We start from the raw sequence: 130,098 nt of genomic DNA on the forward strand, positions 1-130,098 counted from the left end.
TTCTAAGCCATTCAAAAATGAATTACTCAAAATCTTCAATAAAATAAATTTAAACTACTTGTCATCATCACAGGAAGAGAAGACAGAAGTGTAATAACTATTATATTGTAAAAATGACCATGGGTGACCTCTAGCGGCAAATACTGGACACACACCTAGTAAACACAATATTCAATGGTGCCGTTAGAAGTGCTCAACAACCTGCCACCTAATATCAGTGCAGTGGCTCCCAACCCCTAGCCGGAGCTCCAGGGACTGCTCCATGCAGTCATTTTGTTGGGGCTCCTCCATTCCACTCGTATCCCTGGATGAAATACAGGAGGTTGTGAGCAGCTAATCACAAGCCACACAGATTGCAGTTTGTGATTGGTCCTCCAGCTTACACCCACCAACTTAATAATGATGGACTGTAGCGGCTCAAGATAATTTGCAGCAAGGGACAGCTTGAACATCTCCAACAGATCCTTGGTGCCACCTATACACGTTGAAAGCTGCCAATTTTGGGGGCTGAACTGGTATTCATGAGAAAGTAGTGTAACAATGCACCAGGCATATCAATGAGGCAAAGATTGCTTTGTGCCGCAAACGTGCCAAAGTAGGTTCGATCAACCCAATTGTGCGAATATAAACTTTTAAGGCACAAGAACAGTTAGTTGTGACTCTTATCTACTCAGTGAAATATCAAACTAGTCAACATAATGCTAACTTGTGTAGACAAACACATGCAGAGCATTTTCTCACTATGTGTTCTGGTTGAAAAAAGAGGCATGTAAACATCAAGCAAAATCCCAGTGTATGTACATGTCTGCAGTTCAATCGTGCAGCAGTATAAAACAGGTTTGGGCACGGGATGCCGGGGGTCAGAATCCCGACAGAGCTAGGATACTGACACCTGTCAGTCAGTATCGTAACCCTCCCCCCTCGACCTCCCCCAAACTCTCCCTTCCCCCTTAGTGCCTAACCCACTCCCTAGTGCCTAACCCCCCCTTATCCCACTACTTACCACCGGGATGGTGGCGGTCAGGATGCCAGCACCGGGATTCTGGCAGGTGTCTGAATTCCGTCTCCAGCATCCCGACTGTCGGTATTATAACTACATCCCGTGTAAAACGCGTATCTGAGCAAAATACTGGAAAATAGCACTTGGTATACACACAAATTTATAAAGTTCCGATCTGAATAAAGCACAAAAAGTCAGAAAATTCTCTGAAGGCTCTCACCCGTATGAACCCTTATATGAATCATAATAATAATAATGGAACAGATAAGCAACATTGTTGAAATACACTTCACATCAGTTCTGATGCTGCCTAATTCGGACCATGGCTATAATTGGCTGTGCTACAATTTGCTGGTCTTTGCAGTTTCTGGATCTCAAGTCGCAACTTCAATACTTCCAGTTCCAGCTTCGTCCTCTTCAGTTTTAAGTTGCAGTATTTTAACATATTGATGTCTTTCTCCGTGACACTTTCCTCTAGAGTGGCTACGGTAGAGATATGGAAAGACAATGTAAATGAGAGGAAGACATTACAATGTATTTAGTAAGCAAAACTAATGCTGGGTACACACTTGTCGATATATCGTTTGTTCGATCAATGAACAATATATTGCGAGTGGTCAGCCCTGCAGCACAGCCGGTACATGTGAAAGATATATCATCCATCTGAATGTGTGTACGGGCGACACGCTGATCACCTATAGATTGGCTGTAGGCGCTGCCGACACTGACATCTCAACTGGGCAGGCAAATTTAAATGAATGCCCAGTTGTGATGTCTGGCTAGACATATCGAGCGGCTGATTGGTTAGTGTGTACAGCTTACCAATCGGCCAACCGATCCGTCGTTGTAGTATGTTCCCAGCATAAGAGATGTAATAGAAGGTGTAACTGAGAGGAAGAAAAAGTGAACAAAGGAGTAAGGGAGGGACGGGAAGAGGAATTCTACATAGCTCCTCTGGGAAAGCGGGAGGATTAGTGAGAGACACGGAGGACAGTGGAAGGATGCGTGAGATACAGGGAAAACAATGGAAGGATACGTGAGACACAGGGAAAACAATGGAAGGATGTGTGAGACACAGGGAGAACAGTGGAAGGATGCGTGAGAGACACAGAGAGGACAGTGGAAGGACGCTTGAGAGACACAGTCAGAACCGTGGAAGGATGTAAGAGAAACATGGAGAACAGTGGAAGGATGTGTGAGAATAGTGGAAGGATGCACGAGACACGGAGAGAAGTGAAATGATGTGTGAGAGACACAAGGAGAACAGTGGAAGTATGTGTGGGAGACATTGTCAGAACCATGGAAGGATGTGTGGGAGACAATTGGAGAACAATGGAAGCATGTGAGAGAGACTTGGAGAACGGTGGAAGGATGTGTGATAGAGACAGAGTGAAGTGGAAGGATGTTGTTACGATCCGCTACCAGGATTTCTGACAGCCTTAGCAGTTCCTAGTCCTGGCTATTGCTAGGCAGCAGGGAAGCTGTCAGTATTGTGGAAGCATTCAGCTGCAGCCAGTCTGCAATCTAGCTCTCAGTGTGTATGCAGTTCAGCTGTATTGCAATTAGGATGATGGTTGCATTGGGTTCTCTTCCTGTTATATTGCATTCACTCCCAGCATTCCCTGCCGGTGATAGCTTATACCTTGTGTTGCTGCCTGGACCATTCCATATGTATTGCTGTTCCAGGTCTTCTGCTCTGCATATGCCCAGCCGTGTCTGTTTCCAGTTTCCTACGTTCTTGTGGAACTTTAAGTATTGTTCCTACCAAACTGCAAGTATTACGAAACCTACACAGTGAATATCTACCTTGCACACCTATACTGACACAGTGACTATCATCTCAGCTGTAATGTGTCTGCAAATACAAGTATCTGCCTTGCACAAGTATATATATATATATATATATGCTGTGTTGGATTCTGTGCTGCTGCTACAAGCCTTGTTGTGTGGATTATTGTGGCTGTCTGCTAATTCACCTTCTTGCTATCCATACTAACTGTCCTGCAATTAACCCTGTGGATGCTGGTTCTGATTCTGCAATTACCCTGATTCTGTTAAGTATCTGTATCTACTCCAGCCAATATCTTGTGATCACCCTTGTATTGTATAAGCCCTACTGTCTGAGCTTAAGTCCTGGCGGCCGCCTAAGTACCGGTGAGTGTATTCAACTCTATGGGAACAACAAGTGGTTTGTTATAGGCAGAAGGTCTTAGTAGGAGGCTCTATGGGTCTTATATATATACAGGGGTGTTTCATAACATATGTGTGAGATACACGGTAACAGTAAAACAAATGTTTAAGAGAAACATGGAGAATAGTAGAAGGATGTGCGAGACAAGGAGAAAGGTGGAAGGATGTGTGAGAGACAAGGAGAATAGTGGAAGGATGTGTGACAACACAGTGAGAACAATGGAAGGATGTGTGAGAGACAAGTGAGAAAAATGGAAGGATGTGTGAGAGACAAGGAGAACAGTGGAAGGGTGCGTGAGACATGGAGAACAGTGGAAGGATGTGCGACAACACAGTGAGAACAATGGAAGGATGTGTGAGAGACAAGTGAGAAAAATGGAAGGATGTGTGAGAGACACAGGGAGAACAGTGAAAGGATATGAGAGAAACATGGATAACAGTGTAAGGATGTGAGAGAAACTAGGAGAACAGTGGAAGGATGTGTGAGAGACAGTAAGAACAGTAAAACAAATGTGTGAGAGAAACATGGAGAACAGTGGAAGGATGTGCGAGAGAGACAAGGAGTACAGAGAAAAGATGTGTGAAAGACATGGAGAACAGTGGAAGGATGTGTGAGAGACACGGAGAGCAGTGGAAGGATGTGTGAGAGAGACAAGGAGTACAGAGGAAAGATGTGTGAGAGACACGGAGAACAGTGGAAGGATGTGTGAGAGAGATAAGGAGTACTGAGGAAAGATGTGTGAAAGACATGGAGAACAGTGGAAGGATGTGTGAGAGACACGGAGAACAGTGGAAGGATGTGTGAGAGAGACAAGGAGTACAGAGGAAAGATGTGTGAGAGACATGGAGAACAGTGGAAGGATGTGTGAGAAACAATGGGACTGGTGGAGGAATGTGTGAGAGACACGGAGAACGGTGGAACGATATGTGAGAGACCCAAACAGTGGAAGAATGTGTCTATTCTGCCGCAAGTCACTGTATTTTGCATTTGCACACAAACAAGAGTTAATGCTCAAGCTACAACGGTATCACCTACAAGATCATTGTGAATGATATCCTTGTCTGTGGTCGTACCATACAGGAACACGATATAGGTCTCTAAAAAGTCCTAGAGAAAATCTGAGATTCCAACATGAGATCAAACCCATGGCATCAAACCTAATCCATCCCATGGCATCAAACCTAATCCATCCAAGACATTGGCTATACAGAAAATGCCCACCACTATGGACACATTCAGCCTGCAGCATCCCTAGACAGGACCAACTACTTAACTAAATTCCTGTCCAACTACAGTGAGGTGACTTTGCCATTTTGACAGCTTTTTTACATGGATGCTGAGCACCAAATTCTGCAGTATCTTCTTATTCACCAGCAGTCCTAAGCTACAATATTTTGATGTACATATCCCGGTACTGATTTCTGTGGATGAGATATTTGACAATCGTGTTGCATTTGCCTCTAGGGCCTTTACTGAGTCTGAAATCAGAGATGTGCAGATTGAAACAGAGCTTGTGATTGATGAGACAGACCTTCAGTCACTTTACTCCATTTTGCACAAGTCACTGCATCCTGCATCTGCACACAAAAAGCAGTTCAAACTCAAACTACAACGGTATCCCTTAGATGTGGGCTACAAGCGTGGCAAGGAGCTCCATATGGCTGATGGACTGTCCGTGCTCCTCTGCCCCAATTTAACGCTGCAGATGCTCATGATGACTTTGATGTCATGGAATTTGATGTGTTACCCTCTAGATGCTTGGAATAACTTTATGAGGCCACATCCACAATGACCTCTGTAAACGTCTGTCTCAGGCAGTGTTACATGATTGGCTTGCTTCATCCAGAAGGCTGCAATGTGACTTTTGCTGCTTTAAAATCACAGTTTCTGACAGAATATTTCTGCATGGTCATTGGCTCATCATCTGCAATTAACTTGAAGACTTTTTATGTTTACCAGGTTCATCAAGGACACCCAGGTTGTGAGGCTACCAAGTGCAGGGCTAAGGATGCACTATCCTGGCCCTCTACAGTATGTCCAAAGAAATGAATTGTGCTGTTGCTTGTGCTCCTTGTAATGCTCCTCAGGTCATCATGCCAAATTAACTTTAAACTTGACATTCCTAGCCTTCCGAGGTCCATTGATGCTGCTAATACCTTTGATTGGAGCAGGATAGAGCACCTGGTGTTGTTCGACTCTTACACTGAATGGTTCAAAATGGACGACCTGCTTTGCCTTACTTTAGCAGCTTGACAGTAATAAAACATTTATAGTGGCACTTCTCTGTATATGGTACACCACAATAACTCTTCAGAGACAACGCCATGCAACTCATGATCAATGAGTTTCAGGACTTCATGAGGTAATGGAACATTAGATATACAACCAGCAGTCCTCGTTACCCACAATCCAATAGATTAGCTATAGGAGATTCGTTCTGCTACATACTTATTGGAAAATGTAGTTGAAATGGCTCAGATGTATTCTTGGCGATACTCAACCTGAGATACACTCCAATAAATGGGCTGCCATCACCTGCACAAGGTTTAACCTGAAGGCATACCCATACTGTCATTTCCTTTGTAAGGCCTATACTTCAGCCACGAGTCGAGACTGACATACTCCCTACATCCAGAACCTGTCATGTTCACATTCAACCCAGTGATGGCTTTGACAAACTGGGCACTGTTCATGGGGTTTCCAACAGACTTAATAGCTACACTATGGAAGCTGATTGTACTACAAGTGGGACAGACAACATTTACTGAAAGTATCTGAACTTCTGGATCCACCACCTCCATTGCCACCTAAATATTTCCGGGGGCAATGAAAGTCATAGTCAGGGCTCCATCTGAAGAATCACCTGCCAGAACAGTCTAATGCCCATACCCTATCCTACAAGATATGCAAACTATACTGCTTCATCAACACTTCTGGTCGAGTTACCAGGCCCAATCCAAAGTTTCAAGACTTTGGGCCTGAAACAGGGCCTGATTAACTACGGAATGCAACTGCGAATGTAATAGCGATTACACACGCAGTTCAACTGTAGTAGTATGCTAAAACATTGCAATCGCAGCACTAGACAAGGACGCCCACTTTACCTTACACACATTCGTAATGTTTAGCAAGACTGTGAAACCATCGGTACAACCGAGTACCATCGCAGCCTCAGGCACACTTGCACAAGCTTTGACCTTACTCAGGAATTGCTAAATTCCACGCACGCTATGAGTCCTAAGGCTGCGTAGGGTATCGCTGTGGATAATTTATGCACGCCCATGCTACGGTGTTCAAATGCACTGACGCACCTAAGTTCGGCCGATCCCACCCCCCCCACGTTACTACCCACAAACGGCACTTCCTATTAATCACTTGATGGGTCTGTGTAGTCATTGTGATCACAGTTCCGATCGCAATGTATACGCGATACACAACAATCGGCCGATTGCGTGTGTATTAGCAACTGCATTCCTTGCTAAATCAGGCCCTCAGAGATGTACGCTAAACCGATGGTTAACGCACATCTGTGATGTTTTAGGGTCTGCGCATGTGCAGAACAAATCCTGCAACCTCACCCGCATACCCTCTCAAGCCTTTGGGGGGCAAAGCAGGGGCGTGTTGCCCCGTTTACCGGGAGGGACGAGGCCAGGGTATGCGTCGGTGGAAGCAGATTTCTTGGCCTCACAACTGCCCAGGACCCGGTCAGGTCACAGTAAGCTTCAGCTTCCGCAGCCAGGCCAAAGGAGATCCCAGGCTGCTGGGATCGCAGATGCAGCAAGGAGGTGTTGGTTTCCTACAGATACCTCCTGGTGCATTAGCATTCTAGATAAACGGGATTGCACAGCCGCTTGTGTGCGGCTCTAAAATTCCGACCATATTTGAATCAGGCCATTTGTCACGTAGTTCCTTTCTTCACTCATATTAAAACTACTGTTGATATTTGTTGCATTTACCTCACCGTTTCCACATACAACAAATTTGCCACACTGTCTTGAAGCCATACACCTGTTGTGTATGTACTTCGGGCCTGATTCAGGTTTGTATGCAAGTGACAGTCTGCGACTGTGTGGGGGCGGCGCTGGCCCGCGTTTCTGGAAACAGGGGCATGTTCTGGGAGTGCTGAGGCCAGGCTCTGCGTTAGAAGATGCAGATTTCCTGGTCTTGGCAGCAGAGTTAAGGTGGCCATTCTGAGTAGTCTTTCGGTTTCTCAGATGCCTGAAGCTGTCGATGGTCACGATGGTGATCCGATACTGCGTCTTCGGATCTGCAATACTGTCGAGAGGTATCTATTTCCTTCAGACGCCTCCTGCAGCATTAAAATATTTACATAGAGCAGCTGCGTCCAAAGAGGCAGCTTCTGTGTTTTCTGCATCCACATCTGAATCAAATCTACAGCCATGGCCAAAAGTTATGAGAATGACACAAGTATTGGTTTTCACAAAGTTTGCTGCTTCAGTGTTTTTAGACCTTTTTGTCAGATGTTACCATGGTATACTGAAGTAAAATTACAAGCATTTCATAAGTGTCAAAGGCTTTTATTGACAATTACATTAAGTTTATGCAAAGAGTCAATATTTGCAGTGTTGACCCTTCTTTTTCAAGACCTCTGCCATTCGCCCTGGCATGCTGTCAATCGACTTCTGGGCCACAAACTGACTGATGGCCACATATTCTTGCCTAATCAATACTTGGAGTTTGTCAGAATTTGTGAGTTTTTGTTTGTCCACCCGCCTCTTGAGGATGGACCACAAGTTCTCAATGGGATTAAGGTCTGGGGAGTTTTCTGGCCATGGACGCAAAATTTCGATGTTTTGTTCCTCGAGCCACTAAGTTATCACTTTTGCCTTATGGCAAGGTGCTCCATCATGCTGGAAAAGGCATTTGTTCGTCACCAAACTGTTCTTGGATGGTTGGGAGAAGTTGCTCTTGGAGGATGTTTTGGCACCATTCTTTATTCATGGCTGTGTTCTTAGGCATAATTGTGAGTGAGCCCACTCCCTTGGCTGAGAAGCAACCCCACACATGAATGGTCTCAGGATGCTTTACTGTTGGCATGGCACAGGACTGATGGTAGCGCTCACCTTTCCTTCTCTGGACAAGCGTTTTTCCAGATGCCCCAAACAATCTGAAAGGGGATTCATCGAGAAAATAACTTTACCCCAGTCCTCAGCAGTCCAATCCCTGTACCTTTTGCAGAATATCAGTCTGTCCCTGATGTTTTTCCTTGAGAGAAGTGGCTTCTTTGCTACCCTTCTTGATACCAGGCCACCCTCCAAAAGTCTTCACCTCATTGTGCGTGAAGATGCACTCACATCTGCCTGCTGCCATTCCTGAGCAAGCTCTGCACTGGTGGTGCCCCGATCCCACAGCTGAATCAACTTTAGGAGACAGTCCTAGCGCTTCCTGGACGTTCTTGGGTGCTCTGAAGCCTTCTTCACAACTATTGAACCTCTCTCCTTGAAGTTCTTGATTATCCGATAAATGGTTGATTTAGGTGCAATCTTACTAGCAGCAATATCCTTGCCTGTGAAGTCCTTTTTATGCAAAGCAATGATGACTGCACATGTTCCTGCTCCAGTCTGTTATTCTAACTCAGGGGTCTTCAAACTTGGCCCTCCAGATGCTGTGGAACTACACATCCCAGCATGCACTGCATATAGTTTTAGCATGCTGTTATATCAAAAAGGTGGCAGTGCATGCTGGGATGTGTAGTTCCACAGCAGCTGGAGGGCCAAGTTTGAAGACCCCTGTTCTAACTCAATAAGCATGACAGAGTGATCTCCAGCCTTGTGCTCGTCAACACTCTGACCTGTGTTAACGAGAGAATCACTGACATGATGTCAGCTGATCCTTTTGTGGCAGGGCTGAAATGCAGTGGAAATGTTGTTTTTGGGGTTAAGGGTCTGATTCACCAAGGAACGCACTGATGGAGACGCATGCACCCGTCTGCTGCGAGAATATGCTAATGAATGCATACGCACGCAGAATAAGCAGACGCCTAGCACTACATAATTCCACCCACTTCCCTTAAAGTGCGTCTTCTAATACCTGGCAAGACAGCGGAAACATCGGTAACATTGAGAACCATTAGCATAATAGTGGTTGACCTGACCTCACTCAGGATTTGTGCCGCTTCCTGTGTGTAAATAGACCTCATGCTACGTCCGTCGCCGCAAAGGCTTAATTATGCACGCCCCTGACATGCCGTCCAAACGCACAGGCACGCCTGCGTTTGCCCAACCACTCCCCCGTCATCACCCACAAATGGCACTTCCTGTCAATCACTTGTCACTTGGCTGCAGACTCCCTGCGTACGCGTACTCCATCGCAATGGCCGGTTCGCGCACTCCGATGTATACGCATGCGCAGAGCAAAAGCATTGCCCAAGTGTGTGTGCGTTCTCTCCTGTGCGTTCCCTGCTGAATCAGGCCCTAAGTTCATTGTCATGGCAAAGAGGGACTTTGCAATTAATTGCAAATCATCTGATCACTCTTCATGACATTCTGGAGTATATGCAAATTGCCATCATATAAACTGAGGCAGCAGACTTTGTGATAACCAATACTTGTGTCATTCTCACAACTTTGGCCATGGCTGTATTAGTGAAAGCGGTAGAAAATGTATTGGTGAAAGAGGTAGAACATATTGAATTTTACAGGTTAAATGAATACTCACAGAAGTCCTCTCTGTTCAGTTCATCCTACAAAAAGGAGAATATTATTATAGCAAAATGGAAACCATTTTCGGCTGCAGTGAAGAAATGTTCAATAGCAGACAAATGACTGTATATCTGTGTGCAACTGAGTCTGACTCTGTACACGAAATGCTACCATGCAGCGGCCGAGTCTTTTTTCTACACCAAATCCCATTGTGCTTCATATACAGACTCAGGGTCTGATTCAGCAGTGAACGCAAGTGCACTGCTGAACGCAGATTGCCGATTGCGCGAATGTGCATATTGGGTCCTGCTCAATTGCATGCAAGCCCTTGAATTCCTCTCCCTGACTGACAGGCAGTGGCACTGAAGGGGCGGTGTGGGGGCGGGCAGCGTTCCCGTAAACGGGTACTGTCCGCCCCGTTTTTCGGGAGTGGCCAGCCCAGGGACTGCGTGGACGCACGCAGTCTTCTGGGCTCGCAAGCCAGCCAGCCTGAGTAAGCTGAGGCTTACTCAGCTGGCCGGCCGCCCGAGGTGCAGTCCACCATCGCGACCATTGACCACCGATGGCCGCGATGGTGATCCCAGCCTGCGCAGTGCTGGGATTACAAATGCAGCAGGGGGTGTCATACACCTCCTGCTGCATTTGTATTATTGCAAGGATAGCAATTGCAAAGCTGCCTGCATGCACTACACACTACAGTATATGACTGTGTGCAGCTTTGTGATTCTTGCTGAATCAGGCCCTCAGTTGTACACAGATATACAAGTGTTGCATATCAAATTAATCCGCACAGTCTCCTGGTGTGTCCCAGTCGCATCACATTTGGGTGAATAAGACGCCCAGCGATAGATAGCAGAGTCGATCAGGACCTGGCGGCTCACTCACGCCATATGGCCTATTGAGGCTAGATGTATGAGGACACATCTGTACCTAGCAATATTAGTTTACTGTTCTTATGGGATGTAGTCAGCATGTCAACAGTCACTATGTCGACAGTAACTATATTTCGACACCACAATGCCGATGCTAGTATCTCGATACTGTTCTAATGCTACTTGAAGCATTTTAATCGTGGAGGCTTTAAGCAGCATGTTTAACGTTATAAGAGCCTGCACAGTAAAAAATATTTTAAGTAGCATTATTTGAACCATCGGGATACTTGCATAGCCAGACGCAGGGGATTTTCCAGTTGCCCAGAAATCCAGGGGGATTTTCCAGTTGCCCAGAAGTCCCCTTCCTGACTAGCGACTCAAATCATGACCACAATAGTATATAATATGATTTTTACTAGAGCTGTGGCCACAACATGCAGTATAAGGGACAGCTGCTGCACAGCCCCATGGCAGCTGCTTCTCCTACCAAGTCTGCTCTATGGACCTCATTCAGTGGTGCACGCACATCCCTTCGTGACTGCGATTCCATACGCAGCGGACTTGAGAAAATATGCTAATGACTTAGCTGATTTCTTGTGCACAGAGACACCCACCCCCAGAGTCTCACATTCTTCACTTATGTAGAAAAGGAGAAACATAGGGAACATCGATTGCACATCGAACCTCTCAGAAAGTCTATGCTGTCTCAGAATGTCCGTCTCACCTAAGATGCCGGGGCCTCTACTGCTGCGAACGAATATGCAGAGGCTTACTAGGAGACGCCCAGAAAATGGTGAAAACACGTCTGCGTTTTTCTAGCCACCCCCTACCCCATTACCTCCCCCAAATGATGACTACCTGTCACTCACTCTGCAAATAAATCCTGTGACGGCCATCGCAAAAAAACTGCTGCGCGTGTGCAGTGCAGCTTTGGAGCATGCGCAGTAGCAAAAAAGCACTCCACTGCGTCTGACATCAACACTGTATCCACCTCTGAATCAGGCCCTATGTTTGGATATGAGTGCTTAATCAATGCACCGGACCAGAGAGCAGCTGCCAGCAAGAAGACACAGGTGTCTTACCATTAGGGGGAGAATGCATACTTAGAAAGCCCAGTTCTGTGTCCTACTGGTAACATTATGTACAGTATGTATATTTCTTATGAGATGTTTAATCTTTTCATGATCACTTCTGCAGTTATGAGATGTTTTATTGAAAAAGTTAGTTCTTTAAGGTGCCCACAGACATAGCGATGTGATCACAATCCCACGATGTTTACGATACCTTGAACTCTCCCCAGGCAGCTCCCTGGCAGTCCTACACAGAATTGAGTAAAAAATGTCCAATCTGACTTAAGATCTATCGTGCATCCAGTGCATTGTGTCCCAGATTGGCAAATCTGCCCTACAGCACGGCAGATCTGAAGATGCAATGTATGACGAGCGGGGACGCGCATTGGCATCGTGATCGCGAGTAGAAACTCACGATTTGGACATATTTTACACGATGTCTTCACGATTCGTCGAAATCGGGTAAAAAATCGCTATGTGTGTGGCCAGCTTTAGACTCTCTCTCCTATCTATACTGTAGATCAGGCCTGGCCAACCTGTGGCTCTCCAGCTGATGTGAAACTACAAGTCCCAGCATGCCCTGCTACAGTTGTGCTATTAGGGAATGCTAAAACTGTTACAAGGAATGCTGGGACTTGTAGTTTCACAACAGCTGGAGAGCCACAGGTTGGCCAGGCCTGTTGTAGATTATCTATAGTGTTAAATATTATACTGTATTACATACACTATCCAGTGTATAAGAGCATTGTGTACATATAAGTCCAAAACCGGTGCCAGGTGCTTCTGCCGGTCCGCAAGACTCCTGAGCTTGCTCCATTGCTTCACAGTGCAGGTGACTTGGATTGTGGGATGGTGCCTACATTCAGAAACGAAAACATTTGTCTGACATTGGCTCTCAGGATACTATACCTATTTTAGAACTCTTAATAAAAGTTACGTTTTAATACACACATTTAATTCAAAGCGTGCCTCAGAAAATAATCTACTTTTATACTCTTATAAATTTGTAACACAGTACCCTTTGACTTTTGGGACCACCACTAACCCTAGATTAATTTCAGACCCTCAGGAGGTCGTTTATGCCTTTATGTAGGTTGTGTCTGAGATATACATTAGGTTTCAGTGTGGAATCTCCCCCCCTTGCTCAAGAAAACATACAGCTCAGACTGGCTGCTCCTACTGCCACATCTAATGGCTTACTGTGATCGCTGGTCCTGTATAAGTCTGATGTATTACATACTTCTTCATCTGGTGACCACACTCGCTCTAGGATCAAGCATTTGGAAACCCCCTTTAGAAATTCGGTGTTGGCCCTTGTACTTGCACCGGCATTGTGCTGCCGATACAGTCACTGTTGACATAGTGACTATGAGCAGTATGTATTCATACCATACTTATAATGCTGCTAATAATTAAGCTGAAAGTTATATGGAAACGGAGGGTGTCCCCAAACCAGCCACTCATAACGGTTTATTTACTAGGTGATGTCTTGCAAAGCCGCCGCTTATTGGCGTGTTAAGCTCCAAATTTAAAATGGCAAAACATGACATATACATCAAGACTGCAGGTGACTAGTCCTACTCATCATCTACTTTGATGGTGGTCCCACCAAAACTAAGAAATAAGGACCTTCCCCTCTGGTACAGATGACTTGCTTCTAGACTGTGAGCCAAGTTCATGGTACTGATGACCGCACACAGGTGTGCCAACGTCAGTTTTGTAAAAAAAATAAAAAATAAAATGACTGAGACTTGACTTGAAGTCTCTCTATCTCTGCATCCATGGCACCTATATAGATGGTGGTACCTTTATTTACAGTAGGAGAGTCCTCTTTTTCAAAGTAGATGCCCATTAGGAAAAATGTCCAGGGATGGGGGGAGACTTCCCCTCAACCTGGAATCCATAAATTCAAAGCCACCGACATTTGAAAGTGGGGGTAGAGAGGAAAAAATCTGAATATATAAGCATTTTATTGCACATTTCGGTTTAATGTTATTTTATGTGTTAGATTGAACAATGGTATTTTGTAATAATACAAAGTCTTCTGATAAAAACAACAACAACAAAGTATTGGTGTGGTTACTGCAATAAAATAAATCAGCGATATTGGTGTTGGAATGTGACAAGCAGAAACATTGATTAATGGCCTCAGGACAGGGGTGAGAAAACCCTCAGCAGTAGAGGGATTAAAACCTGGGCTGTGGGTGATTTGAGGACTGGAGCCACAGTCTTAGGGGTAAATTTACTAAGCTGAGAGTTTGGGAGAGTTTGCAAACTCTGCAGAGTTTGGGCATTTTTTCCCACTCTCAAATTTACTAATGTCAAACTCGGGAGAGAGATCTCCTTTGCTACGGGAAAATACTGGAGAGTTAGCAAACTCTCTTCAATTCACCACCGGCAAACCTCGAGAACCTTTTCACTGGTGAAGATAGGATTCTGGAATTTACCAAGCAGAGAGTTTCTAAACTCTCCATTAGATGGGAAAACTCTCCTGTAAAAACTCGTGAAAAAAATACACCTGCCTGTGATCTGTGTTTTGGCAGAAACATACACATGTTTCTGCCTGTAAATATAGAAAATAAATTTAAATATCAGAAAAAAAATGACATAGGGTCCCCCCCTAAAGCTTAACCAGCCCCAGGCTTGCCAGCCTGTCCTGGTTTCTGAGATTACGGGGAACAAAATGTGTAGGGTTCCCCCATAATTTACAAACCAACACCAGGCTGCAGGACTAGTCCTGATTTTAAATATAGGGGGGAAAAACTTGCGTAGGGTCCCCCCTATATTTAAAACCAGCACCAGAGCCAAAACGGCCGGGCTGTAATGCCACAGCCCGGAGACCCTTTCACCGATGCTCCGAATCCAAAGCATTATCAGCCCAAGCCGGTCAGGCCAAGTCGGGGATCTCAGGGGAGATGGGGATCCCCAAAAAAAGGGGTCTGGTGCTGTTTTTAAATATAGGGGGGACCCTACGCAATTTTTCCCCCCTATATTTAAAATCAGGACTGGTCCTACAGCATGGTGTTGGTTTCTAATTTACGGGGAAACCCTACACATTTTGTTCCCCGCAATCTTAGAAACCAGGACAGGCTGGTAAGCCTGTGGCTGGTTAAGCTTTAGGGAGGGGAGGGGGCCCATGTAATTTTTTTTTTTTACACTTTTAACCCATTTTTTTACAGGTACAACACAAGCAGCTTACACATATCTCACTGATATGTGCAGGCGGCTTGCTCGGGAGAGTTTTGCAGAGAGAAGACACTGCAATCTCGGGTGAGTCATCTCTTGCAAAACCTGCTAGTCGGGGGAGAAATCTCCTGCAAAACCTGCTACACGGCAGAGAAATCTCGTTCTGCTTCCCCATCGGCCATCTCACTCTCAGCTAAACTCCCTTCTTGGTAAGTTTGAGAGTCTCAGGAGCTTCAAATCACCTGAGTTTAGGTGAAGCTAATCGAGTTGAAAAAAAAAACAAACTCTCCCAGACTCGATTCTTAGTAAATTTACCCCTAAGGGTCTATGGTGTAGGTGCCAATAAAGTATCTTATCCCTATGCAGTGAAGTGGAGAGTACCAGGTAACATGCAACTTTCCTTTCAGCAGTCACATTATTTATATCTTAACAGGAGAATACTGTACCTTGGAATCTTGGTTTGAAGATGCACTTGAGTTAGAAGATTTATACGACTCACAAACCCGTAACAAGCGGCCCTCGAACGAGGAACTATTCAACTGTCGAAATGCAAATTGCATTGAGGAATAGTCTTCAAATCTTACAAAGGCAAAGCTGCCAGCAACAAAATGAAAGAAAAGAAATGATTAACAATAAGTCTAATAGATTGTGTTATACTGCACAATACGGCAGAAAGCTCTGCCTTATCTTTGCATGATGAGTCTCTTGGTCTGATAAGACCCAGATTAGCTTGTCTAATAAGCCACCAATATATGATCATATCTTTATAAAATGTGTAAAAAGGCACATAAGCCAATTTTAGAGCCTGATAAAATATGCCCGTCCTATAAACACAGTACAGGTCATTAATCTCAGAGCTGAAACAAATTATATTCAGGTGAATGAAGCATCTCAGGGCCTGATTCACTACGGATCGCTATTCTGCTAATACGCACGCAACGCAGTTGCTAATATCAGCGGTGACATGTAAATCTTTCCATTCGCAATGAGATCGCAGCCTAACATAAAGATGCCCACTTCCCCTTACTTACATCTGTGTACTTTGACAACATAGAGAAACAATCGGTAACATCGCGTAACATCGGACAGTTAATGAAGCCCAGACCTTACTCAGGAATTGCTTACTTTTGCGCACGCTATGACACCTGAGGAAGCATCTGGTATCACAATGGATAATTTATGTACGCCTCTGCAACGGCGTTGAAACGCAAGGGCACGTCTGCGTTCACTGACCACCCCCCTTTCACCCCCCCGGACGGTCACTTACTGTCAATCAGTGTGTAATGACGCTGTGTGCTCCCTGCGATCGCAAGCCGATCGCAGTGAAGGGTTCGCTCACTGCGATGTGAATGCAGGCGCAAAATGTGACAATTGACCAATTGTGCGCGTGTATAAGCATTCCTTGCTGAATTAGGCCCTCAGTTTACTAGGAACCAGTGACAAAAGGTGTGAGGCATCCAGCCCTTTAATCACTGGTTGAGCCAATAAATTAGCACTAATCAGTGTAAATATTGTAATTAACATACAGTACAGCACATTGCTAGGAAGAGTAAGATTCTCACCATCGCTGTCCTTGGTGCTTCAGCCGAAGACTGACGGCATTGTATTTTTTAAATAAACGCTTAATTTGGTTCTAGGGAAAATAACCAAATGTTACTTTGCAGGGTAGTGGAGAAACACAGAGCCAGAATACAGTGGTAAATATATACAGTATACCCGAACTACACATTACCCTCTGTAACTTGGATATATGAACAAGGTACAAGGTCTAAGGTGACCGAATTTCACTTCATGGTTTTATATTTTTAATTTCCACAATGGCAACATTGTGAAGTAGCTGGTTTTTATTGGAAGTCTCATTTCTCTCAGATCCATTCCTATTGAATATATATGGGGTATGCACAGATCTTCTCTACTCCATGATTTACTATATATGGATGGAAGGAAGAAGTGTACATCTGGATACTTCTATTTTATCGCTGGTTCAGATAAACACCAATTATTTTTATTGGTACATGGTCATTCACATTATGATTTACTGCACCATATTGGAGGCCCCTTTGTTTTTAATTTTTTCAATGCATGTAGGAATAGTGTAAACAATTGGAGATAAGAAAAAGAAATCACAGAATCATTTAAAAAAACATTAATCTACAAATTTTGACTCCTCAAAGCAGCCAGCTTTTGTAGCTACAGTAGAACAGCTAAGCACACTTGTGGCACTCCTTCTGCAATGGAGATCAAATACAGGTTGAGCCTCCCATATCCAAAATGCTTGGGACCAGGGGTATTTTGGATATGGGAATATTCCATAATTTGGAATAAATGCATACCATAATGAGATGTCTTGGGAATGGGACCAAAATCTAAACACAAAATGCATTTGTTTTATATACACCTTATACACACAGCCTGCACATCATTTTATACAATATTTTCAATAATTTTGTGGCTCAAACAAAGTATTTCGGAATATTTGGATATGGGAGACTCAACCTGTAGTGCTCTAAGCAGTTCCTCCCAACACTGTTGCAGAAGGCCGCGTGGACCCAGCCAATGAGCGGCCGCTAATGTTAAGCCGCCGCTATGTTTCATATCGTGCATTTCTCGGTGCCCAACGACCTGCGATGCGCGGGCACGTATGGACAATATCGTCCATCGCCCATGTATGCAGGCCAACCTGGCCGATATCGACCAGGTTACTAGAGGGACCACGATCTTTGGTCACGGGTCGTTAGTGACTTGGTGGTGTGCTGGATGATCAATATCGATCATCCAGCACACCCGGGAGATCGTACAATGATATCGTTATCGTTGTCAATCGTCCTGTGTGTACGCACCAATAGATAGAGGAGTACAGTGTAAATGTGGTGATTTATATACACTCTTGTAGCTCATGTGATGTATATCATCTAATGCTAGTGCTATAACTTTCTCCTTCTCCACTTACACTCCTCACAAACCCGCAAAGTGAAAATAACCAGCTGTCTGTTTCTATGATATCAATACAAATACACAGTGATCTATTTCTATGATGTCAATCGAATGTTGTTTCTATAAAAGCACCATTAAATGAATATGAATAGAAAAACTTCTAATCTGCAGTGGTTTCAATAAAAACCACTGCTATAATGAACATACCGCGACAGGTTGTCATTTAGAACCCGACAGGGTTCAACGGCGGTTTCAGTTTAGGCAAAAAGAACGCCACTTAGTACATACTACCTATTAGACCTGAACCTGGTGGTTTCCAGCGGTTTTGAAATAACTCCAAACATGCCGCTTAGTAATTTTAACTCTATATTCCTAAAGTAAAGTACCTAGAGAACAAGGGAGACGGTGTACTCTTTTCTGTGGTTACATTAGTATGTGCCACTGTTTGGTTGACATCTTGTGTATCCCAAAAAATGATATGTTACCCAGTGGCTGTGAGGTCTATGTACTAAGCCTTGGAGAGAGATCAAGTGGATGGAGATAACGTATCAACCAATCAGCTCCTGTCACTTTACAGGCTGTGTTTGAAAAAATTACAGTTAGGAGCTGTTCGGTTGGTACTTTATATTTGTCCACTTTTATCTCTCTCCAAGGCTTAGTACATAGACGCCTGTATTTTGCTTTGATAGCTAGAAAGAAGTGGGTAGTGCAAGAAAATGGGCATATCTATTATTACAATTATTATTATCTTTTATAAGACTTGGATACCAACCTCTTCCAAATGATTAGGCAGATTTCCCACGTACAGCTGATAAATGGGTTCCAACTCTTTGAATAATAATAAAAAAAACAACAGACAAAAGGCAGAGAGTTTTGATGACAGTTTGACATCAGTGACAAAATAGGAGCCCCATACCCCACGATATTAAGAAGGTTTTTAGATATACAAGATATATCGACGACATTTTGAAAATATGGAAGTGTGATTATGACAATTGTAAAAACGTTATACATTACATTGGTCACAATGAATACAATTCACTTTTTAGGTCTAAAAACAGAGAAGTAGAAATCGAGTATTTGGACATGGTTTTAATGCATAAAGATAATAAGACCATGACTAATTATTACATGAAAATTATCAAAAACCAACAGTCCTAATTTGAGGCAGGTGCAATGTGACCGGATCTGCCTTCCCGTGAAATACAGCATTTCGGGGAGGAAACCGAGTGATAACAATGAAATTGCACCCAACTACTCAGACTTATGGAAGTGTTATGGGTGTGCATCCCATGCTCCATGCGATTCTGAGTAGTGTGTATAGAGAAGGGAAACCTGTTTATGGCGTACCTTTTGCACCTAGCATGGAGCTGGTGCAAGTGCAGGTTCTAAGGATGAAGGGTGCGGCAGCCGGTGTACAACAAATAGGCGGCACGGGTTTCCACTTGCCCACGCACAAACTGAACGGACTCTCGCATTAGCATAAGGTAGTAAATCTACTTTCTGCTGCTGGCAACAACAGCAGCTTTGCGTGCGAGTCAGAATCAGCCCCCAAGCAAATGCAATTTTTTTTTCTCCATGCAGAGTAAATACTGACTGCTTTTGCATGTAACCCACATTTCAGGGTTGGATAGAAAAACAGTTTTGTTTTTTTAAAAAGATAAAAACATTTTTTTGTTTAAACCAGTTTTATTTTGCATTAATTAAAACATTCTGCTTATTATATTAAGAAACCTTGATCAACCATGTTTTAATGCTTTCTAACATTAAGGGGTAAATTTACTAAGAATCGAGTCTGGGAGAGTTTGCTTTTTATTCAACTCTATTAGCTTCATCTAAACTCGGGTGATTTGAAGCTCCTGAGACTCTCAAATTTACAAAGAAGGGAGTTTAGCTGAGAGTGAGATGGCCGATGGTGAAGCAGAACGAGATTTCTCTCCCAAGAAGCAGGTTTTGCAAGAGATGACTCACCCGAGATTGCAGTGTCTTCTCTCTGCAAAACTCTCCCGAGCAAGCAGCCTGCACATGTGAGATTGTCACAACCCGCCATAGAGACCCCAGAATCAGACCCCGGACTTACCTCTCAGGATGCTGCGGCGCGGCTCTCTGCTTCCCCGCCGGTCCGTTCCTGCGGGTTTTCTCTCCCTCTGCTCCCCGGCGGCTTCTGCATCATGTTCTCACCCTCCGGCCTGGCGTCTCTCACGTGGATCTGCCGCGGGTCTCCGGTCCATGGGCGCGGCCATCTTGGATTGCCCATGTGACGCGATCTCCTCCAATGCCAGTCAGTATCCAGCCAGTCAGCATCCAGCACTCCCTATAAAAGGATCTCCACTTCTCCCAGCAAGTTGCCAGTGCAACAAGTCTCCTAGTTTAACTAGTGAGCCTCACCACTGCGCTCCATAGGTGTTGTCACCACTGCAAGTAGCTTCTACGCTACCACTGTCTCCATACGGCTACCCAGCCGCTCCAAGTAGCTTCCATGCTACCACCATCTCCATACGGCTACCCAGCCGCTCCAAGTAGCTTCCACGCTACCACCGTCTCCATACGGCTACCCAGCCACTCTAAGTAGCTTCCACGCTACCACCATCTCCATACGGCTACCCAGCCGCTCCAAGTAGCTTCCACGCTACCACCATCTCTATTCGGCTACTCAGCCGCTCCAAGTAGCGCCCGAGCTACCACCACCGTCACTCTACGGCTCCTTAGCCGCATCAAGCAACTTCCGTGCTATATCAATCCTCTACCAGTCTTCTGCATCCTCTCATGCGGAGGAACTTCATCAAACCTAGTCTCCTCCAGCGAGCATATGAGCTGAGTAATACAGGTCCAAGGCTCAGCCCGGGAACACAGTCCCAGAATCCCACGTCTCTGACAGTTTGCACTGGCCAGGTGAACTCGGCAAGTGGTCAAGGATCTGGAGTAGATTCCTCTCAGGATGTGCTATCTCGTCTGGAAAGACAAGATACCTCTCAGGCCCAGTTGATCCAATTCATCCAGCATATGTCATCGCGTTTGGACAACATTCAGGCCTTGCTAGCCCACCCTGTTCCAGTTGGCGCTCAAGCCGCCCCTCTTCCTGCGGTGTCACCTGCTCCTCCGGTTCCACCTTCTGCTCGTCTTCAGCTCTCACCTCCGAGCAAGTTCGAGGGCAACCCCAAGTTATGCAGGGGTTTCTTGAACTAATGCGAAATCCATTTCGAGCTTCAACCCGCTAATTTTCCGACAGCCAGAACCCAAGTGGCATACATTATCTCTCTACTCTTTGGTCAAGCACTCGATTGGGTCTCGCCCCTCTGGGAAAGTCGGATCTTTTGCTCTCCAACTATTCTGAATTCGTTGCCACTTTTCGCAGGAATTTTGATAAGCCTGGAAGAACCACTTCCGCATCAGCGGATATTCTACGCCTCCGTCAGGGCAGCAGGACCGTCGGCCAATATGTCGTCCAATTCTGGACCCTGGCTTCGGAGCTCAATTGGAATGAGGATGCTCTCATTGCTGCCTTCTGGAGTGGTCTTTCAGAAAGACTCAAAGATGATCTGGCTTCCCGTGACCTTCCAACCAATCTGGATGATTTCATCACTCTCTGCAATAAGGTGGACCTTCGACGCAGAGAGGTTAAGTTAGGAGTAGCCATTGAATCACCCAGGAAGTCAGATTCCACTATTCAAGCTCAATTGACACTTCCACAGGGTCCAACTAACCCTTCTAGATTCAGGGGCTGCAGAAAATTTTATGACTACGGACTTTGGGTCTGATTCAGAGCCGGACGCTATTTGCGGACGGTCGTTCAGGAAAACTGGGTGGCTATTCAAATGAACTGTTCGCTCTTTGCGGTCTGTTGCCGGCTCTATGTCTGAACGAGCGAACAAAACATGCGGTCGTTTTTTTTTAAAAATACGCCCCCTGGCCGCTCGCATCATACGTCATGTCCGCTATTTAATAGATTAATCGAGTACATCGAACAGTGTATGAACTGCTCGCTATTCTTGTGGCTGGTTTTTCCTACCGCTATATTGCGAGCAGTTCTGACTTTAAAACAACCAAGTGACGTGGTCAATGACGCTGCTGTATTAATTATGCACACCCATAAAACGCCCGTTTTGATCTTTAAGCACGCCTGCGTTCTGATTTCCACTCCCCGTTTTCAAGCACCCTCCCCTGTTACCACCCACATACACCTCCTCCTGTCACTCAAAATAGCAGGCATTCGCTATATAGCGAACAAACGATTTTCGGCCGCACTGACTGGTTCGCGCATGCGTATTACAAACCGTACGCACGCGCAGATGTGCAAACATCGCTCGGAACGAGCGAACGGCCGCTTACGAGCGGCTCTGAATGAGACCCACTGTTCATAAATATCGTATTCCTGTTGAAGCTCTAAGCCGAGTAGTGACTTTAACTGCCATCGATGGTAGTTGAATTAATAGTGGAACCATAACTCAACGCACTCAACTCCTTAAACTCACCGTTGGGGTTCTCCACTCTGAGGAACTATCTTTCCTAGTGATTCCCAAAACCTCTCATTCCCTAGTTCTCGGGTTACCCTGGTTGCAGAGACATTCTCCACAAATCGATTGGTCAACCATGCAAATTACCTCTTGGGGAGCCAATTGCTTCAAGAATTGTCTACATCGGGTGGTTCCCGTTCGGTCCTCTGATCTACAACTATCTAAGGGTCTACCTGAACCCTATTCGGATTTCTCGGATGTGTTCAGTAAGCAAAAAGCGGATCTTCTACCTCCCCATCGCAAATGGGATTGCCCCATAGATTTAATTCCAGGGAAGAACCCTCCTAGAGGACGCACCTATCCACTCTCACTCCAAGAAACTCAGTCCATTTTGTGGAAAACCTAAAAAAGGTTTCATCCTGCCTTCCCCTTCCCCAGCAGGGGCTGGTTTTTTCTTCGTGAAAAAGAAAGATGGAGGGTTACATCCATGTATAGATTATCGTGGACTCAATTGCGTAACTATTAAAAATCGGTATCCTTTACCTCTCATAACTGAGTTGTTCGACAGGGTCAAAGGAGCCACAGTCTTCACAAAACTCGATTTAAGAGGCGCCTACAACTTGATTCGTATCCGACCCGGTGATGAATGGAAGACAGCTTTCAACACCAGGGATAGGCATTACGAGTATCTCGTCATGCCTTTCGGTCTCTGTAATGCTCCAGCTGTCTTCCAGGTCTTCGTCAATGAGATCTTCCGGGACCTGCTGTACAAGACTGTGGTCATCTATTTAGACGATATATTGATCTTTTCTCAAGATTTGGCTAGTCATCAGGATCAGGTGAAGGAAGTTCTTCTAAGATTACGCTCTAATCAGCTTTACTGCAAGTTGGAAAAATTTATTTTCAAAGTTTACAGTGTACCATTTCTAGGGTACGTCATCTCCGGGTCAAATCTTCAGATGGATCCTGCAAAACTTCAATCCGTCCTCGACTGGTCTATTCCTACATCACTGAAGTCCATTCAACGGTTTTTAGGTTTTGCAAACTATTACCGTAAATTCATTAAAGGTTTCTCTACCCTGGTAGCTCCCATCACAGCTCTCACCTGTAAGGGGGCGGATCCAACTACTTGGTCAGCAGAAGCCACTTCTGCTTTTCAACTCCTGAAGCAAGCATTCATCTCGGCCCCTGTGCTGAAACAACCAGACATGACAAGACCTTTCATTTTGGAAGTCAATGCTTCATCTGAGGGAGTTGGAGCAGTCCTCTCTCAACGCTTTGAGGACGAAAAACTTCATCCTTGTGGATTCTATTCCCGGAGATTTTTGCCTGCTGAGAGGAACTACTCCATCGGAGACCAGAAGTTACTCGCCATAAAATTGGCGCTTGAAGAATGGCGATATCTTTTAGAGGGGGCTCAGTTTCCCATCACCATATATACAGACCACAAAAACCTACTCTAATTGAAATCAGCTAACTGCTTGAATCCACGGCAAGCTAGATAGGCGATGTTCTTCTCTCGATTTAACTACAAGCTTTCCTACCGCCCCGGTTCTCAAAACTGTAAGGCCGATGCCCTCTCTCTCTTTGTAGAGTGGTCCTAAACAGCTCTTTGAACAGGATCATCCCATCTTGGATCCAACCTCATTTTCTACTACCAGCATTTCTATGACTCCACCTGTTGGGAAGACTTTTGTGGAACCCCACCTTCGTAAAAAGTTGTTACAATGGGCTCATGCATCTTATTTCTCTGGACACTATGGCATTGAGAAGACGACTGAATTTATCCGGTGATCCTACTGGTGGCCTTCAATGAAAACAGATGTTGTCTCCTACGTCTCCTCCTGTGTTAAGTGTGCTCAGCATAAAGTACCTCGGCAAGCTTCTTCCGGGCAACTTTAGCCATTCCTTCACGACCATGGACACATTTATCTATGGATTTCATCACTGACCTTCCTCAATCTCAAGGCCACAACACGGTCTGGGTTATTGTGGACAGATTTTCCAAAATGGCCCATTTCGTGCCTCTCACTGGACTTCCATCGACTCCATTACTCACCCAAAACTTCATTAAGGATATCTTCAGACTTCATGGTCTTCCACAAGAAATTATCTCAGACAGAGGAGTGCAGTTTGTAGCTAAATTTTGGAGGTCACTTTGTTCAGCACTTCGGGTGAAACTTAACTTCTCTACCGCATATCATCCCCAGACCAACGGACAAACTGAGAGGGTCAACCAAGATCTCAAACAGTTTCTTCGCACCTTAATTTCCTCTTCGCAAGATGATTGGGTAGAGCTCCTTCCATGGGCCGAATTCGCTCACAACAATCATTATCACACATCCACTAACTCCACTCCTTTCCTTACAGTGTTCGGTCATCATCCTCGGGTTCCAGATTTCCCACTTCTTCCAACTCTGGATGTGCCTGCTGCCAAGATTTATCTTCAACAGTTTTCTGACATTTTGAGAAAGGTTCGAGCCGCACTCATTAAAACATCTGCTCGGTATAAAAGATTTGCTGACCGCAAGAGACGAGCTGTACCTAGTCTTCAATCTGAATGGTCTGGCTCTCCACTCAAAACATCAGGCTCCGGGTCCCCTCGATGAAATTCGCTCCACGTTATATTGGTCCATTTCCAATTGCCAAAGTCCTGAATCCAGTAGCTAACAAGCTAAGACTACCTCCATATCTTCACATTCCTAATTCCTTCCATATTTCTCTGCTGAAACCATTATTCCTCAACAGATTCCAAAAGGAGCCTCCTAAGGCTTCTAGTGTTCAAACTCGACAAGGACAAGAATTTGAGGTTGACAGAATTCTAGACTCTCGTTGTCGATACAATCGTCTCCAGTATCTCATCGACTGGGAGGGTTACGGCCCAGAAGAAAGAATCTGGGTTAATGCTTCCAATGTGCATGCACCTCGGCTAGTCAAGATCTTTCACATGAAATTTCCTCAAAAACCCAAAAAGTGTCCAGAGGCCACTCGTCAAGAGGGGGGTACTGTCACAACCCACCATAGAGACCCCAGAATCAGACCCCGGCACTTACCTCTCAGGATGCTGCGGCACGGCTCTCTGCTTCCCCACCGGTCCGTTCCTGTGGGCGCTCTCTCCCTCTGCTCCCCGGCGGCTTCTGCATCATGTTCTCACCCTCCGGCCTGGCGTCTCTCACGTGGATCTGCCGCGGGTCTCCGGTCCATGGGCGCGGCCATCTTGGATTGCCCATGTGACGCGATCTCTTCCAATGAACATGCTTCTCCTTCTTTTCCAGCCAGTCAGCATCCAGCACTCCCTATAAAAGGATCTCCACTTCTCCAAGCAAGTTGCCAGTGCAACAAGTCTCCTAGTTTAACTAGTGAGCCTCACCACTGCGCTCCATAGGTGTTGTCACCACTGCAAGTAGCTTCTACGCTACCACTGTCTCCATACGGCTACCCAGCCGCTCCAAGTAGCTTCCACGCTACCACCATCTCCATATGGCTACCCAGCCGCTCCAAGTAGCTTCCACGCTACCACCATCTCCATACGGCTACACAGCCGCTCCAAGAAGCTTCCACGCTACCACCGTCTCCATACGGCTACCCAGCCGCTCCAAGTAGCTTCCACGCTACCACATCTCTATTCGGCTACTCAGTCGCTCCAAGTAGCGCCCGAGCTACCACCGTCACTCTACGGCTCCTCAGCCGCATCAAGCAACTTCCGTGCTATATCAATCCTCTAGCAGTCTTCTGCATCTTCTCATGCGGAGGAACTTCATCAAACATAGTCTCCTCCAGCGAGCATATGAGCTGAGTAATACAGGTCCAAGACCCAGCCCGGGAACACAGTCCCAGAATCCCACATCTCTGACAGAGATATGTGTAAGCTGCTTGTGTTGTATCTGTAAAAAAAACGCATTAAAAGTTACAGGGAACAAAATGTGTAGGGTTGCACCGTAATTTAGAAACCAACACCAGGCTGCAGGGCCAGTCCTGGTTTTAAATATAGGAGGGAAAAATTGCGTAGGGTCCCCCCTATATTTAAAACAAACACCAGACCCAAAACAGCCGGGCTGTAATGCCACAGCCTGGAGACCCTTTCACCGGGGCTCCGGAGCCAAAGCATTATCAGGCCAAGCCGGTCAGGCCAAGCCGGGGATCTCAGGGGAGGTGGAGACCCTCCAAAAAGGGGTCCCCCCTCTCCCTTAACCCCAGGCTTGGTCTGAAGCCCGGGGCTCTTCCCCGCACCCCTGGAGCGTTGGGTACGAGGGTACTAAAGTGGGGAAATTTAAGTAAACTATTGTATTTTACAGTGGGACTACAGGTGCCAGAATGCCTGCCATTGGGACCTGTGGAACTACAAGTGCCAGCAGACGGGCGGCACCTGTACCCCCACTGTAAAATAAATAGTTAAATAAAGACAAAACACACACACTGTGATTAGTAAAGCTTTATTACATACACCTACCCATTCACACATACTTACCTATACCAGATTGCATACTCACCTATATCCTGGCGCAGGTCTGCGCAGCATCCCCGGGGCTTGGCAAGACAAAAAAACAACTTACCCGACCAGAAGGACCCAGAATCTGCCACAAATACGGATCCCTCGCGAATGCCAGCTGACAGGACTGCACGGGCTTTGCAGTCACGCCAGCCTCAGCGGCCGCGCTAACTGTAGAGCGCCCGCTGATTGGCTCCAGCTACTGACAGTTCCCACGTGGGAACTTGAGAATGTTAGCTGAAATATTCTCCTGTCCTATAGGATTGTTAGGGGAGGAGTATGTGGAGTCTTAGCTAATGCTAGGCAGATTTAGTACCTCTCTGATCTGGTTCACCCTCTCTATTTCTCTGTTGTGTGTGAATTCACTGTCTTGGTTCAACTCACTCAAATGAAGACCACAAGCAACAAGAATGTGGAATAATACCAGGATTCCCTTATAATAGTCACAGCGTAATAAAAAAAGTGTGTTGTTTTTATTTAGTTTAAACCAGCCAACCCAGGTTTTTTTACACTGCAATTTAGATTTGAGTATGGACACGCCCTTCCCAAATTACGGTGGAACCCTACATATTTTGATCCCCCTAATTTTAGAAACTAGGACAGACTGGCAAGCCTGGGGCTGGTTAGTCTATTGGGGGGGGGGGGGGACCCTATGTCATTTTTTTTCAGATATTTAGATTTGTTTTCCATATTTACAGGCAGAAACATACATGGATCACAGCGATCTGCAGGGGCTGGCTGGCAACTTTTAGCCTGGGGGCAAATGCATGCAGGCGGCCCTGGCAGAGGAGTAGCGTGTAGCCAGGGTGCTCAAAAGAACGTGCGTGCTACGGCGCCCCCCCCCCCAAGTGTTCTAGGGAGGAGGCGGGTCCATATGGGATTAATGTAAGGTAAAAATAAAGATATGGGGCAGCCCCCTGTCGTAGTGCCCATATGCAGTGTCACCCTGTGCCACAGGAGGACACCCTTATGCAGGCCTCGAGTAGTGCCCCCAGTAGTTATCCCCCCTATGCAGTGCCCCTTGTGCCCCCAGTAGTAAGCCCCTTATATAGTGCCCCCAGTAGTGGTAACCCTTATGCAGTGCCCCTTAAATAGTGGCCCCAGTTGTAGTCTTCCCCCTATGCAGTACCCCCACTATTGCCCTTTATATAGAGCCCCCAGCAGTGGTCCCTTGATGCAGTGCCCCCAGTGGTAGTCCCCTCCCCCCTATGTAGTGCCCCTAGTAGTAGTCCCCTCCCCCCTATGCAATGCCCCTAGTAGTAGTCCCCTCCCCTTGTAGTGCCCCTAGTAGTAGTCCCCCCCAGTAGTAGTACCCCCCTTGTAGTGCCCCCAGTAGTAGTAGTCCTGCCCTTGTAGTGCCCCCAGTAGTAGTAGTCCCCCCCTTGTAGTGCTCCCAGTAGTATTCCCCCCCTGTAGTGCTCCCAGGAGTCCCCCCCTTGTAGTGCCCCCAGTAGTATTCCCCCCCGTGTAGTGCTCCCAGTAGTGCCCCCCTTGTAGTGCTCCCAGTAGTCCTGCCCTTGTAGTGCCCCCAGTAGTATTCCCCCCCCTGTAGTGCTCCCAGGAGTCCCCCCTTGTAGTGCCCCCAGTAGTATTCCCCCCTGTAGTGCTCCCAGTAGTCCCCCCCTTGTAGTGCTCCTAGGAGTCCCCCCCTTGTAGTGCTCCCAGGAGTCCCCCCCTTGTAGTGCCCCCAGTAGTATTCCCCCCCGTGTAGTGCTCCCAGTAGTCCCCCCCTTGTAGTGCTCCCAGTAGTCCTGCCCTTGTAGTGCCCCCAGTAGTATTCCCCCCCTGTAGTGCTCCCAGGAGTCCCCCCCTTGTAGTGCCCCCAGTAGTATTCCCCCCCCTGTAGTGCTCCCAGTAGTCCCCCCCTTGTAGTGCTCCCAGGAGTCCCCCCCTTGTAGTGCTCCCAGGAGTCCCCCCCCTTGTAGTGCTCCCAGTAGTCCCCCCCCCCGCAGTAGAGACATAATAATAATAATAAAAAAAAAACACTTACCTGACACCCGCTCCTGCTCCCGCCGCCGAGATCAGCTCCTCTGTCCACCGCTTTGCATTATGGGAGTGACGCGTCATGGGAGTGACGCGTCACTCCCATTTTCCCCACTGCGGGAGCCGGAAGATGTCCGGCTCTGGCAGTGGGAGCAGCAGCCGATGAGAGTCTGTCTGACTCTCATCAGCTGCTAAAGCAAACGCACAGCTGCCGGCTCCGGCGGCTGTGTGTTTGTGCTGTGTAGCGCTGACCGAACTCCGTCCGGTCAGCACTACACACGCGGTGGAGTCTGTGTCACAGTGACACAGTCTGCACCGCGGCCCGCATGACGCTGCGGCCCGGGGGGGCACATGGCACCCTGCCCCTCGGCCCAGCCCGCCACTGGCGATCTGTGTATGCTTTTGCCATACTCTCAGATCACAGGCAGGTGTATTTTATTCACAAGTTTTTACAGGAGAGTTTTCCCATCTCATGAGAGTTTAGAAACTCTCTGCTTGGTAAATTCCAGAATCCTATCTTCACCAGTGAAAAGGTTCTCGAGTTTTGCCGATGGTGAATTAAAAAGAGTTTGCTAACTCTCCAGTATTTTCCCGTAGCAAAGGAGATCTCTCTCCCGAGTTTGACATTAGTAAATTTGAGAGTAGGAAAAAATGCCCAAACTCCCCAGAGTTTGCAAACTCTCCCAAACTCTCAGCTTAGTAAATTTGCCCCCAATAATCCAAAATTATTTAGATTTTTAATCTCAACAAAATAAAGCCAGACTAACGGGCTGATTCCCGATTATCTGGAATCTGTACGTGCGCAGGACCCGTTCTGCTCATGTGCAGAAGGAGTCCTGCGTGATCGCTCACAGCCCCTGCTATGCCTGATTGAGAGGCAGAGGCATTTAAGGGGTGGTGCGGGGATGGGGACGGCCTGCATTCCCGGAAACTGGGGCATGACGCCCCTGTTTTTCCAAGAGTGGCAAGGCTAGGATCTGTGTCTGTGACCACGAATGCAGCTTCCTGGCCTCGCAAGCCGACCAGCTTGCCTAAGTTGAGGCTTACTCAGTCGGTCAGCACCGTCCACCTCGGTTGCAGTGCTGGGATCACAAATGCAGCAGGGGGTGTCAGACACCTCTGGCTGCATTTGCATATTTGAAAGGAGGGAATTGCAAAGCTGCTTGCATGCAGCTTTCCAATTCCATCCACTACTGAATCACCCCCTAAGAATTTCTTCCTTCCTAATATCACACTAGGACTGAAGATTTTGAATTGAAATAAACATGAAGGAGATTAAACCAAGACCTTGACTTGTTTCGCTGTGTATTGCCTCTTTAATGTGTTGGAGTTGTTTACCCTTATAAAGATTGAGAATGTTGGAGTTTTCTCCTGTCCTATAGGATTGTTAGGGGAGGAGTATGTGGAGTCTTAGCTGATGCTAGGCAGATTTAGTACCTCTCTGATCTGGTTCACCCTTCCTATTTCTCTGCCGTGTGTGAATTTACTGTATCGGTTCAACTCACTCAAATGAAGACCACAAGTAACAAGAATGTGGAATAATACCAAGAGGATTCCCTTATAATAGTCACAGCGTAATAAAAAAACCAATGTTGAATTTGGACACGCCCCTCCCAAATCTAAATCTCTCTGCACATGCAGTGCAGCATAGTTTGCCAAGGTGCACAGCTACTTGCTCTTTTTGCTTTGCTCCCAACTCACAATCAGCTCCGTTTTTTTAAACTCTTTACATGAGAGACAAAGATTGTGATTACCACAATACAATCTACTTAGAAGACAAAAAAACATTACTATGCTGGCCCAGGTAAAATGCATGAATATATTTTTACACAAGAGGCATGAGTATGTGTAAAATATCCCATAACACTGGGAGAGGACCTAAAGTGATTGCAAAGAGTGTCTGTTTCATGGCGTGTTATGTTATAGGAGTGTCATGAGCATGTCTGGGAGAGCTGCTGCTGCATTCCCAAATCCACTGCTTCAGAGTACATGTTTAGTTAGATTTTAGTACAGTAACTAGAGTAGACTCTAGTTTACCACAAATGTTGATGGTGTGAACAATGTTGAGTCAATGTTGGAGTGTATACAACCTCCATCGCAATTGCAAATACCATGGAGCCTGAAAGTCGGCGTCTCATCGCTTATACAGTCCATCGCTCGGTGGAGCACAAAGGGAAAGCTGAGGTATGCATTTGCATATTCCCGCAATCGCTATTGAGAGAGCGGCTGCATTAGCGTCAATCTCTTAATCAGGCCCCCCATACGGACATGCTTCTATAGATTGTGATGCCTGGAGACTGGGAAAGGACCTGCCCATGGTCCTGGAATGAAAGCTACATTGCGGATCACTGCAGGCATCCAATCACATGTGGTCTTTCAGAATAGCCAGTATCCTATACAGGGAAACACATAAACTCAAACATCTCCTGCTTTGTAAATCTGGTTATGAGATACACCTCATGAAATAGAATATTAATTTAAAAAGTAATAAAAACTGCCTAAAAGTGAAAATCACATCCAAATATTTAACATATTGAACAATACTTTAAAACAGTGGTTCCCAAACTTTCTTGAATCAGGGTGCCCTAGAGTATCACAGTGCCCCAATGCCAAATGCTTCTTATTGGGAAGCTTTAGAAAAAAAAATTAAAGTAAATACCTGTCATTCTTAGGTACAGTTATGTGGTGTTGGACAGGATTGTGCTTCTTTTTGTCCACATACAGAAAAGTGGCAGCCACCAGCACTGGTTTTGCCTAACCCATTGACCATAAATAATTTGATATGGCCATGGACAACCAACCCGTGGCACCCCTGCAAGTGCTATGTGGCACCCCACGGTGCCACGGCATCCAGTTTGGCAACCCTTGCTTTAAAATGTTACATATTTAAAACTTTTAGCTCCTGAAAGGCAGGGAAGCTTTATTTAAAATGCAGTAAATACATCAGTAAACAATATTTTCAATTTAATAGTATAGGGGATAACCTAATTTATGAAGCTAAAGTCTGCTGCGAGTTGGACCATATAGTAGCTTCAACATAACAGATGCCAATTAAATCATAATTTTCCAAATTGCACTCCTTTCTTTGTTTCTAAAAACTCACCATACTGATAAGATCTGGCATCATCCGGTTCTGGTAATGAAGAATCCATTTGGACACAGAGATATCTGGTAGTAAAAAAAAATAATTATAAAGGAAAAAAAAATACATTTCCATAAGTATAGCTAGAAAAAGCTTGTGTATATGATCTCTAGATGCACCATCCCTTTACCATGGTTCATCAGATTAGATACGGCGAATTACTGAGAATGACTACAATGGAGCATATAAAGGAGTGGTATAATGCCAGAGGCATAATGTTTCCCCTAATTTCACCAAAAACCCAAATATTTTTCAAATTTCTCTGAATATAATAAATACTGATCAAAGTACTCATCTAAAGGCGCATATCCACTGTACAATATAAATGAATGATTGAACGATAACGACATCGTCATCGTTCATCAATCGTGCAGTGAATATGCCGGGAATGAACAGCGATGCGCGCTCCTGCTGGTCGTTGTCGGCATCTGTCATCGCCTGAACCTGCTGTCCAACCTGACAATATGGTCAGGTTGTGCAGGTTCAGGTATGAGGGAGGATGCCCACACTTAGCGATATATCGTTCAGTGTGGGCTCAATGCCCACTGCACAATATAATGAACGATTGAACGATAACGATGTCGTTATCGTTCATTAGTCGTGTAGTGGATATGCGGCATAAGACTCTTGTAAATGGCCTTTTCATGAGTAATCCTAAAGCTTAGTGTTCTTTAAATCTAATTACCTGTAAATCAAAGACTGGGTCATGTTATGTAGTGCATATAATAGTTCATTGGAAAAGATTTGAGCATGAAAAAGAAGGATTCCTGTACTATGGGTCCATAGTGACCAAGTGCTGGTTGTGCAAAATACGGAGGACAAACGATGTAGGGGTCCCCCGTATTAAGCAAAATCAGCAACAGACTAATCAGAACCAGTCCTGGTTGGCAAAATACGGGGGCCAAACGACGTAGGGGTCCCTCGTATTCAGCGCAACCAGCACTGGGCTCTGAGCCGGTCCTGGTTCTGGAAATACAGGGGAAATATATGAGTAGGGTTCCCCTGTATTTTGCAGAACCAGCACCGTACTTTCTCTAGCCTGTAATGCCCCACATGCTGGTACTTGTTTTCCAAGTACCAGCATGCGGGGGAGGCTTGCTGTGACTAGTAGTACCACAGCTAAAGACAATATTAACAATTCAATTTTTTACACATTTACACTATCAACCCGGCACCCACCGCCCCAGGGTTGCTGGGGATAGCCCCAGGCTATCAGCCTATGCCTGGGGTGTCCTGGAGAGGGGGACCCCTTTATTAGGGGTGGTCCCTAGCTCCCCAGGGATCCCTGGCCTGGGCTGACTAGCGGTCATGGTTGATGCTTCGGCTGGGGGGCACGGTGAAAGGGCTCCCCTGGCTGTGGCATCAGCCCTCCGCTAGAAAAGTTCCGATGCTGGTTCTGGAAAATAAAGGGGAACCCTACTAATTTTTTCCTCTGTATTTTCAGAACCAGCTCAGAGCCCAGTGCTGAATACGGGGGACCCCCTACGTGGTTTGTCCCCCGTATTTTGCCAACCAGGACTGGTTCTGATTTGCCTGATGCAAGTTGTACTTAATACAGTACAGTTTGTCCTCCGTATTTTCACAACCAGGACCGTGCGGTGAAAAGCCCTGGGCTGGTTGTGTTTGGGGAAGGGGGGGGGTGCATTTCCCTTTTTTAATTATTTATTTTACACAAATTCAAATTTGATGCATACATAGATCTCACCGATTCATCCATGCATCTGTGTCTTATTTTCTCAGATACATGCCCAGTGCCAGTAAGCACCGCTGTCGCCCACTGATGCTCCTGTGCACTGCTGCCACTGGTCCGCACCCCTTTGCTGCCGCTGCTCCGCACTCCTACAGCCCGCCCCCCGTAGCCGTCTCTCCCTGTGCATCCCCATAACACCTACTGTGTGCCAGCCTTCCTCCAACTGTGCTAATGTACTATTTTGTTGCCCTTCTCCCCTGCAGGTGGCCTGGTTTGCTCCTCCAAACCCTGATAGTTAATACATTTTAAAAAAGCAATGAAATTCCATAGAGATGTCCCATTAAGGCTTCTTAGACATGATCTGAAATTTCACGAAATCTACTGAATTTCTGCCAATCAAACTTCAAAAAGCAATGAAATTATGATCATTAAGGCTAATGCCTTAATGGACATGTTCCTTGCGTAATACAAATATGGTATGCCATCACACCCTGTGGTTAACTGCAGATTCAACACTCTCACAGAGTAAAATTGCTGTCACTCACAAAATGGTGGAGCTGCTAATTTACAAAATTGTGTGCTCATTGGAATACACACATGCAGACTATGCAACTGAGGTCTGAGCAGAACATAGAGCTGTGCAGATGGGATAACAGTATGGTGGATGGGGCAGACAGAAAGGTGTGGAGAGGGAAAGATTAAGCAGTACAGATGGGGCGAGCCAAAGTGATGCAGATTGGAGGAAAACTGTGGTGCACATGGGGGGAGACAGAGTGGCATGGTTTGGGGAACAGAGCGACACGAATGGGGGGTACAGAGTGGCATGGATGCGATAAGACAGAGCAGCGCAGATGGGTAAAGAGATTGGTGTGGATAAGGAATACAGACTAGCACAATGTGAGAACACACAATAGTAGGGATTGGGCAAGACAGATTGGTGTGGATGGGTGGGAAGACAGAGTGGTGTGGGTGGGATGGGAAAGACAGAGTGGTTGGGGAGGACAGAGTGGTGCAAATGGAGGAAGAAAGAGTGGCAGAGATGAGGGAAAGATAGAGGGGAAGCAATCGGGAAGCCGACTGTCTAAATACCGGCAGCCGGCTTCCCGACTGTCATATCCCGGCAAGGGTGAAATGCTGAGCGTCTAGATGTAGACGCCCGCATTTCCCCGATGCCGGGAGACCGGCGCCTGGCATCCAGATCGTAGTGATGCCGGGCGCGGCGAGCGGACAGCCGCGGGGGGGGAAGGGTTAGGTTTAGGGCTCCCAGGGGGGACTTAGGGTTAGGCACCCCCCCGGGAGGGTTAGGCTAGGGGGAGGGAGGGTTAGGTACCCCCGGGGGGACTTAGGGTTAGGCACCCCCCCGGGGGACTTAGGTTTAGGCAGCGGGGAAGGGGGTGGTTAGGGTTAGGCACTTGGGGGGGAAGTTAGGGTTAGGCACCCCTAAGGAGGGTTAGGTTAGTAGATACTTACCTATCCACGATTGGGATTTCCAGCGCTGTCGGGCTTCCGCTGCTTCTAACTCTGCTCTTGTCGGGCTGCAGCTGACGGGAATCAGGTATTTCATACCCGTTCCAGACAGAGTGACGTGGCTGGGGGCAAGGCAGTGTTGCAGACGGAAAGAAACACAGTGGCACAGATGCAGATAGACAGGGTGGTGCACATGGGGAAAAACATATTAGTGTGGATAATGGCAAGCAGAATAGCACAGTTGGTAAAACACACAGCTGTAGGGGGTATGCAGTCGGGATGCAGATGGTCTAAATGCCGACCGTCGGAACCCGACCATCTAATCCCGGCAAGGGTCTAATGATAGGTGTCAAAATCCTGACGCCTGTAATTTTACCTACGCCGGGAGCCTGATGCCCAGCATCCCAATCGAAGGTAAGCCGGGGCAATGGGCGCGAACAGCTTCGCAGGGGGTTTAGGGGCTCCCAGGGGTGGGACTTAGGGTCAGGCACCCCCCAGAAGGATTAGGCTAGGGGATGGGGAGGTTAGGCACCCCCCCAGGAGGGTTAGGTTTATGCAGCGGGGAAGGGGGGGGTTAGGTTTAGGCACTAGGGAGGGAGGTTAGATAGTACATACTTTTAGCGTAGCCGGGATCTTCACTGGTGCCGGTCTTCCGGCTTCGGCCGCAATTGAGGACGTCACTCCGGCGGGTGGCAGATGGTAGGTGACGGTTAAAGACACAATGCAGTTCAGTCCCCTCCAAGTCTCCAATGCGTCCGGTGGTAAATCATGCTGATCCCCTGTAGGGATTGGGGAAGTTATAGCAGCATGGTGGTGAAGAGTATGATAGCCTAGCACCCGACCTGGTGGTCTAGGTAGGAACTAATTGTATAGCCTACCTGTACTCAGCCGCGGCCTTCTGCCGCTGGCCCGTCCTTGCCAGCGGCACCGCTGCCGGTGCTTTTCTGTCTTTAGCCCGGCATCTTCTGGCCGCTTTCAGGGCAGCCGGAACTCTTCCTGCGACGTCTGCCTCCTCTGCCCACCACCGAACTGACTTCTCTGCAGAGTGGCGTCTGCCCATGGCACCCAGGGCAAGGTGTCTCACACGCCCCCTGGTTACGCCACTGTTTGTATTGTACTATAACTCGCTAGTTTCTTGTTCAGTTATTTGTTTATATACAGCCATGGCCAAAAGTTTTGAGAATGACACAAGTATTGGTTTTCACAAAGTTTGCTGCTTCAGTGTTTTTAAACCTTTTTGTCAGATGTTACTATGGTATACTGAAGTAAAATTACAAGCATTTCATAAGTGTCAAAGGCTTTTGTTGACAATGACATTAAGTTTATGCATAGAGTCAATATTTACAGTGTTGACCCTTCTTTTTTAAGACTTCTGCAATTTGCCTGGCATACTGTCAATCAACTTCAGGGCCACATACTGACTGATGGCCGCCCATTCTTGCCCAATCAATGCTTGGAGTTTGTCAGAATTTGTGGGTTTTAATTTGTCCACCCGCCTCTTGGAGATTGACCACAAGTTCTCAATGGGATTAAGGTCTGGGGAGTTTCCTGGCCATGGATCCAAAATTTCGATGTTTTGTTCCCAGAGCCACTTAGTTATCACTTTTGCGTTACGGCAAGGTGCCCCATCATGCTGGAAAATGCATTGTTTGTCACCAAACTGTTTTTGGATGGTTGGGAGAAGTTGCTCCTGAAGGATGTATTGGTACCATTCTTTATTCATGGATGTGTTCTTAGGCAAAATTGTGAGTGAGCCCACTCCCTTGGCTGAGAAACAACCCCACACGTCAATGGTCTCAGGATGCTTTACTGTTCAGATATTTACGCCAATGCAATCGCAACTGCATTCTCTCATGGGTCGCAATTAAATGTAAAATGTGCAAATACCTTCCAAAGTCTTCCCGAGCATAGGAACGCCCACTGCTGCCTTCTGCCCATATGGGTTACATCTACTGTACCTGCTAGAATGCCCATGCAGGTTACAATACATCAGACAAACAAAAAGGAAGGTAAAAAACGAGAATATCAGAGCACATCTATAACTTTAAAAGAGGATTAAACACCCACAGCTTATCAAAACATTTTTTAGAAGTCCACAATAAAAACCCCTCAAGCCTAAAATTCACAGTGATACAGAAGATAGAAAAAAAACTGGAGACCTGAGAAGAAATGAGTAAAAATGGATTTTTGAACTACAAACCTTACAAACAGCTTGACTTAAAATTGACATTGAACTAAACGTCTTCTCACAATAGTCACAATAATTCACGACACAATCATATATCCATTACATTTCACAATTTTAACCTTTTTATTTTAATTTTTATTATTTTTTTTACACTTTTTTTAATTTATTTTTTTTCATATTTGTTTTTATTTACTTTCATTTATTCTTCTAAATTTTTAACATATCCATAACAAAGTGGCACCTTTTTTATGAATTTAGTATTTTTTTATGAAACTACTATTTTTAAAAAATTACTATTTTAAATCAGTGAAGGAAGAAACCCTTTAAAATGGCCGCTGGAATAAGTGGCTACCGCTCTTTAGAACATCTTCCGGTTACAGCATCCGGTCTTTTAAGCTAAATTCAATAATTTTTTTGCAGATAAAAGGAAAGCCTTCCAACTTTTCAAGTCATCCTTGAAAAAGTGCTTGAAGAGCACGAAATGCGTTGGAGACTTGGAGAGGACCGAACCGCATTGTGTCTTTCGCCACCTACCATCTGCTGGAGTGACGTAATCAATTGCGGCTCGCCGAAGCAAAGATGAGCCGAGATACACCAGGAGACCAGACAGCAGGAGCTGTGCTGAACCAGCCTCAACCTCCTCCACAGCCATCAGAAGCGGGAGGAAAGAGACAGGGTAAGCTAGGGTCAGCACAGTTCTGGACCAAAACATTCCCTTCACCCACAATAACAAAGAATTATAAGCATTACTGTTGATAATCGTTTCTTCCACATGTGCCACTCAGACTAAAGCTGGTCATCCACTATACAATTTTCTGTCAGATATCTGTCCAATCTGGCTGGTTGGAATGAAAACCTGGTAATGTATGGGAGCAATTGACAATCGTCCATTTGCTCACAAACACTGGAAAATAGCCAAAAATGGTTGTTCAGCCAAATTGGTTAAATCACACAAATTTAACCAATTTGAACAATTTTTTTGTTCTTTTTTCAGTGTTTAAAACCATATGATCGACTGTCATTTACTCCCATACATTACCAGGTTTTCATTCTAACCAGCCAGATTGAACAGATAATTGTATAGTGTATGGCCAGCTTAATACTTGATAGTTTTTTTTTTACTTTATTTTATATTGTTTAATTATATTTTACATTTTAAGTGTTTATCATTACTACCTAAGTGCTCATATTTATTTATCTACGCCTTCGTTATTGTAACCATCCCCTGCTATCTCCCCCAAACGCCGACTACCTGTCACTCACTTTGCAAGTGAATCCTCTTTTCAAGCGTGATGGCAAAACAAACGCAGTGCAGCTGCTTGTGGCAAACAACCGCTCGATCTACTTAAAAATTGACATTGCGTATAACTCTGAATCAGGGACATTGACTGCTCCTACAGGAGCCAGCACAGATTTACAGTAACAGTCTTAGCTCTAGCATAGATGTTTGGTGTGCAATAGAGAATACTGCCCATGGTTTGAAAGACCATTCAAGCTATTGTCCTGTTTTGTGGTTTCCACCTTGGCCCAATGGCATGTGCCTTTGTGATAGGATCTCAGTTGCTGTGTGCGCCGACTCTCCTTCCTTATAGTTCTTAAATATATTGGTCTCAATCTGCCGTTGTTTAGTCCAAAACATGGTTCTTATAAGCAGAATCAATTCTGCGGGATGTGCTGCCCAACATAGCAGCAATGCTTGGGTGGGCAGATTTCTGCCATATACAGTACCCTCAACATAGCAAGCTTTCTCGAGCACCCCTATGGGGTGTCTGGTACAGCACATTGCAACCTTGGAGGCGCTTATTCTTGTGCCCAATTAACAATATCTAGATAAAGATAAGTATACCGCCCCTCCACCACTGGGGGGAGGTTAGGGTTAAGCATCACAAAGGGAGGGTTGGGGGGGTCGGGATATGAACCACTTCAACCACCGGTATTTCATGTCTATTCCCTGTACAAGGGCCAACAAACCCCATAGCTTCCACAGCCTGCTAGTGCGTTTAGAACTACAAACAAAAAAAGGCGCTGTATCCTGGGTCCATTGGGGACCTGTGGTGTGCCAGGAAAAAAAACAAGAGAAGTGGTAAGAACTTACCTTTGTTATCTGTTTCAACTAGGTCCATAGGGTCCACAGGGTTGACCTTGGGGTATAGCTGGATCTGGATCCACGGGCACCACGCAGTTAAAGCTCTTGCTGCTCCCAGGAGGCACAGCACTGGGTCCATCCTCCTCTATACCCCGCCACAGGCACATCAGTTGGTAAGTAGCCAAGGCCGGAGGAGAAAAAAACAGAGAGGAGGACTGGAACACGAAAGAACCATACTCACAGAATAGGAGACGGAAAATCGATGACCAGCCACATAGCCCATATGAAGCCAGGTGCGTCAGGGCGGGTGCCCTGTGGACCCTATGGACCTTGTAGAAACAGAGATAACAAAGGTAAGTTCTTACCTTATCTCTTTTCTACTTCAGGTTCCATAGGGGTCCACGGGGTTGACCTTGGGGATGTCCCAAAGCAGTACAACTAAGGGCGGGGACGGTCCTGCGCTGAAAGGAGAATCCGGCGCCCGAAGGATGCATCCTGAGAGGCAAAGGTGTCAAACGCATAGAACCTCAGAAAAGTCTGTATAGAAGACCAGGTGGCCGCCTTACACAGCTGAACAGCCGAGGCGCCGCGGCCAGCAGCCCTGGAGGGACCCACAGACCGAGTGAAATAAACCTTAACAGAGGCCGAACAGGTAAACCCTCCTGTGAATAAGCCTCAAAAATAACCAAACAAAGCCAATGGGCCAAAGTTTGTTTGTTGGCAGGCCAACCCCTCTTGTTAAAACCAAAGAGGACAAACAAAGAATCAGACTTCCGAATGGAACTAGTCCGGTCCACATAAACTTTGAGAGCATGGACAACATCTAAGGAAGCCTCACCAGCCGAGAGATCAGGTGACTGAAATGCCGACACAGCTATTTCCTGATTAATGTGGAATTTAGGGCCTGATTCAGAGCCGGACGCTACTTGCACTCGCTCGTTCAGAAAAAGGGCCGGATATTTAAATAGAGCGCTCGCTCTTTGCGGTCTGTTGACGCCTCTATGTCTGAACGAGCGAACGAAACATGCGCTCGCTATTTTTAAAAAAACGCCCCCTGGCCGCTCGCATCCTACGTCATCTCCGCTATTTATTAGATTAATCGAGTACATCGAAAAGCGTATGAACTGCTCGCAGTGCTTGTGGTAGCATTTTCCTACCGCAATCATGCGAGCAGTTCAGGCTAAAAGACAACCAAGTGACGTGGTCGATGACGCTGCTTTGTTAATTATGCACACCCTTAAAAAGCCTGTTTTGACCGTTTGGCACGCCTGTGTTCGGATCTCCACTCCCCGTTTTCAAGCACCTTCCCCTGTTACCACCCACAAACGCCTCATTCTGTCACTCAAATTGGCAGGCATTCGCTATTTTGCGAGCACACAATTTCCGACCGCAATGAATGGTTCCCGCATGCGTATTACGACCCATACGCATGCGCAGTTGTGCGAACATCGCTCGGAGCGAACGAGCGGCCGCTTACGAGCGGCTCTGAATCAGGCCCTTAGACACCACCTTAGGAAGAAAACCCAGACGGGTGCGAAGCACTGCCCTGTCCTGGTGAAAAATCACAGAAAAGGAGAACGGCAAGAAAGCGCGCCCAATTCTGACACTCTTCTGGCCAACGCAATCGCCAGGAGAAAAACAGTCTTAACTGTCATCCACCTGAGTTCCACCGACTCAAGAGGATCAAATGGTGGACCCTGTAGGGCCCGAAGCACCACTGCCAAATCCCAAGGAGCCACTGGTGGAACAAAGGGAAGTTGAATAACGATCCTACGCTGGAACCACACAGAAAGTGCAGACACATGAACTTTCAAAGAAGCAAGGCGTAAACCTAGGTCCAATCCAGACTGAAGGAACGCCAAAATCCTAGAAACACGAAACGCTTGAGGATTGTATTTTCTGGACTCAAACCATTGAAAATAAGTATGTCACACTCTGGTAAATTCTGGCGGAAGCAGGCTTGCGCGCCTGTAGCATTGTGCTGATGACTGAGCTGGAAAAACAACGGGACCTTAAAACGGATGTCTCAAGAGCCACGCCGTCAAAGACAGACGACCCAGATCCGAATAAAGGCAGGGCCCCTGAGAGAACAGGTCCCGACGTTGAGGCAGAAGAAACGGAACATCGATGGATAGGCCCCGAAGATCGGAGTACCAGGGACACCTAGGCCAAGCTGGAGCCACCAGCAGAAGCGTGCCGCCGTCCTGTTTGAATTTCCCAAGGCAGCAGTGATATCAGAGGGAATAGATACGCCAGCTGAAATGTCCATTTCACTGACAGCGCGTCCACCAGGCTTGTGCCGGCGTCTCTTGTCCTGGACCCATACACAGGCAGTTTACGATTGTGACGGGAGGCCATGAGGTCCACCTCCGGCAGTCCCCACCTGTCCACGAGTAGTTGAAATACATCTGGGTGAAGGGACCATTCCCCGGGATGCACGTCGTGACGGCTGAGGAAGTCCTGGAATGAAGACTGCCGAGATGGCCGGAATGTGGCACTCCGCCTAAGACAGGATGCGTGACACTTCCGACATTGCTGCTTGACTGCGAGTCCCCCGTTGACGGTTGATGTACGCCACCGAGGTGGCGTTGTCGGACTGAACATGCACTGCCCTTCCTTGAAGAGCGTAACCGGACACTGGAAGGCCCTGTACTCGGCCCGAAGTTCCAGAATATTGATGGGAAGAACCGCTTCCTCCGCAGTCCAATGGCCCTGAAGTGAAAGTGGACCAGACACTGCCCCCCAACCCCGGAGACTGGCATCTGTCATAAGCAGAACCCAGTCCGGGATCCAAAAGGAGTTGAGATGTCTGAAGCCACCAAGCCAGCGACAGGCGCACTTCTGGAGACAACACCAGCATCTGAGTCCTGATACGGTGTGGAACCCCGTTCCATTTGATAAGAATCAGCCCCTGCAGGGGCCTCGAATGAAACTGGGCATACTCCATCATGTCGAATGTCGACACCATGGACCCCAGAACTCTCATTGCCACGTGAGAGTTCCGACACCTGGGAACTCTTAAGACAACTGCTCACTCGTAGTTGTAGGGAGGAAAACTTTTCCGGAATCAGAAAGATCCTTTGCTGACGAGAATCTAGAAGGGCTCCCAAATGAACCACCCTCTGTGATGGAATGAGGGAGGACTTCTTCCAGTTTATCAGCCACCCGTGCACTTGCAGTCAAGCGATCGTTAGGCGCAGATGTTGCAGAAGTACCTCCAGCGAACATGCCAGCAAAAGGAGGTCGTCTAGATATGACAGAAGCCGTATTCCCTGGCTGCGCAGATGGGAAGCCATGACAGCCATAACTTTGGTGAACACCTTTGGAGCCGTGGAAAGATCAAAGGGCAGAGCCTGAAACTGAAGCTGGTTGTCACAAACTCACGCCAGGATTGTGGATGCTACCCGTATGCAGGGAATTGGCTGGACCTATTCCTGAGGCACGGAGTCTAATGTGCCGGCGGTTTTCACTAGGGACCCTCGCAAGAAGGTATGGACTTGGCTGTGTCCGACACACAGGTCGTGGCCCTCAGGTTAGGTTTCACTATACAGGTGCTGGCAACTTGGTCGGTATACAGGAGACTTGAGCGTAGTCGACTAGCCGGGTCAGAACCAAACAGACGAGACATTACCAGAGAGCAGACGTAAATGGGTGACAGGGAAAATCCGAGGTCAGAACCAGATATCAACGTAGAACCAGGGGTCAGGCAGAATCAGAGTCACGAACACGCCAAGGTCAGAACCAATTGTCAGGATATGCTGGAGTATGGTATTGGAGCCTATACTCTGGCCCTGCAGTGCTCCCAGGAACTTCCTTTTATAGGTCAGAGTTCAAAACTAGCCCCAATTAGCGCTACCTATTAGGGTGCCTGTCCCTTTAAATCTTTAGCAGAGCGGCGAATGCGCTCCTAAGGAGGCCGCGGCCGCATGCACACAGCCGCCGGGGGAGAAGAGGAACAGCTGACAGCAGGTGCCGGGGATCTCCCGCCTGCTGTCCCACGCCAGCCAGGACTCCAGCGTTGCCAGACCAGGTAAGAGAGACCTGTATTAGGCGGCGCCGTGACACTGGTGTATAGAAAACCTCAGATACCGCTGGTGTGAAGGGGCTATAGGAACATGGAGGTAGGCGTCCTGGATGTCCAGGGAGACCATATAATCCCCCGGTTCCATAGCAAGAATGATGGAACGCAAAGTTTCCATCCTGAAAGTGGGCACTCTGAGGAACTTGTTCAACGATTTCAGGTTGAGAATAGGCCGTTGAGACCCATTGGGTTTCGGAACCAGAAACAGAGAGGAGTAGTAACCCGTCCCCCGTTGAGAAGGCGAAACGGGAACAACAACCCCTGCTTTCAGCAATGACTCTATGGCTTCCTGGATCTGCAAGGCCTTGGTCTTGTCCTGAGAAAGACTCGTGCAGAAGAACTGTTGGGGGGGTCTGTGACGGAAGGACAGGGCCTACCCCTGAGAGACCACTTCTCGTACCCAAGCATTCGTGGTGGTATTGCACCAACACTGGGAAATTGAAGAAGTCGGTCCCCCACTCTGGGATCCCCCAGAGAGAGGCCCATCCCATCAGGCTGAAGGCTTATTGTCTGGCTTGGAAGCAGGGTGTCTAGTGCTCCAGGCCTGCTTCTTTGGTTTAGGGGCAGCCTTGTTTGACGACTGCCTGGGGAAGGACTGACCGAAGGACCAAAAGGCTGAAGTCCTAGCTTTTGAAGGCGCAGCTGTTGACGGCAGAATGCCGATTTAGATGTTGCCAAGGTATCAGCAATTTTGTCTAGGTCAGAACCGAACAAAATCTCCCCATTAAAGGGTAAGGCCTCCAGGCCCTTCATGGAATTTGCATCTGCTCTCCAAGAACGAAGCCACAAATATCGGTGAGCAGAGACTGCTGCCGCAGAAACCCTGGAAGTCAAAAGACTGCCATCCAAAGACGCTTCCCCAATATAGGAAGCTGCATCCCTCATCTGTCCAACTAACGCTCTCTGAACCTCCGGAGCGTCCTTAGGAAAAGTATCCTCCAGTACATTGGCCCAGCTCTCAATGGCTTTAGCCACCCAAGAGATGGCCATGGATGGACGGGCCACCGCCCCAGAGAGAGAGTAAATGGATTTTAAACAAGTCTCCACTTTCCTGTCTGTGGGATCCTTTAGGGATGAAATGGACGGCATAGGCAAGGTGGCACTTTTAATCAAGCGAGTAACGGGAGAATCTACCGCATGCGGGTTTTCCCATTTTTTGCAATAACTGGCAGGAAATGGGTAACTGGATGCTAGCCGTTTCTGCGGCTGGAACCTCTTACTAGATGACTGCCAGGCCTCAGCCATATGATCGGTCAGAAAGAGGAAAAACAGTCAAGTCACTTTTGCCTGTTTAAAATTTGGATACTTGGACTTAGGAGCCGGGGCATCATCCTCTATATCTAGAATGGATCGCACCGCCCGCACCAATGCCGGTACATTAATGGAAGATTTCGGCTCTACTTTCGGGGCAGGGGAATCTGAATCAGAGTCCTCATGCAATTCTCCCTCAACCGGGGACACCTCTAAGTCTGATAGCTGCGCAGACTGGGATGACATAACTGCGTTTTGATGCCTTGTGAGGCTTGTCACTACGCAACATGGTTTGAAAGGCGGAAGACGAGGCTGCCAAACTTTGGACGGAATTGGAGAACACATCCACCCAAGGTGGTTGTCCCGTTTGCGGGAGACCCTGGAAGGGAATGACGGACTGCTGCGTCATTTGAGGAGACTGAAGATACATAGGGAACCCCACATATGGATGAACAGTCTGAGGCCCATGGGGAGACTGCAATAATTGCGGTATACCCGGAGAAGGGGGGATGGCTGGTTGGGGTAACCCCCTATGGGGGAGAGCAGTCGGGACCGCCAGATGGTCCGCGATGGAAGCAAGCACGTGAGAAAACACAGCCCAAGGGGGATCCTGTCCCGAAGTTGGGGGGTTAGAGGGACCAGGTAACTGACGGCACCGTACACACAGTTCATCCTGTGATAAATCCTCCATATTCCCCCCTGCAGCGCAGCATCTGCAGGAGAGCAGAGTGGGAGCCGTAGAGCAGGTGAAGGAGCGGCAGCTTGGACGTCCAATGGACAGTCTGATGCTGCCGCTATGAAGAGTCCCGGAAAAATAATAACAAACTCCAAAAATAAGCTTAGGGGCTGCTCCGGCTGGGGCCCACTAAAACTGATGTGGTTGTGGCGGGGTATAGAGAAGGATGGACCCAGTGCATCCTGGGAGCAGCAAAAGCTTTAACTGTTTTTTTTCTTCCCTCCCCTACCTGATGCCGAGACACGGAGCATAGGACCTCATTCAGAGCTGCCTCCTGGCCGCTCGCATAGCTGTGGGTGACCACCCACAGCATATGCGAGCGTCCATGATGATGGACATTGGGCTTGCGACGGAGACCCTGCGGTAGGGTCTCGCTGCCGCAGCCCTGGAGTGATTTTGGCTCTGTCAGACCCAAAATCACTCCCACTGACATCACTAGTGATGTCAGTGGGACCGGCTTCAGACGGTAGGCGTTCCCATGGGAACGCCTCCGTCTGGCAGGCACGCCCACCAAAGGGGGTGTGCTGTCAATCAACATCGACAGCACGCCCCCTTTGGTGCGAGACCCGGAGCGATGGAGAGCCCGTCGCTCGCCGGGTCTCGCGCATGGGCACGACGGAGCTCCCTCCGTTGTGCGCATGCGCAGTGGGGGAACATCGACCCGCTTGCGAGCATCCTGCGCTCGCGAGCGGATCTGAATGACCCCCTAAGGGCCTGATTCAGCAAGGATCGATTTTTGCGATCCAAATAGCGATTAAGCACGCAGTCTCACTGCGAAGATATGCTAATGATTGCAATCGCAATGCCATACGCTCTCTAACATAAGGACGCCCCCTTTACCTTACACACATCCGTAATACTTAGCAAGACTGCAAAACCATCGGTAACATCGAGTACCATCGCAGCCTTATGCACACTTGCACAAGGTCTGACCTTACTCAGGAATTGCTAACCTCATCACACGCAGTGAAAGCCCAAGCTGCGTATGGCATCAAAGGGGTCTAATTTATGCAACTCCCCTGTAATGGCGTTTAAACGCACTGGCACGCCTGCGTTTCACCGAACACCCCCCCCTCCCCATCCTCAATTGGTATTTCCTGTCAATAACTGCGATGGGTCTGCAAAGTATTCGCGCACTGCGATGCATATACATGCGCAGAATGCAACAATCAGCTAACTGCGTACGCAATCGCAGTTGCAATCGGTAGTTAATCAAGCCCTAAAGGCGATTATTCACCAACATGCTGAGTTGTACATAGGCTTACCATACTAAGGGGTCAATTTACTAAGCAGTGTTAGGAGACAGAGTGACAAGTGACAAGGTGCCAGCCAATCAGCTCCTGCCATTTTTCAAATACAGCCTGTGACTTGGCAGTTGGGAGCTGATTGGCTGGTACCCATATCTCATTTCACTTTATCTCCTAACACGGCTTAGTAAATAGACCCATATCTCTTTAAACCGGGACACTCATGCATTACACAGGTTCTGTGAGTGATCAAAACCATGTGAAATGCAGGCTTTAGGTCAGCCAGCCATAGAACCTGGGTAATTCATGAGTGTCCTGATGTAAAAGGATAAGTATGGTAGATCTACATATACAGTATGTGACCACGCGGTCTGTGTCCTTATGCTTTGCGTCATTCTGTCATCATTACCAGTGCACACTTGCACCTGGTCTATCCTTGGTGCAAGAGATATATCTGAAAGCAGGTGTAATTACTTATATGCACAACACTGCATAGCCCACAATGCTGCTGACACGCCCTCAACACCCCTTTTACCCCTGCACTAAACTTTGCCTATGTGCGAACACCCTGTTACACCACTTAGTAACGCCCCTCCAGCTGCAAGTCAGTTGCCTAGGACTCAGCATCACCCTACTTGCTGAAGCTCGCCCCTGGAGCATACCCAGGGTGAAACCACACAAGGGGGTCTATTTACTAAGCGGTGTTAGGAGACAAAGTGAAATGAGATAATAGTGTTCCCTCTAGCTCCGGCGGGAGGCAGGGCGCCGGAGCTAGAGAGGGCATGCCTTCGGCGCGCGCGCGACCGAGAAGGGGGCGTGGTCATCGGAAAAGGGGGCGTGTCTATAAGACGCGTCCCCTTTTCGTCACTCTTGGGGGCGTGCCCGGCACTTACGGACACGCCGGGCAGCCCCCAAGCCCTGCAGACAGGGAGACTAGATGCCGGGCGCATGCGCCCGGCGTCTATTCTCCGGCGGTGACAGGGTCACCGCATGTTTCTCCACCCGCGGGACACTGCGTCCCGCGGGTGAGAACGGCTCCCGCAGGCTGTGAGGGCAGGGCGCTTTTTGCCCTCCTCCTGGAGGGCAGGGTGCTTTTTGCCCTCCAGAAGGAGGGCAGGGCGCCGCGCCCCGCCAAAACAGCCTAGCGGGAACGCTAGATAAGATACCAGCCAATCAGCTCCTAACTGCCATCTCACAGGCCGTGTTTGAAAAATGATAAAAGCAAGCAGAAATAGGGCGAGAAAGGGCAGTGATGAATGGAGAGTTCATTTCATCATTTTTGTATTGCACAATATTATAATAAAATATGTATGGAGATGTGTAATTGTTTTGTAGGTCTAGTACTTCAGAGTACTCTCCATCAATGGTGGCCATGGGATAGTGGGGTTTATTCATTCTATTCATCCTATAGATTGTAAGCTTGCAAGCAGGGCCCTCTTACCTCTATGTCTGTCTGTTATTACCCTGTTTTGTTCTATCAATGTTTCCAATTGTAAAGCGCAACGGAATATGCTGCGCTATATAAGAAACTGTTAATAAATAAAATAAATTAACAAATACAGTGGGGTATATTTACTAAGGTGCGGGTTTTTAGAAGTGGAGATGTTGCCCATAGCAACCAATCAGATTCTACTTAACATTTATCTAGCACCTTCTACAAGGTAATAGCTAGAATCTGGTTGGTTGCTATGGGCAACATCTCCACTTCTAAAAACCCACACTTTAGTAAATAGACCCCCAACATGTCCATCCATTCAGTATATATTATAAAAATCAGTTCCTGCAGGAGAGAACTTACTAGTACTGCTGGGACCACACCACACACACAGTGACTGTCACTGGCTGCCCCTCCGGAAGAGCTGCAACTTGCAAGTAACTCCCCGAGTCCCCCTCCCCCAAATGATAATGAGCAGTGCCTGGCCGACCCTCACTGACCCTGCAGCCCCCAACATGGCGGATAAAGCCACTGCACCTCTGTCACATACTGGTGAGCTGGGTTATGGTCATTGTTATTACTTGGCGCTTTGAACTGATCACTCTGTGACCCTGCTATCTGCAAAAAAGCTAGTACATAGTGCTGCCCTACTACCCCTAAATAATGCCAGTCAGGGGCTCCAGCGGGCAGAGGTGTCTGACATGCTGGGCAGCCATTATTACTGTGTGTAGGCTGGTGTATGTAACATTAGTCAGAGGGTGTAATGACAGTTACATCGGTGCACACTGCACAGTACACACACTGCTAACTGTGGCTGCCCCATCCATCATCACCATGGAGACAGACCACGGAGCGAGTAACCAGAATAAAGCAGGTGCGGGCGCTGAGTGTGGACTACAACAAAATGTCCGCCAGCAACAATCAGACTAGTCCTTTGCTCTAGTGAGCGGAATTTGTGTGACTGTGAATGCGCTCCCCCTCTGTATGGGCTTCCTGCTCATGTTGCTGTCATTGATTTGTGTAGTTGGTCTTGTTGTGTAGTCTTCTCAGCCTCTGTGTGTGTGGGGATGTCCGGGCCCCTGTCCTCCGTGCTGGGTGGGAGCCTCCAGGCCTCTGTGCTGTGCACCAGCTCCTGGCTGTGTCGGGCGGACTTGGATGCTGTCCTGACCGTGTCAGCTCCTGATACTGCAGCGTTGAGTGATGCGGCGGCCGTCTCAAGGTGAGGACTGTTCTCTGAGCCTAACAGCAGTAGCTAGTTCCCAGGGACAGTGTTAGTATGTAACCATGTGTCTATGGGACTGGCCCTTGTGTCTCCAATACTGAGCCCTGCACACAACAATTGTAACTATTCTCTCTATAGGGTCTATTTACTAAGCAGTGTTAGGAGACCGAGTGTAAAGTGATGAGGTGCCAGCCAATCAGCTCCTAACTGTCATTTTTCAAACACAGCCTGTGAGATGACAGTTGGGAGCTGATTGGCTGGCACCTTATCACTTTACACTCTGTCTCCTAACACTGCTTAGTAAATAGACCCCATACTATGTATTTAAAGCTATTTTTACTAAATGCAGTACTGGTGCCACTAAGTGAACTTAGACTAGAGTGTTCCCATGTATGCGGCAGGTGTTTTCTTCATTGCGGGTGATAGCGACGGGTACATTTTTTAAGAATTTTTAAAAATCACTTTAGGGACTTTAAAATATGCTTGCACCCATTTTCATGTACCCCAAATTTGATGGGCATAGTTATTTTTGCCAAAAAATAAGTTAAGTGCTATTCTTCACCACCTTCTTCAAATCTGCATTTATGCACCTGCCGCGGCTATTTAAAAACCCGACTTCCCTTCAGGAAAAATCGGGGGTACCCATAGTGATCCCCCATGTCTGGACATCTTTAGGGGGGGTGCAAGGATGATTTCCCGAAAATTGACTGGACTTTTCGCCTGTTCTAGTTTCACCGTGCCCCGTCCTTAGAAATTGAATGCGGGGACACGCGTGATACTTTTTCACCGGCGAAGGAGGTGAAAGGTCCAGCAGGCGAAAAGGCTGTACTTCTCACCTCAAATTGAATACAGGCCTATATATTCATATTTTAGAACACCTAAATCACTCCTGTATTTCTCTTGTTATGCTGTTTATGTTGTGTTTTTTTTTTTCAGGGAGAACTGTATATTTCTGGAACCACCGTCCCCCTCACAAGTGGCCACACCCTGTACCTTGTCATTGTTCTGTGTAGCACAAGGGAAAGATCGAATACTGAATGTTAGTATCTGCAGTGAAGCAAGGACCATTGAGGTTTACAGTGGTTCCCAAGATGGGCACGAAGACGAGTACTTGGGAACCAGCCGAGGAGAAACATTTTGCACTCTTGCCAGCAGTGGAGAAGACAGTCCTGTTACATTGTACAAAGCCCAGCTGAAGCTGGATTTCCCTGTGCCTTCGTGTAAAGTCAAGGTATTTATTTATGTTTCTACCCACACCTAAACCAATAAAGCTTCAACATGGTGACCATTACTACTATCTGACTCCACCCCCAGAATTCCTTATGCTAGCCATACCGTGAGATATAAATCACCGTTAGATAGGCAAATTGTCTGACAACGCTGATAATTGGTCTCTCTGTCTGATGGTGAGTATATTCACTATCAGATCAGAGCACTAAGTAATTGCATCAGTCGGGCACGCTGTAATGTTTATCATGCACGACCGAGAGATAATTGGCACTCAGTCGCGGCCATACACTGTGCAGTTATTGGCTAGTCTATGGCTGCCTTTAGCATTGTAAGTCTTGAAGGGCTGTATGTCATTTTTATTTTTCATTTCAAGTATCCTCGCTGTGCCCCATCACCCTTTCTATTTTCTTACAGCGTTCTGGAGATTTAAAAAGATGCTTCTCCACCTCCGCTTCTCGCGCGTCCTGTTTTTGTCTTTTCATTTCTCTCAGCCAATGGGGCTGATTCTGAGTCGGATGGTGTGTGCGCACAGATGCAATGTTCCGCATTTTTGTGTATCCTCATCCACGTCTGATGTATCTATCTTTCCATTGAATAAGCGCTTTGTGTTGGAAAGTGGGTGGTGACAATGCGAAACTGTTCTGCCTGTGAGTGTCGTGGGTGTGTGGCTAGAGTTCTGTGCTGTTTTGACTCCCGCGTAAGGAGAATGGAAGTCTGATTCTAACGGATCTCTTGCATGGGTCTGGGGCGAGTGCCGATACTAATGATGACTGTTCCAGCTATGAACGGAGAAATAAAGGCGGTAGTGCGGTTTCCAGCTTGGAGCCACATGGATCCTCACATTAGCCCTACAGCAACTTGTTATAGCGTAAGGGAGTATATTTGGCTTCCGCGGCATCACGCAAACAAAGCCACTTTCCGTCCAACTGGGAATCGGCCCCAATGTGTGACTATAGCAGCCAGATCTCTAGCCTGGCCTCCTGAATGATACGGCCCACACCTCGCTCTGTTCTTACTAGTGTTCCCTGGGTCTGTGTCATCATTTCACTAAATGTAGTGATGAACATATTTCAATACTTCAGGAAAAAATAATTAGAAAGCATTTCCCTAGACTATCCATATATACATAAAAAAACTCTGCATAGCCACAAGTTGATTCAGCCATTTTGTTCTGCTCACGTTGAATCCTGAACATCTGATTACCGTGCAATGTATTACAGTTATTACACTAGAGTTGGCCTGTCCAATGGAGGGCTTATGGGCCAGATGTGGTAGACCAAACGTTTGTCCCCTGGCCTGTTAATGTGCGATATTTCTCATATATGATACAGTTGTAGTTGGATATCCTGGTAAGTAATACAAAGGTACTTTCATAATAAACCTTGGTTACTGTATAATGAACATTGTACCTTTTTTATAGCATACAATATTAGGTAGCATTGTTCTAAATTGAGAGATCGTACAAGACCTCCTGTTTATTGAAAGCTCATTTCCCAATGTTGTACTACTTCCTGCTCATAGTCTGGAGAGAGGGCGATGAAAAGGATGAGACATTTGGAGATAGAGGGGTAGGGTGGCATCTGGTAGAGGGAGCAGGATAGGCTATAGTGAATAGGTGGGTTTTGTGAGGGTGAGCTTGAAACATAAAGGTTGCGAGAGAGTGTGATTACCGAAATAACCTGGATTATTGCTGGGTCATGGCTCGGTGTGAAAGGGTCCCTGAAAACTAACCCGGGTCGAGGGACTTGGGGATCCAACCCGGGTAGCAAGCAGTGTTGGACACGTGAACAACCCAGGTCACGGTGCGGTGTGAATGGTCTGACCATGGTTATCCGACCCAGGTCACCGCTAAAGCTGCTGATTGGCCATATTTGCTGCAATATAGTGAGCAGTCCCCAACCACCCTTTTATGACCTTATCTTTGTGAGTTTGAAAAAGCCCATTTCTTTATGACATCCATAGGTTTTGCAGGGCTGACCGCGGTTCAGTGTAAACGGGGCCTACCCGGGAATAACCCAGGTCGAAGGGTGTCCCGGAAGAGGCGAGCAGCACGGGAGAAGTTTGGAGTGAGAAGTAGTTATGAAAGGAGAGGGGAAGTAGTGTTCACTCTAGCTCCGGCGCGAGGCAGGGCGCCGGAGCTAGAGAGGGCACGTTCGAGAAGGGGGCGTGGTCATTGAAAAGGGGGCGTGTCTATAAGACGCGTCCCCTTTTCGTCACTCTTGGGGGCGTGCCCGGCACTTACGGAAACGCCGGGCAGCCCCCAAGCCCTGCAGACAGGGAGAATAGATGCCGGGCGCATGCGCCCGGTGTCTATTCTCCAGTGGTGACCGGGTCACCGCACATTTCTTCACCCGCGGGACACTGCGACCCGCGGGTGAAGACAGTTCCCGCAGGCTGTTAGGGCAGGGCGCTTTTTGCCCTCCTTCTGGAGGGCAGGGCGCTTTTTGCCTTCCAGAAAGAGGGCAGGGCGCCGCGTCCCGCTAAAACAGCCTAGCGGGAACGCTAGGGAAGCACTACTGGGGTAACTCTGGTTGCTGCTAGGTGTAAAAGGGGCCAGGGTTGGACTCCCAGGTCGAGTGACCCTGCAATCCAACCCGGGAAGTTTGCAGTGTTTCACATGGGAACGACCCATGTAACTCTGCAGTGTAAACGGGTAACCCGGGTCGTCCAACCCTGGTCCCGTTTACAGAATGGTGATTTTCAGATTTTTCGGCGCTTGTAGATGATGTCATCTCCAAGCATCGACAGACCAATTCCACTGCACCCGTGCGCATTGTGAACGCCACCGACCCGGGAATAACCCGGGTCAGCGCCACGGTCCAAAGGGGAGAACCGTGTTCCAAATCCCGGGCAGACCAAGGAACTTAGTGTAAAAGTGGTAGAGAGAATATTTTGTGACGAGGTCAGACATGTATGAGGGGGAGGTGTCGGTGAGGATGGATAGCTTAAAACGGATTCTGGATGTTCTGAGGAGTAAATGTCGGGATTTGTGCAGCAGATATTAAAGCTGGGTACAAGCAATGCAATTGTGCGACGTTGCGATGTAACGATACATCACCCACACCATACACACTGCACGATCCGTCCGGTGTCGACGGTGCAATGTCGATACATGCTGTTACATGTAACAGCACCGCATCGTTCATTGCATCGTCCCATCTGCAGTGCAGAACAGCAGGTAGGATGATGCGATGAACGATGGATCGGGCATACACATTATACGATGTGTACGATATATCGGATTGTGTGTACCCAGCTTAAGTGGCAGGAGGTGAATCCAAGTCTTGCCATGGCATGGAAATAAGAGTGTGAATGTGGAGGTCTTTAGTGAGAGGTAATTGTAAAGCATCAGAGGAATAATAAACATCGGAGAACAGAAGTTTGACCAGTGAGACACTGTTGTATTCCAGTATTTGGCTGCTATTTTACATTGTTTATGAATAAGTATTGTAGACCCCACGACTAGTACCCAAGTCATACTCCGTATTTATTATATAATATATAGATACTATTGTAGCCAGATGTAAATTTCCTGTGCTTATGTCTTAGTAACTACTGTCTGTTTCTTCTTAAGCTGCTTTCACTTGGCGGAAAACACAGCGTATCTGTGAGTGAGATCTGTGTGCAAGTCACCTCTGTCCCTGAAAGGTGCTCCCAAGCCTCATCCGTCCTGGGGCCGTCAATTAATTTGGAACGTGTGCAAAGTATTATGGACAGTATGGGTGGGAAAATATCACCTGGCGCAGAGGAGCTAATGACCATGATGCGTGCCCAGCAGAAGGTGAGTCTGCCCCTGGGATCACAGCTGCTGGAATCTAACCTCTATTATGGACCTCACTGTACAATGTCACAATGACCAAAGTAAAGGCAGAGCTCTGTCTATAGCTTAGCATGTTTATTCTATATAATAAGTTTTATATATTTTAGGTGTGTATATACATATGTCTCCTCATACACCTAGGGGTAAATTTGCTAAGATGGGAGTTCTATTTAAGAAGTAATGTTGCCCATAGCAACCAATCAGATTCTACTTCTCATTTATCTAGCACCTTTTAGAAGATAATACCTGGAATCTGATTGGTTGTTATGGGCAACATCACTTCTTAATAGAACTCACATCTTAGTAAATTTACCCCCTAGTATCTATACCGCGCGAGGCACCTTTCTTTAAATTTTGCATCTTATTTGTATTGCAAATGCAGTAAAACACCAATCGCAATGTTCTACAGATGCTGGGCTGCGACTTTAACCCCCAGGAATTAACTGTTAAGGGCCCTCATTCAGAGCCGTTCGCTATTTGCGGTCGTTCGTTTAAAAACAAGGGGTGGCTATTCAAATGATCCGTACGCACATTGTAGTCTGTTCACACCTCTAAGTCTGAACGAGCGAGCAAAACATACGCTCGTTTATTTGTTTAAAACGCCCCCTGGCCGCTCGCATCCTACGTCATGTCCGCTATTTATTAGATTAATCGAGTACATCGACCAGCGTATGAACTGCTCGCTATTCTTGTGGTTGGTGTTTGCTACCACAAATTTGCGAGCAGTTCTGGCTATAAAATAACCCAGTGACGTGAACAATGACGCTGCTGTTTTAAATATACACACCCATAAAACGCCCGTTTTGACCTTTAAGCACGCCTGCGTTCGGATCTCCACTCCCCATTTTCAAGCACCTTCCCCTGTTACCACCCACATACGCCTCATTCTGTCATTCAAAATAGCAGGCACTCGCTATATTGCGTTCCAACGATTTTTGGCCGCACTGACTGGTTCGCGCATGCGTACTAAAAACCGTACGCATGCGCAGATGTGCAAACATCGCTCGGAACGAGCGTACTGCCGCTAACGAGCGGCTCTGAATGAGGGCCAAGGTGCATACACACACAACGATTTTTTGAATGATTATCGTTAAACGATATAGTTTAACGATAATCGTTTGAAAAAATCGTTCACTTTCTGAGTCAAACGATGAACGATTATTGTTCATGCGCGTTCACGTTTGTAGTTTGTAGTTCAGTCAGACTTGTCAACTCAACGATTTTCATTAAGTTAATATGAAAAAATCGTTTGTAGTTCATAAAAATCGTTCATTACATTTAGTAAATGAACAACTTTAGTAAACGATTTTAATTAATTTTTTCAAGGGAAAAAATCGTTTACTAAAATCGTTCATTAACTAAATCGTTGTGTGTGTATGCAGCTGTTAAACACATCCAAAGTTGCAGATGAAGCACAACGGAACTTGGCGTGAGAAAAGTCTGCGACTGCTGCATTGTAAAACTTTGTATATAGATTCAGACTCGGTCACACACAGATGTACAAATGTCGAACATCAAAGTTTTAAACATCAGTGTAAAATGAATCCGCTTTTGGCAACAAGGCCCCAAATCCGACCAAGTTCTTCCTTAAAAACTGCAAATCTGTGCCTTCCCTTATCCGAGACACTGCCACCATGGTCCATACGTTACTGCAATTCCCAATATAAGGTGCACAATGGCACAGAGCAGCATATAGGCTGTGCTTTTGCACTGTCATCAATGAGCCTTAGGCCCTGATTCAGACCCACTCGCAAGCGGCTGTCCGCTCGCAAGTGGGTCGATGGTCTGCACTGAGCATGCGCACGACGGAGGGAGCTCCGTCGTGCGCATGCGCCAGACGCGACGAGTGTCTGATCAAAGGGGGCGTGCTGTCGATGTTGATTGACAGCACGCCCCCTTTGGTGGGCGTGCCGGGGGCGTGCCTCCCGTCAGAAGCCGGCCCACTAACATCACTAGTGATGTCAGTGGGAGTGATTTTGGCTCTGATAGAGCCAAAATCACTCCGGGCCTTTTGGTTGAAAACCTCAACCGCAGGCTCCGGCTCGCAGTTTCGATGGTCGCGATGGTCACGACCATCGCGGCCATCAAACTGCACGCTTGTATAGGCTGTGGGTGGTGACCCACAGCTATACGAGCGTCCATGGGGACGCACCATAGTTATGGAGGACGGCCCTCATTCAGAGCGTGCGCTCTGCTCAGAGCGTACGGCTCTGAATGAGGGCCTTAGTTTCTAGTTTCCTTTGCCAGTGACCTCAAGTCTGTTTCAGCTTCTGCTGCCTGAATTGCTGCACATATATTTATTGCTACTAATATACAGTAGGCATATGCTTATACTGAGTCTGTGATTGCTGTTAATCCTCGTTCCCTTCTTGCATACAGCATCAAGCTCCATTTAGCGCTCATTTACTGCAGCTGTTCGGCAGCTTTGCGCACGGCAGAGATCAGAAGAAAGAGGATGCTGGACAACACACCCTGCAGGCCAGACACGATCCAGGTACACGGGAGGAGACTGCACAGAATCAGCCGTCCACACCTCACACCTCATTTCAGCAGCTGGCAAGCTCTCAAAGTGATTTAGGGTCCATTATGTCTTCAGTACTACAGAATCAAATGGGCCAGGCTCCAAATTGTCATAGCCCTGACTCCTTACTGCCCCTCCTACGCAACCTTTGTGGGGAGAAGAAGCCACGGGGAGAGATCAGACAAGAATCCTGTTCAGCACCAAGGTAATCAAATAGAGCATAAATGTTTTACTATGTATTCTTCACTCTATGTTAAACCTCTACCCCCTGCACCTTCTCAGCCAGCCTTCTGTGTTCTGTTTGTATGTCCTGTTTTCTGTATGACATTTTTGCTGACTGAGTAATGTGGCACTTAACAAAATAATGATGATCTGTATCATGCCTATATACACTTGCTTTAAACACAGCACACACACTTCAGAAACTGTTTTACAAAGTCATTTTTGTGCGAACCCGTCCTCCTGATAGAGGGGAACATTGCTGGTATAGATCACCTCTTATCTGTGCCCAGCAGATATTTTGTGAGGAGAACCAACATTCATGAGACCTTCTGATTATTTATTATTATTTACTAGAAACTATTGTCCTTACTAAAGCACATTGTGACGAATAGTCTGAAGTGATTTGATAGGCTTATCCTCATGAATTTTAGTTCAACCCACAAAATGGCAGCCTCTACAGTGCGCAGGTGACGTGTACTTCAGAGATGTATTAAAGTGACTTCATGTCTAATTGTGAAGTACTAACAGTGTTCTCTGTCTGCTTAGTGACTTGCTCTATTACGTAGAAGAGACATTCCTGGCGGTCGGGATGCCGGTGCTGGGATTCTGACAAGTGTCGGGATTCCAACGCCGGCATTCTAAATGCCGGAATCCCCACGGTCGGGATATTGACCTCATCCCATATGGGAGGGTCTGGGGTTATGGCCAGGCGCGCGGCTGGTACTGAACTGTGTGGATGATGTAAATCAGATGGAGAGAGACAGAAATTAAGAGCAATGAAAGCTGGAAATATCGTTTAGATATTTTATGTAAAGCATATTATCTTTGTAACCATGGTATGGATGCAGTATGTCTGTGTTATATATATTGCGGTGACTGTGCCCGCTGACTGGATTCAGGACTGTGAGAGATAACCAGGCGGTCATGTGTTGACCATATTACAGCCTTAGGATTTCCCCGTCAGAGGATAACCTTGTCCATTGGCCAGGCGGTAGGAGATACCAATAACCGCTACACTTCTTCAGGATATACAGGTGGATTATACGTACGCTTCAAATTAGCGTGAAGTCCGTGTTTCCTAAATAACATTATACTGGTCACATTATATATGAAATATACAATTTTTTATATATATTTTTTTTATGTTTTTTGCTTCCTTTAGTAAACCTGCCAGTTATGCAGATTTTTATTAGGAACTAAGAGGTTCCATGGTAATATATGATAGTCTGTATAGACTTTTACAATATTAAGGAGATTGTTATATGTCATTTGTATACCATTACTGATATGCTCATTGTGTGTTTATTAAATTCATAGTAGATTTATTTGGTGTCTTGAATTCATTTCTGTCACATTAAGTATTTATTTGAATTACAAGTTCAATCAGTGTATTACTTATGTTTGGGATCATCAGTAGGTGATCTTTTATTGGGGTTACACAGACCCATATGTGTTTGCAGCTGTGGTCTATTCTTTAATTGTAGTTTATTAGCGCCAGGCTGTCATTTGGTGCTATAATAGGAATATGTGTAGCAATTTTCTGTCTCCTGCATAATACAGAGTATACATTGTATTGTGTTTTTATTGCAGGGAAGAGAAGATGGATCCGTCTTTGGAGAAAGTGCTTTCTGTACACATGGAGCGTATGGAGAGGACCCTCTTGGATCACATTGATCACAGGATGAAGACTTTGCAGGAGCATCTGGACACTAGACTAGACCGGTTAATGAACCTAATACAGGGCAGCAGCTCTAATTCATCGTCCGGAAAATCGGCAGAGAAACTTGTGAATGGGCAAACGGACCACAGGCATGAGCAGGACTGCGACTGGAACACGCACTGATTCCGTGCCATTCTCTGCTAAGACAACGTATTGACTGTTGTAGCTGTACTCAGAGTGTACAGCACTTAATCATATGACCAATGTAGCAAGCTCCTTCCTGGATTATGTAGAGGCAGTGCCACCAGCACATACTGGGAAGCCACACAATGGAGGAGACTGTTATTTTCCCCTGGCTGCTGCTGCTCCTCCTCAAACCCCAGAAAACCTAGACAAATGCTAGGAAGGTTCTGGCATGTAACTGCAAATGCTTGTTATTGGTGATCTAGTACATAGTTTATATAAATGAATAAACTCTACCAGCTGCTCACATGCTGAGTCCCCTGCTTATGCTGTGCATTGATGGTCAGGAGCTGCACATCGGGACTGTATTACATACTGCACCATATGAAAATTAATATTTCAAATTGAAACTTTGTTAGCAGTTTTTAAGTTTGTATTATGGTTTTAAGAAAGGTCTTTATGGCTGTTATGGATATTTTATCGGTTGGGTAATAAGTAACTTTTTGTCATTGTAATGGCTGTATTTTTTTGAAAATCTGTATATTCACCTTAATAATTTATATAAAGCCCCCGACTTATATTGCAGAACTGTGTTACTGGGATATTGTATGAAAAAAAACTTTACCATCTGATCCACCCACTTATTTATTTTTGCTATAAGAAATATAATATACTGTACTTCTGATCTTCACCGCTTATGTGAAAGGAAACCTGTGCGGTCCAAATTGGTTGTACTGAAATCTTTCTCCGCATTACAGTAAAAGTTCTGGCTCTGCACAGTGATAGCTTCAGTAATGGCTCTTCTATGATAATTGTCTTTCGCTTAATGCAACGCTGAACACCGTGCCAGCCTGAGAGGTAGGAGGGAGTTATTGGTAATGAATTGGGACCCAGAACATGATCACTGACCTTGCATCCGTTTTACACTATATTTACACTATATGTTTTAGCCAGTGACATGTTACTGTTTAAAATACATTCCTAGTAATATGTTCACTTACATGACAAATATACAGTGATATAGTACTAGCACCAGTAACCCGGTTGTTGACTAGACAGAAGTTTTAAGCTGACTACTGTATGTGAAAAGCCTGTTCCTGCCTGTGATTGTTGATCAGGCAAAATAGAACCTGTTGTCTGCTTATGCCAAACTGTCAAGTGCATTAAGCAGACCTCATTGCCAGTCATATCATCAGAACTCATTACCCAGCCATCATTATTGCTGCGTGTACCACTGGTGCAGGGTAGGGACCATCCGGCATTAGAAAGCCAGGCGTTCTGGGGAGAAGTAAGTGATAGGGAAGAGATGTCTGAGTCGGGAGGGAAGTATCTGTATAAACGATAGACATGAAGTAGGTGGACTTTTGTCAGATTGGAGTCATTACAGGTCTTTATTCCTACCAAGTGTACATGGCTCTGATATGGTCATTTATGAACATGAGACTAAAAAACATTGCTGTATATTGAGATGAGTTCTTCTATTTATCCACTAGGGGTGCTGTTTTCACAAGTAGTAATTTGGTGAGGAAGCGGTATTATTAAATATACAAAGTAATTAGGATAATATGATAGTGATTTTTTATTTTGCTCTTTAAGTCTTTCTGTAGGCTATATCATATTGTTGTTCACCTCAGCGGAGGGTATTTGTCAGCTGAAAGAGTTAACACCACAGGCTGGTGAAATGTCTTATTTGCTATTATCGTTCCATTCCAATGGGAATTTCAACAGCTGCTGTTTGTCATAAAACCTGATAACTACTGTAAATAAAAACGTTACTGTACTGATAATATGAGCTGATGGTAGAGGTTATTATGTGGTCGTCACAATGACCATTGGGAGATTTTCACTTAAAAGAACTAAAATCTATTATTGTCCTATCGTGATGTCACATTTTCATAACGAGTTTCATTCTTTATTTCTGAAACTGTGTAATACTTTTAAAACCTTATTCAACATCTTATTCCTTTTTAAACAGTTATGGACAATTGTTAAAGCCTGTGACTTACAGCAAGTGCCGAGAAGCTGCAAACCAGTTTATCCAAGTGTAACGTTGTGATTCGGCTAAGTGACAATATTTAGTCAGTTTTGCAGCAGGATTTAAAGTGGTGATTTTTATTTTATTTTTCTTAGAAAATTTTAACTTTAAGTCTTGCATCAAAATCTGTGTTAAATCCTCTTATATTGTAGTTGTACAAGGTTTGTTGCAAATGAAAATGCATTATTGTAATGTTTGGAGCAAATGATTACATGTTAATGTGCTGCACTAACTACTGAGGTGTCCATGTCCGAGCTGTCCGTCCTTTCCTGGTCACACAGTACCGCTTAAAGCTTACATCAGAGGGAATCCAAGCACATGGTTTCTCCTTCCTAATCCCTCCTAAGTAGGAAGGTGCGAGCACTGGTGATTGGTGGCGGATATATATATATATATAGCAGAAAATTAGGAGTACTGCATATTTTTCAGTTGTTCTGATTCTTGTAGGACTGTTCTAATTTGTGGACCTAGAAAGGGCTGGCGTTTTGCACAAACATAACTGGGTTGGGAGAGGTTTTGGTTTGTTCAAGCGTGGGGCTTCTATTTTCCCAATGTCACATGTCATAGGCCCCCATTTATTAATGATTGCCACACGATCTGGGAACGACATTACCGCCTATGATCGCTTTACAACAAGTGATCCTATCGTTGCATTGTGTCATCCGGAAACATGCAGGGAGAGAGGCTCTGAAAAGAGCCCGTCCTTGCGATGTGCCCGGAGAGATGCCGAGGCTGATGCCCATGCGCAAGTCCTACTGACTGCCCACGCACGGGGACCATTGCCGGGGAGGGTTCCTGAGGAACCCTCTGCCGGCTAATTATGTGATGTGTGGCCCATAGGCTACAGCGGCTAACACCATCTTCAGTTCACGTTAGCGGCAGGGGCCAATATGGGGAATGCATCGCATTCCGGTTGTTAATAAATTTGGCAGCATCGGATCCCCATAGAAACCTATGGGGGGATGTGACTGTCTGTGGGAATGGAGGGATCACAGCAGGTGATACCGGCTGTGGTATTGGAGATACCTGCTGCGGTCCCTCCTTAATACATCGGGGGGGGGGGGGGAGACTAAATATTTGCGCTTAACACCTGATACAGCTGCGACTATAGAATGATAACTGGGCCCCTTAATGTTATTACTATGTGCACTGCATGCTGCCTCTTGTATGACCATTTTGTGCTGAAACAGAGCACGACAGACAGTACACACATGGCCTGATTCCGAGTCACAAGCTCTGCCCATGTTCATGCTAATGGCTGATATTTTCGTCTGTGCATGCGTCCTGATGGTGTTTGTACAGCGTTGCAGTAGAGATTCAGACGCACGCGCGAAAAAGTGTAAGGGGCGTTCCTGAGCTGCGACTAGGAAGGTAACAAGGGGTTGGCCAATAAGACGTACACAGATGTTGCACCCTATAAAAGTGTAGCATGCGTGTTGCTTAATGCGGTTGGGTACAAAGCCGCTCTGCCGCTCACATAGGACGCCATACTCAGACTGATAATCTGCACCTACCACAGGGCTGGTGCAAATTTTGAGGTGCGACCGCTGGCTAATGCATCGTCTATAGATGCTGCAAGTAGGCATCTCAGTCCTTGCACATTCGGACACAGAGAGACGTACATCAGGGAATGGCTAAAGCATAAAGTCGCACAGGCGCCCTACTTCTGACTCAGGCCCATAGACCCACCTCAGTAGCTGTTCTATGGAATGTCGGTATGCTAGGAGTCCTGAAAACGCACAGTAGGGAATATACATTATGTACACAACTCATTGGTGCTGAAAAGGCACATTCACATGAATCATTTGGCCTGTACTTTAAAGTACAAACGTTTTGTCATGATACCTGTAAGTGGAATGGGCACTGTCAAAAATCGGGTCTCTGCGCAATCGTGAATCGCGGCCTGTTATCACAGAGAACCTTTGTTTATTTCTCCACATAATCAGCTCCTTCATTTAAGCATTTATCATATGTGTCCATGATCTCTAAAATCCCCTTGTACTCGGCTGCCTCCAGTCCATTGACCCAGTTGCTGACTGAAAGCTTCAACTCTTCACTTCCAAAGCATTTTCCATCCAGGAACTCTTTGAACTTAGGAGCTCATTCAGACCCGCTCGCTAGATACGTTTGCTCGCACCGTATTCAAATCCTGCGCACGCCCAGCAAGGCAGCCGATCGCAAGGCATTGGCATGCCCACTAAGTCTTGGCATGCGATCATTTTGTGTATGCAGACGTCCACCAGCCATTCATAAGACGCCCATTTGTGCACGTCATCTCCTGGAAGTGCTTGAAACCATTGGTACATCGAGCACCATCGGATGCGATCGCAGCGCTTGAGGTTGACTATACCTGCCGCAAGCACTGCGATCACTTCAGTGTGAAATTCAACCGGGTGATGTGTACAATGACGCTGCCTGTTAATTATGCACGCCTCTGCAATGGCGTTGTAACACTCAGGCACACCTGCGTTCGCACCTCCACTCCCCCGTTTATAGTGGCCTGCTCCTGTTACCACCTACAAATGCCCTCTTCTGTCACTCATTCAGCTGGGCTGTCTATGCTGGGCGAGCGAACGCTTCTCAATCTTTTGCAGTGGTTCGTGCACGCGCATTGCGATGTATATGCATGCACAGAAAGCAACAATCGGCCAGCTACGAGCGAACGCATCCTAGTGGGGTCTGAATCAGCTACTTACTGAAAAGGTGAAAATCGCTTGGAGCAAGGTCCGTATTATAGGGTGGATGATTGAAAACTTCCATAAACTGTGACAAGTGATGGGTCTTTGACATGCACATTTGTTTGACCATTATTGAACAATTCACACCACTGTCTCACATCACCATACTCCTGCTTTAATTGAAGATACATTTTGTCAGGTCTCAATATCTGCACATTCAAGTATCTAATAACACTCCTGATGCTACAGTTGGAGGGATTTTGTGTCATCGGGTCATTTAATAACAACACACCACTGACAGAGCACATAGAAAACAGGTTAGGGAGACTGCCTGACCATAAATTGGGGAGGGTAAATTACGTGCATGGTGTAAATGCGCAAATGCTTTTTGAAATCCTCTCGTAAACTAATGTGATCTAGAAAAGCTTAATTTTTTTGTTAAATATTAATTTTTGGACATGCACACATAAAGTTACACTTTTATCCTTGTGCAGATTTTTAAGTGAGTGCTTAATACAGCAGCGTCATTGACCACGTCACTTGGTTTTTTTATAGTCAGAACTGCTCGCAAAATAGCGGTAGGAAAAACCAACCACAAGAATAGCGAGCAGTTCATACGCCGTTCGATGTACTCGATTAATCTAATAAATAGCGGACATGACGTATGGTGCGAGCGGCCAGGGGGCGTCTTTTTCAAAATTACGACCGCAAGTTTTGTTCGCTTGCTCAGACATAGAGGCGTGAACAGACCGCAAAGAGCGAACGGTTCATTTGAATAGCCACCCCTTTTTTGTGAACGAACGACCGCAAATAGCGTCCGGCTCTGAATCAGGGCCCCTGAGCGTACAACCTCTACACTGGCTAAATGGGGGTGGGAGGGGGCAACAAGCATAGGCTTAGTACAGTAAGGGGTGTGTTCAAACAACTGCAGCTTAGCCATAGGACAGACAAGTGTGTGCCTGTCAGGAGGTGCCAAATATGCACTGATGATGACGATCAGCAACAGCTTCTGATTGGCTGAGTGTACCTTGATTCCCTCCAACTGATGATCTACAAATGAATAGTGTAGCTGCTGCAGTCTATTCACATTTTTTTAAGTGATATTTGCATTAAAGGGATGTTTGTTTTTAATTGAGCTTAATAGTACTTTCATATTTGTATATGTATTTTTTGTAGTATATGACTGACACAGACTGTCCTGTTTGATGACACCTCATTAAAGTACTATACTGTTTGCAAATTAGGTGCTGTAACTTTTAGCATTTACTGGTCTCATTGTGAAGCCCCAACCAGGTGCTTACACAGCTTTTTTTTCTCCTGGCGTAAACCTTGCACATGTGTGTCACAGACATATCCGATTTACTGTGCAGCACAGCAGATGGCCGATATATATATCGGCCATCTGCTGGTGTGTATGGGTGGCCCGTCGATCACCTGTACACATGCTGCAGGGACCCTGCGGTGATTGACAGCTCAAGTGGACGGGCAATTTAAATGCCCGCCCATTTCAGCTGTCAAGCCTGGAACATTGGGCATACGATTGGAAAGAGTGTATACACTTACCTGTCGACCTGTGTACCCAGCTTAGCAGACAAGCCCCCCTCGCCCAATCAAGTCATGTTCGCTAGTGATTTGGGGCATGTCCCCTCCACAGCAGCTGCATTGCTTTGTGAGGAGTGAGTTTTTCTTTCAGGTGAAGGAGATAGGGGGAGATTGTGAGCGATAGGCTTGTCTTATGCTGGGTACACCCCTGAAAGATCTATCTGCAGATGATGGTTGTTCATACACACTGAACAACTATCACTGTGTGGCCGGGAGTTGGGTCGCGCCCCCTTCCCGATGACCTCAGCAGTAAGTGTACGGCTGGTCAGCTGATCACCCGTACACACAGCGCAATGCCCCAATATATTTGCAGACCTATTGTGAACAAAGCTGTTCACAGACCTATCGCTGGTACACACTGGCCGACGCACACATGATATCGGCCAGTGTGTACCCAGCATTAGAAATATACAAAAAGTAAGTATTAAAGAGATGGGTCAAGCCATGCTAATCAATAATATTATAACTTTATTCCTGTCCTTAATTAAAATATATATGATACAGCAAGGCTAAGGGGTGTTAGGTGATCTGAGAGATGTCAGAGGCTCAGTTTGCTGAGAAATAACTTTCTTGCTCTTATGTTTTTTTGTTTATACTGGAAAGGAAATGTATAAGGAGTCCCAGATTATTGCGTTGCCACTTGGTGGTACCTGTAACCAGTGGGCTCTTTTCTAGCATATCTCATCAGCACCAATGCAATGAGGAGGACATTGACCACCAGAACAGGGATGCCAAGAAAATACACACTGCTGTTATCTGTCCTGACGGCTTCTTCTCTCTTCTCACTGACTGAACCTTTGGGAAAAAGAAGCAAATATCATAAAATATGATAAGGAAACCGTTAGTGCACAGACGCTGTACAGATATGTCCTCATACACCGTGGCCGCAGTCGCGTCAAACAACCCCACTCGGTGAGCCGGGTCCAGTGCGACTTGTTTGCGCCGAGCGTCCTATTCGCACAAATATAACTACTGGAAGCGACAGAAGTACTTTGCTAGATTACGCTGATCCATTTGAAGTGCGACACTTGTACTTCTGCGAGCAAACGAGTCTGAGCCTGTGTACAAAGTGCTACGACGCAGCGTCCGCAGCTTTTTTTTGTCACGCCAAGTTCTGTTGTGCTCCATCTGTGACTTTGGGACTGATTCAAAGACGCAATGGCTATTTTTATGCAGATTGAGCGATTGTTTGCCATAGCGCACTGCACGTGCATAGTGATCGCATTGTGATTACGTTCGCACAATGGATCCACATGTAAAGTGAGTGACCGGCAGTCAGCATTTGGGGGTGGTGATGGTTACAAAAACACAGGTGTGTCTGATCGTTTGATCGCTGTTTCATTGGCGTGCTTAAATTAACCATTGCGATTTCCCATGCAGCATAATAGCCCTCTGCGGGTCAGGAGAGCTGCCGAGTCTGTGGCTGGTCAGACCTGTCGCAAGGGCAAGATGGCCGCTCGATGTGCGTTGATGTTACCGACATTTACATAGGTAGGCGACATCGTATGCGAATAAGAAAGCAGCACTAAGTCCCTATGCTCGGGTGATCTTTGGAACCATTAGCATACTTTCGCATCTGTGTTCTGTACGAAATCGCAGCTGCAATCGTATTACCATCCATCTCTGAATAAGTTCCTTTGTACGCAAGCAAAACAAATTCATTTTTGGATCAAGTCGCAGCCCTGCGTCTCTAGTACACATTGGTGTTTTGCTGAATGTACAATGCAAATAAGATGCGAAATTGAAAGGAAAAGTTGCTACGATGCACCGTGTGGTGCGTCTCAGTGGTGCCGTTTGGTGCATTGAGGCTTGGTGTATGAAGACATCTGAATATACTGTACCTTATATCAATTCTGGGAGATGTACATCCACACAACACTTACTGTACACTTACACTTATAGTCAATCATGCACTGTTAAATATCCTTTTGCATTAAGACAGCCATCTTGTGAGCTAAACCAATAGTCATGGAAATGCAGCCTCTTATTTCTTCTTAAACGAGCATGAGGCAGTTTGTGCTTCGGTGATGGCCGTTCTTAGTGCATCGGAATGCTCCATTGTGGTCACACTAGATGGGGGCTACCACAGCACCTTAGGGGCATGCACAGAGCTAGAAATCTAAAAACACCCCTTCAGTGCTGGGGCATTGAAGGATCGTCGCTCAATGGGAAAGAGCCATAATCCTCTGAAACAGTATTATTAAGGACAAGTAAAAGTAGATTAATACTATAGAGGTCTCCAGAAAGCTGTCTGCCTTCAACTTTGTGGGTTTACCCAATAATCATGGTAAATATGCAGCCTAACAATTGCCTCAGTTACATAACTGGTTCCCCTGGATTCTCATGAACCTTGGTTCGGCACACATGACTATTTCCATTGTGTGTAGATGACGGGTAGACTTTAATAATCTATAAATTATAAATACAGTACAGATGTGTCCTCATCGACTATGGCTTCAGTCGCTCCAAACAGCCCTCATCGGGGTGCCAGGTTCAATGTAGAGTTACATGTTGATAAGCAGTTGCAATGTGTGAACAAGAAGATGAAAGAACCTGCGCTATCAATTAATAAAGACTGTGTTGATCTGCTAGATCTAAATGTCGCATTAAAAACAGATACTTATATATAACGTTTCAGATGCTGAACATAATACAATAAAAATCTAAAAAAGACATTGTTGATCTACTGAATCTATCTATCACATTGGAGGCAGACACTTGTATGCAACATATCAGATGATAAATAAATCACAATGAGGATGAAATTATAATAGGTATACGGCTTGGATTAAAAATAGTTAATTTATTATGTAATGCGCAATAGTAGCATATGTATGTATAGCTATGGAGGAAGCTGTGAGTTATACACAGCGAAACGCGTCTAGCATCTGATATATATGATTGTTGCATTTGGGATTCAACACACTAATCTCCGGACCGGAATCTTCATATTGGACTCCAGCACTTTGTCCCAAATAGTAGGAAATGGAATAAGTGCTGTAGTCCAATATGAAGATGCCTCCAATGTGATAGATAGATTCAGTAGATCAACAATGTCTTTGTTAGATTTTTATTGTATTATGTTCAGCATCTGAAACGTTATATATAAGTATCTGTTTTTAATGCGACATTTAGATCTAGCAGATCAACACAATCTTTATTAATTGATAGCGCAGGTTCTTTCATCTTCTTGTTTGTATATTTATTAGGAGAGTGACATACTCCTTGAACCAGCAGCTTATTGATAGTGCCACCTGATTTCTTTGTTCACTTTTTTATCTATATCTTGTAGTTTGAATGTGTGTATGATTATGAGTTATTTATGTGTGTATAAATAACTAGTAAGTGAGGACTAATACCCCTTTTACACCGGAGCTAAAACCTGGGTTATTGCAGGGTTAACCCGGGTAGCTCCTTGGTGTAAAAGGGAAGAGGGTTGGATTGCCAGGTAACTTGCAGGGTTTAACACGGGAGTAACCTGTGAAACCCTGCAGTGTGAACGGCGCACTCCGGGTCACGATGACCTGGAGCGCGCCGCATGCCGGCCGATTGGTCCGGCTTCATTGGCGCTTGGAGATGACGTCATCTCCAAGCATCCACTTCAATGCCGGAAAATCTGGGTCTATGCAGACCCGACTCCGGTGTGAACGGTGCCGACCCGGGAATGTCCTGGGTCGGCGCCGGATAAATTCCGGGTCTGATCTGGATTGGAACCCTGTTCCAACTCCGGGTCAAACCGGAATTTAGGTGTAAAAGGGGTATAAGAGTCAGACGTGGAACACCTATTCCCAGTCCCCATAATAAAATATGGGAGAAGGCCCAATCTGGGCTCTAATGCCCATGAGCTAGACCCGTTCAGTAGGCACCTGGACAACTCTTTACTTGTGAAACTCTAATCAGTTGGTCATGTGCATCATTGGGCCCTTGTCCAATTTTCACTATGGGGCCACCCTAATTTGAGCTACACTTTTCATGCACCAGACCAACGCATGTTCAGAGAAGGGATGGCCATCAAATTGTATACCACTGATGGTGCCATTGGTACTTTCCATTGATGGCAGGAAACCATTAACTGAATCAATGGTTTGACCCATCGATGGGCATCACTACTATGGGTCATATGAATGTAGCGGGCCAATTTGTAAGAGGTTAGGCCTAAGCATTTGCCCCCCAAAAAACACATTTCTGCATCTGTCATCGATGACGGGTAACATCAAATCTCCACAATCGATGGCAAAACCACATACACAGACCACTAGTGGGAAATGGGCGATGGTCAATGTCTATACCTAGCTGAGAGTAGAGTGGAAGCTTGCAGTGATGGTAACTCCACAATGGTAGGAAACATTGATATTTACGGTTGTTGCATTAAGAAAGTGCTAAGGGGGGTTATAATGGCAGTACTGACATTATAGAGTATCTCACCTGCAGCATCAGATTCACTGTGACGCTTCAGACGGATTGGTCCAAGCACTGCATTTGATTTCCAGACAGAGGAGCCCAGGTCTCGGCGCTGACGAGTTACACATCCCTGATTACAGCGGGATCCACCGTCATTGACGTCACACACCACCACCTGACACTGAATGTATACAGAGGGGTGTGCATCAAGGAACTTGAAGGCACTGAAACTGAATCGGGCATAACCACTGCCCGAGCCGAGGTTTTGATAGGTGTCATCCTTTATGCATCTGTAAGGAAGTACACGATTCGATTTAATGGGCTGTACATGCACAAACATACAAATATAATACATACATTTATAAGTTATGTTAGACAAAAGGAAAGTTTATTTTTGTGGTAGAATCTGAATATCATATCCAGTGTAATGGTAAAGGTGCAAACACACGTAACGATTTTTTGAGCGATTTAACTATAATGACGTCGTTATCGTTGAAAAAATTATTCAGTTTCTGAGTTATAACGATGAGCGATTATCGTTCATGTGCGTTCCCGTTTGTAGTTCATTCTGACTGACCAACTGAACGATTTTCATTAAGGGAACTTACAAAAATTGTTTGTAGTTCAAAAAATCGTTCATTACACTTTAAAAAATCTGCCAGATAATCTGACAGAATATCGTTCAGAGAATCGTTCATAAAATCGTTGGTAACAAAATCGTGTGTGTATGCAGCTTAAGCACTACTGCCTCAAAGCACTGAGGACGCTGGTTCGATTCCTACTACAGCCCTAACTGTGTGGAGTTTGTATATTCTCCATGTGCTTGCGTGGGTTTCCTCCAGGTGCTCCGGTTTCCTGCCACACTCCAAAAATATACTGGTAGGTTAATTGGCTCAAGACGAATATTAATTCTAGTGTGTATGTGTGTGTACATGTGATAGGGAACTAAGAGCCGTATTCAATTTGAGCGGACCCGTGATACTATTCCGCCTCCCGGACTTTTCGCCTACTTCGCCTGTTTTGCAGGCGGAAAAGTATCACGCGCGTGGCCGCTTATGCTATTAAACAGCCTCAATAGCTGATAAATAGCGTTTTTGTATAAATGGTGAAGAATAGTATTCAGGAGGTTTTTTTGCTGAAAATAACTTATCCCGATAAATTTGGGGTACGTTAAAATGGGAGCCAGCATATTTAAAAGTTGGTAAAGTTAAATTTAAAAAATCATGAAAAATACACTTGCCGCAAGCACCTGCAATAAAAAAAAAAAACACCTGGGGCATACTTGGGGACCCCCCTGGAGTCTAGTTCGCTAGTTTTTAACTATGTCCCCCCAATTTGTTTTTTTCACCCCCAAATTGAGAGTGATTATTTTGGGGTGTCCTTAAGTTTTTTTTTTTACGCAGTTTACCTTTGGGGGACTGTCTGAAGGCTGCACGGGGTTCCCACAATGTTGCACCCCAAAACCCCAATTCTGCACTTTTTTCCGCCTGCTATTCATAGGCGAAACTTTTCTGCCTATAACATTGCATTGACGCCTAGGCGGAAAGTCTTTCAAATTGAATACGGCAATACTTTTCCGCCTGGCGAAATGACGTCATCGCGAAACTTTTCCCCGATTCTGGCTTTTCGCTCCAAATTGAATACGGGCCATAGATTGTAAGCTCCACTGGGGCAGGGACTGATGTGAATGACCAAATATTCTCTGTAAAGCGCTGCAGAATATGTGTGCGCTATATAAGTAACTGATAATAAATATAGAAATAATAATTTCTGTGGCGTTAACTCTTTACTAAACTGGAGAACGTGCTGCAATTATCATTCTCTGGAGAAAGCTGCAGGTTTCCCTGGCTGACTGCAGTTTAATAAATGGACTAGTAAATATTTTACACCTGGAAGTGTCCCTAGAAATTAGGGAGAGTTGGCAACTATACACATTTTCTGGATAAATATTCAGCCTAGGAATTAATGCTCACTTAGTCATGGGGCATAATAATGCCTCAACCCTCAGTGAGGTCACTGGTTCCTACTGAAGTCACAGGATACAACATTAGTTGAGCCCATAGGGGTGGTCAACAAGTGGCCCTCCAGCTGCTGTTGAACTACACTTTCCAGCATGCCCTGCAACAGTTTCAGCATGGCCAAATAGCAAAACCGTGGCAAGGCATGCTGGGATATGTAGTTCTACAGCAGGTGGAGGGCTGATTATTGCTTACCTCTGCCACAAAATGTCTGCCTCCACTGTACGTAGACATCAGGGGGTCTATTCAGCAATTATTTTTTTACATAAAACATGCGGGAAAACATAATTTTCGCATTTTTTATGTAAATCCCCTATTCAGCAATGGGATAATGGAAAAAATAACGCAATTATCGTCTCCATTAATTGCCATCTCGCAGAGTACTGCACTGTAGGGATCAGCCATTGATCTCTAGTGCTTTAACGCTCTTTGCTATCCAGCAAAGCAAAAAGTGTTAAATGACTCGAAAAATCATTACTTTTTTTAACGCCATTCTGAGATGGTGTTAATGAAGAAAATGCATTAAATTCCCCAAAAACTGCAGGGACAGAGGGACATTTTCCCATAAGTCCCTGCAGAATCCTGTAACACCACCCAGCATCCGTCCCTGCTCTGCTGTGACCGCGGACAGGTAAGTCACTCTAGAGCAGGGCTAGCCAACCTCGGTCCTCGAGAGCTACTAACAGTTCACGTTTTTCAGACCACCTAGCAGGAGCACAGGTGTATTCATTACTCACTAACACATTTGAAAAGATCCACAGGTGGAGCTAATTATATCACTTGCAATTCTGTGAGGAGACCTGGAAAACATGCACTGTTGGTAGCTCTCGAGGACCAGGGTTGGCTACCACTGCTCTAGAGCCTGTTAAACCTACCGAAATTGATTGAAATGTGTATACAGGCTTTATACTAGCCTGTATACATTTATATTTATGTGCTATTATATTTAACATTTATATATAAATGTTAAACACAAAAGCACATAAATATACATGTATACAGGCTAATATAAAGCCTGTATACACATGTCAATAACTTTGGACAGGCTAAAGATGTACTTAACCCTCCGTGGTCATCTCAAAGCAGGGATGGAGACTGTTCGGAAGCGCATGACTGAGCATGTGCAGTAGCAGTAACAGAAGGTATTGTTTTCAGAAACCGAAAACAATGCCTTCTGTAACATTGCAGGGACAGCATGTTACCGTAACCACTGTCCCTGCTCAAAATAATGCTGAATAGCAACCATAAATATTTATAATTGCTAAAAAATCGTGATGATGTTGCCCGATAATATTCTGGGCAACATCGTCACTATTGCTGAATAGACCCCCAGGTATGCTTTAAATTGACCCTGACTGAACTACAATCAGCATCCTCAGTCTTCCTGTTCATCCATGGTGCCACTGACTTGGCTTTAACTTCACAATTCTGTGAATAATGTTGAGAAAAGCCACCAACTACATAACATTCACAATTTGCTTGTACTGCATTGGGCTTCCTCCGCTTACCCACGTCTGATAAGATCATAAGTAGGAGAAAGAAAATTTGGTGCTGAGGATGCGAAACAGGTATCCACAAACACCGTCAGGTCAGGGTCCTGAGACTTTAATGTTGCCTGGAGGAACGCTGTCTCATTGAGCTCAATGAAGTACGGAGTGTCCAGCTCTGTAGAGATTAAACCCTTTAATGGGCTGTAGTTGTCATAGAAGGCCAGGCTGACATCATATTTCCCGGATTCCTGTTGTTCCTGGATGATATCATCCTCGGTCACATACATAATCTCCACTGTGGAGTTACTGTCCAGCACACAGGTCACAATGAACTGCAGCTCTTTACGCCTGGTGATTACTCCTCCAGTTTCTTTGGCGAAGATGGTGTTTGTGTAGTAAATTGTGTGGTCCTCCACCTGCAGGAGAAGAAGGAAAGTGCATATAAAGGAATAAATCCTAGACCTCCCTCTATGTTTTTACTTCTCTTATAATGTAAAAACATGATATTTTTGGATAGTTTTTGAATGTGATTTGGATTTAGAGGTTCTGTTTATGCATCAGTGACAGCAAGTGTGATTTCCATCACCAGATATTGCAGGAGCTCTAAATTTGAGGGGAGTATTCTTATTGCATATTTAAGAAGGGTAAGGGGATACCTGTACCACTAGCTAAACTGCCATGATATTGCCATCTCAAGATTGCGAGCAAAGTAGATGGGGCACAGAGAAAAAAATAATACATAAAAACTCAGAGGCCACAGAGGCCAGAGACCATGCCTTAGGAAGATCAGAGAGAATAGGTCCAACTTCAGATGAAGGACAGCTCACAGATGCAGATTCTAGTATGATTTTGCAGACCCAAGTTAGAGTGGATGTGGTACCAGCTACAGACAATGCTCCCCAAGGTAATGCAAGGAAAGTCTTGGCCAAAGTTGTATGGTTTAATGTGCGACATGGCTATGGCTTTAGAAATCAAAATGGCACTAAAAAATATGTATATATGCACTACGCCGCCGTTTGGAAGAACAATAATAGGAAATAACTCTGATGCCCGAGAGAAGGAGAGATTCTTGAATTTAATGTGGTGCCTGGAGAGGGCTAAGGAGCAGCAAATGTGACTGATCCTGGTGGTGTTCGAGTGCAAGATCATAGATTTGCAGCTGAACGTGACCGACATTGCCGTTATTCAATACACAGGAGTTATTATCAGCAGTGGCCTCACAAATGGTTTTACTATCCCCCATACCAATAAAGCAGACCATATAGATGTGGACTACAGTACTCCAGTGTCCCAGCACAGAGTGAATTATTGAAGAGAACAGCTGGTCAAGATGTAGAGCCAGGGCAGGAGCAAGGTCTGTGGGGGCCTCTGGACAACAAACATGTGGGGACCCCTATCAATAAAAGTTGTTATATATATATATATATATATATATATATATAAAACAAAAAGGATTGGCAGGCGCTCACAGTACATGTATGATAAAATAGAGCAGTCCTAGCTCAACACCACTATGCAACAAGTGCAGGGTGTATAGCCCTAATGTCCAAATGAGAAGACCGCAGCTCCCTACTGTGTATGGAGTCCCCGATCCTATGGGATGAAATTCTAATGGAAGCAAAAATAAAACAAGGAGGGGCGCTCCATAGTGCATAAAAGTTTTAATTTAAACAATATAAAGGACATAAAGTCACAATGAGATTGTTCAGCATGGGGTGTTTGCCCCGGAAGGTCCATCGGACGACAGTTGGTGATTGCCTGTGTCTTAATTGTTTATGCCATGTGGTAACCAGCCCACAGAGCCTATTTATATGGTACGAGCACAATCTCATTGTGACTTGATGTCCTTTATATTGTTTAAATTAAAACTTTTTTTAATGCACTATGGAGCGCCCCTCCTTGTTTTATTTTTGTATATATAATATATATATATATATATATATATATATACATACATACACACACATACATATATATACACACACATATATATACATATATACACACACACAGGCATATATATATATATATATTTTTTTTTTAACACACATACTGTATATACCCAGACACTCCCCTGATTCACCAAATACTTCCCTCCTTTGTCATGCACTGACACCCCAGCAGCACCCAGTCACCCTCTTCCATTCATCACCAACGCACAGTCCAGACACAACCCTCATCATTAACTATCAGCACCCCTGCAGCACCCACCGTCATATACTACTAATACATCTGCTGCACCCAGACAACCCCTTATTCACTACCAACACCATAGCAGCACCCAGACATGCCCCTTTATTTACTATCATCATCCCAAAAGCACTCAGATATTCCCACAAACACTACCAACACCCCGACACTCTTCTCATACACTACCATCACCCAGGCACTCCCCTCCTACACTACCAGCATCTAGGCACCCACCTCCTACAGTACCAGCACCCAGGCAACCCGCTACTGCACTACCATCACCCAGACACCCCCCTCTTACACTACCATCACCCAGACACCCCCTCCTACGCTACCAGCACCCAGACACCCCCATCCTACACTGAAAACACCCAGACACCCACTACTATACCACCAGGACCCAGACACCCCCTACTATACTACCAGCACCCAGACACCCCCTCCTACACCATCAGCACCCAGGCACCCCCCTACTGCACTAGCAGCACCTAGACACCTCATCCTATACTATCAGCACCCACGCCCACCCCTAACTTCCGGCTGCAGGTTGCTGCTCATGCTTGCTCCATGGTGCCCACTGACCAGAGCAGAGGAAGCAGGTCCCGTGCCAGGCCGCCTTGTGTGTGGGCGGAGAAAGGAGCCGGTAAAGGAGGTAGGAACATGCAAGCCCGGTCAGTTTGAAAAGGGAGCGGAGCAATTTAGCGGGAGGGGCGGGGCCTAATCGTGGGCTGCGGCACCATTAAAAATTTTTAGGAAATGGTTTATTATGGGGATGTGGCCGGGGGCAGTGTGTGGAGGCCCCATATGTATGGTGCCCCCAGGACGACAGCCCCTGTCGCCCTGCCTTTAATCTGGCCCTGTGTAGAGCACAGGTTCTCAAAGTGGTTCCTCAGAACCCCAAACAGTGCATGTATTCCAGGTCTCCTCACAGAGTCACAAGTGAAATAATTAGCTCCACCTGTGAATCTTTTAAAATGTGTCAGTGAGTAATGAGTACACCTGTGCACCTGCTGGGAGACCTGCAAAACATGAACTGTGTGGGGTCCTGAGGACCGAGTTTGAGAACCACCGATGTAGAGGAACAAAATAGTTTGGTGCATCACAACCTGCAAAGAGTAATCAGACCACGTCTTCCTCAAAATCCACCCTCTCAGAGTAAATCCATATTGGAGGACACCCAGGGCCAAATATAATAGGGTGAGAGTTTAGAAACTGTGAGAGTTTAGCAGAAAACTCTCACATTATTATATTGGTCGAGTTGTATCTTCAAAATGGAAAAACATATGGACGACAGTTTAAATCGTGAGTCTGAAAAAAATGCGAGTTTGCCTGTTCTCGGATTCTATTACGTTGGCCAAGTTTAAAAAGTGTGACAGTTTACTCGCACATTTTCTACACTCTCATCCTATTACATTTGGCCCCAAATCTTTATTTTCTGAACTTGTTTTAAGTTAATTCCTATCAGAGACTTTTCATGCATTATTTATAAAAGAGACTAAGAGGTCAATCCAATTAGGTGCAAGTTTGCAAAAGTAAGTTTGTATCATTAAACTCACATACATCGCATGAATGCACCAACCCTAGATACAGTATGCGAGATCCAATTAGAAATGGCAATTTGCGGTAGTCGAAGAGAGGGTACGCAACAAGATGCGACCTGAGAGAAATGCATGAAAAAGTGGGGAAACCACACTGGACCCCAAAAATGTGACATCTGAGATAGCAGGATGATACAAAAGGCTGTTAGTGGCCATAAGGAAAGTGCTGGAGGTTTTTAAAAAGTGTCAAATGTGTGATTTTGCACTTTATATTAATTGTGGAAAAATTAGAACAAGCAAATGTTTTTCATCAGATTAAAATATTCCAAGCATTTTGGAGCAAAGAAAATTGTATGTATAGTAGTTTTTCAATGTTTTTATACACGTTTGTAAAAAAACAGTTTCACCTCTCATCTGCAAGTTCTAAAACCCCTCTCTAATCAATACAACCCCACATCATTTACACCCCCACATACCTGTCCCCCATCATTTACACCTCCACATACCAGTCCCACATCATTTACACCTCCACATACCTGTCCCCCATCATTTACACCTCCACATACCAGTCCCCCATCATTTACACCTCCACATACCTGTCCCCCATCATTTACACCTCCACATACCAGTCCCCCATCATTTACACCTCCACATACCTATCCCCCATTATTTACACCTCCGCATACCAGTCCCACATCATTTACACCTCCACATACCTGTCCCACATCATTTACACCTCCACATACCTGTCCCACATCATTTACACCCCCACACACCTGTCCCACATCATTTACACCTCCACATACCTGTCCCACATCATTTACACCTCCACATACCTGTCCCCCATTATTTACACCTCCACATACCTGTCCCCCAAGCCTGCAGAAAAATCCAGAGAGTCAAGCTGCAGTCTGGGACTTATAGCATTGTGAAGAGGGACGGGCCACAATGACACAATCGCGCGGTCACTCCCCCGACCCTAATACTACATAATCGCTGCACCATGCCCCCTTCTGCCACACCACTCCCCCCGCAGTAGAAGTCTCATTCAGCTCCCTCCCGGAAAGAGGGAGCTGAATGTCGGTAAATATGACTTGAAGTGCCACAGAAAGTTGCCATGTTCTAGAGCGGCAATTTTCAAACTGTGAATCGCGACCCCAAAGAGGGTCATGGCCATCTCAGCATGAAGTCGTGAGTGCGCCTCACTGTAGCAAGCAGAAATGCCTGGCGCCCATTGCGATGCATAATTAGCTAGCTGTATGCCCACATCCTTCAGCCTGTCCCCCGCCGGCTTCTACTCCTGCACTTTGTGGGCACTCGGGAGAGAGACGTCCTGATGTCATATGATGATCTGCAAGCAAGGAGCATGGGTATATGAATCACGCTGTGTCTACGACACCTGCACCACAGCCAGCGGTGCACCCAGCAGGGGCCAAGCAGCCGCCACCAGCACCATCTAATGAAACAAAAATGAGCATTTGCTGTAAGTGAAATAAAGGAGTGATGGGCAAGGAGGGGTGAATGTGATGCATACCTCCCAACTGTCCTGATTTTTGTGGGACAGTCCCACTTTTTGGGAACTGTCCCACCATCCTGCCTGCAGGCTGCAGTGTCCCAAGGTGGTGGTGGTGGGTTAGAAGGCCTCCTCTCACCCACTACTCGGCTTAGCACAGCAAGGGGCGAATAGATGCTGTGTGCATGTGCGTGGAATCTATTAATTGGAGAGAGGGATTGGGGGTAATGCCCGGCAGCTGCCAGAGTGTTGGGTATGTCCCAGCATGCCGAAAATGGGGTGAGCCACCGTCACCTTTTTCTGGGCGCGCTCTTCTGAAAAGTTGGGAGGTACGTGATGACCAAAATATTTAATTGGGATGATGGGCAAGGGGGCGATGGTTATAAAAATAGAAGTGCGATGATGGATATAAAACAGACTTGCCTACCCTCCCTATTCTGCTGGGAGCCTCATAATTGGGAGCCGCTCCCGGCCTCCTGGAAAGGCAGACAAGCCTCCTGGCGCCCCCCCCCCCCCCGAATCGTATCATCGTGGCCCTGTCCCCTGCTTCACAATGCCGTTAATCTCAGCATTGTGAAGAGGGTGCGGGACCACGATGACGCGATCGTGTGGATGCGCCCCATGCTCTGTCCCCACTGGAGCATCATCCCCGGGACACACCCCCTTTCAGACACAACACCCCCCCCCCCTGCTATGGAAGCCTGCCAGCTCCCTCCCGGAAGGAGGGAGCCGAAAGTATGCAAGAATAGTATAAAATATATATATATTAAATAAAGAGAAATGTGATTCTATATAGGGCACTGTTCTGCGGTAACTTGCTTGGGTTCTGTAGAAAAAAAAACGTATTTTCAGATTAAAGTAGTTTGAGAACCCCTGTTCTAGTGTATGCTGCAGTTAAGAGAGTCTGGGACTTGTAGTGCCACAGCCAGTTGCTGTGTCCTTGTGTATGACGTAAATACCTTCTATCCTTTTTTAAATCTTGAATTTGGTGAGAGAAACCCATTTATTACAACTAGTTGGTGTGATAGACAGTACTACTATTAATCTATATAACAGCACTGAAACATACAGTTATGCAGCAATGGCCCCATCTGTGCAGGCCGGATTTCCACTTTCCCAAACTGGACATTTTAGTTATATTAAATGGTCCTTTATTCCGAAATCGTCTTTGAACAGCGGTATACATAGGACTGTAGGAATTCTTTTTATTAATGAATATTCTCTAAAATCCTGCAGATATACTGTAGATTTGTAGAGTCATTGTGAGATTGTATTTATTAATGAATAGTCAGCTAATCCGTATTTGTAGTATAGGAAGGTTATATTTAGTTGTATTTTTTGTAGTGTGCTGTGGGGAACATTTTTTTCTACTCTAGAGTAACCCCCCCTTCACTTTACAAGCACCTTTGAAAAACTATTAAGTTGATCTGAGCAACCACTATTTTATATTGCTGTTCTGAGAGGCATGGATGGGACCAGCATTGGCAGAGTGTGCTGGTTCCTGTAGTGCTATTTGGAGGTCTCTGGGGTACCTTCAGGTGAGTTGGTTCTCAATTTAAATATATCTATTTACATGCTATTATCATGTAGCACAACAGTATGCAATTATATGACCCAGAGTGGGTGCTATTATCACCAGTACAGAGAAGCCTTGACGCTGCCCGGTGCCATGTATTTACAAATATATGCAACAAAGATTTCTGAATTTCTATTATCATTTAGTATTCACGTCTTTTTGCTGTTTTTTTTGCAGTGTGCTGGAGGGAACATTTTTTTCTTTTTTTTTCTAGTCTAGAGTAATCCCTTCCCTTTATAAGCACTTGTGGAAAAACTATTAAGTTGATCTCGGCAACCATTATTTTGTATTGAGGTTATATGTAGTATAAAGGGGTGAGCGGATTCGGTTCTACTCAGTTCCGTTCGGTTTTAAAAAACAAATCTTATTGGCTATCCAAAACTCGTGACAGCTGATACCCAATAAGATTCGGTCACTATAAAGTGTTATTTATTTGAATGTTATATTGTGTTATTGAATCCAGTTTTGCTTTTTAGATAGATTGTGCAGGAACAAACTACTTGTATACTGCATAATATTGTGTACTAAAAAAATTGCATTGAGGATCTCAGGTATTGTTTCTATTTAAACTGTATTATAGTTTTAATCCCAAGAAACCATTTTCAGTACCCCTTTAAGTAAAGTGTCCCATTTTAACATAAATCTAGGGTCATGACTAATAAAAATACTTGCCTACATTTTATCTCATTGTCTGCGTTGGGTTGGGGAATCCCTGCCTCCCTGCTGGGGAATGTTCTGAGCTTAGAGTTGCTGCAGAAGGGAGAAGTGAGAAGTGAGAAGATGACTTCACTGCAGACGGTACTCCAGCTTACATGAGTACTGCACCATCTATTCCCTCCTCTTTTTGGGTGTAACGTGTAAGTTCCAGATGACCAATGGGAGACTGAGATGTTGCAAACACGTAAGCTTTTATTCCAGACTTGAAAAGAAAGAGCCAGTGTAATGGATTCTTACAAAAGGCAAACAGTTCAGGAACAACAATTCAGCTTACCTGAGACAGCAGTACAAATGAGCAGAGTATTCCCAGCACAGTCAGGGTTCAGGTTGTCCAGCACAGAACAGTCTGCCAAAGGTGCAACCTCTCCCACACATTCCTCCTGACTAACTCTATCTAATCAGGGTTTTATACCTTAGCTGGTCTTTTTTTAAGGAAAGGGTGTGGTTCCTCCCTGGCTACAGGAGGTTAACCCCTTCCTCAGAATGTGGGAGAGACCCACACTGGGTATCACATGTCATGGAAATGTGTTCACTCTGACATCACCATCGAACAGCACTATGGAATATGTTGCCATTATATAAGAACAATGTAATAATAATCGAGTCTATTTAATAAGAATCACAAAAGCCTGAACATAATTTGTGGATATTCTTTGGCATTTTTGGCACTACAGATAGCACAGTATTTACCAAAATAAACCTGCAGGAACAGACCTTGCGAAAACAAACTGTCCAGGTAAAGTATTTTGTGTCCAAGCATGACCGTTTAAGAAGACTTTTGCAAATGCAAAAGACTTCTATGGAGATTGGTAGTGTGCGTATACTTGAGCCAGTAAGGCCGCAAATGCTCACTAAATTGTATGTGTTATTGTGCCTGTGCACAAACTAACAAGGCTGCGCATCTGCAGTAAATATATAGAAGAATGTGAATACTAAACGGACCTTGCATGGACTCCATGTGATCATCCAGAGATGGCGTTATGATTTGAAATAAAGAGAAAAGACGCAAAGCATTTCTCTATAAATCGCAGATATGCTCAGAACCTGTTAAAACTTATGGTGTCTGCAGCTTAATTTAAAGCGTAACAAAAAGCTGGAGAAATCTGTGATTTCTCCACACTTTACAGATAGTATATATGAAGAAGCTAATGTTTGGGCTTTCTTCAGCTTTTTTTCCCCAAATAATGTGGATCATTTTATAGATAGATCCCCATAGTCTGGAAATACTGAATTGTTTGAATGTTTTTGACCAATAAATATATTTACCAGTACAGACAATTGCAACCAGCTGGAAGACTAAACAAAAACACACACATGGGCCTACCTACCTTTTTAATGGTACCACACCCCCAGTATGGCACCTCAAATACAATAGGAGTCATTGACTGAGGGACGCAGGATTTATCAATTAGTGACAACTCATTTGCATTATATCCCAATGAATTGATATATTCTGGAGTGAGTACAACAGTCATTGATTCTCCAGAACAAGCCAAGGAGCCTGTAATATAGCACAAGTAGAAAAAACAGTCACAGAGCTGCATAGGAATTGTAAAGTGTGAAAGTACAAGAACACAATACAATTTTATATGTGAAATAGTATTGCCTACTTTGTAATATAAAGAAGATCTGTCAGCAATATAAAATCACAAGGCCACATTCTCAGGGCTTTTATACTGATCAATGAAATATGCTGTGAATTCTAATACACATAATCATTTACAATATGAAATTAATAATTTCTTATAATGCACACGTGTTTTCATCATGAACAGTGAAGTGATGGCACTAGAACTCGTATTCGCTTTTACTGTACCTGTCTAACTCATATGTTTTTCGTAAAATACCTATGTAGTTGTTAACCCTAAATAACAAATAATAATTAACTTTTATTGGAAACAATCTTCATCAACTTAACTACTGTGTCCCCATTTTTGAATTATAATATTACCTAAAAAGAGCATTGATAGGCAACAGGCAGCATAGGATCCAAAGGGATCAACTGGTCTCAAGCTTTTTGTGGAAAAAATTATCGCAGCCTTTGCAACCATTTTTTCATTAACGCGGGTATGCTTACCCCCCATAGACAAACGCAGGGGGGCTTTCCATCTGCCTGGAAACCCCCCTCCCCAGCACACACCATGACCACAATAGAAATAATAATATAATAGACTGTTACTAGCGCTGCATGTTCTTCTCAGTATCACAAATGAAATGATTAGCACCACCTGTGGATCTTTTAAAATGTATCAGCTAGTAATAAATATACTTGTGCACCACCTAGGACATATGGAAAACATGCACTGTTAGGGGTGCACTGCTATAGACCATCACTAGGGTTAATTATTATAATACTGTATAATAATACACTATCCAGTACATAAGGAGACCAATATGTGCATATATATGTCCAGGGCAGCGCTAGATTCTTCTGCTGCTCCACCAGACTCCTGGACTTGCTCCAATGCTCTGGAATGGTGCCCACATCTGAAGAAAAACATTCTGCTCAGACAGGATGGACCTAATGGCTTAGTGTGATCGGTGGTCCTATATATGCTGGAATTATGCAACACAATATACTTTGTATGTAACATATTAAAGCTGGATAAGTACCAATTCTGCCCTCTTCATGGACTGGCCACACTCGCTCTAAAATCAAGCATTTGGAAACCCCCCTCTAGAAATCCTGCGTTTGCCACTGCCTCCTGATTCACATATTGTCCAATTAGAAAAATTGGTTGCTGTAATTTTTGTGTCAAAAACCCATGTTAAAAATGGCAAAATGTGCAAATCAGTCTGTACAAACCCCCCAACAAAATTGGGTTACAGTAAAGGTTTTACTTAACATTAAATTGAGCTTTAAAATGTTTAAAATGGCTGACATGTGCATTTTTTTTTAAATAAACAGTAAACAAAATGATAAAAATAAGTTTAAATTCAAGCTAATAAAATTAAAAATGAAAAAAGGTGATTTGGGGGTAATTTTAAACCAATTTAAATAAAAAAAAAATATAAAAGAAATTTTAAAAAATATATATTTTTAATTTTTACAAATATGTTAGTTACAATTGGAGTGCATAGAAAAGTTGATTTTGGGGTAATTTGAGATAATTTTTTCACACCAATAATGACATGAATTTATTGGACTAATTAAGCTAATTGGAAACTTCCAGTTGCTCAATTAGTATTGGGAGCGGGGAGTTCTGAAGCGAGTCCTGACATTTTCAATTTAAAATAGGGATACTCCCTAATTTTGCACCTGCTCTAGGGCTGTGAGAAATAATCCTTGTTAATTCCTATAGAAATTACGGTATCTGAATTTCTTGCAGCCTATTGAAAAAACCATGTGGCTGTGGGGGAAACCCTGCACTGTGGCAAAAATTTAAAATTCACTTCCAATTGAATATGTCTGAATTTTGTGCATTCTCGCAGTCTTATCAAATCTTAATTGGTGATGTCTTCTCATTTATTGATCAGTATTACAAGTCAACCATGTTCTAAACTCCTACTAAACATTGGTACTCAAATACTTGGATGTCCTTGTACCTGCTCCACTCCTTGTACCCACTCATGTACTTCCAATTCTTCTTTAAAAATATTATGTGTCGCCCCTGTTGTGTTGCCAAGAAACAGACGAAAGGTTATTAAAAAAGCTTTTGTTCTTGTCACCACTTTTCTCTCTTTAATGAATGTCTTCTACTGTTTTTGTACTAGAACCAATATAAAGACATTTTAATAAATACTACATGTTTTGGTTTTGGCAAAACCACACTCAAATGGTATGGCTTTGGTTTTGGCAAAACCACCCTCAAATGTTTTGGTTCAGTTTCAGTTTTGGTTTTTAATTTTTTTTTTAAATGGATAAAAACAGCTAAAAGCATGCTAAAATTTCTGTTTACATACAATATAAAACCCAAGATCCCTTTTTTTAGATTCAAATGCGAAACTTATTGGAGACGCATGCTGGGACTCAGTTTGACTCAGAACCCCAAAGTTCAGATGTGTTCAGTTTTCAACAACACCAAATTGTTCATCTCTAATTTTTAGTTATCAATTAGTATAACACAGTCCTATTGGTTTCCATTTCTGGTATGGAAACAACACAGAGGCTCTTTAGGAGACTGCTGCTTATTTTGTGTTACGTATGTAAGAACGCCATCAGGTCTTTTATCTAATCATTTGTTTACTTCCCAGGGAACAGTTTGGAAAAAATACTTTGTGGGAGGCAGGCAGGAAGTGAGAGCTGTGAGTAAAGGGAGGCAGAGGGGCCTCCCTGCAGCTCTCTACTAAGTCTTTGCTAGACTGACACCATAGGAGATTATTTCAAACTCTTTGTCAATACCTACGCCACAGGAAGTCTTCTACTTATAAAAGAATCTCAAAAATCACATTTTAGATTTTGTTTTTTGTACTCACTGTTGTTGCTCTGTGGTAATGCCTTAAAGGTTGTAGAGAAACCAAAATATGAGTTGGCATAATCAGCGCTGAACATCAATGTTAAATGATTAGAGCTGCTTTCCACTTCTGCTACTCTTTGACCGCATAGTACATCCAAGAGGGGCGAGTTTGTGTCTGGGCCGTCATACAGAGCTATAAAGTCAAACCGACAGGCAGCGTCTGGTTCAATACTACAGTGGAACAGAATATGAGTGAGAAAAAAACCTATAAAAATGCAAAACACAATGCTAACATCAGGACTATAAAGTACAGAATAATTGGCTAGCAGCTGGATCTACACTAATGTTACAAGACAAAAGAAACTGTCATAAAAATACCCAAACTCCTTATTGTACCAACTTCCTCGCTGTAAAAGGCATGTGGCCGTTTTAGTGTGTGGCACGGATGGATCAGAGCTGTACCCTAAAATGGTCTGATTTTTAAATTGGGATGTTTGAGATGTATGACATACATTTAATTTACATTAACGGTGAAATCAAACACCTGTCACACTGCATGATGATCGTGTTATTCACATATAACTGCAACATATGGCCTTTAGAATACAAGGAGTAGACTGGGTTAGTGCAGCACAATCAGCTCATCGTCTATGCTTTGGAGGTTATGGATCGTGTCAAATGTAAAAAGCAAGTGTGCTCCTAAACATATAATTACATTTATATATTTTTACATTTTTATACCTTTCATGTGCTGCGGTGGTTTTCTTTCCCTTTTTTTGTCATAATGTTAGACCTCATATATACGAGCAACGTCTTTGTGTTGTAGGTTTGCGCATGAGTCTGAGTTACTGATGGTTACCGCACAGAGATGAGAAACAAATTTGGACGCAGTGAGTGTGGATTTTTCAGTGAGCTTTCCTGGAAGGAAACGGTGGGTTGGCTGGGTAAACGTGTGTGGCTTTAACACTTTTTCTCAAGGCCTTTTAGATGTCCTTTGAAACCGATTCTCGTAAGGGTCAAGCCCCTATTTACCTAAATCATGTGTAAACTGCATATTCCGATGATTTTATGAATCAGGGATTTATAGCAATAGCTTAATGCAGGACATATCACAGATATCTCCTTGAAAAGGCTAATTAGAGCTACAGACCTCAGGGTCTGATTCAGAGATGTGCGCTATTCCGATGTTCATGCAGTTGAATAATCAACCATCTGCGAATGGGTCTGAGTCTCACTGCGCATACGTCAAGGTACATTACTATAGTCGCTTTCAGCAAAGTTTCAATTGCAAAGTGATTGACATATAGGGGCCATATGTGGGAAGTAACGGGGGGTGGCGGCAAAAAACGCAACGGCGTCCCGACAGTTTTCCGGGAGTGTCCTAGCCTGTACCTGCACTTACGCAGATAATGTGGTTCTGACGTCTCAGTTCAGGCAGTCATTCTATGCGACCACAGGCCTACTCAGATTATCGAATGATCTGCGATGGCGGCTGCGTGAGTGTACGGAGTTGTTTGGATTTGTGATGGCCCCAGTGGGCGTCTCAAAACATATCCCAGCATTAGCGACATTTGCATATTTTCGCACATCGCTGCTTACGAGATCGCAGCTGAGATTGCATTAGCATTGCGTCTCAGAATGAGGCCCACAGTTTTCACTATTCTCAATGGGGACTGCAGTCTTACCTTATGTACCAAGCTCAAAAAGCCATCTTCAGATGCTGTTAGCCACTGTTTCCTACGGAGGCATTCTACGCAGGAGAGAGATCTTGTGAGCCCTCTCCTGTAGCCTCTCTGCTCCAAAGCTTTCCGTGAAACTTACACTACACGCATGAGTGAGAGAGAGACAGCGTGTTATGGAAAGCGCTGTCACTGTGTACATTTAAAGTACCTGAAGAGATATTATGTTAAAGACTGTTAATAAATGTGGTTCTGACGCAATTATTGATACATAGGCCCCATAGTCTTTTGCACCAAATTTGATGTTACCTGTAGTGTGGGATGTAGTGTAAATTCTGGCTGTCGGTATGCCGACGCTCAGAATGCCGGCGCCGGAATACCGACAAGAAGTCAGTATCCTGGCGCCTGCATCCCGACGGTAAGTAGTGGAGTTAGGGTTGGGCACTAGGGGGAGAGGATAGGTTTAGGCTGCGGGAGGGGGAGGGTCGGTAAGGTTTAGGCTGCAGGGAGGGAGGGTTAGTTTTAGGCTGCAGGGAGGGAGGGTTAGGTTTAGGATACTTACCGACAGGCAGTGGCGTATCTATAATGGGTGCAGTGTGTGCGGGGCACACTGGCCCCCAGGTCCAGAGGGGCCCCGCACCGCACACCCTGCACCCATATTATTTTAAACGTACCTGTCCGTGGTCCCGCAGTGGCTGTAAGCGCTGCTTAGAACACCAAAAAAAATGTCCGCCGAGGCCATTTTATGGTGTTCTGCGCACGCTCAGTAGACTCCGGGCACACTCTAGTGCCCGAAGTCTACTAATGCTCCGGTGGCTGGCCAGCCGCGTCAGTCGGCTGCCGGCCACCGGGGGGAGAGGAGGGGGCCCCGCACGTGGAGTGAACACGGGCCCCCTCCTCTCTGAAGACTCCCCTGCCGACAGGTGTCGGTATCCTAACCCTGTCGGGATGCCGGCATCGGGATTCTGACTGCCGGGATCCTGTACCCAACCCTGTAGTGTTGAATAGTGTTAATGATCAGTAAAATGCAACTGAGTTCTGTAGGAACACTCATTTAAGTACATAGCTACAGTGAAGCTTTGAGATGTGTAAATGAACAAGCTTTAAAGCTCTGCTAAAGTAAGGACAAAGCACACTCTATGTCTATACTGTACAAGATTTTGTCTAGGTTTTAACTAATGTTGTTTTCATCTCCTACTGTATATGTAGGAGTCTTAACTCCTAAGTGTACAAAGTTGCTGAGCAAGTCGCACTAACTTACAAGATTTCCAAGAAGGAGAGTTTCACTTTTGTGTTCTTTGGCACTTCCAGGTTCCAGACACAAAATGTAAAGTGTGAGTGCCGGCCTGGATAATTGGGGGACGAGATGATTCCTAAATAATCACTGATGCTTTCACCACATTGAACATCTTAAGAGAAGTAGGAACAAAAATGAAGAACAATATTCTTATTCAGAAGATATTTTAAAGAGGTTTTCAGTCATTTGATATATTAAAAATTATTAATAATGACTTCTACAGGCATTACAAATGAGCCATTATGGTGGCAATGGTTATCATACAGCTAATATCTTTTATGTTCTTTATTGTTTAAGGATAGTAATTAGTAAGACATGGATGGGAATTCACAAAAGTAGCATTGTTTTAGTCATTTAAAAATATTCTTACTACTGTTATATACACAAAAGAAATGTTCATTTGTGTGTAGCTAATCCGCCATCGGATTTATGAAATGCGCAGGAAACTTAGTAAATAAGGAGTTAAGAAAAATTACCTTAACAAAGATGGAGTGGCAGAGATTACTGTGACCATGAAACATAATTACCATGTCCAAAATATTATAACTGAACTATATCACAATGATATTGCGTTCAATATAGGTATTTATAATGACATCGGCAATTACATTCAATAGAAGAACCAGCTACACCAATAGTTATAATGGCACACAATCAGCACTGAGAGTGATGATCAAATAAAACATTTCACCGTGAAGCTGAAAAAAGTACCATGTTAAAAGTCTCTGCATAAATCACTCACACTGTAGTGTGGGCTTACTGTGGGGGGTATTCAAGGGTACAAGACGATATTGAAAAATCTAGAACTGGGAGAAACACTGGGTATACTGCAACCTGTTGTCTCAGTTAGAAAAGTGGGAATCACTACAACAACTGTTATATAAAGACAATAATGAAGTATTACATGGAGTTCCTTTATATTAACAGCCGTAACGTAGAAGTAGCAAAAACAGGCGCCTGAAACAAATGGAACAGATCAGGAAACTCTGCAACAAACTGGGTTGGTTCTGATTCTGTCTGGACCTTTGGTGGGTTGGACCTAGACACCCCGTGAACCTCTGAACTGTACATGTACGCCTTCTGGATCGGAACTGGACATCCTCTGGACTAGGCAGCAATGGCAGAATACGCGCGGGAATGTCACTTCTCTCTGTGATTCTGGAGGCCCATTCTAATAACCTGGCACCCAGCCTTGCTAGATTTCCAGCTCTTTCAGCAAGACTGGTTTGGGGTTGGCAACTTAAAACTTTCAGCTCTCTCTATGGGTCTTACATTCCTTTTCATTGCTTTCAGTCTCACTGTAATGGCTTTGTCCCTCTGACTTTGCCATTCCTTCAGCACCCTTGTGCACAGTACTCACTCTCCCGTTTACTACTATGCTACCTGGCTAGTGGACTTAGGGCCTGATTCAGCAAGCAACGCAAAGGAGAGAAAGCATGCACTTGGCCGATGTTTTTGTACTGCGCACGCCTATGCATCGCACTGCGCGTGTGCGAACTAGCCAGTGCATACGCAGACTACATGCAGCGTGTACGAAGTCCCCTTCCAATATTGACTGACAGGAAGGGCCGTTTGTGGGTGATGACAGGGGGTGGTCGGGCGAAAGCAGGCGTGCCTGCGCGTTGGGATGCCGTTTTAGGTGCGTCCATAATTAAGCCAATACGGTGACAGATGCAGTGATGAGACTCCATGCACACAGGACATTGCCAAAATCCTGCACTATTATGCAAATGTGGTCGATGGTTCTTGAGGTTACCGATGTTTACGCTATCTTGCGTACTGATCAGGCTTTGAGTAAAGGGAGATGGGCGGCTTAATATAGGGCTGAGCATCTGCATCCTGTGCTGCTGTCTACGTGCGTATGCATTGATCAGCATATTCTCGCAGCAGACGGGTGCGTGCGTTCTCTCCTTTGCGTTCCTTGCTGAATCAGGCCCTTATTTGCAGTGCTTATGTTTCTCTATGAGATCATCATCATAACACTATGATGGGGATGGCCACCGACCATCGGTGATTCATAATCATCGATGGTTTAAACTTTATAGTCAATGTCGAATGTTTTTACCATCAATGGGGAAGAACCAGATGGTTTCTTTCCGTCAATGGCACAGGATAACAAAATGTTTTTGGGTTTTTTTGTGTCTGTTTTTTTCCCATCTATGGTAACCACAGACGCACTCCTGTGCTTTTCCTGGAATGGGATTGAAATGCCGGTTCAAATCCCGACAGCAGATGCCCGACAGTATCAAGATCCGGACAGAGGCAGGTAAGTACCCTAACCTCCCCTGCCCCCCCCCTAACCCTCCCTTAGTGGTGCTTAACCCTAACCTCCCCCCCTAGTGCCTAACCCTAAACTACTCCCGGGGGTGCCTAACCCCAACCCCCCCTTACCGCTCTCCCTAAACCTAACCATCCTGGGGGGGAGCGGGGTGCCTGTCCCTCCCACCTAGGAGTGCCTAACCCTAACCTCCCCCCCCAAACTTAACCCCGCTAGACTCCCTAATCCTAACCCTCCCCCCTACGGCTAACGCTAAGGGCGCCCCAGACTTACCTTCATTCGGGATGGCGTCCTCTGCATTCCGGTGTCGGGATGATGATAGACGTCGGTATTTTGTCGCGTGTCATAACTCCCTAGCCGGCATTCCGCTGTCGGGATTGTGACCATGACTACACCCCCTTTTCCTACTCTGGCGCAAAACTCTCTGCAGCTGGCAAGCTCCGAGGTTACACCCCGATTTTCAGGCAAGCTGGGAGATCTAGTTTCCAATACCCGCCAGAGCATTAGACTGCCCCCATTTAGCGGCTCTCCGTTATATCTGTATTAATGTTAATTATACAATGTAAAATAACAGACACTGCATGATTCATTCAACATCAAGTTGTTTTTTTTTTTTACATTTTCCATTGCACAAAATTATGTTTATTTGCATTTAGCAATATTATTAGTGTCATATATGCTGCTGCCATGCTGCAGATTTATGTTATTAAAAGAATAGGGACCTGAATCTGAGTGGGACGCAGAGCGATGTCGGACGCAGTAGACCGATGTTTTGAGTCACACTGCGCATGGATCTCACATGGTGTTCATACAGAGACGCAGCACAGATTCAGCTGCACGGTCTCAGAAGTGTATAAGAAATGTACTGGGCTGCCAGGGGAATAACTGGGTGGTGACAGGGGGGAGGCTAATCAGACACACGGAGGTTTAGTGTATTATGGGTGGGTTATGGGAATGTCACAGGCGTGATATGGGCATGTCGCTGAAAGTGGTGCGTACAGAGACACTGAATCACTCACAAGGGAAGCCATACTCACAGAGCTGGCTCGAGGCATGTTCCACCAGTACGGTCGAACAGGGGCGCCACCCCATAGAGGGGAAACACCTCCCAGCCATTCCCAATTTCAGTGGGACAGTTCCGTTTTCCGGGCACTGGGAAGTGTCCCACGGACAGTCAGGAGGTGGGGCACCTCCACCGCCGACACCAGCTCCGACGTGGGACTCCGGAGAGGTAAGTATAATTATAGGTGCAGGGTGTGCGGTGTGGGCACCCCCTGGACCCAGGGGCCCGTGTGCACCGCACACCCTGCACCCATTATAAATGTACCCCTGCCTCTGCAGCAATACTGTAGCCCGGTATGCACTGGGGACCCCCGCTGCTTTAATACAGACAGCCGGCTTCCCGACTGTCGTATCCCGGCGAGGGTGAAATGCCGGGCGTAGATGTAGACGCCTGACATTTCCCAGACGCTGGGAGACTGGCGCCTGGCATCCCGATCAAAGTGATGCCGGGCGCAGCGAGCGGACAGCGGCGGTGGGAGGGTTAGGTTTAGGGCACCCGGGGGGGTTTAGGGTTAGGCACCCCCCCGGGAGGGTTAGGGTTAGGCAAGGGGGAGGGAGGGTTAGTGTTAGGCACCCCCGGGGGGGACTTAGGGTTAGGCACCCCCCCGGGGGACTTAGGTTTAGGCAGCGGGGAAGGGGGGGGGTTAGGGTTAGGCACTTAGAGGGGGGATTAGGGTTAGGCACTTGGGGGGAGGTTAGGGTTAGGCACCCCTAAGGAGGATTAGGGGTTTAGGTTAGGTTAGTTTATACTTACATTAGCGACGCTCGGGATTTTCAGCGCTGTCGGGCTTCCGCTGCCGGGAACTCTGCTTTTGTCGGCCAGGCGCTGCCGGGAATCAAACCGCCGGCCATGCGGCTGGCGGTATTTCATACCGATTCCTGTAGCCCATAGGCTATGATGGCTAACACCACCTGAAAATTAAGTTGGCTATTGGAACCTAGGCCCTGATTCAGAGCCGGACGCTATTTGCGCTCGCTCGTTCATTAAAAAGGGGTGTCTATTCAAATGAACCGTTCGCACTTTGCGGTCTGTTCACGCCTCTATGTCTGAACGAGCGAACAAAACTTGCGGTCGTAATTTTGAAAAAGACGCCCCCTGGCCGCTCGCACCATACGTCATGTCCGCTATTTAATAGATTAATCGAGTACATCGAACAGCGTATAAACTGCTCGCTATTCTTGTGGTTGGTTTTTCCTACCACAATCTTGCGAGCAGTTCTGACTTTAAAATAACCAAGTGATGTGGTCAATGACGCTGCTGTATTAATTATGCACACCCATAAAACACCCGTTTTGACCTTTAAGCACTCCTGCGTTCTGATCTCCACTCCCCGTTTTCAAGCACCTTCCCGTTACCACCCACATACGCCTCCTCCTGTCACTCAAAATAGCAGGCATTCGCTATTTCGCGAACAAACGATTTTCGGTCGCACTGACTGGTTCGCGCATGCGTATTAAAATCCGTACGCATGCGCAGATGTGCGAACATTGGTCAGAACGAACGAGCGGCCGCTTACGAGCGGCTCTGAATGAGGGCCCTAGCTCAGAGAGGTCAAGCATTAGTTTGCCAGAGACAATCCGTACGTCCAAGGTTTGGTAAATATGCTAGAAACTGCCTTTTCTGCCTACAGTTTGGAGGAAATTAGATTAATAAATATAGTCCGGTAAGACCTTAATTAAAAATACTCTTATTTGGTATTCTTGAGTAGTAGATGAAAATACTAAGGGTAATTATTAGGGCTTGTGTTAAATTGTCCCATCTGCCTTGCTGTTCTACATGGCAGATGGGACGATGCAATGAACAAGGCTCCAGGTTCATTCTTTGTGATCTGACAACGTGTCCTCTGTGACTTCCGTTGCTACTTTGTGGACTCCTGGCCGTTTACCATCTCAGCCTCCAGTGCCGCTCTCTGTAACCATTACCTGCATTCCATCTGCCGCTGTGCCGCTGCAGCTTCCACGCTGTATACAGACCAGCTCCAGCCACCACTCAGCCAGAGTGTATAACGTTACCGGCTTTCCATCTGCCGCTGTGTTCGTTACCTGCCAGAGCCGCAGCTTCCATGCTGCATAGAGACTTGCCTATGCTAACCGGTGTGTGCATTCAGGGATATCATACATCTGCCGCTATTACATCGTTGTTGACTCCGCTCTACATCAGTGCTGCTGGGACGGTGCAAGTTACCTCGCTGTATTACTCTGTCATTCATTATACTATTGTGCTAACCCTGTATTGGCTTCTCTGTGCTGTGTACTATTGTCTTGGGCTGGTTCAGAGAAGGGTGCTGGTTCCAGGACCAGGGCTAGGGTTCAGTGTGCAGTATACGTTCTGTACACTGAGGTGTTCAGTAAGCTGTATTACTTATCCTGACTCTCAGTTTCTGAGTTCCTCACTGGGTTCCAGTTTCAGGTCTTGCGCCAGAGCAGTACCAGAGTTGCAGCTTTCTCAAGCTGTACTCATTAAACTCCAATTCCTGGGCCTGAGTTCTGAGTTGAAACTAAAAGTATTATATTGTTCTGAGTCCCGGAGGTCACCTTGTCTCTGGAGTGTATCCCCGGTCTTGCTGGCTTTCACAGGTCACTAGGCAAGGGGTCGCAAGTGGTCCTAGTCTGTCCACTCTGGTTCCAGTTCAATATCCATGCATATCTCTAACCTGTGGTTCCTACACTGTCCCTAATGTGCCTACACTTCTGTTTATACCCCGGAGTCAAAGTATTATTTAGCCTCCACGTTTCCTATGCACATCCGTCATACCTAAGGGTCCCAAACTGGATCTACAAAATATTAAAACCGTGATAGTGTGTACCCAGCTTAAGAACCAGAATGTCACCAAATTTGGTAGACTAATTAGGACATGGGGAGCAGGAATAGGGATAGTTTAATTACGGTGGCCATCCTGTATACTATATTAAAGTAATATGGTAAAATATATAGAAAATTTGTGGTTTTTGGTTAAAATATTATTAATCAATACATTACCGAAAGAATCACATGTACAGATAAGTCCTTTCTCGTCTATCCTCCATGCATATGAGTCGCGTTTCACAGGGCGCATGAGAGCCGGCGACTCCCGTACGACTCGGCCGGCACCGGGCGCCTTTTTCACTGCAAACGCGTCTTATTTGCAATGCGAAGCAGGCTACGCTGAATACAATTATACGCGGCATGTGTATGTTCTGTGTGCGGCCAAGTCTGTAAGCTCATCTCAATGTAACGTGGTGCCGTAAAACAGCCGCTGACACGTAACGTAGCATTTTGTATAGAGATACAGCTGGAGGCGCACATAGAACACATCCCTCATATCTTTTTCATCAGAAAAGTCTCCTTGTTCATCTTATATGCAGCATGAAAAGATGCACGACACGGGACTAGGCACAACTAGAAGGGATGTGTAACCTGACTGCAGCAACAATGACCGAGGACACGTCTGTATGTCCTGAAAATTCAATATAACATTTCCTTGAATGGAAGGGAAAGTGAAACACCTCTGGGTTAATTTTGCGAAACTCTTAAAACTTGGTTATTTAATTACTTTTTATGTTACATTGAATATGTCCACTTGTAACTCTAAGGGGGAGATATATGAAGATGCCCCTTTACTCTGCGCTAAGCCTGCATCTCTGCTTATCACAGTGATACTGGATGTCTTAGCGCTGCAATGTATTAAAAAGAGACTTACTAGGGAGACGTTATGGTCACTCACCCCTCCGACAGCCTATGTTCCACTGTATGGCATCAACCTAGCCTTCCTCAGATATGCAAAATATGCAGTGAATCACAACAACCAATCAGCAGTTATATTTTAGTTTTTATCTATTTTGAGCAAGGTTAATAATAAAAGCGGGATGTAGTTATGTGACTGGCGGCCGCAAGGCGTCTTTCATAATCCCGATGCCGGAATCCAGGACGACACGTGACCAAACAAGGTAAGTCTGGAGCGTCCGTCCTGTTATCCACTTGGGGGGGGGGAGTGTTAGGTTTAGGGCTGTTAGCGGGGTTAACGTTAGGTTTGGGGAGGGGAGGTTAGGTTTAGGCACCCCTAGGGGGGAGAGTTAGGGTTAGGCACACCCAGGCAGAGATTAGGGTTAGGCACCACCCTGGGAAGGTTAGGTTTAGGCAGCGGTAAGGGAGGGGGGGTAGGATTAGGAACCCCCGGGGGGAAGTAAGGGTTAGTCACTAGGGGGAGAGGTTAGGGCTAGGCACTAGGGGGGGAGGTTAGGGTTAGGCACCACTAAGGGAGGGTTAGGGTTAGGGGGGGGACAGGGGAAGTTAGCATACTTAGCTGCCTCTGTCAGGATTTTCATCATGTCGGGCAGCCGCTGGCATTTCAATCCCATTCCATAAAAGCAAGTGTCTGATTGGTTGCTATAGCTCTAAAACCATAGCAACCAATCAGTGAGACACTAGAGAAAGATCCTTCCGGTGGTCACACTGTATGTCAACCAATTTACAGTAAACGGTAGTGCTGTGCACTTCTGTAATGGTTTCATGCATATAGAATTGGGGATTGATTTTTATGCTACTAATAAATCAAACTTTTTTTTTCCTTGAATGCTCCTTTATTCTTCCTACAGGTCAATTTGCATTACAACAAGTTGTGTCCTGCAGTAGATTTACCTATTGCTAACTTACCATTTTGTGGAGTAACAGAGTAATACAGGAAGTAAGCACGCCTCTGAAAACCCGTGGAGTCAGTATAAAGCCTGATATACACCTTGCCCGGAGACTCGAACACAGCAATCTTAGGAGATCCTGGGCACAGCACTCCCAGCACTCCCAAATTCTCATCCAGCACAGTAATGTTTTCCTGCGAACAGTGTGCACTTGGGTTTAACCTGGGAAAGCAAATATTCACTGTTAGCATCAAAATAATAACCAACGCTGCAATACCAACATGGAACAATGGAGCGTAATGGAACAAAGGCAGTGATGCAATATAGCACAAAAGACATCTTACTGTAACGCATATACTGCCAAACACTCGGCTGTGGGGCTAATCCGCTGCTGTGCGCATTAAGTTGCACCATCGGTCGCATCAGTTGCATCATCAGAGATTGCACCAGCCCTATCGCAGGTGCAATTTATCTGTCTGAATATGGCTGTCGGGGTTAATGCGACGTAGTGCTGACCACAAGACGCCTGCGATGCGCCCATACCTGGCTAGCCATCCCCCTATTACCACCCAGTTATGCACAACCGAAATTGCCTTTCAGTGTTCAAATTAGTTCTGCGGCTCCAGGCGGTAACCATGGGGGATCCGGGATGCATGATCAGACTGGAAACATCGACCGATAGCGTGTGGCATTGACGCTGCTTGCACCCCTGAATCAAGCCCATAATTACAGATTTTATAAATATTCACTGTCAAACATCTAAAGCAAATAAGGGCATATTCAAATTACTGCAATTTTTTTTTCTGCGGCGCGAGAAATTTCTGCCAGACGCAAAGTTTTTTTTATCTATTCATTTAGGTGCTAGAATTTAACTGCACCCCACATTTTATTTTAACGGAAAAAAAAGCATTCAATCATATCTTCACTGATATTAATAAAAATTACAAATACATTTTAAAAGCTCAAAATATTTTCTTTGGGACAGTAACAGACATATATACGGTTATCCGATATTTATTAAGTTTTTTTAGGGTACGGGTTGATTTCTACATTTAAAAAAAAAAAATTCCTGCAGGTTTTTGCAGAAATATAATCAGATAGCATTAGAATCTGGTGCGTTCTTGGCAACGTTGATGAAAAATTGGTTGTGATAGCCACGTTACGATTTGCGGTGAAAATCTTGCGGCCAATTGAATGTGTCATTAAAAATTGCAATATGCTTCCCGGAATATGAACACTCCTTCTTGCCACATACTGTGCAAATAATGACAGGTAGATAAACGGGCTGTAATTTTTTTGTACTTTTTTACTGTGATATAAAAAAACGATAACAGTTTTTCTATGCAAAATCTACCAGTTACTATTAAAATGTCTGTTTTCTCACTCAAGCAGGGAGAAGATGACCCGGGTGGTCTCATTGGCTGGCCGTAATATGTTCCAGGAACAATCTGCATTTTCAGAACTTAGGATCTGGACCGGTTTGTAGGGATCTGTATAACTTGTATCACATTGTGCTGTATCAGAGATGGAAAGAAGGAAAAAAAATATTACAAATAGACAAGTTAGAAACCGAACTCTTGCTGGTGTGTGTCATCATAATATCATACTGCTAATGAAGAAGATGCCGTTTCGTACAGCACATATAGATTTTGGAAAAGTTGCTTTTTCTTTACTTATAATGACCAGTCATTGGTATACAGAAAAGGTTCAACTGTCAGTCTACGTACAATGATAAAGCACTATGCACTGTTATAATTACCAATCACAGCTGCAGAGTTGATACCCTAGATCTAGTTGAATACTGTGTACCCTGAATTAGTAATTGTGTTCCCTGTTCTCTCATGCCTCTTTGTATCTAACTACATCCATTATTATTTTTACTGTGTAAAACAGGTTATTTATTAATGCCAAAGCAGCAAAAATATTGTTAGCGTTGCCCTGTGAACAATGCTGTCTGAAGCAGGAGGGCTATATGGGTGTAAAGGTGAATTTAGCCCTGTTACTAAGAATGGGGGTGATTCAATTCCCCAGGATGTTAACAGTGCTGAGATATTGGTCCCGGAGCTATTCAATTCTAGTCCCCGACTATAAACACTTAAGTCGGAAAATGCCGGTTCTCGAGACTAAAGCAGGGTGTTTAGTCGCCAGAACCGGCATTTTCCAACTAAAGTGCTGGCCACAAGGCTGATTGCGCTGCGCTAAGCCGGAAAACAGCTTCGCGGCCGGCACTTTAGTCAGATTTCTCCTCGCACTCTCAGGAGGGTGCAAGGAGAAATCCTTTAGTCGGGCTAACAGCGCGCTGAATTGAATAGCTCTGGGAGCTCTCTCCTGGCGCTATCAACAGCGCGCTGAACTGATTCAGATCCAATGTGGCGATTGCCCAGCCAAATAGTGCAATGGCAGAATGAATTAGTGATAACAAAACAAAATAAGAATTATCTTTCCGTTATTGCTATAATCCTATACTGCGTAGCTGATAATAAACACAAATAAACATTTCATCTCTGCATGCTGCCTGCTTCTAGAGTATAAACACACAATCAGTTATGGGTCCTTAGCTATGGTGTGTACATACCGTTTACTGATAGAACCTTTTCTTGGACGAATGCAAAACTAATAAGAAGGAGCAGGGTCTTTCGAAGCCCCACTGGAGACATCTTAAAAATATGTGTTTGTAAGAGATTTCACATGTATATTGTGAACTAGGAAAATAAATAATTGTATATATACAGGTTTGGAGACCTGCCCTGTCCTTCATTGGAACACTTTGTGAAAATCCCAGCTGGTAATTCCCAGTGTCTATCACACAACCAGCAGAATTATAGACATGTTTAGGAAATCAACATCTGCAACATTCTCATACTCTACATAGTTTGGCGTCAATATTTGCCGTACTGGTTGCTTAATAGTAATCTCTTCACTGTTTTTTCTTTCTCATGTTCAGAAAGCCTGCAGGACAAAGGACCCTATTTATAAAAAAACATTCATAAAATTAAGTAGAAACTAGTTTCTGCAAAATTAATGTTTTCCTACTATGTACTAACAGCCTAATGCAGGAGATTTCCCAGAGATCTCCTGAAAAAGGTTAGTTAGCAGTGCAGTCCACATTTCCCATTATTATATCAATAGGGTATATGTATACAGTCTTATCACTATGTATCTACTGCAAAGCTTTCCATAGTTGCACCCCATTGGTTTATGACAGCCTCAGATAGCATAATCCGCTTAATACCTATTGAGGCTTTCTTGTCGGTCCGACTAAGGTAACAGAGTCTTTTCAAAATGTGAAAGACTCCTATGTACTAACTGTAACTTGCAGGGAACAGCTGCTGTTCGCTGCAAGTTACAGTTAGTACATAGCTGGGACATTTTTGTCAAAAATTAGTCTGTTGCAATTAAATCTTCAGTCTGCTGCAATTAAAAATTCATAGGTCCCAAAGTTTAATTTGAATAGAAAATAAATGATAATTATGATTTCCACTGCAGATGTCGCCGTATTTCTGAATGAGCTCATTTTATGTCTCACGTTACTGACAGTTATTTCAAGACCAGTAAATATTGTGGACCTCTTAAAGTTCATTAATGTGCCTGCTTGCCCACATTGTGCATTTCATGGTGACAGACAGTTCGCTGCAAGGTCTATGCTAATCTCAAAAGCAGACTGTACCTCGAATTTTGGCAAATGCTCCAGAAAAAGCCCAGGGTGGACATGGTGAAAACGTCACATCAATGGCCAAGCTACTTCGAATTTGGACTCGCCTACCTCTTCATTTAAAGAGTGTTGACGTATTGCACAATGGTATCGCTTTCGGGTGTCTGGTATCGTAATCCATTACTACCAAAATATACTGATGACCCCAAGCAGACTTTATTAGAGGTGCAAACAAAATCCATTGCTATTCTCTCAAACAGGACCTCAATAATGGGTAACGGGACAAGCAGACATCTTTAATGTGGCCTGGGAGCATGGTACTCTCAGGACGGGATGCACAGTAGTCAGATACATATACAGTATATGGATCACTGGACAGAAAAACTGCAGCTAAATTCTCTCAGAGGTTTTCTCTACCCCTAGATATCCCACAGTTATGTGACCATGAGCCAGGTACCACTCCAATCTGCTACATGGGCTGCCATGTGAGGGTATGACAACCTGCTATCAGGCTATAGTGGGGTTCCATCAACCGCTGTTACATTATCTCTAGCCTTTACCAGAGTAGGGTCTTTTCTCTCTTAAAATCAGGCATAATGTCAACTGGTTCATCAATATTTCCTACTTCAGCAGGGGGTACATCATTCTACGTCCAACTGCTGCTCTCATCACTTTCTGACACCCCAATTTTGCCAAGGGAATACTTCAGACTCAGGGAACATTTCAACTTCCACTGTGTCAGTAACATTATAAAACGCGTCTGTAATAAATTGGGTTTCCAACAGCTTCCAGAAATGGATAAAATATCTCCCCAATATACTGTGGGTATTAAGAATTAGAGATGAGCGGTTCGGTTTTGCTAAAAAGTGAACACACCCAAACTTTGGAGTTCCAAGTTGAGCCGAGTCCCAGCTTGGAACACTTTTGGAGTTCCAAGTAGCATTGAGGCCCGGCTCGGGTCTTCCCACAAGTCGAATCTCTGATCTAAGAACCGGATCTTGCATGTTTCTGATTGCATGTAAGTCCCCTTCTTGTGATTTTAGTTGACAAAATTGGTTAGAATTGACTGGAAATTACTGGAAATAGTTGTTATTGTGGAGGAGGGGGAGCGATTGCACTGATCCCCGTCCCTCCTGGATCTGGTGCACTTACTAATTTTTCTTAATTGTTTTGTAGGGGGCGTGACCATGTCTCCTCTATTAGGCCACTCCCCCTGGAAATGTCTATTGACCTAGATAATGGCTGTGAGTAAATGATTCTGGTCATTATCACATTGTTATTATAACTTTAAATTGTGAGGTGACAAAACCCCACATTGTACTGTTTAATGTCGTAACCGCTAAGCTGTATTTAATAAAATTATTTAATAAAATAAACTCCTTATTAAAAACTTTTATGGATCATAACCAAGATGATAGCAAGTGAATGAACCACTTAATTAAAAACTTATGAATGTCTGTACTGTATGGTTTAAGAAAAACAATTGACACTTTTGAGGAGCTCTGGTGTCAGGGAAGTGTATTAAAGATACAGCTCATGTTGCATTCACTTAACAAGTCTAAGGGGTATATCACACATTTACTAACAGATAATTTTTTTAGTATTTAGTATTAGTAAATGTGTGATTTAGCCCCAGAAAGACAACATCGACTTAGAATGATTTGAAATCGATTGAAATCGACCTTTAGTAAAAATATACCCCCAAATGGTGTGTTACTCTGTAAATAGCCCGTTTGGCTAGTAATGATACCTGCATGGGCACAGCTTTTTCATTTTAACGCTCTTATTAATTTCTAACATGGTTATATAAGTACATTTGTGGAACAACATAGAAATGGATGGGCTCATTTATTATGCTGCTTGGACAGGTGTAAAACTCACTGGTCTCTAATAATCGTGAGTGTTTGAAACCAGTGAAAACATGATCATTTCTTGCATTAATTGAATTAATCTTCACCAGAGAAATTAGCGATTTCAGTGATTTTTCAATATCTGGCAACTTGTTTTCATCAATTTAGAAAACTGGTGATTTAAATGTTGATTTCCCTAATACTTGCAAGGCCCAGGAAATCATTACAAAACTGATTTTTATCGTTATCGCTACAAAGGACCTTTATTACAAAACTTCCTTAAATTTTGTTCCCCTCATCCACCCCCATTTGTTTTACTTTTCAACTGAAGATAAGCATCACATTGTATCAATGTCTCCTGAGCTTCTGCTGCAGGTGATGGTGGCTGTTGGTGATGTCACAGTCAGTTATCCAGCATATTATGACATCACAGAGGTGATATACACAGCTGCTGCCTTGGAATCCTCACTTCTCAGTACGAGTTGCTTAGTGGAGGTAAGTTTTATTTGTGGCTCTAATCCTGTACTTTATTATTGTCTGTTATCTCCACTTACTATATTGCAAATCACTGTTTATTACATTCTTCATGCAAACAACACAGGAAAAGAGCGCAAACATTGCATCAATAACAAGCATGGTGCATTCTGGGTAAAATATATTACATATATGCAAATTATCCTACCTATAATGCAGCCCCCTCTGTCGGTCCTGCCATGGTGAACAGGGCACGGGCGTCGTTCAACCCCCCCCCTAGATACGCAACTGCAATATCTATATTATTTACTGATGCAAATAAAATGCAACATGGAAATACTGTAAAATGGAGCTTTAAGCTGCCAAACACAATGGTAACAACCATATAGAAAAAGGTGGAAGCATATACTGTGTTATAGATTACTGCTAGCTGGGACATTTATTATCTCACCACAAGTCAGTGACTTGGTACATGGGACAGTGACACAGTATTCAGTTACCAATTAATACATTTTGAGAGGAAAAATGAAATAAGATGCTGTAGTATTGTGATTCTACACCCCTGTAAGACAATATTGCAGTACACAGTGTAGTAATAATATGTGATTTAAATCATCAAACAGAAGTCTTGTGTAATAACACTAAAATGATCACACATTTTAGTTTCTAAATTAATGTACAATTTAATGTGTATACATTATTTGTAAATATAAATGCAGCAATATATCTATATAATAAGCGAGAAAGCGTGTTTGTCTGTCCGTCCTTTATGCACGGCCACAGTTTTGGACCTAGCTCCAACAAATTTAGCATGGTGGTGTAGTTTGACTAGGATTAGGTTTTTGCCTAGGTTTGGGCCACATACTGTCACACAATCTATAAAAATAGGGACACTGTTAAATTACACAGATTCCGGGGCTGGCTCCAGTGGAAATTGGCAGGCTGTCAAAAATCTGTGAGAGTGCAACAAAAGTATATACCGTATATACTCGAGTATAAGCCGAGTTTTTCAGCACATTTTTTTTGCTGAAAAAGCACCCCCTCGGCTTATACTCGAGTGATGCCCGCATGGTACGCAGCTGAGTAGCGTACCATGCGGGCCGCGGTGCAGTCTGTGTCTCTGTGACACAGCTGCACCGTGTGTGTAGCGCTGACCGGACGGAGTTCGGTCAGCGCTACACACTGCCAAACTCACATCCGCCGGAGCCGGCAGCTGTGTGTTTGTTGTAATCAGCAGTCGATGAGAGTCTGTCAGACTGTCAGACTCTCATCGGCTGCTGCTGCTCCCACTGCGGGAGCCATCTTCCGGCTCCCGCAGTGGGTAATGGGAGAGACGTCATGACGACGTCTCTCCAATAATGCAAAGCGGCCGGAGGAGCTGATAGCAGCGGCGGGACCTGGAGCGGGAGTTTCAGGTAAGTGGTTTTTTTTATTTTTATTAGGACTACTGGGGGCACTACCAGGGGGGGATTACTTCTGGGGGCACTACCAGGGGGGGATTACTTCTGGGGGCACTACCAGGGGGGGGATTACTTCTGGGGGCACAACCAGGGGGGGATTACTACTGGGGGCACTACCAGGGGGGGATTACTTCTGGGGGCACTACCAGGGGGGGATTACTTCTGGGGGCACTACCAGGGGGGGATTACTACTGGGGGCACTACCAGGGGGGGATTACTTCTGGGGGCACTACCAGGGGGGGATTACTTCTGGGGGCACTACCAGGGGGGGGATTACTTCTGGGGGCACTACCAGGGGGGGATTACTTCTGGGGGCACTACCAGGGGGTGATTACTACTGGGGGCACTACCAGGGGGGATTACTACTGGGGGCACTACCAGGGGGGATTACTACTGGGGGCACTACCAGTTGCTGCATTTCCCGCCCTAGGCTTATACTCGAGTCAATACGTTTTCCCAGTTTTTTGTGGTAAAATTAGCTACCTCGGCTTATATTCGGGTCGACTTATACTCGAGTATATACGGTATATATTTTTTAAGTTTTTATTTAAATCAACAAAAAAGAAGAAGCACATCCACAGTATACCACAAAATATATCATACAACATAAAATAGACCATAAATAAAATAAGACAAGTCAAAAATATACAACAAAGGCTGGAACAGAACATAAGTTGAGAGTAAGAAGGGAAAAGGAGGGGGGGGGAATGAGAGGGGAACCACCTGAGATAATATCCTAAAAATGTATTAAAATATGAGGTGAGTCAACAAGTTCCACTGATATGGCCTGAATAGGACAGAAACCAAGTTCCCCATATGTCACTAAACTCTCTATATCTAGTAGCACCAGACATCATAAGATCATCCATAGACATATAGAAATCCAATCTGGAGAACCACTCTGCTATAGTTGGGGGGCTCGGAGATCTCCAGTGGACTGGGCAGCCTTGGCAGCACTGTTGAGGTGACATGTGCTGTGAAGGGAAGTGGGCGGCATTAGACTGGTGTACGATTGCACTTCCGCATGCTAAGACATAGAGGGCGTCCTCAAACCAGGCCGTACGATCGTGGGATTTGCATACTCTGTCCATTTCGGCTGCGTGCGAACGCAGCTTAGCGTCCGGGTCTGAATCGGGCCCTGAGTTTCCACTACTGAATAGCTAACCGAAAAGGACATAGTGGTCTGCAAAATCTTATCCCAATCTTTAGGGACTAATTGTATACCCAGATCCTTTTCCCAGTCAGCTGTGAAGCGTGGCAATGTGGACAAAAGTATAATTTTAACCTCAGTCGCTTTCTCTCCATGACTGCCTGCCAGTGTGTCAGCTGTAATCAGCTGGTGGGTCAGCACCAAATCAACATCACTAACACCTGGGCCCCCCTCAATGGCCCTGACTGGACCGGCCCATCATGTGTGCAGGGGGAGCGTCGGGCCACAGAGGCAGCCACACCCCTTGCACCCACGATTGTTACTCCACTGTTTGCATGCATGTTAGCAAACGGTGGGGTCTTTTTCAGGATCAATGGAGTGGGGTTAACGGCTAGGACAATGTTTCACAAATAAAGGCTGCAGCTGTACTTCAGGGCCCAGTCTTCAACCAGGGCATCCCAGCTAGTGTGTAATAAGTAGGATTACACAATAATAGCATAAATAACCCTATCTGACTTGAGTGGGAGAAGAGTCAGTGTCATTATAACTATTCTCTCTGCTAGAGGACCTGATATTGCTCCTCAGCTATGACTTGGTAATGCTCTGCCGAGGTATAGGTCCTATGAACACAGGTGTATTTGTCTCCTGTGGGATCTGTCCCATGTCACTGCATTTCCCCTGGGTTACAGCAACACACATCAGGAGCCACACCCCTTGCACCCACGATTGTTACTCCACTGTTTGCATGCATGTTAGCAAACGGTGGGGTCTTTTTCAGGATCAATGGAGTGGGGTTAACGGCTAGGACAATGTTTCACAAATAAAGGCTGCAGCTGTACTTCAGGGCCCAGTCTTCAACCAGGGCATCCCAGCTAGTGTGTAATAAGTAGGATTACACAATAATAGCATAAATAACCCTATCTGACTTGAGTGGGAGAAGAGTCAGTGTCATTATAACTATTCTCTCTGCTAGAGGACCTGATATTGCTCCTCAGCTATGACTTGGTAATGCTCTGCCGAGGTATAGGTCCTATGAACACAGGTGTATTTGTCTCCTGTGGGATCTGTCCCATGTCACTGCATTTCCCCTGGGTTACAGCAACACACATCAGGCCACAATACTACATGTATAGGAATCAATGATATGCCCAGTTTTTTGGATCTCATCAGAGTGGCTCTTGTACATGCTGTAGAGCCTGAGTTGCACAATATGCTGATAATCACGGAGCTGAGCGATGTTTTTGCTACTGTGCATGTGCAGAACGCTGTGGATATTCCCATTGTGCATGTACAAAATAAAGTTTGAGATGGCATTCACAATGTCTCCGTGACCACAAGGTCCTGAGCAGACAACTGCGATCCATAGGCATTCCTGGGAGTAGTCAGGGAGGTGGCCTAAAGTGTTTGCAAAAAGGGCTGTCTGTAAGCGTGTTATGGGCGTTCCAGAGGTGAGTCTGCGCTCACGGCTGTGTTCCCGATCGCAGAACCACAGTCTCAGAGGTCAGAGTCAAAGAAACAGGTGACCTAGAATCAGGGCTGGCTCCAGGAGTTGCAGCGCCTTGTGCCAGTCCGGTCCCTGGCGCCTCTTCACTCGCAGAATGGAGGCATTGCCATGCCTCGTAAATGACGTTATTTGGGCCATGTCCATATGGCACGCCTCCCAGTAACATCAGGCTGGGGGCGAGCCCAGCACTACGTCAGTAGCTGGGCTGCCCCAGCTCTCTTCCTGGACTGAATGGAAGCCACACGCATGTGCGCAACATCCATTCCTCCTCTCCAGGGCCGGCACAGCTGCGGCGGTAGAGGTGCCCAACTTCGTCCCGCAGGTGGAACAGCGGGGCAGTGCCTGAAAAACGGGACTGTCCCGCTGAAATCGGGAATGGCTGGCAGGTATGCACCCTCTATGGGGTGGCGCCCCTGTTCGAGCGCACTGGTTGAACATGCCTCAAGCTGGCCCTGCCCCGGAATCTGTACAGCCCAAGACTTACTGGAGGAGTCGATGTGTGTCCGATGGTGCATCGATGGTGGTGTGTTTCCAACCCTCGGAGGATCTGCACACAAGGCAGACAGGGGAAGTGGGTGTAACAACACTCGCACAGTCCGTCACACACTATATCAGACGGGGAGTCTGTTAGCGGCATTAGCATATTTCCGCACATACATTGCCAGCGCAAGCACAGGTGAGAATAGTGTACAGCCCTGGCTCGGGCCCATAGGGGTAACTTGCTCACACACAGTAACATACACAGGAGCAGAACCCAAAGGATCTGTTTGATCACTTCCAATACTCTGCACTGATCCAGCTTTTCCATACAGGGGATGTTTAGTTTCAGTAATAAAAAAAGATTTCTCTGTTTCTCTTCCAGGTTGTAGGTGCGTTTATTTAGCGTTTGGATAGTGAAAAAAACAAAAACTAGACAGCGATTAAGACTCAGCTGAGACTGTGAGTAATGCATGCTTCTTACGTCACATTGTTATAATGTAATGTGGGACTCATTCAGACCCGCTCGCAAGTGCTTCAGCGCTCGCAAGCGGGTCAATGTTAACTTGTGCCCTGCGCACGTGCAGCGGCTGCACTGCGCATGCGCAAGCCCCAGAGCGAGAGAGAAATGCTCTCGCTCCGGGGCTCACTACAAAAGGGGCGGCTGTCGATGGTGATCGACAGCTCGCCCCATTTTGTAGGTGGGGCGGGGGGGTGGCTACACAAATGGAGGCGTTCCCAAACGAACACCTGCCGTTTGTGGGCGGCCCCACTGACATCACCAGTGATGTCAGTGGGAGAGCTTCCGGCTCTGCGCCTGATTCAGAGCCGGACGCTCTGAGCGAGCGCCCGCTCTGAATCAGGGCATTTTTTTTTTTGTTGCGGCCCACAGCGCATGCGAGCGGCCAAAATGATGGTCGCGATGGTCAAGACCATCACGACCATCGGGCTTGCGACGAGACCCTTGTGGTAGGGTCTCGTCTGCCGCAAACCCTGGAGTGCTTTTGGCTCTATCAGAGCCAAAAGCACTCCCACTGACATCACTAGTGATGTCAGTGGGGCCGGCCCCAGACGGTAGGCATTCCCATGGGAACGCCTCCGTCTGGCCAGCCACACCCCCGGCATGCCTACCAAAGGGGGCGTGCTGTCACTCACCATCGACAGCACGCCCCCTTTGGTACGAGACCCATAGCAACGGCTTGGCCGTCGCTATTCGGGTCTCGCGCATGCGCACGAGGGAGTGGGCCAACATCGACCCGCTTGCGAGTGCTCAGCGCTCGCGAGCGGGTCTGAATCGGGCCCTCTGTTAGAGCCGAAAGCTCTCTGGGGCTTGCGGCAGACGAGACCCTACCACTGAGCCCCAAATAGTGCTGCTGCAGCTTGTTACCTGCGATACCATTGGTGTATCTATAATGAGTGCGGGGTGCACAGTGCACATATGGGCCTTGGGTCCAGGGGGCCCACACCGCGCACCCTGCACCCATATAATTATACTTATACTCTCCAGAGTCCCACATCAGACTGCGCTGGGGAAATGGTGCAGTGGCCATTTTCCCAGAGATTTGCGCATACACAGTAGAGAAGTGTCCAAGAACATAGTGCAGGTGCCATATTCCCGGAGCCCTGCACATGCAAAGTATTCTCTGGTCAAAAGCCAGTCTACTTTGCTGCCAGAGAGGAGGGGGCTTGTACGGAGGGCTGCACACAGGCCCCCTCCTCTCTTCATCTATCCCTGCATGACAACCTGCTCGCTGAGCCCTGGGCACTACTGCTGCCACTGCATGTATAGGCCAAGGCAGTAAGTGTAGTGGGGTCACTGGTGCATCCAGCTGCTGCACCCCAGAAGAATAGAGGGTACTTCTGGGTATAGGGTGCTGTGAGCAGTCTTGACTGGTAAATGTATGAACGCAATGAACGCACAGTTCTTCGCTGTGCTTTTGCCAGCTTAACTCGTTTGATTTTTGTAGCGGGAGGCAGGCTTCCATCGTCATGTGAAGCTGAACCACTAGTTGTGAACATAGGGATAGACCTTAGCCGTTCCTTGCCACTCCGTGTCGTAAATGGCATATTGGCAAGTTTACGTTTCTCCTCAGATGATTTAAATGTTTTTTTAAGGTCATTTTCCTGAACTTTGTCATTTGGGATTTTATATGCACTCTACTATGACATTGGGTATCGACCTTAGCAGACGACGTTGATGGCATTTTATCGTCTATGTCATGACTAGTGGCAGCAACTTCAGCACTAGGAGGAAGTGGTTCTTGATCTTTTATGGGACAAAGTTTGGTCCTCCATTTATATTATATTGATTGATATATACGTGCGGCTAAGGCGCACACAAACACAGAAAAGAATTTAAAAAATTTTTGGAGTGCACTTTGGGTGTTACAGCACCCTTTAACGCATACTTGCCTACCCTCCCGATTTGGTCGGGAGCCTCCCGAAAATTGGGTGCCGCTCCCAACCTCCCGGGAAGGCAGGCAATCCTCCCGGCCCCAGCGATGTGTCCGCACCCCCCCGCGCTTTTAAGTACAAACCCCGGCAGCAGGGGGGCCGGTGACGCGATTCACGCTGAATCGCGTCATCGTGGCTCCGCCCCCTGCTGCACAATGCCATTGTGAAGAGGGGGCAATTGTGCTGTCACGCCCCCATGCTCCGCCCCCAACGCCGCGTCATGTGCCGGGCCCCGCCCCATTTGGCCGCATCACACCCCCAGCCCTGTAAGCCTGACAGCTACCTCCCGGAAGGAGGGAGCAAAATGTCGGCAAGTATGCTTTAACGGTCAAGCCAGCCGACCCTTGATTTATGACACAGGTGCGCACTTGGCGCTGCTCCTTTGTTGATGGACATGCGGCTACAGCGCACACAATTCACAACACAGAAAATAATAATTTTTACATTTTTTTGGAGTGCACTTTGGGGGTTACACCACTCTTTAACAGACTTATGGGACACAGGCGCACGCTTGGCGCTGCTCCTTTGTTGATGCACGGGCAACCACAGTGCACACAATTCACAAACACAGAAAATAATTTTTTATTTTTCTTGGAGTGCACTTTTTGGGGCTTACACCACCCTTTAAGAGAAGAGCCAGCCGGCCCTCTACTTATGGGACAAAGGCGCACGCTTGGCGCTGCTCCTTTGTTGATGGACGTGCGGCTACAGCGCACACAATTCACAACACAGAAAATAATAATTTTTAATTTTTTTTGGAGTGCACTTTGGGGGTTACACCACCCTTTAACAGACTTATGGGACACAGGCACATGCTTGGTGCTGCTCCTTTGTTGATGCACGTGCAACCACAGTGCACACAATTCATAAACACAGAAAATTATTTTTTATTTTGCTTGGAGTGCACTTTGGGGGTTACAGCACTCATTAACGGTCAAGCCAGCCAGCCCTTTACTTATGACAAAGGCGCACGCTTGGCGCTACTTTGTTGATGCACGTGCGGCTACTGCGCACACAATTCACAAACACAAAAAAAAAATATATATTTTTTTTGGAGTGCACTTTGGGGGTTACAGCACCCTTTAATGGACAAGCCAGCCGGCCCTTTACTTATGACACAGGCGCACGCTTGGCGCTACTTTGTTGATGCACGTGCGGCTACAGCGCACACAATTCACGAACACAGAAAAAAATATGTTTTTATTTGTTTGGAGTGCACTTTGGGGGTTACACCACCCTTTAACAGACGAGCCAGCCGGCCCTTTACTTATGACACAGGTGCACGCTTGGCGCTACTTTGTTGATGCACGTGCGGCTACTGCGCACACAATTCACAAACACAGAAAAATTATTATTTATTTTTTTTGGAGTGCACTTTGGGGGACCACCCCTGATGGACAGATCACCCCCTGGACAACACTACAGCACCCCTTTAGGACTACAGCCTTTATGGGACACTGCACAACACAGTCCAGCCAGCCCCTATAGACTTTGGAGTGGACACAGCCACTATGGACAACTGACTGCACAACACAGCCCAGCTAGCCCCTATGACAGCAGCACAACACAGCCCAGCCAGCCCCTATGGACAACAGCAGCACAACACAGCCCAGCCAGCCCCTATGGACTGAGTGGTCACAGCCCCTATGGACAACAGCAGTACAACACAGCCCAGCCAGCCCTAGCTCCCACCCTCCCTCTTCACTGTCCACAGCCAGAGTGAGAAATGGCGCTGACGCAGGGACTTTTTATAGAATCCAAAACCTGCGAGATCCGGAAGGCGGGATGATGACGTTTTGCCTCGATTTCAGTTCCGAGTCAGGCGGGAAAACCCGAGCCGGACTCGGTTCCCGACTCGCTCATCCCTACTCTCAACTGATCATCTTGGTGAAACCATGCTGAGATTTAGATTTGGGAGGAGTGTTTCCAAACTGACATCTAAATTATAGAGTAATAATAAAGCTGTGCAGTATTTGTGGGCTACATGCAAAAGAAGCCAGTATTTATCCCACATGTAAAAACAATGATGTATTTACACCTCTTGCATTGCAACATGGTTTGTTCAGGTTGACATTTGAGAAAGATATCTCACTCTATTCCCAACTCTGAATCAGGCCCACTGTTATACAGCTACATTACAGGTATAATATGTTTTATATTCTCACACATTCTCTTTTACTGTATGTGTAACAGGGTCACAGAGGAGAGCGATGTGCAGGCTATGGAGTATGTATTTAATTGTAATGTTTTGTATTATGGAACATAGAAAAGATTCAGGTAAACAAAATGTCTTTATGCGCAAATGGTCAGTCAGACGCTTCTCAAGCAGCGACCAGCAGAGACACAGTAACATTTACACCAGACATTACACAGGTGCACAGCTGTACTTACACCCCATGCATACTTACCGACTTTCCTGTAATCCTCTCCAGGAGCAGCCGGAGAGGAGACGCTGCTGTCAGCTTCGGGGGGCGGGGCCAGACTGTAGGAGTCATTAGGCCCCACCACTATTACAGGAAAAGCCTGCGATCCGTGGGTCAGCGCGGAGTAGGCGGGGCTAAATGATGCAACTTGCATCAATTAGCTCCGGCCCTCTCTACAGACCCACAAATTTCCCGTTAAATCTCCCCATCCTGCCCACTTCACTAGGAAGTGAGTGGGATGCGGGAGATCTGCCTACTCTTTTGGGCGTGTGGGGGGCTACCTGAAAGATCAGGAGACTTCTGGCAGAGTAGGCAATTATGACCCCATGGTAGCACAGAGAGCATAGAAAAGTAGGGCCAACCCCACTGAGAAGCCATTGCTTGCAGAAGCTGCTGCTTGGAAAATATACCCCCTGCTGTTTTCCCCCTTAACTAACAAATCTCAGCCCCGCTCAGGCTATAACTCTGCCAGATGATATAAAGATATGGCTGAAATGTTTAGAATAAAGGCAAAAAAACAAAGCAATGTATGTAGTAAAAGATGGATTTCATATAATCATTTTATGTCATGTATAATTTGTATTTTTCTAGCAGTACCATCACTTGTGATCTGGTACTCCCATTGATGTAAGTACCTACATTCACATTCACTCACATATGATCCTGTAGCTCTATTTACTTGTGAACCATAAAAAAAAAATATATATATATTATATATATTATATATATATATAACCCTGGCTGTGAGGGATCGCCATCCAAGATCTGACAGCAGCAGAACACTAAATAAAAAATGATTAAAACCAAAAACCCTGGTCCGACCTGGGTTTTCAGACATGGTTCCAACCCAGGCCAGACCCAGGTCAGACACCGTTTACATAGCACCATCGATCTGGGTTATTCTCAGGTCAGCTCCATTCACACTGAACCTGGGACTACCCTGCTAAACTTGTGAGGTCAAAAAAAGTGGGAGGCGACTGCTCCACAACCACCAATCAGTTCATTTTAGTCATGACTCAGGTCGGATAACCCGGGTTGCGCTGTCTACACTGCACCATTACCCATATCCATCCTGGGTCTGACCCTGGTAGCTACCCGGGTTGGATTGCCGGGTCACTTGACCCGGGTTAGTTTTCAGGGACCCTTTTACACTGAGCTGCGACCCGGGTAGACCCAGATTTTTGCTCGGGTGTAAAAGGGGTATCAGTGTGCAGGGACCTCATAACTTGCAGAGACAGCAGCCCACCCCTGTGATGAGCTACAGTGTGATTACATGATACGGCTGCTGCCTCAGCAGCACAGATTCCCCCTGCATAGGGTCAGTTCATGCCCTATTAAAAATAATACTTGTCTATCTCTGAGTTCAAATTATACCCCCCCAATACCAAGTAATGTCCCACAGTCCAAATCAATTCATGGCTCCCCCCAATCACTGTATACCCTGAGTCTAATTCATTTTTCCTACCAGATCAAACCATGCAGCCATTCAGGTAGATTAATGTCCAATGTAATTACTTTCTATCCCAGCACCCTCCCATCCAATTCATTTCTCCTCCATATCCTTCAATGTGTTCTGACAAACACATAGGGTCACACTGTCTGTTTCCCAAATTGTACTAGTCAGTGTAAAGTGCTATAGAATATTTATAAATATAGATTAATAATAATTACCATGCAATAATTCAGAAAGTAAAGCTCTTTGCTAGGAGGTTTTGGTCGCATTGTTCACAAAGTCGGGTAATGGATAGCCGGCAAGGACCAGTGATGCGCGTGCACGCTGGGTCCTTGTGGTCCCCGACGATCTACTGAACATTTCCGTCAACCTGACGACGCTTGTCAGGTTCGGCATGTTCAGAGATAGGAGGTCGGATTCCTGCACTGAATGACGTTCAGTGAACGCCGTTCAGTGCGGGCACCGCACCTCCGCGACCTGAAGGTCTGAACGCTAGACGTTCAGACTTTCAGGTCGCCTAGTGGATAGGCCTCTTTACATATTACTCACCATGTGATCAACTCCCAGCAAGAAAACTAAGCATCATAAAGTAACAGAAAATAAATAAGAATAATGTTATACAGCTATAATACAGGTATATTTTCTGGATTCTCACATTCTGTTTTTTTTTACTGTATTACAGCATCAGTGATGATGATGATGATGATTATGATGATGATGAAGATAACATCAAATATAAGTATGTATCATTATAAAGTGCTATATTAGGGAATAATAGCTTGTAAATCTCAAGTAATCATTACACCTCTATTCAACGCCTATCTGACAGTGTGAACACTTATCCTCCTCCTGTCCTCCCTGCTATCCTTATCCCCTCCTGTCTTCCCTGCTATCCTTATCCCCTCCTGCCCTCCCTGCTATCCTTCTCACCCCTCCTGTCCTCCCTGCTATCCTTATCCCCTCCTGTCCTCCCTTCTATCCTTCTCACCCCTCCTGTCCTCCCTGCTATCCTTATCCTCTCCTGTCCTCCCTGCTATCCTTCTTACCCCTCCTGTCCTCCCTGCTATCCTTCTCACCCCTCCTGTCCTCCCTGCTATCCTTATCCTCTCCTGTCCTCCCTGCTATCCTTCTTACCCCTCCTGTCCTCCCTGCTATCCTAATTCCCTCCTGTCCTCCCTGCTATCCTTCTTACCCCTCCTGTCCTCCCTGCTATCCTTATCCCCTCCTGTCCTCCCTGCTATCCTTATCCCCCCCTGTCCTCCCTGCTATCCTTCTCACCCCTCCTGTCCTCCCTGCTATCCTTATCATACCTATCAATCTATCTATCTATCTATCTATCTATCTATCTATCTATCTATCTATCTATCTATCTATCTATCTATCTATCTATCTATCTATCTATCTATCTATCTATCTATCTATCTATCTATCTATCTCATAGCATATCATATCTATCTATCTATCTATCTATCTATCTATCTATCTATCTATCTATCTATCTATCTATCTATCCATCTATAACCGTAACTAGTGTTGTGCGACTGGCCCTAGACATTTTGGTGCCCTGTGCCAGAAAGAACATTGGTGCCCCCCCCCATATTTTAAATAGAGACAGTGCGTATTTGAACTCTCGTGGAAGGGATGTGGCCACACATTACTACCCCCAATTCAAATTAAGCCACACACTAGTGGAAACGTATTCATATTACACCCCACAGTAGTGCCCCTTATTCATGTTACACCACACAGTACTGCCCATTATACACATTATGGCACACTAGAGTCCCGTATTCACATTATGCCACATAGTAGTTCCCCTTACACACATTATGCCACACAGCAGTACCCCTTATACACATTATGCCACGCAGTAGTACTTCTTATACACATTATGCCACACAGTAGTACCCCATATACACATTATGCCACATAGTAGAGCCCCTTATAATGCATTATGCCACATAGTAGTAGTGTCTCTTTTAACACAATACCCACACAGTAGTAGTGCTCCTTATAACACATTATGCCACTCAGTAGTGTTGTCCCTATAAGATATTATGTCACACAGTAGTAGTGCTCCTTATACACATTATGCCACACAGTAGTAGTACCCCTTATAACACATTATGCCACACAGTAGTAGTACCCCTTATATACATTATGCCACACAGTAGTAGTGCCCCTTATATACATTATGCCACACAGTAGTAGTACCCCTTATATACATTATGCCACACAGTAGTACCCCTAATATACATTATGCCACATAGTAGAGCCCCTTATAACGCATTATGCCACATAGTAGTAGTGCCCCTTTTAACACAATACCCACACAATATTAGCGCCCCTTATACACATTATGCCACACAGTAGTAGTACCTCTTATAACACATTATGCCACACAGTAGTAGTACCCCTTATACACCTATAAGACATTATGCCACATAGTAGTAGTACCCCTTATACACATTATGCCACACAATAGTATTACACTTATACTCATTATGCCAACCAGTAGTACTACCCCTTATAACACATTATGCCACACAGTAGTGATGTCCCTATAAGACATTATGCCACATAGTATTAGTGTCCCTTATACACATTATGCCACACAATAGTATTACCCCTTATACACATTATGCCACACAGTATAGTACCCCTTATACACCTATAAGACATTCTGCCACATAGTAGTAGTACCCCTTATACACATTATGCCACACAATAGTATTACTCTTATACTCATTATGTCACTCAGTATTACTACCCCTTATAACACATTATGCCACACAGTAGTAGTGCCCCTTATACACAGTAAAGCCCAATGTGGAGGCATTGGCTGAACCAGCATAGTTACAGCCATGGCAACACATGCTGCCGCACAAAGTGCAGGGCTCTGTGGGCAACACCATCGCTACCCCAATGCCCTTGCTTCAGGCTAGCAGGGTGCCGAAAATGACACCCTGCAGCTAGTATTACTGCGGTAGTGCCATTTATAGTGTCATTTGGCTGTATGTATAGTGTCTTGAAGATGTTCTGGGTACTGCTGGCGGCTCTGCCCCATATGTGCCACATCATGACATCATGCACAAAGGGGGCAGGTCCAACACAAGTTACTGGTAAGCCTTGTTACGGCACTGTATCTATCTATCTATCTATCTATCTATCTGAGACAACATGTGGAACTACTGAATGTGTGTGTGTTATGCAGTATTTCCCATGTACGATTGGATAACACATTAATGTGTTAGAAGACAGTGTACAACACTATATTCTCCAACACACACACACACACACACACACACACACACACACACACACACACACACACACACACACACACACACACACACGCACACAAACACACACACACACACACGCCCAAAAATAAGCTATTGAAGTGGCTGAGAGAAAACCTGGGCAAGAAATCTAAGTAATTATACCTTACACTCCATCAATGATTAGAATGTGACAAACTATTATATGCACATATACAATAATAAGCAACACTTTTCAGAGGTTACGGCTTGTTGGGGGAAATGTACTAGTGTCCTACTTAGCAAAAGTAACAATATTCCTGCGATTTTGCGGTAGGATTTAAAGCAGCAATTATGTTATGGACAACACCAGGTTAATGTTTCTTTTGAAAAAAAAAAAAAGCCTCAATATTCAAATGGGTGCAAAATTTTTGAAGCAAAATGAATGCGGCTATTGTGACCAATATCTTATTACTGTGGTTATGAGCTCCTGATTCTCACGCTATCCGATTCAGAAAAATTGGGCACAATGGCCCTGATTCAGAGCCGGACGCTCTGACCAGAGCGCTCGCTCTGAATCAGGGCCCACCTCCATAATTATGGAGCGTCCTCCTGGACGCTCGTATAGCTGTGGGTCACCACCCACAGCCTATACGAGCGTGCAGGTTGATGGTCGCGATGGTCTTGACCATCGCGATCATCGCCACTGCGAGCCGGAGCCTGCGGTTGAGTTTCTCAACCGCAAGGCCCGGAGTGATTTTGGCTCTATCAGAGCCAAAATCACTCCCACTGACATCACTAGTGATGTCAGTGGGCCGGCTTCTGACGGTAGGCGTTCCCTTGGGAACGCCCCCGTCTGGGAGGCACGCCCCTGGCACGCCCACCAAAGGGGGCGTGCTGTCAATCAACATCGACAGCACGCCCCCTTTGATCAGACACAACGAGCGAAGGAAAGTCCTTCGCTCGTCGCGTCTCGCGCATGCGCACGACGGAGCTCCCTCCGTTGTGCGCATGCGCAGTGCACACCATCGACCCACTTGCGAGCGGACAGCCGCTCGCGAGTGGGTCTGAATCAGGCCCAATATTTTCAGAAAGAGAAAAAAAACACAATGGGAAGAACAGCCTGTACTTTACCCTAAAAAGCATCAAACAAACATTGGATAACATTATAGATGTCTATTACTGTCCCCAAGAAAAATATTTTGAGATTTTAAAATGGTCCAAATGGCTGATATGAGCTGTGGCGTTTATCTGAAGAATAATCGCCAGGAATGATGTCATGTAAATATATGTATATATAAATGTGTGTATCAACATGGATTCTAGGCAGTGCCCTATATTTAACCTGTAGGAATACAAAGCTTGGAGGAGATTTGTCTTCCTGGAACCAGGCATCTAGATAACCATCTCTTATCTCTACAGGCCATAAAGTTTGGGGAGAGATACATCCTTAATGCAGATGGTCAGACTTGGTCAAGCCAGGTCATGGGATATAAAATCCTTTAGGAGGGAGATGACAGGAATGTAGGGTATGTTACCTGCTTATTGGTTTCTAAAGACCCCTTCACACTGTTTCAAGACCCCCTACTTCCTATAGACAATATGGAAGGGTGTGGCCGATTTCTTAATGCCCAGTGTACAGCAATGAAAGAGTGAAAACCCCAAAGGTGGGGGCTAGTGCAGCTGTGAGGGTATAACTATGCATCTCCCTCAGTGATAAGTGTTCTTGTGCCCAAGGAGAGTCCTGACGACTGGCCAGAATCCAATGCTCCTGTGTCTCCTTCACGACTGAGTCTAGATGTAAAGACTCTGGGTTCTTTTTCATTTTTAATTCCTTTTACTTTCTGAAACCTATTTGTGATATATTTGTATTGTCCATATTTGTACTACCTTTTCCTGTAATCAATAACCTTGGAAATATTTTTCGGATTAAACATTCTTAATCCAGTGTATTCTCCGTGTTCTTGTCGAATTCACGAGCCTGTGAGGTCAAAGTTACGTACCTATAAGTAAGTGAGTGTGCATATTGAGATTTAAGGGGAGAACCTAACGACTCCCGTTAACTTCATTGGTGGTGGCAGAACCGTGTTATACTAACCGCACGTGCTGAGGTAACCATAAGTCACTGGTGGCGATTCTCAGATTGAGGTAACTGGAGAATCGGCCGGCTGGTCGTGACAAATTGGTGGCAAGCGGTGGGATGATGATAATTTTTGTTTTTATCACAAGAACTTAAGTGAATTAATGGTGTGTGTTTCTTGAGAGAAACTACATCATAAATTCACCGGAGAATTACGCTCAAGGTTTAGATTTTAAACGGACATACATAGCAAATAGTTTCTGTTCCCCCCCTCTCTTGTTTTTCTTTTCTATTTTATTTGGCAATTAGTTTGAGGTCCAGAATGACCACAGAGTACCTGCAACAGAAAAGAGATGACCTTGTGGCCATGTGTATGGAGAGAAACATTGCCTGGAAGGGCCAGAACAAGGATCAACTGGCCCAATTACTCCAAGTGGCGGATCAGAATCTTGTTGCTGAAGGTGGCCAGACAATGGACAACCCTGCTGCAGAGGCGCAGTCTGCACTAGACCCTACAACAGATGCGCAGCGGGGGTCGGACACCTCTGCTGGGTCAAGTGAGTCTGCACTAGAGAGTTTCCTTCAAACTGCTGACAGGCATATGAAGGACAGGGACACTGCCACAACTCTGCAGCTGATGCAGCAGTTCCAAACATCTGCGGACAGGGAAGCTGCTGGATGCCAAGCTGACCAGGAAGCTGCAGCACGCCGAGCTGACCAGGAAGCTGCAGCACGCCGAGCTGACCAGGAAGCTGCAGCACGCCGAGCTGACCAGGAAGTTGCTGAGCGGAAGGCAGTCCGAGAGGCTGAGGAGCGCCAAGCTGAGCGCGTGTTCCAGCTGGAGATGGCCAGACTCCGCGGACAGAATGCCACCTGTGAACCGGGTAGGAAAAAGCCCCGGCATGATCAATTTCCTGTATTGGAGAAGGATGGCGACCTCGATACGTTCCTGAGGGGGTTTGAAAAGACTTGCCGACAGTTTGCACTGGACTGCAGTGAATGGGCAAGTTATTTAACCCCTGGGCTGAGAGGAAAAGCTTTGGAGGCGTTTGCAGATCTTCCCCAGGAACTGGATGGTGATTATGCTGCGATTAAAAAAGCCTTGTTACAGCATTTCAACATCACCCCTGAGGCTTATCGACAAAAGTTCAGAGACTCAAAGCGCAGTCCCTCTGATACCTATGCGGGACTGTTAGCTCAATTGTCAACCCTGTTGCATCAGTGGGTTGATGGATTGCAGGTGACGGACTTCGACAAACTAAAGGACCTTATTCTCCAGGAACAGTTCCTCGCACTGTGTCCAGCGGAGGTCAAAGAGTGGGTCCTGGATCGGGAACCCAAAACGTCTCAGGAGGCTGCCAGCCTGGCAGACAAGTACACCAGCATTCGGGCTTCTGTGGTGAATAAGAGCTGGGGGATGCCAAGACAAGCGGCATGGGGAGAGAGACGACCCGGAGGATCACCCCCGCGGTACCCTGCAAAACCAGCTGTTGCTGCACCTTTTGGGGGGGCGGGGGGAAAACCTGTTTTGGCAACTGGCCGCAGGTGTTTTACATGCAATGAGCTGGGGCACATCAGTGTCGATTGCCCCAAGAAGAAAAAATCAACACCCGCTCCTGTGAGTGGCCCAGCAAGGAAACCTGTGCCAGCCATCCTGTGTGTGGAAGGGCCCCAAGGACACCCCCGGGACAATCTACAAGCGGTCCAGGTAGGACACCAAGTTGCACGTGGGCTATTAGACTCTGGCTCAGACCTGACTCTCATCCACCCAGCCTTAGTGGGTCCTAAGGATATTATTCCAGGGAAGACTATTACTGTGCGGGGAGTGGGTGGGGTGCGCCCAGAGGTGCCTATGGCTCGTGTGTATCTTGACTGGGGAGTTGGGAGAGGTATCCGGGATGTTGGGGTGCTGGACAATTTACAGTACTGTTGGGGAGTGATTTGGGGAAAATGCATACTAAATATGTATCGGAGAGTGATGTTGTAAATGATGCAAAGGAACAATCTAACCCAGTTTTCCCCCAGGTGACCCCTGCTGACCGACCCAGCATGAGTACAAATGAATGTGATTGTATCAGTGATGTACAAAGTGCTGTTCTAGCAGATAACCCTTTGCAGTTCCACAGGCCGGAGTCTGGTCAGTCAGGAATGGGTCTAACAGTGAGCCCTAATGAAAAACTGTGCAATGTACTGTTAGCAGATGATATTGCAAATGTACCATCATCAGGGTTTGGAGTGAATACTGTAGGTAACGATGCCTTCCCTGTATTAGCAGTAATGACCAGGAGAGCCACAGCCCAGAGTAACTGTGAGGTAACCTCTGCACCTGGGGAGAGTGTGTCACTAGAGATTCCTCCCCCTCAGCCCCCCTCCTCCTCTCCTGCTGAAGCTGTCAGCACAGAGTCTGGGATAGGGGAGGACAGAAATCACATTTTGTCTCCTCACCCTGATCAGCTAATGAGAAGTGCTGCTTTCAAAGCAGAACAGCAGACAGACCCCAGTTTGGAAGCTGTGAGGGGGAGAATCAGCGAGGCAGGTCTGGAGGGTAAATCAGAGAGAATTTTTATGGAAAATGGACTCTTATATAGAGAATGGGTCACAGCTGAGGGTGCTGAAAGGCAGCTTGTAATCCCTCAGATCTACAGAACTGAGCTCCTGAAAATAGCACATGAGATCCCCTTAGCAGGACATTTGGGGGTGAGACGAACCAGAGACCGGTTGAAAAATAAGTTCTACTGGCCTGGCATGGGGAAGGAGGCAGACGATTACTATCGCTCATGCCATGCGTGCCAGATAGTTGGGAAGTCCGGTGATGTGGGGAGGGCTCCTCTCATTTCCCTTCCCATCATATCTGAGCCCTTTGAGAGGGTTGCGGTTGATATTGTGGGGCCCCTAGCCATCCCCAGTAGCTCAGGAAAACAGTACATTCTGACTGTAGTGGATTATGCTACAAGGTACCCAGAAGCTGTAGCGCTTTCATCCATTCGCACAGACAAGGTAGCAGATGCGCTTATCACCATTTTTTCTCGGGTGGGGTTTCCCAAGGAGATGTTAACTGATCAGGGTACCCAGTTCATGTCCCGCCTCATGCAGAGTCTCTGTCAGAGGATGCAGGTGAATCATCTGATTACATCCCCGTATCATCCGGCTACCATTGGGTTGGTCGAACGTTTTAATAGCACCCTGAAACAAATGTTGAGGACTTTTGTGGAGTCCCAGGGAAGAGACTGGGAGAGGTTCCTGCCGCACCTCCTCTTTGCATACCGCGAGGTGCCGCAGGAATCAACTGAATTCTCACCCTTTGAACTCCTATATGGGCGTCGCATGCGAGGCCCTCTAGATTTGATCAAGGAAGAGTGGGAAGGTAAGCTGGTCACTCCTGAACAGTCTGTGGTACACTATGTAGTACAGTTCAGGGAGAAGATGCAGTCTTTAATGGGAATGGCACAGAGCAACCTGAAGGCTGCACAAGCAACAAAAACTCTGGTATGACCGCAGCGCTAGGGAACGCATATTTGAGGTGGGGGATAAGGTCCTGGTTCTGATCCCTATGAGGCAGAACAAGCTACAGGCTGCCTGGGAAGGCCCCTACACCGTAGTGCAGCGCCTCCAGGATGTTAATTATGTAGTAGAAAAGGGGGATGGACGTAAGAGACAGAAGATGTACCACATCAATATGCTCAAAAAGTACCATGACAGAGGGACATGTGTGTTAGCTGTGTGTAGCTTGCCTGAGAGTGATCAGGAACCCGACCCCTTACTAGATCTGGCAGCTGCTGCAAAAGAGGGGGGGTCACTTGCAGATGCCCACTACAGCACTGAGCTGTCTGAGGCGCAGCTAGAACAGCTAGCTAACACCGTACAGCCCTTTCAGTCCCATTTCACAGGAAAGCCGGGAAAGACACACTTGGTTACACATCACGTAAACACAGGTAATCAGACCCCCCTCAGACAGCCAGCATATCGTACTTCCCAAGAAGTGCTGGAGGCAATGAAAAGGGAAATTGATGAGATGCTGCAGCTAGGGGTGATACAAAGGTCTCACAGTTCATGGGCTGCCCCAGTGGTACTGGTCCCCAAAAAATGTGGAGGTACAAGATTTTGTGTGGATTACAGGAGGTTAAATGATGCCACTGTATTTGATGCCTATCCCATGCCCAGGATAGATGAACTACTAGATAAGCTTGCCCTGGCACGTTACATCACTATCATGGATCTCAGTAGGGGGTACTGGCAGATCCCGCTGTCACCCGAGGCCCGTGAGTGGTCCGCATTCATCACCCCATTTGGGCTGTTCGAATTTCTGGTCATGCCCTTTGGGATGAAGAATGCCCCTGCGTTCTTTCAGCGCCTGGTTAATGACCTGCTGGAAGGCCAGGAGGGATACGCAGTTGCCTACCTGGATGACATCGCAGTGTTCAGCCAGACCTGGGAGGAACACCTGATCCATCTGAATAGTGTGTTAGGCCGAATCACTGGGGCAGGTTTGACGATCAAACCCGAGAAGTGCCAGCTTGGCATGGGAGAGGTACAATATCTAGGGCACCGTGTAGGGGGAGGTACTCTCGGCCCAGAACCAGACAAAATGGAGGCTATTGCTGCATGGCCTACCCCTAAGACTAAAAAACAGGTGATGTCCTTTCTAGGAACTGCAGGGTACTACCGAAAATTTGTACCCCACTACAGCACCCTAGCCAAGCCCTTAACAGACTGGACAAAAAAGAAGTTGCCACAGGTGGTCAATTGGACTGAGGACTGTGAGAAGGCCTTCCTAGCCCTAAAGTCTGCTTTAGCTCAGTCCCCTGTGCTGCAGGCCCTAGATTTCAAAAAGAGGTTCATTGTACAGACTGATGCCTCTAATTATGGTTTAGGTGCTGTGCTCAGTCAGGTCAATGAGCAAGGGGAAGAGCATCCTGTCATTTTCCTAAGTAAAAAACTGCTGCCCCGTGAAGTGGCCTATGCCACCATTGAAAAAGAGTGTTTGGCGATTGTATGGTCTCTCCAAAAACTGCAGCCATATCTGTATGGGAGAGACGTTACCATAATAACAGACCACAACCCACTTGTATGGCTTAATAGAGTCTCTGGGGATAATGGTAAACTTCTCCGATGGAGCCTTACCCTGCAACAATACACCTTCACCATCCAGCACAGAAAGGGTGCAGAGCACAGCAATGCTGATGGACTCTCCCGGCAGAGTGAAGAGGCAGACAGTGGTACACAGGTAAGGCTGTGACGTGTGTCTCAGTCCCTCCTGTGCCCATCTTCAGGGGGAGGTGTGGCGTTTATCTGAAGAATAATCGCCAGGAATGATGTCATGTAAATATATATATATATAAATGTGTGTATCAACATGGATTCTAGGCAGTGCCCTGTATTTAACCTGTAGGAATACAAAGCTTGAAGGAGATTTGTCTTCCTGGAACCAGGCATCTAGATAACCATCTCTTATCTCTACAGGCCATAAAGTTTGGGGAGAGATACATCCTTAATGCAGATGGTCAGACTTGGTCAAGCCAGGTCATGGGATATAAAATCCTTTAGGAGGGAGATGACAGGAATGTAGGGTATGTTACCTGCTTATTGGTTTCTAAAGACCCCTTCACACTGTTTCAAGACCCCCTACTTCCTATAGACAATATGGAAGGGTGTGGCCGATTTCTTAATGCCCAGTGTACAGCAATGAAAGAGTGAAAACCCCAAAGGTGGGGGCTAGTGCAGCTGTGAGGGTATAACTATGCATCTCCCTCAGTGATAAGTGTTCTTGTGCCCAAGGAGAGTCCTGACGACTGGCCAGAATCCAATGCTCCTGTGTCTCCTTCACGACTGAGTCTAGATGTAAAGACTCTGGGTTCTTTTTCATTTTTAATTCCTTTTACTTTCTGAAACCTATTTGTGATATATTTGTATTGTCCATATTTGTACTACCTTTTCCTGTAATCAATAACCTTGGAAATATTTTTCGGATTAAACATTCTTAATCCAGTGTATTCTCCGTGTTCTTGTCGAATTCACGAGCCTGTGAGGTCAAAGCTACGTACCTATAAGTGAGTGTGCATATTGAGATTTAAGGGGAGAACCTAACGACTCCCGTTAACTTCGTTGGTGGTGGCAGAACCGTGTTATACTAACCGCACGTGCTGAGGTAACCATAAGTCACTGGTGGCGATTCTCAGATTGAGGTAACTGGAGAATCGGCCGGCTGTTCGTGACATGAGCGTTTTTACAACAGTGAAAAAATTATAGTGAGCTATTTTTTGTTCCTTACATGAGTATTATATCGGTGAGTTATAGTAAAGCTCGGTACGCATTAATACCCCTTTTACACCAAAATCCCGGGTCCGACCCTGGAATTTGAACAAAGGTCAATCCCGGGTCGAACTCGGCTTCAGACCCCGTTTACACTGCAACTTGACCCGGGTTATTCCCAGGTTTGCCCCGTTTACACAGAACCCGGGTAATCCCTACTTTTCTCTGTCATTAAAAATTTACTTTTTTAAGGGCTGACAAAGATGGTCACAAAAGGCAACAAAAGAGAGGGGTGGGGACTGCTTACAGCATTGCAGCAATGATGGCAGATGGAGCACATGTGGGTATTCCCGATGTCCTCACTGTTTTCAGCTTTCTGCTGATTTCAGCAACAGAGAATTGGATGCAGCTTCTTATGATGTGGCACCTTGTGCAGGGTTCGAGGAGGAGAGCGCAATTCTTGGCTGAGAGGGCCAGATTTTGACGTCAATATTTGCGCAGGAGGAGAGCACTGATATCAGCCAACATCACCACCATGATGAGATTGACCACAATGAGAAATAGAAGAATGTGGGCCAGAGACCGTCGCCATGGAGAAGCTTTCATGCTGACTGTAGAAGCTTTCCAAGTGAAGCAGTGGCTGGAACACTTTTCTATGTCGCGTGCCACCTTTTATTATATATTGGAATTACTGGCACCATCACGGATGATGCAGACCACCAGCTACCGAAAGCCCATCACCCCAATCAGGAGATTAGCCATTGCACTCTAGTGGTATGCTACCCCCGGAGAGAGTACCGCACACTCTCCTGTCTATTTGGTGTTGGGATTGGCACAGTCTGCAAGATCATTTACCAGGTGACGCGGGCATTAGTGGATACCCTGTACCAGCGCTTTATCTCCTTGCCAGAAGGACAGCGCCTAGATGAAACCATCCAAGGCTTCCTCAGGCGTGGGTATCCACAGTGTGGATTATTATAATCGGAAAGGGTGGCATTCCATTATTCTTCAAGCTGTTGTGGACCAGCGATTCTGGTAAGTAAATTTGTACTAATTATTCTTTCATGTCTACTTTTATTTTATGTTTTTTGTTGGTAGAATACTGATTTTTTTTTTTTTAGTTTTACAGATGTTTTCATAGGGTGGCCTGGACGGGCACATGACGCCAGAGTACTAGCCAACTCTGACTTGTACAACATTGCAGAGGAAAAGCGCGGGTGGATGGCTTTTCCCTAGAGAGGTAAGTATATATGGTCCTTTTTCTCTTTATGTCCACTATACTTATGTGCGTTAGCAAAATATTAAGTGTGAAATGGTGCGGAATGCATGATATTCCAAAGTATTTGCCAACACATATATTGTGCTTTAAAATACATTAAATTTTTGAAACCTACATGACCACCATGTGAATACACCTATGCCACTTCTCATTAAAGTGACCATATTTTTTTTTAACAGAAATCGGTGACCATAGATGGGGTGGAGGTCCCGGTCCACATCATTGGCGATGCGGCATATCCTTTGAAGCATTGGCTAATGAAGGGTTATACCCAACATGTACAGTGTCCCCGGAAAAGATCACCTACACTCACACCCTTAGCTCTGCCCGGATGGCTGTGGAAAATGCTTTCGGACGTTTAAAAGGACGTTGGTGCTGTCTCATGAAGAGGAATGATGTGGACCTAAAAATCATGCCCCATGTAGTAGCAGCCTGCTGCATACTTCATAACATTTGTGAAATTCAAAAGGACCACTTCCTTCCCGAGTGGAATGTGCAGGACACTGAGGTGGGGGGCATTACAAGTGATGCAGTAAGCTACGTGGGGGAGCATGAGCACAGCGCCGAGCTCATCCGGGTCACCATTGCAACAAACCTTCCCTTATTGGTTTAAAATAAAAAGCAAAATTTCATATTCCAAACAAGTTTTTGGTTTATTTGGTTGTAAAGTTTTTTTTTTTTACTTTAATCATGTGCATATATTGTGTTTTTTTTAATAGAACAGTTTTAACACAATCTCACAATGTTGCAAAAGCAGGGCCGAAACTAGGATATCAGTCACCCGGTGCAAGGTAGCAATTTTGCGACCCCTCCCTTCCCGTACCTGGATTTTGTCCTTGCTTCTCCATAAGGCAGTGCACTAGTCAAACGTCCCTGGTATAGTAACTTACATTATTCCACACACAATAATGCTCATTACATATTACGCCACACACTGTAATGTGTATTATGTGTATTACCAAAGTGCCACTTACATATTTGCCCGACACCACTTTATGCCCCACAGTAAGGCTTCTAATTACTTTAAAAATTACCTGCTCGTTGTCAGGGGTTTTATGCTCATTGCCAGGGGGTTCCATGCTCGTTGCCAGGGGGTTTTATGCTCATTGCCAGGGGGTTCCATGCTCGTTGCCAGGGGGATTCATGCTCGTTGCTATGGGGTTTATGCTCGTTGCCAGGGGGTTTCACGGGAGAAGATGCAGCTTTCAGCATCTTCTCCCGTCACTTGCGTTGGCCTAACAGACTCTAGAGGTCCAGTAAGGACCTCTAGCATCTGTATTCTCCTTGGCGGCGGCCATTTTTGGATGGCCGTTTTCTGACTCTCCAGCCCCTAAGCCACCATGAGTTATCCCTCTTTCACCCCCTGCATTCCAGCACCCGGTGCACGTGCACCTCTAGCCCCCCCCTAGTTGCGGCCCTGGCAAAAGTATAAAAACAGTATAAAACGTCAAGCATCGTATGCCCAGTATAAAGGAAAAGTGCCTTATAGATCCCTGCAGTCAAAACAATACACTATAAAAGTTATAAAAAAATGAAAAGTGCCTTCACACAATAAACATTATAATTTTAGCCACACAATATAAAAAAACAAAACTAAAATAGCAAAGGTTCCGGTTGGTACAACGATAAAATATTTAAAATGGCTATGTTTACGGCAATTGCCTATACACTGTATACTGTGGTGACTCTTGTTTGTTTGTGTTGTGTTAGGGTTAGTGCTAGGATTGTAATAATTGGGCCCCATATTGCACTGCCCAAATCTGTGTTCTGGGTACACTGGGGGCCTGTGGTAATACCTGTATTTGGTTGGCAAAACCACGAGCAAATGTGCGCTCAAAAAAAGACATCTGCCTGTCCTGCATATCCATTAATTGTCTCATAAATGACTGCTGCATTTGCCTTTCGGACTCTAGAAACCGATCCAATCTAGCATCCTCCTGCCTCTGAATGTCAGCATCTAATTCGCGGAGATGCTCCACGATCACAGAAGTCATCACTCTAGCTGCTTGCTCTGACCTGTTGAGCTTCTTCTTTTTGGGTGGCACATTGTAGACTGCAAAGGGGAGAAACAAAAACAAAAATATAATATGCACTGAGCCGACGTAAAGATAGCATTGGTGTTTGCGTACATGTGCTTGTGGCCTTCTATCTACCTGCACGCTAGCAGCACTCTGCAACAGTTACCATTTGGATTTAAGTGAATGTAGTGTGTGTGTGTGTAATGTGGGTGTTTTTCTTTTTTAAAATACTTACTATTAGCGCGTAGCGGAGGGGTGTTTTTAGGGGGCGCAGTCTCTGAGCTTGTCTCAACTACCTCATCTATGGTGGTAGTGATACTGTCAGCATTCACAGATGAATCCATCCTGTCAGCATTCACAGATGAATCCATCCCTCTACCTTCTCCAGGTTCATCGGTCAGTAGGAGCTGTCATGTTGGTCTGCTGTGCGAGGACGGCAGGGTAACCTGTGTAGCCGGTACCTCTTGACTATCCTCCTGCTGGCTGGAGCAGGATGGTGCAATTGAGGAGGACAGTGCTATGGGGTCTGAAAGCGCTGTATAACCAAAAGTGCTGTAGCACAATTGGTAATGCACCCATTCCTTGCGGCCTGCACCACTTTTGTTGCGGTTATGATCGTGTACTTTAGTGAACTGCTTACGCCAGCGCCCCAGAAGCTCCAATCAACAAATAGCGGAATGTAGCCGGATCAAATACTCCGGGTAGCACCCGTTCGCACTGCCGCATGACACGGGAACAACCCGTTTTCAACCAGAGTAAGATTGCCGGGTAAATCGTCCCGGGATATTTTTCTGGGAGCCATTCACACAGAGCCTCGACCCAGATTGACCCGGCAATAACCCGGGTTATTCGGTTGGTGTAAAAGGGGTATAAATGACGAGTGTACCCAGCAATGTGACCGGTGATGCCTGCAGATGGGACAATATATCTGGTGGCCGGTACACACTTGACAATCCGTGCCCGACCGCCCGATATGTTGGCCCCTGCCACATCCTGCTGCCTGGGGTTGTCAGCCACATCATCAGGTTGGCTTGCATGTATGGTTGGCCTGACAATGTGGCTGACGACCAAACGGGAGCACGCTGCGAACGACATAGTGGGTACACACTAGACGATTTTGAACAATTTGTCTTTCCGATCCGGCCAAACTGTTCAAAGAAATCGTCTAATGTGAACCCAGCTTAAGTTCGTTATGGTTTTCTTTTGCTAATACTTTAAATATAACAATAAATTGCCCAGCCAAAGAGCTTTCCTTTCTCTTCACTAGCGTCAGTAACAGGAGGTGCGAGCAGTAGGCTTTTGTGTCACTGCCTAACACGTGACATCATGATGTCACTCTGAGGGGGTGGGGCAGCAATCAGAGCACTGCCATTAGCAAACATAGGACACCCTGCAGCCTGTAGAGCCACTAGTAGTGTCCTTTAGATGCTCCTGGCGGCTCTGCAGCAGAAATACTGACTGCAGGGTGCCATTTCATGCAAACCAAATGCAGATGCCATTGGGCAGCAATAGAGTCACTCCCAGTGCCCTGGGCAATGGCACCGCTCACCCGTCCCTAGTTACCTGGGCTCACTTGAGGGGTTGTTCCAGCAGAGCGGGCGCATGAAGGTGCCACCTCATAGGGGGCTCTACGAGGCTACCACTGGGACCCTGGATGGATCAAGCCTGGCAGGCAGTGCTGTCACACAACTGGTTCTAACTTCAGGCCGGGCAGCGGCAGGCTCATCATAGGTCATGCATCTGCACGCTGTCCCGACTGCACGGTGCTGTGAGCTCCGCTGCAAGTGACAGTTCCTGAGACAGAAAGATAACCTGCAGCCACTGCTGGGTGTCCGCCTCTTTGACTCCCAGCGGGGGACAATGTGTTTTATTATTTTCCTGTGGGGGCCTGTATGTGTGTATGTGTGTGTTTTCCTGTGGGAGCCAATGTGTGTGTTTATTTTACTATGGCGGCCTATGTGTATGTGTTTTTTTTCTCTGTGTGTTTTTAATAATAATATTAAAAATAATAATACAAGTATTAATTGTGTATATACTTCGAATGGGGGGGACACTCCAAAATGTGTCGCACAGGTCTAGTAGACCTGGGGCCGTCCCTGCTAGTTACAACCCTATACACATAACCCTCCTTTTCCTCTGAGTTATAATGTGTTACAAAATGTTTCTATTTGGTGCAAAACAAAGTTCTCATTTCATCATATTAACATT

General features: G+C 45.8%; 3 protein-coding genes across 4 annotated transcripts; 1 reads left to right on the forward strand and 2 right to left on the reverse strand.

The window, feature by feature from the left end:
- Positions 1 to 990: 990 nt before the first annotated feature.
- On the reverse strand, positions 991 to 48,577 carry LOC148518844 (uncharacterized). Of its 2 annotated transcripts, XM_088476967.1 has the most exons (8): positions 48,528 to 48,577; positions 31,945 to 32,009; positions 18,688 to 18,743; positions 16,544 to 16,614; positions 15,428 to 15,575; positions 12,520 to 12,651; positions 9,870 to 9,894; positions 991 to 1,483 (listed from the first exon to the last, which is right to left on the reverse strand). In XM_088476967.1, exons 2-8 carry the CDS (start codon positions 31,991 to 31,993, stop codon positions 1,311 to 1,313), a joined length of 654 nt encoding a protein of 217 aa, XP_088333093.1. In that variant the 5' UTR covers positions 31,994 to 32,009; positions 48,528 to 48,577; the 3' UTR covers positions 991 to 1,310. The 2 variants fall into 2 exon arrangements, with proteins under 2 accessions (XP_088333093.1, XP_088333094.1); XM_088476968.1 differs by lacking the exon at positions 12,520 to 12,651.
- A 477-nt stretch (positions 48,578 to 49,054) lies between these two features.
- CUNH10orf88 (chromosome unknown C10orf88 homolog) lies at positions 49,055 to 61,247 on the forward strand. Its single transcript, XM_088476969.1, has 5 exons — positions 49,055 to 49,383; positions 50,323 to 50,617; positions 54,191 to 54,397; positions 56,816 to 57,162; positions 58,770 to 61,247. The coding sequence occupies exons 1-5, from the start codon at positions 49,232 to 49,234 to the stop codon at positions 59,020 to 59,022; spliced, it is 1,254 nt and encodes a 417-aa protein (XP_088333095.1). The 5' UTR covers positions 49,055 to 49,231; the 3' UTR covers positions 59,023 to 61,247.
- A 4,604-nt stretch (positions 61,248 to 65,851) lies between these two features.
- Positions 65,852 to 98,779, reverse strand: LOC148518846 (CUB and zona pellucida-like domain-containing protein 1). The gene is made up of 9 exons (XM_088476970.1): positions 98,683 to 98,779; positions 97,492 to 97,621; positions 96,127 to 96,329; positions 88,118 to 88,265; positions 85,197 to 85,408; positions 82,109 to 82,281; positions 73,265 to 73,662; positions 69,763 to 70,028; positions 65,852 to 66,132 (listed from the first exon to the last, which is right to left on the reverse strand). The coding sequence occupies exons 1-9, from the start codon at positions 98,762 to 98,764 to the stop codon at positions 65,963 to 65,965; spliced, it is 1,782 nt and encodes a 593-aa protein (XP_088333096.1). The 5' UTR covers positions 98,765 to 98,779; the 3' UTR covers positions 65,852 to 65,962.
- Positions 98,780 to 130,098: the final 31,319 nt, after the last annotated feature.

Source organism: Taudactylus pleione, unplaced genomic scaffold (assembly GCF_031769625.1).
Source record: "Taudactylus pleione unplaced genomic scaffold, aTauple2 ptg000198l, whole genome shotgun sequence".
In the NCBI taxonomy this organism is placed as follows: domain Eukaryota; kingdom Metazoa; phylum Chordata; class Amphibia; order Anura; family Myobatrachidae; genus Taudactylus; species Taudactylus pleione.

Bases quoted from the DNA above. Each gene is read 5' to 3' on its own strand.
- CUNH10orf88 (XM_088476969.1), top strand. From the start codon at position 49,232: ATGTCCGGGCCCCTGTCCTCCGTGCTGGGTGGGAGCCTCCAGGCCTCT. The intron at 50,618-54,190 runs GTATTTATTTAT...TTTCTTCTTAAG, and splicing joins TGCCTTCGTGTAAAGTCAAG to CTGCTTTCACTTGGCGGAAA. The intron at 54,398-56,815 runs GTGAGTCTGCCC...TCTTGCATACAG, and splicing joins TGATGCGTGCCCAGCAGAAG to CATCAAGCTCCATTTAGCGC.
- LOC148518844 (XM_088476967.1), bottom strand. From the start codon at position 31,993: ATGGATTCTTCATTACCAGAACCGGATGATGCCAGATCTTATCAGTAT. The intron at 12,652-15,427 runs GTACAGTATTCT...TTCTGAATGTAG, and splicing joins CTTCAAACCAAGATTCCAAG to GCACCATCCCACAATCCAAG. The intron at 1,484-9,869 runs GTGAGTATTCAT...TCTCTACCGTAG, and splicing joins ACTGAACAGAGAGGACTTCT to CCACTCTAGAGGAAAGTGTC.
- LOC148518846 (XM_088476970.1), bottom strand. From the start codon at position 98,764: ATGTCTCCAGTGGGGCTTCGAAAGACCCTGCTCCTTCTTATTAGTTTT. The intron at 96,330-97,491 runs GTGAGAAAACAG...TTGCTTTCCCAG, and splicing joins GTCATCTTCTCCCTGCTTGA to GTTAAACCCAAGTGCACACT. The intron at 85,409-88,117 runs GTAAGTTAGTGC...GTTCCACTGTAG, and splicing joins CTCTCCTTCTTGGAAATCTT to TATTGAACCAGACGCTGCCT.